At 43.7% G+C, this 102,840-nt stretch overlaps 31 protein-coding genes across 31 annotated transcripts; 16 read left to right on the top strand and 15 right to left on the bottom strand.

The window, feature by feature from the left end:
- Positions 1-5,099: 5,099 nt before the first annotated feature.
- On the top strand, positions 5,100-7,354 carry BO88DRAFT_427242 (nucleic acid/nucleotide deaminase domain-containing protein; the record flags this gene model as incomplete). The annotated part of the gene is made up of 9 exons (XM_025708978.1): positions 5,100-5,133; positions 5,410-5,760; positions 5,830-5,997; positions 6,030-6,097; positions 6,122-6,298; positions 6,368-6,807; positions 6,829-6,898; positions 6,920-7,127; positions 7,164-7,354. The coding sequence occupies 9 exons, from the start codon at positions 5,100-5,102 to the stop codon at positions 7,352-7,354; spliced, it is 1,707 nt and encodes a 568-aa protein (XP_025560828.1).
- A 2,597-nt stretch (positions 7,355-9,951) lies between these two features.
- On the bottom strand, positions 9,952-11,552 carry BO88DRAFT_344734 (trypsin-like serine protease; the record flags this gene model as incomplete). Its single annotated transcript, XM_025703245.1, has 2 exons — positions 9,952-11,073; positions 11,139-11,552. The coding sequence occupies 2 exons, from the start codon at positions 11,550-11,552 to the stop codon at positions 9,952-9,954; spliced, it is 1,536 nt and encodes a 511-aa protein (XP_025560827.1).
- A 1,959-nt stretch (positions 11,553-13,511) lies between these two features.
- On the top strand, positions 13,512-14,097 carry BO88DRAFT_427241 (uncharacterized protein; the record flags this gene model as incomplete). The annotated part of the gene is made up of 4 exons (XM_025708977.1): positions 13,512-13,667; positions 13,729-13,905; positions 13,936-13,965; positions 13,999-14,097. 4 exons carry the CDS (start codon positions 13,512-13,514, stop codon positions 14,095-14,097), a joined length of 462 nt encoding a protein of 153 aa, XP_025560826.1.
- A 1,080-nt stretch (positions 14,098-15,177) lies between these two features.
- Positions 15,178-16,160, bottom strand: BO88DRAFT_344901 (uncharacterized protein; the record flags this gene model as incomplete). The annotated part of the gene is made up of 3 exons (XM_025703269.1): positions 15,178-15,493; positions 15,759-15,855; positions 15,914-16,160. The coding sequence occupies 3 exons, from the start codon at positions 16,158-16,160 to the stop codon at positions 15,178-15,180; spliced, it is 660 nt and encodes a 219-aa protein (XP_025560825.1).
- Positions 16,161-16,954: 794 nt separating this feature from the next.
- On the top strand, positions 16,955-17,499 carry BO88DRAFT_344871 (uncharacterized protein; the record flags this gene model as incomplete). Its single annotated transcript, XM_025703265.1, has 2 exons — positions 16,955-17,240; positions 17,300-17,499. 2 exons carry the CDS (start codon positions 16,955-16,957, stop codon positions 17,497-17,499), a joined length of 486 nt encoding a protein of 161 aa, XP_025560824.1.
- Positions 17,500-20,069: 2,570 nt separating this feature from the next.
- On the top strand, positions 20,070-21,564 carry BO88DRAFT_427237 (uncharacterized protein; the record flags this gene model as incomplete). The annotated part of the gene is made up of 7 exons (XM_025708976.1): positions 20,070-20,162; positions 20,351-20,471; positions 20,492-20,495; positions 20,558-20,821; positions 20,906-20,998; positions 21,197-21,469; positions 21,528-21,564. The coding sequence occupies 7 exons, from the start codon at positions 20,070-20,072 to the stop codon at positions 21,562-21,564; spliced, it is 885 nt and encodes a 294-aa protein (XP_025560823.1).
- Positions 21,565-22,140: 576 nt separating this feature from the next.
- BO88DRAFT_416989 (uncharacterized protein) lies at positions 22,141-22,608 on the top strand (the record flags this gene model as incomplete). The annotated part of the gene is made up of 3 exons (XM_025708284.1): positions 22,141-22,347; positions 22,434-22,513; positions 22,554-22,608. 3 exons carry the CDS (start codon positions 22,141-22,143, stop codon positions 22,606-22,608), a joined length of 342 nt encoding a protein of 113 aa, XP_025560822.1.
- Positions 22,609-23,344: 736 nt separating this feature from the next.
- On the top strand, positions 23,345-24,310 carry BO88DRAFT_416988 (uncharacterized protein; the record flags this gene model as incomplete). Its single annotated transcript, XM_025708283.1, has 3 exons — positions 23,345-23,554; positions 23,684-24,148; positions 24,188-24,310. 3 exons carry the CDS (start codon positions 23,345-23,347, stop codon positions 24,308-24,310), a joined length of 798 nt encoding a protein of 265 aa, XP_025560821.1.
- A 679-nt stretch (positions 24,311-24,989) lies between these two features.
- On the top strand, positions 24,990-27,280 carry BO88DRAFT_427235 (uncharacterized protein; the record flags this gene model as incomplete). The annotated part of the gene is made up of 11 exons (XM_025708975.1): positions 24,990-24,992; positions 25,553-25,718; positions 25,981-26,084; positions 26,292-26,410; positions 26,516-26,578; positions 26,618-26,654; positions 26,763-26,819; positions 26,880-26,898; positions 26,935-26,954; positions 26,979-26,996; positions 27,128-27,280. The coding sequence occupies 11 exons, from the start codon at positions 24,990-24,992 to the stop codon at positions 27,278-27,280; spliced, it is 759 nt and encodes a 252-aa protein (XP_025560820.1).
- A 2,121-nt stretch (positions 27,281-29,401) lies between these two features.
- Positions 29,402-29,936, top strand: BO88DRAFT_344934 (uncharacterized protein; the record flags this gene model as incomplete). The annotated part of the gene is made up of 2 exons (XM_025703277.1): positions 29,402-29,479; positions 29,673-29,936. Coding segments are annotated over 2 exons (342 nt in total), but the record flags the coding sequence as incomplete, so codon positions are not given.
- Positions 29,937-31,266: 1,330 nt separating this feature from the next.
- Positions 31,267-32,656, bottom strand: BO88DRAFT_427233 (uncharacterized protein; the record flags this gene model as incomplete). Its single annotated transcript, XM_025708974.1, has 6 exons — positions 31,267-31,374; positions 31,535-31,735; positions 31,791-31,889; positions 32,013-32,073; positions 32,130-32,300; positions 32,646-32,656. The coding sequence occupies 6 exons, from the start codon at positions 32,654-32,656 to the stop codon at positions 31,267-31,269; spliced, it is 651 nt and encodes a 216-aa protein (XP_025560818.1).
- Positions 32,657-35,191: 2,535 nt separating this feature from the next.
- On the top strand, positions 35,192-41,787 carry BO88DRAFT_427231 (uncharacterized protein; the record flags this gene model as incomplete). The annotated part of the gene is made up of 6 exons (XM_025708973.1): positions 35,192-35,333; positions 35,420-35,424; positions 35,470-35,594; positions 36,233-36,311; positions 36,369-36,682; positions 41,577-41,787. 6 exons carry the CDS (start codon positions 35,192-35,194, stop codon positions 41,785-41,787), a joined length of 876 nt encoding a protein of 291 aa, XP_025560817.1.
- A 3,566-nt stretch (positions 41,788-45,353) lies between these two features.
- BO88DRAFT_427230 (uncharacterized protein) lies at positions 45,354-46,052 on the bottom strand (the record flags this gene model as incomplete). The annotated part of the gene is made up of 4 exons (XM_025708972.1): positions 45,354-45,594; positions 45,640-45,723; positions 45,865-45,932; positions 45,963-46,052. The coding sequence occupies 4 exons, from the start codon at positions 46,050-46,052 to the stop codon at positions 45,354-45,356; spliced, it is 483 nt and encodes a 160-aa protein (XP_025560816.1).
- A 4,677-nt stretch (positions 46,053-50,729) lies between these two features.
- BO88DRAFT_344770 (uncharacterized protein) lies at positions 50,730-50,903 on the bottom strand (the record flags this gene model as incomplete). Its single annotated transcript, XM_025703250.1, has 1 exon — positions 50,730-50,903. A coding segment is annotated over one exon (174 nt), but the record flags the coding sequence as incomplete, so codon positions are not given.
- Positions 50,904-51,751: 848 nt separating this feature from the next.
- On the top strand, positions 51,752-51,985 carry BO88DRAFT_344917 (uncharacterized protein; the record flags this gene model as incomplete). Its single annotated transcript, XM_025703273.1, is given in 2 exon segments — positions 51,752-51,829; positions 51,848-51,985. Coding segments are annotated over 2 exon segments (216 nt in total), but the record flags the coding sequence as incomplete, so codon positions are not given.
- A 398-nt stretch (positions 51,986-52,383) lies between these two features.
- Positions 52,384-53,980, top strand: BO88DRAFT_427229 (uncharacterized protein; the record flags this gene model as incomplete). Its single annotated transcript, XM_025708971.1, has 6 exons — positions 52,384-52,410; positions 52,727-52,877; positions 52,917-52,941; positions 52,978-53,044; positions 53,126-53,326; positions 53,354-53,980. The coding sequence occupies 6 exons, from the start codon at positions 52,384-52,386 to the stop codon at positions 53,978-53,980; spliced, it is 1,098 nt and encodes a 365-aa protein (XP_025560813.1).
- Positions 53,981-56,249: 2,269 nt separating this feature from the next.
- BO88DRAFT_466167 (uncharacterized protein) lies at positions 56,250-57,399 on the bottom strand (the record flags this gene model as incomplete). Its single annotated transcript, XM_025711463.1, has 5 exons — positions 57,070-57,399; positions 56,872-56,955; positions 56,711-56,800; positions 56,460-56,567; positions 56,250-56,405 (listed from the first exon to the last, which is right to left on the bottom strand). Exons 1-5 carry the CDS (start codon positions 57,385-57,387, stop codon positions 56,250-56,252), a joined length of 756 nt encoding a protein of 251 aa, XP_025560812.1. The 5' UTR covers positions 57,388-57,399.
- Positions 57,400-60,436: 3,037 nt separating this feature from the next.
- BO88DRAFT_406325 (ubiquitin carboxyl-terminal hydrolase) lies at positions 60,437-61,489 on the top strand. Its single transcript, XM_025707124.1, has 2 exons — positions 60,437-60,618; positions 60,672-61,489. The coding sequence occupies exons 1-2, from the start codon at positions 60,549-60,551 to the stop codon at positions 61,364-61,366; spliced, it is 765 nt and encodes a 254-aa protein (XP_025560811.1). The 5' UTR covers positions 60,437-60,548; the 3' UTR covers positions 61,367-61,489.
- Positions 61,490-62,927: 1,438 nt separating this feature from the next.
- Positions 62,928-63,376, top strand: BO88DRAFT_466153 (uncharacterized protein; the record flags this gene model as incomplete). Its single annotated transcript, XM_025711462.1, has 1 exon — positions 62,928-63,376. A coding segment is annotated over one exon (402 nt), but the record flags the coding sequence as incomplete, so codon positions are not given.
- Positions 63,377-63,473: 97 nt separating this feature from the next.
- On the bottom strand, positions 63,474-63,825 carry BO88DRAFT_466151 (uncharacterized protein). The gene is made up of 2 exons (XM_025711461.1): positions 63,674-63,825; positions 63,474-63,623 (listed from the first exon to the last, which is right to left on the bottom strand). Exons 1-2 carry the CDS (start codon positions 63,757-63,759, stop codon positions 63,560-63,562), a joined length of 150 nt encoding a protein of 49 aa, XP_025560809.1. The 5' UTR covers positions 63,760-63,825; the 3' UTR covers positions 63,474-63,559.
- Positions 63,826-65,263: 1,438 nt separating this feature from the next.
- On the top strand, positions 65,264-65,952 carry BO88DRAFT_427226 (uncharacterized protein; the record flags this gene model as incomplete). The annotated part of the gene is made up of 3 exons (XM_025708970.1): positions 65,264-65,392; positions 65,467-65,544; positions 65,605-65,952. 3 exons carry the CDS (start codon positions 65,264-65,266, stop codon positions 65,950-65,952), a joined length of 555 nt encoding a protein of 184 aa, XP_025560808.1.
- A 3,904-nt stretch (positions 65,953-69,856) lies between these two features.
- On the bottom strand, positions 69,857-70,276 carry BO88DRAFT_344848 (uncharacterized protein; the record flags this gene model as incomplete). The annotated part of the gene is made up of 1 exon (XM_025703258.1): positions 69,857-70,276. The coding sequence occupies one exon, from the start codon at positions 70,274-70,276 to the stop codon at positions 69,857-69,859; it is 420 nt and encodes a 139-aa protein (XP_025560807.1).
- A 4,819-nt stretch (positions 70,277-75,095) lies between these two features.
- BO88DRAFT_427224 (uncharacterized protein) lies at positions 75,096-75,590 on the bottom strand (the record flags this gene model as incomplete). The annotated part of the gene is made up of 1 exon (XM_025708969.1): positions 75,096-75,590. One exon carries the CDS (start codon positions 75,588-75,590, stop codon positions 75,096-75,098), a length of 495 nt encoding a protein of 164 aa, XP_025560806.1.
- A 1,775-nt stretch (positions 75,591-77,365) lies between these two features.
- BO88DRAFT_427223 (uncharacterized protein) lies at positions 77,366-77,863 on the top strand (the record flags this gene model as incomplete). Its single annotated transcript, XM_025708968.1, has 1 exon — positions 77,366-77,863. The coding sequence occupies one exon, from the start codon at positions 77,366-77,368 to the stop codon at positions 77,861-77,863; it is 498 nt and encodes a 165-aa protein (XP_025560805.1).
- A 3,605-nt stretch (positions 77,864-81,468) lies between these two features.
- BO88DRAFT_427221 (uncharacterized protein) lies at positions 81,469-83,036 on the bottom strand (the record flags this gene model as incomplete). Its single annotated transcript, XM_025708967.1, has 6 exons — positions 81,469-81,524; positions 81,734-81,916; positions 81,985-82,031; positions 82,300-82,422; positions 82,562-82,628; positions 82,940-83,036. 6 exons carry the CDS (start codon positions 83,034-83,036, stop codon positions 81,469-81,471), a joined length of 573 nt encoding a protein of 190 aa, XP_025560804.1.
- A 546-nt stretch (positions 83,037-83,582) lies between these two features.
- Positions 83,583-85,098, bottom strand: BO88DRAFT_427220 (uncharacterized protein; the record flags this gene model as incomplete). The annotated part of the gene is made up of 9 exons (XM_025708966.1): positions 83,583-83,711; positions 83,759-83,888; positions 84,037-84,108; positions 84,160-84,303; positions 84,436-84,521; positions 84,573-84,689; positions 84,831-84,871; positions 84,932-85,018; positions 85,068-85,098. The coding sequence occupies 9 exons, from the start codon at positions 85,096-85,098 to the stop codon at positions 83,583-83,585; spliced, it is 837 nt and encodes a 278-aa protein (XP_025560803.1).
- Positions 85,099-85,351: 253 nt separating this feature from the next.
- BO88DRAFT_466149 (uncharacterized protein) lies at positions 85,352-87,001 on the top strand (the record flags this gene model as incomplete). Its single annotated transcript, XM_025711460.1, has 4 exons — positions 85,352-85,378; positions 85,617-85,689; positions 85,765-86,587; positions 86,641-87,001. The coding sequence occupies 4 exons, from the start codon at positions 85,352-85,354 to the stop codon at positions 86,999-87,001; spliced, it is 1,284 nt and encodes a 427-aa protein (XP_025560802.1).
- A 3,647-nt stretch (positions 87,002-90,648) lies between these two features.
- BO88DRAFT_466143 (ankyrin repeat domain-containing protein) lies at positions 90,649-92,005 on the bottom strand (the record flags this gene model as incomplete). Its single annotated transcript, XM_025711459.1, has 2 exons — positions 91,312-92,005; positions 90,649-91,261 (listed from the first exon to the last, which is right to left on the bottom strand). The coding sequence occupies exons 1-2, from the start codon at positions 91,977-91,979 to the stop codon at positions 90,649-90,651; spliced, it is 1,281 nt and encodes a 426-aa protein (XP_025560801.1). The 5' UTR covers positions 91,980-92,005.
- A 353-nt stretch (positions 92,006-92,358) lies between these two features.
- BO88DRAFT_427217 (uncharacterized protein) lies at positions 92,359-93,213 on the bottom strand (the record flags this gene model as incomplete). The annotated part of the gene is made up of 4 exons (XM_025708965.1): positions 92,359-92,519; positions 92,580-92,732; positions 92,791-92,851; positions 92,950-93,213. The coding sequence occupies 4 exons, from the start codon at positions 93,211-93,213 to the stop codon at positions 92,359-92,361; spliced, it is 639 nt and encodes a 212-aa protein (XP_025560800.1).
- Positions 93,214-93,964: 751 nt separating this feature from the next.
- Positions 93,965-95,973, bottom strand: BO88DRAFT_416975 (uncharacterized protein; the record flags this gene model as incomplete). Its single annotated transcript, XM_025708282.1, has 3 exons — positions 93,965-95,088; positions 95,172-95,717; positions 95,769-95,973. The coding sequence occupies 3 exons, from the start codon at positions 95,971-95,973 to the stop codon at positions 93,965-93,967; spliced, it is 1,875 nt and encodes a 624-aa protein (XP_025560799.1).
- A 737-nt stretch (positions 95,974-96,710) lies between these two features.
- On the bottom strand, positions 96,711-96,866 carry BO88DRAFT_344794 (uncharacterized protein; the record flags this gene model as incomplete). Its single annotated transcript, XM_025703252.1, has 1 exon — positions 96,711-96,866. A coding segment is annotated over one exon (156 nt), but the record flags the coding sequence as incomplete, so codon positions are not given.
- Positions 96,867-102,840: the final 5,974 nt, after the last annotated feature.

Genomic DNA, 102,840 nt, shown 5'->3' with positions numbered 1-102,840 from the left:
CCACGCTCTAGCTTATGACAAGACCCGGGGAAGGAGATGACAAGGACCGAGGCGAATTCAGCATGCCCGCTTTACCCGCTGCAAAATATTGCCAATTTACATTGACTGCCCAAGCTGCTTGTTACTGGCGGGACGCGACTAATATAGCTTAAGACGCCGAATGAATAACACTCCGACACCGGCCACCGAATGCTAGCCAGAGTAACGCTTTGCATATTTGTGGGCTTAAGTTCTGGTTTCTTCATCTATTCCTTTTCAGCCCCACAGTTCACTCCGACTCCCTTCCCTCCTCCTGCCTATAGGATCAATATTCAATACCAGCTCCCGCGTAGACTTCATGCTGGGTATTGAGTGCGGCCTTCTGTCCGAAAGCCCTCGTGTTCGTTACTCGAGATCATGGGGAAGATGTCTTCTTCCCAAACCTCCAACTTCCATTGTGATCTTCCCTACTGAAGTGCAGACGACTTAGCCGGCGAAGTAAATGGCTATTTGTGTCGGTGAGAGAAGCTGATACACGAGAGGTCTCACTGTGGCAGCCCTTGAGACAATATAGCAGATCGGTCAGCTAGCGAGGTAGTCGGCCTGGAGAAGAAGTATTCGTTTTGAGACCCTTCATGAGAAAAGGTATATACGTTACGAGATCGAAACGTTAAAAGAATGAGAGACCTTTCCAAAAGAAGGTCCCAGAAGGGGCCGTACCGGCAAGCTGCACCCGCTGGCTTTACTGTGAATCCAGCTTTTTTCCTTTCCAAAACGCCGGACTGACCACTCATGGCTCGCGGCACGGCGCGCATGCGAATGTGGCAATCGAAAAGGCGTCTATGGAGGGAAGGCTCCCCGGTTGCGGCAAACGACAACCCCTAGACACCTGAGCTCCTCGCGATGGAGAAAAGAGGATATGATCGTCCGCCGCCCGGCTGAGCAAACCCCAGCGTCTTCGGGAGAAGAATACAAAGCCTTCTTGGCTCGTGCGCAATTCCAATGGCCTTGGTAAATGCTGTTTCCTCACCTGACTATTGTTGGCACGGGCCCAGAAGATTTGATCCAGGTGATCATCCCCCAGAACAAATCGTGCTACCTGATGATCGAAGAACTGAACGTTGCAAGACACGAACAAGAGAAAAGGACAATACAGCCGTCCGCCCGCAGATGGAAGGGTATTACACCGCCGAAGCCTGCAGGCTTATGTCGCTGCCCCAATATCAAGCAATTTGCGTGATCGAGAGGCCGTAACATTCAAGCGTTCCAAGTGCCTACGGCGTCGCCATCTAGCCTCTTTTGATTAGAAGCGCGTAAGGGCGTCCTGATATGTACTCATACATGTAAAGTTGATTATACTGAACTGGGCTTAGCCATTCCTGGGATTCCCGAAAACTCGGTTTTAATCGCAGAGATAGTATCTGCTTATGATGCTTCAGGAACGAGGGAGAATTGGGACTCTAGTTTGACTTCATAATACTTCGCTTCTGGATCCGCAGGCAGGCAACGGCCGCACTCCTCTTACACGCAAAAGCCTCCGAAGGGTTCCCCCATGTTGCTTCTACGGGAGACCGCTAAATCTCGGCTGTGGCGTCGGGTTCAGGGGTAAGGTCTTACCATGCTTGTCAGTCAAGGGCAGGCCCGATGAAAGGATCAGCGTAGAAGGAAATCAGAACATTTTTCCGGTCTCTGCAGTAGATTGCCGTTGAGTTTCCCTGGCAAGTTATACGGGTCGAGGTTAGGCAGATGTTGGGCGACCAGCAGAAAATGGTCGGTTAATCTTTCTGAGCCCATTCAGGTTAAGACCTGGGGACTCCCGCCTACGAGTGGACCAAAGTTTGATACTCAGTTTCGTTTAGCAGCTTGTATCCCATCTACCATGTCGTCCAGCCGGAATGCACCAAGCCTTTTCAAGGCCATCGCGCAGTTTCTGGTGCCCGAGAAGACTTTCAAAGTCCTAATCACTGGTAAGAGCATGCAATCTAGTGACCAACAGCGGCGGTAACTAAGAGCGCGGATTTGTATATGTTTTAGGCAGTCCTGGATGTTGAAAGTCAACTCTCGTCCGAAAACTTCGTCTTCGCCTAGGTGACCTCATCTCTAATGAAGAGAAACAAGACCTGAAAAATATCATCTATGGATAACTTGCTCAGTTTCTGAGTCTCGACGCGAACAAACTACAATCAAGGATCTCAAGCCTTCGATTCGTCCAAGAGGTAAGTAGCCCGCTCAAGGAAGCAAGTGGAATAATAACCACGGTCTGCTTGCTGCAAAACATACCGTACTTTCGGTCAGAGCTTGCTGAAAAGAGGCCGGATGATTGGAGCGAAAAGACGAGAGGCACATTGCGAGCAACCTCGAAGGAACCTTTTCTTTGGCAGCTTATGGATGAACAACTTCCTGGGCATAGCTTACTAAAAAAGTAGAAGGTCTTTTCCCTTAGATCTACGACATTCAATTCTAATGGATCAAGCTCAGTCTCAGGTCCACTTCAGCATATATCTTCCAGAAAGGCTGGCTTCCCCAAGACGCCGATGTTATTAAGTGTTATGTTGTAGGCACGGAATAAAGGGCACCTCGTTAAGTCTGAGAATCTCGTTCCTCGAAGCAAACGCTCAGTCGCTTGGCAAGGAAAATGCCAGCATTGTGGAAGGAGACCTCGATCTTATAGTATTTCTTGTCGGCACTAGGGTGCCCGAATTCAATATCCGCAAACATTCAGTATGTATCGCTGCGTTTTCCCTTGTGGCTCACAAATCTAAGTGCAGATGAAAGGACACTCTGGACCAGTTCAAAAAGCTCCATATGCACCAGTAGACAAGCGGAGATTTCGCACACCCCATTTACAATGATTTTTCTCAACTACATCGTGTTTATGCTGCAGATCCAGAGACTCCTGTCAACCCTGACCTTGAGGCACACGTCCGGGAAACATGCGACAAGCCGAACGCCATTGCCGGCGCTCTTTGTGCGCTGGAGTCATCATGGATAGGAGGATGTCCTGAAGTCATGGAGGAGATAAGCCCTTATATATTATTGTCAAAACAAGGCTTGTTGAATTAGGCAATGAAGATTTTCGCTAACTTAGTACAGAATAGTGTCCGACCCCTTGCCGAAAACAAATATCGCCGTGCAGATCAAAGCTTCTCGTGTGGACAAGTAGAGCGACTAAATTAATCACGTCAAGAGCTACTTCCAATTCTGACTGTATCATGACTGGTAAGCCGTAGCTAAACTTTGGCCCAGAGTCCAGCTATTGGATTTCATAATAGTAGACAGTATTGATCGTCGAATGGTCATTACTCCCTTTGCGAAGGGCAGAAAACACAGTCGGCGGCTTCATACTGCCAACTCACCTAATAGCGTGCGGGCAAACAAACAGACCACGCATCGAAGGACATGAAGTGATATAGCGTGACCATCCGGTCTCGCGTGAGTGGCCACAGGAGGTAGTCCACCCGGGCGGGATGGAAGATTAGCAACTGTGACCGGTCTCATGGGGAGAAATCCAGGGACCTTAATCTTTCTAACGTAGACCGCGACCGCGCGGCCTATACGGTTGAGTGGCCCATCCAATAATGCCATATAAAAATCACTCCTTTGATCTGAGATATCTCAATCATTGTCATAGTACAAGGCTTTACACAAATGTATACACTAAATTACTAATAGATTTGATTTTGTTATTTTTTCTTTCAGGTTTTCAGATTATATGTAATGGTTGGCGATGTAAAATACCTGTATTTTACTTGTATTCTAAGATAATCAATTGAAGTAAATTCTCTAAATGTTTTGAATTTCTCTAACACATTTATCCTCCAGTTATTTAGTAATCTTTATATAATGCTATAGCCTCATTTGGAATGCAGTTGTTGAGATATGATAGTTTTCAAAGAAAGATATATTTTGTATGGCATTGCAATATGGGCCGCGCGATCTTGGTTTACGTTAGGCCTTGGTCTCCCATTCTGACTAAACCATGAGTGTTTGCTAGTATGGAGATCCTGCGCGTTCTTTGGGTGGATAAATCGTCGGCTCGGGTGGCCGGTCGGTACTACGGTCTCTGCCTACAATCTTTATATACGCAAGAGGCAAGTCCCGCCGATCAGAGATGTAAGGATGGAGTGAATTATTCCATGATAAGAGGAGAACAATAACCTTGCCATATAGTACGACTTGCAGTGAAAGCTGGGCCACAATAACTCCGACCTGTTTACCTTCCAAGGCCATCCTGGATGGCATGCGTTGCTTGCTGAGCAGCCGATGGCTGATGTTTCATAGTAGACAATACAACCAGGAAGAAAGTGATGGTGGCGGAAGGCTTCCCTTGAGACTGTGTTATTGACTCACACTTGTCCTGGACATAGACCTGAAAATTCTAAGGCGTGTTTCGGGGGACTAGCGTTTACGGGGCAGTTTCAACTAATACGAGACCTGCCGCGTTACGCTAACTAGATTCCTTAGTCTCCGTAATTATCCACATCAGTTGACGATCTGAGCCAATAGTATATTTTTTGAGTCAGAAGCGTCTAGTAATCGACCTGATACCCAAGAACACCAAGCTAATGATACTAATACCGAATTAGGCAGGAGTCACGGCTCACAGGTAGATGGAAGATCACCAGTAACCTGGTGGCCTTGGCTCAGGTGGAGAGCGCCTTCAATCGAGGCAGCACAGGGGCTAACTTGCCATCATGATCTACGACACACTCTTTGCTCTGGGAAGGATTATCCGGATGTGACCGAAGGCGCATAATCTCTGGCCAACGATCGGCTCGGGGCTGGAGTGCTTCGCCGTCCGGTACCTCGAAGTAGATTGTCCCAAGAGGCGCAAAATTTATTCCTCGGGATATCCGAGCCTTTTTATCCACGGTCCTCGAGTCTACGGACCGGAAGTATTGCTTGTGTCAGCGGCACGATAAGGATTTTCCGCCACCAAGTCAGAAATACTCTTTACAACCCCTTTGAAAGAACTTTGCAGAGGACGACGTGGGGCAGACGAAGGTGTGGCGGTTGCGGATTCGTGTGTACTGAATCTCTTGTATTAAACACAACTCGCTTTGACCTCTGGATTTCATGTAGATAAGCAAGGGCCCTTGACATCCCCGGCCCACAGTGACATGACAGCCAATGGATGCGGAGAAATAGTGACCTGTTAGCAAACTAAGGCAGTGCAGAAGTTATGTCAAGACACTGAGATTGGTGGGTGGGAAACCCCTGCTGGTGACGCATTAGTATGGAGCATTTCCTGCTGGGGATGTAATTTCAGGGAGGAGTAAGCGATTCGGCAGCAAACAGAAGCCAGTCCTTTCGTAGTTACATCAGGCGGGGTTTGAGAACCACGGTCAGAACTCGGCGAGTCCAGGTTTGTAGCTGCTGTCTCAACTCTTGAAGGTTTTGCATGATATACCCTTCACTCAGTGGCCACAGCCCCCAATCCCATCATTGTTTGTGCGGAAAATATTGTTATATCCTACCTACTTCGCAGTATACCATTACCCCCGTCACGCAATCATGCTGAATTTTTGTCGGGGCTTAAAAGACGCTCTCCACTGCCTTTCGACACGGACCGCAAACTAGTCGGCACACTTGCTTTCATTGCATATATGAAAGACGACGTTGAACATATCCCAGCTATATGCCTAGAAGACGACCCTGCATCAGGCTGCTTGAAGGTGATATTTGCTGTGAATAAAGTGAGCTATAACGATGGTCAAGATGCGATTTGTCATATCCAGCAGGGACTAGAGCATATATTCGCACTCCTGGCGACAGTTTCTGGTAAGTGGCACGGGTTTACTGAAGGAGTATCCTTTATAATATCAGAGTCAAGTCGCTATGAAGACATAGGGAACCAAATCATTACCGCTGTGGTTTCCATGTGCTCGTCCCGCATACTGTCTCGGTTGCGACTAGCCGTTTCTGCGAGAAACAAAACGAAACGCCCCTTTAAGGACACCCTCCGAGAAGCTCGCTTAGCTGTGAAGATCGTTGGGAAGGATATAAAAACAGGGCGCTGTTGGAAACCGTACGCAGCTTTACCATGAGAGCGAGGGACGTCGAGAAACTTCTTGACTCGTGGTTCCAATATCAAGTTGACACACGTTTAGTAGGGGCTGTGGAAGGAATTTATCGACTACAGCAGATCATGGGACTCGCTGATTTGATTTGCATCATTCCAAATAAGGACATGAGCCCCTCCTTAAGACAGAGTTTGCTGAATATCATAAACAAGGTCGCCAGGTATTGGGAAGTCGCGAGGTTCCTATACCGTACGGCGAAGAAATTCCCGTTGGCTCGAGCGATGAGAACAGCTCCTGTTTGCCTTCCCAAGGAGGCGTTTTCTACCCCGATTTAAATTGGATATGCTCCTGATTTACGGGCCAAGATCGCCGGAGCTGCTCCGAGAGGCAGTCAACAGAAGCTTCTCAGAGAAATTTGCGCAATATTGAAGATCAACCAGCAGGAGCTTATTAACAAGTACACTTCTCAGGTCATGCGAACCTTGACTACAGCAAAAATCCATGCTGAGATTCAGATAATTGCCCACTGCGAACTACAAAACCCGCGGATATTACCGCGAGTGATCTGCTCGAGCAAGGATGCCTGTTTTCTCTGCAACTTGTGTCTTCGGCTGTACCAGAAAATATACACCCCAAAATGGCACGGAAGACTATATCCAGGCTGGAGGCTACCTTTCCTACCCCAACTAGCAGGGTTAGAGCAAGGTTTTTGCAAGGCTCTTGAGAAGCATTACACAGAGACTTGTGGAACACTTCTGTCAACTCGCCGAGGAACCATCTATCCAGATCCGAACGAGAGCACCTTGTTTACACTTCCATTATCTAGGACTACTGCAAGGGCTTCAGTGGTATCAAGGCCTCCTGGTCGTGTCGCTGAGTTACCAGGATCAAGCCATGTTAGCATGGGAACTGCGAAGAGCGAGCCACGTACAGAGAAGACAGATACTCTAACAAACGATCCAACCCCATCGCACCACTACGCGAAGTCAATGGAGACGGAGTTAGACTGTTGCACACTAATGCAAAGTTCAAGGACATATAGATTTCTAACCCCAGGAGAGTCCTCGGAAGTGTACAAAGTTAGCTTCTCGCGCTCCCTGCAAATACAGATCAAGCATGCTACATGTTCGAATAATCTCACATATTATCTGGAGTAGTTAGGTAATGACGAAGCCGCGGAAGTTCGAGAGAAAACCACTGCACTGCAGGTAATTAATACAGAGTATCTTGAAAGTATAGTCATCTTACACAAGCAGAACACATTATATCTTATTAAAAGAAACACTGTATTAAAGATTAGCTGGTCTAGTAAGACGAATATCCATCCGCAGGAGGCTCCTGAATCATATTGATCATCAAGTTTAGGAATCCTCCAAGCAATCATTTTAAAGATACGCTTCCAGATCCAGCCCGTAGTCAAGAACTGTCTCAAGAAACCATATACTCCACATACTGGTGTTCAATTTTCTATTTAAATATGTATTCATGCCTGAATTTCCTTCCTTCTTCAGGATTATATTCAAGCTCAAGGGCAAGGTCCTCAGTATAATAGTAGAATAGCATATTATTTTCTTCCACTGAGACTGAAATAATTGCAATCCCAAAAGCTGCCAGCTTACTTATTCAAGTTATAATATCTCACAAAAGCGCGACAAAGGACTTCAATAGGGCGGTCAGTAATGGAGACTAAGGTCACGGGATTCTTCTAGTCACATATAATATATTACTCGAAATTGGACAGAAGAACCGACTTCAAGAGTAAAAAACTGATATAGCCTAAATCACATCTCAATACTCCTGCGCTGGTCTCCGAGAAGCAGTAACATGAATATCTCTGAAAGAATATATATCTTGCAAGAAAAGTACTGTAAGATAAAGTCAGAATTAAAAATAAAAAAAGTAAGTATTTACAGAAACTGTTAATAAAATCTTCTTAGCCTATATCTCTAGATCTCAGAGCAGTTCTTAATAATATAAAGAAGAGTCTGTGCCAGATATAATATTCTACCAGAAGACTTCAGATCTTGTAAGAGAGCTTGTATTAGGAATCCAGGTCTTGATGTACAGTAAGAACTCAGAATAACCGGGTACTTTATATATAATAAATTAACCAGCGAGCATCAGCAAGCATAAGCAGAGAATACAGTATCAGCTAAATACAAAGCAACTCTACTTATGCTATAAAAAGACTCACCACGAGAGCTAGATCAGTAATATTGTCGGATGATCTGAGCCACAGGGCTCCCGGGTTTCCTATCTGATTTTAACCTGATTGAACAGGTCTTCGCAGAGCTAAAAGCGTTAATCAAGTAAAAATAGAAAATATCTGAGGACAAATCTAATCAAGGCTTTAGTAGATTCTTAGAATACTATATTAATATTATTGCCGCGTGAGAGAAAGTGCCTGAGACCATTTTTAATATACAAGCCTGATAATTAAGAAGCTATATTTTAAGAAAGATAAAAAAATAAATATTATTTACATATATCTTCCTCATACAAATCGATCTAATAAACTTTAATCTGACAAATCATATTGAGAGAGATACAGTCCAACGTAAACTATTCCAATACCTGGCTAATACCAGTCTGAATCCTTAAATGTTCACGAATGGCCCTGCTCAATATGTTATCCTAAAAGGGAAGACCTACTCGTAAAATGTCAAGCCTAACTGTATTATTTAATCCAGCTCCATACACCACTCTATTAACCAGTATTTCAACTAATGGCATGAGACTCCTTAACAGATATAGATTAATTCTCACATAGTATCTGCTGAGTGCCCAACGACCTCAATAAATACTATTATTCCAAAAGCTTTGAAAAGGAGAGATATAATTATATTTATCTTACTCTTTATATATCTTAATTAGATCCTATCTATGTCCCTCACGCGAGGAAAAGCCTATCTAGAATCTCTAGGCTTTTATATCCAGGAATTTTTCTCTAGCCGAGCAACAGCCACTATCACAGATTCTGTTCAAGTTTAATGCAAGAAAATCTACACTGCATTTTGTGATAGCATGATTGCCGCCATTATTTGTATAATTAGCAGTATATATATTAATAAAATACTATCTTTCCTCAATTACTCCCTCATCTAATCAAATCCTGAGATCTTCATCAAGTACAGTGACACTACATTCTTACATTATACTATTCAATCTCAGACCGGCCTATACATATTCTATGGACCCAGTATTCTTACAGATTTTTCTAATTTATCTAAGCCTATACAATTCATAATCAACCACTTCATTCATATGCTGACAGAAACAGGAATATCAGTAGATTTATTTTCTTAATTATTTATCTACTCCAACAACCATAACAGCTTTCTGTTAAGTAAAAGGATTTCTTAATAAACCGCAGGAATTCATTAATTTACTATTATAAAGATGGCTTCGGAGAGGTCAAGCCACTGGATATTTATATAAAGATACTGTATCATATATCATATATCTCCAGGGAACTCAATATACCCCTGCCTTGTAGTAAAACAAGGTTCTCTTTCTTGAGTCTGTAATGGGTAATAACTTGCAAATGCCATAACTCGGTATCATAATTCCAGAATAACCTTGTTGATCTTGCTCTGTCCGGCATATTACATGAATTCTGCGGACTGGTTGTTGGGCAAGGATACAGATATAATACTTATATGCAGGATAAGCTTGCGAGCATGATCAAGGAAGTATTTGATATAATTATTAGTTGAAGTCTTGAGAAGCAGCTGCTGATTTTGATAAACATCAACTTCGGCCACACGAGTCCAATCTTGACTTTGCCCATCAATACGCTCGTCAGATTAGACTGCGATCTCGATGAGTTTAGCGTTCTGGAACCTGGAGTGCGGGCTTGACGAGTGACTGGTCTGTATGCGCTGAGAGAACTACCTCGATACTGTGACTATCTCCGTAGAGTTCATATGTGCAGTTGCCTGGAGGGCTGTCACCTAGCTTGAACACAACATTCGTTGCGCACAGCCAGTCGCATCTTCGGGTGCCAGTGTCGATCGATATAGACGATGCTGGTGCCTCGAGTGTGGAGATCGCGAATATGCCGATACGAGATGGCCACGCGCGAACGATCGGGGATCGTTCTCATCACCTCTACGAACTCATCCAGATTGCGCGTGGGCCGCTTGTCCACCGAGTCGATGATCCATCCTGACAGGGTGTTTTCCAGTTTGAAGGAGCCGGCAGCCTCGCAGACATAGACACCGCGAGTAGCGATGGCATACAGCCGCGACTGCTGATACGACAGGTTATGGAACGTGCCTCCAGCCACCGTCACGAACCGGTCGGGCGTGATGGCATGCAGGTCACCAACCTGGCACTCAATCTCCACATTCTGACCGCCTCTTTGAACCAGCAGATGCACTTTCTGCCCAACACTCGAATCCAGAATGTCATCCAACCGGATGAATTGGGTGAGAAGCTCCCCGTTGACCTGCAGGAGCACGTCTCCTTCCTCGAGCTTTCCGTCCGCCGGGCCTTCGGGCAGGATGATCTCGGCCACCAGCATGCTGGTTTCCGTGGGCGCTGCTTTACGCACGGTCGCCTCCCACTCAGGCGTCAAGCCCAACCGGCGACACTCGTCGAACGGCTTCAAGATCCACTGCGTCTGAATCGTTCCCCGCGTGACAGGCTCTCCGCGACGGATGCATTCCAGTGCACGTAGCGGTCGGTCCAGAGGGAGGAAATAATCCGTCGCTGCACCGTCTGCACGACCACCGGCCTGCAGAGCAATCGCATGGCCATCGATGTTAACTACAGGACTGCCGGAACTTCCACCGCTAGCTGCTGCGGCGGCCTGGATGTAATTCGTATTGAAGTCACTGTAGCCATCGCCGTATTCGGGCGCGTTTCTATCCAGCCGACTAATGACACCAGACAGAATACTCAGTTTTTCTCCAGCATCATTACCCACAACGCGAATTTCTGATCCCACTTTAGCTGCATCCGGCTGCAGTTTCAGCTCCCTCAATTTCATATATCGAATAGCCTTCGGGTCGAATTTCAAAATTCCAAAGTCGTGAACAGGGTCCCGATACACAGGACGAACGTCGCACTAGTAACAAATTCGAATCAGCATCACTGTCATCAGGCGGTCCACATGTGTAATGTACAACATACTTCCTCGTGGTTATCAAAGATACAGTATCCCCAGAAAGGTCCTGGGCAAACCACGTGTCGGTTCGTCAATATGTATCCATTCTCTGCATCTACCACAAACCCAGTAGCCTGACTACTCATGGACAGCTCGGTGTCGAAGGAGCATGTCTGACAGAAGTGGATAGACACGACGCTCTTCACAACCTCCTCTAAGGTAGCTTGCCATTCCGGCGAGTTAGCCTGAGCAGGCCCTACAGGCAGCAGACGACCCGCATCTTCACCATCCTCCACATCGTATACAGTCCCATTGGCAGGAGTTGAATCCCCAGGTGTCAATGCGGTCGATTCGGGGCGAAGGTGCTTTACGGGCCGTTCAGCGGGTGTGGTGATAGAGCTGCACTTGCGCTTGGCGCCTGCGTCTCCATTCAAACCCATCTGGTCGGTACGGAGACGTATACGACGGGGTCTGGTTGAGTGTATAATGTGAGAGCTGAGAGAGCGGACGGGTGCCTGACTAGGACAGATGCTCGTGGTGACACCGGGAGTTGCAGCGGCCGGGCACGAAGAAGAGTGTCGACTAGAGCGCCGATAGGCAGAAAATCTAGGATTGCGAGAAAATGATGACCTTGCAGGCGACAAGGTGAATCCTATGGGATTGGTGATGAAGCGATAAAGAGGCGAGCAAGTATCAGCAACCACACGGCGGCGTGGCGGATGTAGAGGCAGCAGCCCTCGCAACAGAATTGTTCGTAGCGACAGACAGCAGGCTCTTTCTGTGGATGTGGAGCCAGACGCAAGACATTCATAAGATGCCCCAATAAGAAAGACTACAACATAGAGGAGCGAATGGCTAGGATCGTGAGGAAGGAGGAGAAAAGGAACTGAAGTCAGGCGAGCTGCAGTGACAGACAGAACTGAAAAGGGGGCCGTCAAAACATCCCGGTTGGTGCCCTCTGACTGGCCATCCTACCACAACGGCCATACAGTAAAAAGCGCTGAAAATGGACTTACCAGGGTCCATGAGGTGAACCGAGCCCAGATACGGGGTCGCATCTGCCCGGGGTCCGCTATATGAACATAGCCCCGGTACTTCGCAGATTCCTGAGGGCTAGCATGGGCATAGGATTGATAGCTCACTAGACCTCTTCTTTCTGCACCGCGATGCCCTCCATAAAGATGCCTGTGTTCAAGGGTGCAAGATTCCTAGTAAGCAGACTTTTTGATTTTGAGCTGGTAGGCCACCATCAACACGATCTTTGTAGATTTATATAACCCAAAAAATATGTGCACTGGATTCTAAGTCGCGATAATTTTGCGGTACGTGCTAATGATATCTTATCGGGATCGTGTGAAGCAAGAACAGATCCGCAGGCGGCGCAATAGCGTCCTCCGCCGCCACAATGACTTCTGGCGGCTGTACGCAATTCGCAGCTAGACCATGTTGGAGATGCCTAACGGCCGAATCTACACCTCTCGATCTAACCCTCATATTCCTCCTCCCACTGGCCGTGAAATTGTGAGTTCCCAGCTACGTAGAAAGGACCTTTTGTTGATGGATTCAGCGGGAACGACCCCAGTCATGCGTGCACAAAACACCGGCGGACTATGGTTCACCATGCCTGACCGACATGGTGCTGCCGGCAGTACCCAGTCTAAAGGTGCTTGGACGCCGTAGCCTCCTATGGGATTTGCTATCAAAACAGCTGAGCAGACTCTGTCTGAACGACCATGGAGTTGATGGTTGTTCCTCACGAGTTGTCGTACAGCACTGCGGGGCTACGAGAAAGAGGAGGGAGACCAGAACACTTAGTTCACTTAGATGAGGAGGGATCGTTGCCCTGGGTTTGTAACCCTAGTGAATGCCGTCGCATTGATGCAACAGTTACCCGCAACTTACCCACGTCACCTACCGGTCAACATGCCTCATTGCCCAGGGGTTGTCCGAGTTCCACAGGTAAATACTACCTTGTGCGATGGTGTGAATGAGGGAAGGGAGCCTTGAACCACGGACCAGGTGGGTCAGTTTCAGAGACCACAGACTAAACGAACTCTGGTATAGATCAGAGCGAATAAGGTTAACTTAGACATTTGACCGCTCTGGGCAAATACCCCATGGTGCTTGGATCCGCAGCAGAGCAGGTTGTCGCAGACCTCAACCATTACTCTGTCTCACTTGGTCAACCATAGTGCCACCGGGTCATGTGGCCAAAATAACCAATGGGCGGTTATCCCTAACTTGCTTTGGCTAATCTTGTTGCTTAAAACCCACGTGCCATAGCCAATGGCGCTTCATTCTCTCTTGCCAGGCCAGAAACTTCAATTTCTCCGGCTAATTCTCCCTTCAGCACGGTACATGCGCAGTTGTTTCTCTTTGAGTTCTGTTGTCATCGGGAAATGCCAAAGTCAGAACCGCGGGCGGGCATCCGCGCAAGCACCCGGAAGACCTCGAGTCGCAGTACCGCCGCTTCCGAACCACGATGTTTCCAAAGACCGGAGCCCGTAATGCGTTCTCCCCAGCAGCCTCTGCGGTCCCGTCGACACCCATCCACGGTAAGCATTCACCTACAGTTACTGGGCCCGGATCATTCCGCTGACTCCACGCACCCACCAGCTGCCACAGGTATCTGGTTCTGATTCTCGTAACCCTCCTTCTGCGCCATCGCTGGAGGATCACGAGGCATGTTTGGCTACTGTCAAAACCCTAGAGCGGGAAATTAAAGTGTTAGAGGGGGACAAGGAGACCCTGTTAGAGCGCCTTCAAAAGATTAAAAGTGAGAAGCAGAAGCTGGTGAATAACCAGCATCAGTAAAGGTAATAGCTTTCTGAGCGGCAGGAAACTCAACAATTGGTGTTTGAAATGTAGTATACTATTGCGGGTTAGTACCAACAACTTTGGAGTCCTGCTAGTTTACTGGAAAATGCGGATCCTGCTGCCTTGATAACTGCTCTACCAGCAACGACAGCGGTGCCGGATATATAGACTACACAGGAGGATGAAGAAAGTGTATTTAATAATAATCATGATATTAGACCCGGCTCTAGTAACTTTACACAGCTTCTTCAATTCTAATTTCTCTACCGTAGTAATTGATATCTTTTCTAGGATGAATGCGCACACATATACCAATCAATAATAACGGTGATGATCGTGTCAAGTAGTGCACATTGACACCTGCTGGAAGCAGCTTGGGAGCGCCTGAAATATATAATTACATCCTGGGTCTGCAGGTGGACTAGATGATGCCAAGGTAGGTAAACTGTCTTGTGTATAGTAAACAAGCCTGTTCCACGGACAAATAATTGTGCTCGGCAGCAGCACTCAACACCTAATTGATATTCTTGTCTACCTACCAGCAAACAGAGCATGAGCAAGATTTCACACAGTCAGGTCCAGGAAAAGAAAGTCGTGATTTAACCAACAAACGGCTAACGTCCGAGCCCGAAATATGAGGGTCCCGGGAGGTGTCAGTGAAGGAAAACTCATGCTAGTCCGTCTTCTGAGTATGTCTGCACGTATACACATAATCCAAACCTCACACATCCCCCCGAGTACATATAATTGTGCTGGATCAGGATTGGTATTCCACAATTTCATCTGTACAAGCGGCCAGTTTTACTTTAAATCCAATCTCTAACGGAGCCATGCCGCTGTCTTCAATCTGGACAAGAAGAGCAGCCAACGATACAGCATCAAGCATCTACAGTCAAGAACCTGAAGTCATCCCAGTTCCCCCGCTCTCCATCCTGCACAAGGGGAGGAGACTAATTAACTCTCCTATAAAATATGATCTCCCGGAAATTAATCTGATCAACCATCAAATTACACTGGCCCGGGAAACAACCATGGCCCTGGAAACGACCCGTGTGCGGCTTCAAAATGCCAAAAAGAACAGTCCATATTCGTTGCAAGACACCTTAGAAGAGAAGTGGTAATAATAGAAGCACCAGAAAGATAAGAACCGGTTCTTCCGCATATGCCTTAAAATCTTCGACAACCTCGCGGCCGTGGCAGTCAAGGTGTCCGATGATCTGATCCTGCAGCATGAATTTGAACCCGAAGTCAGTCCAGTGGGAAACCGACGCATCCTCTCGGGATGCGCAAGCTGCAAGAGGCCCTGTCCGACTCGCACGGGAAGGAAGCTCGAGCCAGAGAAGAATAGGACCGCCGCTTGAACCTTCCCAATATCCGTGCCCCACTACCGCAGTGGATATAATGCGTTGTCGGATGTACGAGTTTCCTGTGGGCAGGCGCTCTACGTGACTCTTTGCGTTCGTTTTCCCATCGTGTCTCGACATAAGGTTGGATCTTCTCTGGGATGTGCTTGGGAGGCGTGCTCGGATCAGCCCACTGTGCAGGCCAGCGGAACTGCGCACGTCTACAAGATTTGCCCAGATGAACCTATCCATTGCAACATACCAAGTAACTCCGTGTCTTAAAGTTATTAGAGAAATGTGGTCTATTCAGTGTACCACTAATTGCGCAGATAGATAGGGCCCGCATTCCCCCGCATTCCCCGGCACCCCCGTATTCCCCAAATCAGAGTTGCATAGATTATACCAACCCAATGAATGAAAGCGCATCACCATCGTAGCAGCTAGCACTGATGACCGTGTCCTTCGGATAAAACTCAACTCTCTTACTTAGACATGTGCTCGGTTAGCACAGGGTCCAAAGGAGCCGTGCGTGGGCTGTTGGGAGGCGTCTTAGGATGGAAGTCGGCAAGTAGACTCTCGGAGCCTGCGTCCAGTTGTTAAATAATGGTTCTTTTTTTTGCATATGTGTTCTGTGTGCATACCCATATATCCGCACGCGACTTGGGCCTCTGACGTAAACCAACGTTCACGGGCCTTAAGTTCGCCTTTGGTGGCATAAGGCATGGCCATAGATTCATTCATGACTTGGAGAGTGCTTGCCAGTTGATGTGGATCAAAACAGGCCAGGAAGCTGTCCTGTGAAAGCAGGCCTTTGATACCCGGCCGATTGCACGGTTTTTCGGCCACGCCGCCTAACGGACTGTCGCATGTTGCACAGATGTGACCCATTCTGGAACGTGATGGGGAAGACGGCCACGAGGTGTTATCGGTTGGCCGTAGATTATGTCGACCGATGATGCGACGACTGTCATAAAGAAACAATGGCGGCAATGCGTAGAGTAAGGGCGGGATGGCGAGTGAACGAGCAGAGCTCAGACAGCCCTTTAATCCTTTCCTGTGCGCGCCATTACACTGATTAAGTTTGCCCGCGGGTTATCGTTTATCACTGCCGTTTTAAGGTTTCATCAAACAATACATTGAATTGCCCCAGACAGATAGTATTTGACACCAGCCGAGCGCTGTTTGCGAATGATATACTGCTATCTTCCATATCCCTCGGAGTCTTGACGGATCCAAATTGTCTAGACCTACGCCATGTATCAATACTTCGCCGTATTCCCCTGAAAAACAGCGGCGCTGGAAGTCCAGGTGATTTAAAAACCACGGGCAGATTACCAAGAGAAATCAGGACTTTTACCAATTGGGGTTTCTACACGGTGAAACAAACAAGTTGCCCACCTTGTCTGAAATGTTAACTACCCACCATCTACACTCGTCGGCCCAAATTTGCCTCGACTCGACGTTGCGCCGCTCGGTGATGATTCGAACTTTCTGGTCCAAACAACACCCAGCCCGAGAAGGCCACCCAGGGAGTTAATATTCAACTCTGCTTTAATATATAAACCCCCGTTTCGTCTATCACATGCTTGTCGCGTCTCTGTGTTGTCTTCAGTTGTTCCGTGCCCTGGGATTGAACCGTCCTTATTCAACTTGCATCTCCCCGGGCCAATTGTTAGTCCGACATGCATGCAACTGGCCCGCCCCAATACAAGCGGCTACAGGCTCTGCGGACGGTTTTAGGACTTGAGACCTCGCATGCTGAGACGTCTCGCATACAGTATGCGCAAAACCCTGTCCGGATCGGTGCCGGTAGCTACCCCGTGGGGACGGAGAAACATGATAACGCACAGCGTGATGATGGCGATCTAGGGGCCTTAGATCATTCCGGTACAAGCCCCAGCCTGATAGCGGACGGTAGCGAGGGGGACTATGGCCAAGGGCAGGTCTTTCCTCTTCTAAATAAGTACAGTTTCACGAATTATACTCTTCCTTGAAGAGCAGCGCATGACAAACTGACACATATCTAGACTATCTGAACGGGTGGAGTAAGTGTAACGTTGCCGTTCTCTTAACTAGACTGACACAAATCAGCGCTTTGGAGTCCAGCATGAGGGAGCAGAAGCAGTGGAATCAGGATATTAAAAAAACAGTAAACCAAATCCACCGGTCCTTATTTAGCAGCGGCACTAAAAGAGGTACAACACGCAGCAAGGCCACCAACTCTTGACAACAAGAATATCCGCCGGCGCTGGAGGGATGGTTAACTAATAGCGAGTCTCTTTATCTTATTCAATCGTGAGTTAACCGGGGAAACCCACCCCTGGACTCTGGTATAGCTCTGGACAAGACTGGTGAAGGTAGAGGAAATGAAATGTCTGTTGTAAGGGCCTTCTCGAAGACAAATACTGGAATTAGAAATGGAAGAGTTCAAAGTTGTGCGGGATGTCTATCACAGCAAACAAGCGCTGTACGTTGGAGACAGATACCGTAACAGTCTGTGTGGTTTCCCGAGCAGGCTGGATCAACGTTAACCCACGCGTGACCGGGATCTGAGCTTTGATCCCATAAGGGGAGGACATAGATGCTAGCATGGACTTGATTCGCTGTAATATGTCCGGTTTCAATTCATATAGGATCTCCGGCACATCCTCTGTACATTTTTCCTTCCCTCGCTGTCCATTATTGATCACAATAGGTAGATAAAAGTGGTGGAGCTACTCTCCAATTGCTAGCGCATGCCACAGCCTACGCAGTTGCTATACGGTTGTCTTCGTGAGACACCAGTGTGCCCACAGCCCGTGCAGGTAAATGGCATGAAATAATCGCGTCAAAACTCCCACCCACCGAAAAGTGGTAGATATAGGAGGCCAATTCCCCAGCAGGACTGGCCTACTGTTTGACCGACCATAGCTAGGCTATTTCATGACCTAGATTAGCTGTTGACCTCCATCGAACTATAAAGACCGAGGCGTCACTGATACTAAGTACCTCGTGTCACAGCATAGGACATGGGAACAGTATAACGCAGTCCAGAAAAGAGCTTAGAATAGTTAGGTTACATTCATGTCACATGGAGAAGAGTGATCGTTAGCTGCGTTACATTATGCTTGAGCGGTGGTGATGCCAGGGATCAGGGCCGTCCAATGGCTGTTTTATCAAGATCAACAGGCCGATGTCCTTTTCCGTTCCAGAAAAAGTCAACCCGCAGTAGCCGCGAGAGCGGACCACAGTCATTCTAGCCCATATACCAGATCCTGGGTAGCTTTCAACGCGAGACAAAGGGCGTTCAGGTGTCAACGCTACTGAACCGACTAACCCTGGCAAATTCGGCCCAAGTCCCGCCTCTTGGACAATCTACTTCAAGGTACCGAACGGCGAAGAACTCCAGTCCCGAGCCGCGTTGGCCAAAGATTATGCGCATTCGGTCACATCCGGATAACCCTCCCCAGAGCAAAGAGTGTGTCGTAGATCATTGATGGCGAATTAGCCCCTGTGGTACCTCGATTGAAGGCGCTCTCCACCCACATCAAATCGAAATCTGGACCACGGGGTCCATTTCTTAAAGTTTGCTCTAACGCGACTGGCATAGGAATAGGGCGCAGGATGGCTTTCGCTCGATCGCGATCGCATGGGGACGGGCTAGCGTCCGATGCTGTCTTAGTGCCATGGTAGGCAATTCCAAATCATCGCGCCCGAGTCCCGTTGTCCCAACACGCGCGTTTTTTGGGGGCGGCAAGACTACAATTTGATTCGAAAGATCGCTCCGCTATCGCCTCCCGTCCCCATATTCTGGGTCGTGACGGTTTCTTGCGCTTCAGTCTTTGTGACCAACTCTTGCGTCAAGCTTTCTCGTGTTAGTCGGTGTGTTGTCGTGCCTGCATCTACTTCTATTTTGACGCAGCCCTCACAGGGGAACGCGTGTGGATCTCTAGGGCTAAGAAATGCTTATCGATAATTGATCCCCGAGATCCCGAAGCGAGCTGTCAACCCTGGACCATCTGGGCCAATCACACTGGACGAAGAGTTGTGATGTGAGATTCTGCCACTAGAGCCGTTCAGAAAACTTCTCATGTCTATCGATTGGACTCGCATTCCGGGGTCTCAGGTCGGGGGGTTGTATTTTCCGATTCCCCTAGCACCACGACAGGATCAGCTGATGGCGTTTGGAGCTCCGAAACACTTGGTCCAGGCTGGCATCTATTCCACCATACTTTCACGGGAAGACGATTCAGCCAGGAAAATATATCTTGCACTGCGAATGGCTGGGATTGGTGGAGCCTGGAGACCAGCAAGTCATGTAGCTGCTGTTTGACATGCCTCCATTGGGCCATCGGAGCCCTCCCCTCCCACCTCACCTTGTTGCCCAATCCGCCTGCCACGGTCCTTCATCTCTGGCGGTGGATCCGTTCGGTTCACTCTCACCATTGCCGGGGTACACTGATACCGACTCAGTCTATCCCAATCCGGATACTGTACCCTTCTCGTCTTCGTCCGTAACTAGTACGTCGTTAGGTCGGTAGGGGCTCTTAGGTGTCAGTAGATTAGGTCCCACCAGCTGCGAACTGGAAGGATCTAACTATTGATTCAGGGTGAGCAAACTATAGCTGTAGTGTTCGTGGCCAACTTAGTATGGAAGGTCCCCGATTCATACCTCCTCTCTATAAGACCTCGAGACTGCGGTTGTCGTCCATCCTGATCTCAACGTGCGCTCGGTCACTACGTCAATTTTCGGTGACTGACATTTGGATCATCACCCAATCCTGGAGGAAGGTGCTACCGGTTCAGTTCTGTGGGAGCATGTCCGACCCATCTGCGGACGTAACTGGATCCACTCCTAATAAGACTGGGGCGGAAATATCAGCTCTTGTCTCAACCACATCAAGAGGCCTGGTGTCTGTCCCACCACCCCCAATTTTCCGGCCGAGATTCGTGCTTGATACCACCTGTAAGGAACTTAGGCAGCACCTCCCGTGCACCTCTGATGTTCTTTCCTAAGTTTCTAGGGAATATATTGCGGTAGAGGTGGACGGCAAATCTTGAAGCAGGAACTGCGAAATCTCATACTTTGACAGTCCTAGAGTTTCAATCAACCTGTTCCTATGCCAGAGTTTGCGGCCAATAACCCATACTTTGTGGTGCCACAGCCGGTGAATCTCTTCCCCACTCCGCCTCAACTGGAAGACGCGGCGTACCAACTGGGTGAATACTAAGATCCGTAGATCTGTAATAGAACCCAAGCCCACGAAAACTCGCTGATCCCGGCAAAGGGCGCCGGCGCGGACCAGACGAAATCAGAGCCTCTGCCGGAACACCAGACTCCGGCGGTCGAATCGCGCTGTAGCCACGACAAGGAATAATCACAGCGACCATGTAGTGATAAGCAGGAAAGATCTGGACCTGCCATGTCCGCTGAGTGCACGGACCAACGGCATGCAGCACATCCCGGTTAGAGACATGTACGCCTGGGTGCACTGTCCCGTCGAGACGCGCCGCCAGGAGGCACGGCAACAGCAGGGCAGGATCCCACGTCCGCCGAACCCATTCATACTGTACCAGTTGGCTTACAACGATCGAGCAAAGCACTGGCTTGCACAGAATGATCATTGAACCATCTTCATCCTCACCGGACGGAGCTGGAAGATGGAAGTCCCCCACATTCGAAAAAAGTACAAGACGCTCGCAGTGATGGAGAAACGGAACCATGTCAGAGCGCACCCGGGATATCGGTTCTCATTATCAAATGAAAAGAAATGATTGAGGACTCCAAGCGTCCGCTCTCCGAAATTGGCGTTACGTTCGGTGTTGTTCTCCAAAGTCAGCCAGTGTTCTCCGCCTTACGCTTGGTCTACTTCCTTGAACGATGATCGCGTCAGTGAGCACTCGACAGGACTACTCCCTGCAGAAGAGAGAACCAACCCCCAAAGCTTTCCATTGAATCCAGGTGGTTTTGGACCATTGCAAAGTGCCGCCTCGGTGTGGTGGCAGAGGACAATCTACTCTCAGATGGCCTGTACTGAACAAGTCTCCGCAGGCACCCAACCTTGTGTCCCTGTCGTCACGGGGCAACCGGGGATGCCGGACTCTGCTTGCTTTGTTCCCCAATCTGGATGCTCTGGGCTCGAAGCTGTCAGCGGTCAGTCTGCTTTACTGACACTGTCTGTTACATGTGAGGATTGTAAGGTTGACGGGGAATTGGCGTCGATATCCTCAGATGCGAGGATCTCATGCATAATTATTCTCGGTTCTTTCTTACAGTGCGCGTGTAACTCAGAGGCCCGTGTTTGTGTACTGAGCAATGACTTCTAGGAGACCATGTCCGCGCCGAAGGCCATAGGACCTCATTCTCCTGCGGACGACTGTTCGCCGCGACCACGTAGGAAGGCGTAGCCCAGGGGTCGTAAGTGCAACAGATCCCCCCGGAAAACGGCCCAAGCTCCCGGAAACTGTTTGTGTGCCCCTGGGAGCCAGCATGTTGCTCTTGAGAGCGACGCCCCTCCCCTGATTCCTGCCGCTCGTCACAGGAACGGGAAACCGTCTCCTGCCTTTTTGAGCATACGGAGATCACCCTGGCTGCTACCGAGCAGACTGTACAGCAAACTGACTGGAGAAGGACATGATCTGCACTTCTGAAATTCAAAATGACGGTGTATTGGCATGCCTAGCATTCTTCATGCGTGATTCTATCATACTATATCGCTACTGCGTGATTTGAGTCTGCCCCTCAGACCAGAGCATAATATAAATGATTGACAGGCCAACCATTATGAACACAACATCCCGACTAGATTTTCGGGTATGTGCTAATTTTCCCACCCATCGTCACGCTTTTGGCATCTGTGTACCGACCAACTAAGCCATTTGGTCACTCATGGACGAGCAGCGTTCACTGCCTCCACTGGAGGAGATAAACACGCTGGGGTCAAGAGAGGCATTGCGGACCGACGAAAGGCTTGGCGGGGTTGCGACTGCAGCAGAAGGCTTCGCATCGATTGCAGCCCATGTCCGTCAGCAGCCAGAGGACACTAGTGCCACTGAGCCCGTCGAGGATCACCGAAACTCCAATGTGTCTACAGAGGTATGTTGACACGTTCCATTCTTCTCAGTCCTGCAGCCCGACAGCCATCGTGTGTTAAGTGAACATTAGCTGATAGACGGAAATAGCGCAGGGTGGACCGAGCATGTGCAGAGTGCGTTCGTCGGAAAATCAAGGTGCGCGAAGCCACAAGGAACTGGGACTCATGGTAAAACGTTGGTCGACAGCGCGTTTGATTAACGTAACAGGCTATTAGTGTTCTCGCATCTGGCCCTGCGAGGCGTGCCAGAGGAGCGGAAGTAATTGCGTTCCTCCACCTCGACAGAAATCAAAAACAATGTCTACAGAGGTATATCCACATCCTACTCTCCTCAACATGCATTGTTACAGCCACCGTCCACTAATTGAGCATTAGCTGATGGAGTGATAGCAGTGCTTCTAAGACCATCCTTGCGCGAGGTGTCATCGTTTGAAGATAAATGTCCGCAAAATCCAAAATTGATACTATGGTGGATTATCAGTGGACAGCGTTTTTAACTAATACTGCGTATTAGTGTTCTCGCATCTGGCCTTGTGAAAGCTGCCATGGTAGCGGAAACAACTGCGTTCCTTATATTCGACCGTTTTCGTATTACTTGAACAAATTTCCTGCTAAGGTATGTTTGTGTTCTACTCTCCTCAATATGAAGTGTAACTGCCACCGTTTGCTGAGTGAGCATTAGCTGATGGGGAAATAACAGGACCAGATGCACCGAGCTTGTGAGAGATGTTTTCGTCGGAAGATCAAGGTGTGCGATGTCACAAGGAACTGGGACTCATGGTAAACTGTTGGTTGACAGCGTATTTGACTGATGTAACTGGTTATTAGTGTTCTCGCATCTGGCCCTGCGAAGTGTGCCAGAGAAGCGGAAGTACTTGTGTTCCTCAGTCGGATTGATAAAGCGTGAATCATTGTACTATGATATCTACCGAACCACGCACAGCGAGGTTGCTAGTCAGCAGGATTTACCCAGACCAGCCTTCTAGTGACACCTCAAGAATGTATGAGGCACACGCCAGCGCATCCATGGAGGGACACCGATGGAGCGTGTCTGATATGGACCGCGCTTCAAATGTCACCATTCTAAAAGACAGGGGTGCTGAACGTGGCTTATCTATTACATACCCTGCAGACGTTACTGCTCGTGGGGAAGGGAATAAGATTAGAGATGATGAGAACAGCACTCTCCCATCCAACATTAGTGATAATGTAGGCTGGGCGCCCTCATCTAGCGCAATCGCGCTTCCGGATTCATATATGCCCGCAGACAATTCAATGGGGGATCCTACGGCAGATCCATGGTACTGGATGCCGTGGGCTATGGAACCACGCTCGTAGGAGACATTGCCTGTATCTTTCTGGGGTTGGACCTGGTCTCAATCCGGATATCTGACTGGTTCCGAGACCGACGGTTTCTTACATCCGTCTATTCCTGCATCGCAGGCGGCAGGGTGGCCCTTTAGAGGCAAGGCTGAACAGCCTCAGTATCCAAGCAGAAGTGGCATCATGCCCTTTTTAAGACACTACTCACAAGAGCTGTACCCTCCAGGTCCCTCTTTTGATGCACCGGACTCCATTCCCTCGTCCAATGCACTCGGGCTCTCTTCTATACTAGAAACTGCGCCACCGAGCTTCCCAAGATTTCCTCGCTTGCAGCATGTTGAGGACGGCAGCTTGGCGCTCCCGGCTGAGTCTCTAATGCTATTGCCTCCCTGGGATCCATTGGCGCCTGTTTCCGCAGCACTGCCTATGACGGACTTCCACCGCCACAGCTTGCATCAACAACCATCTGCACCTGCCCCTGTGTGAAACCGCGAGTTGCTAGTACCCCCGTGGCTACAGATTATGATGGATTACAATGGGACTGAAGTCAGCCCGTTCGATAACATCAGTGCCAACAGACAGGAGCCATCGTGTAATGTCACGGTGCCGGAAGACCAGGTCGAGCATCATCACTCGACCTAGGCGTGGGGCTTCAACACTCACAAGAAACAGGAACCGTTTGCATAGTAGGAACGTGGAATTTTGCATGCCTGGATGTGATTGATTTATGATTCAATGTCGTTTATGATAGGTTGGTGCTTTTCTGTACTGCAATCCACATACGGTTCCCAAGATCATATTGTACAATGTATTACTGTGATATGTCAATCAATGAATAGAACAGCAGTGAATGACTCGCGGACGTCTGCTTCATACTTAGTTGCCCCAAATGCATAATCATCTCGTCGCACAGGACAGGTGTAATGGAGCAAGCGCTCCTAATACTGTATCCCTGAATTGGATCCCGTGGAAACATTCTGTGTGATCCGCCGGCTGGAGTCTTGCCTTTGAGCTCTTGTTACCGCAAATTGTCTGTTCCTGGACGCATAACCGCACGTACTTCGAGGAGGCTTTAGTTATTTTATTCAGCTTGTTTGCATTTGATATATGTGCTCCGCAGTGGAGTGTCTGAAGTTTTCCGTACAAGGGTCTGTAGAATTACTGGCTTGCTCCCATAGCTGATTCGAGTTCAAGCGGCGCTTCTGTACTGTAGAGCGGCATACGTAGCGGTCGGACACAATCCCATTTCCACATAATCCAACCTTTGTCAGCATAATGTAGAGCTAGAGTAAGATGAAATGGTGATTCTCCATAAGCCACCATGGTAAAAAGGCCGTCAAAATCTAAACCTGTCGGACAGAAGCAGAAGCTCGCTAATTACCCATTTACTGCTCCTATAGATTATCTTCCATGCACCTCATATTTCTGATGCCTGGGCATGAAATTAGAAGGGGTAATAGGACCCAGCGTTTTCCGGACTTGACCTCGTGGTTACACGGGCAAATGCACGTGCCAGCCATATATTTGACCATCTCACCATCTCCAACTACAACAGGAGGGCCGCGGAGGTCAACCATCAAGAATGAAAGTATGTAGCATCTGGGTGTACCGGTGGCCCAAGGGCGACGCCGTGAAAATGCTTATAAGCCAACATCTCCCATCTCCCATCTGCCAGATCCAACTTCTGCTTCCCCAGAGACAATGCCTCCAGCACTCTCAGACCAGTATGAACAGGCCAGCCAGATATATTCCGTTGACTAGTACGGGATATGGATTGCTGCCCTGCTGGGCGTCTGGCTGATCGCGCGGTTGGCGTACCAGCTTGGTCAGTGGACTGTCTAACGCCACATCACGGCCTCCCTTGGACGGCGTCTCGGCCGCGAGTTGCCGTGGCTTCTCCAGACTATTGACATCGCCACCGCTCTCGAGGCGATCTTGGTTGGGGTGCTCTTGGGCGCCAACATTGCCCTCCTACTCGTGTCCGCCAATGGCTGGGCCGACGTCCAGCAACGTGCGGCGAAGCTCGCCGTCCTGAACCTATTGCCGCTCGGTACGGGCCTGACCTTTGGCCTCCCGGCCCATCTGCTCGGAATCAGCCGCTCTGCCGTTGCGTGGTTGCATCGCTGGTTTGCGCGGATGATGGCCGCCCATTCCCTACTTCATGGAGCCATTACTATCACCAGAACAGATAACCTGATCCCCTCGATCAGGCATGACTGGATTACATTACTGGTCAGTTACCACACCGTCCCTTGATAATGATGTTGACTGTGACCTGAGAGCTATACATACCACTAACCAGAGCTAGGAAGCTGCTGCCATTCTGATAATGATTCCCATGACCCTGCATGCGGTCATCCAGCAGCACTGTCAGGTCGCCATGAAAATTCACTACCTTCTGATGGTCATGGTAATGGTGGCCCTGGCGTATCATACATGAGACCAAGGGTCAGAATCCCGCTGGCAAGTAGTTAATGCTGGGGCCCTATGGATGATGCTGAGTATAATAGCCGTCTCTCATGCAGTTTTCATCCAACAACACTGGAGTACTGGACGGCCCACCATAACCATACATCCTTTCCATAAGCTGCTTCGCATGGACATTACAGTATCCCCCCATTAGCACATCTGGCCGGGGCAATATCTATATCTCTGGTTACCTCACTCAGGATTTCACTTATGCTTCCAACTCCAGCCCTTCTATGTCACTTACTGGAATAATGCGCCCGGACCGCGCATCCTGTACATTCTGACCTGACCACGAGCCTTCAGCCTCAGTACATGACTCTACCTCCGCGAATAGCTACACCAGTGTCGACAGCCTGCACTGTTACTAGGACTATACAGCCTATCGATCAACTTTTCTCCGTTTACGACCATCGTGTTCATTATAGAGGATATTGGCATGTTGTAAGTGCTTTCCTATATCCGCATGCTCGTCCAGGTGAGCGAGCAGCGGCGGGCCATGGTACGTAAGCTGAAAATCGTGTGGTAGATACAAGACTTTGATATGGCTGTCTCTTGATGCACTGTCTGATACCGCAGTTACTGACAAATCCTAGACTACTAATACTGGCTGGGTGACTGGATACAGGACCTGTTGGATCTTGATCATAGTGAATTTAAGATATATAATAATCCTCTACGGCCAGTCTTAATGCCGTCCTGACTGAGATAGATTCTTGAATTTCATCTGTATTATCTTGGAAAGGGGACTTCCATTAATCCTGGTAATAAGTTCAGCAAATAAATCAAGCTGCGTCAAGGGCCAATAGTGGCCAGGGAAGTTATCTAAGATTACCTGAGCAAGCATTATAAAAAGCTAGCTGTTAGTAGTAGGTGTAATTCTCTCTGATTAATATATATATAAACTCCAATGTGAGAGGGGGACTTATGACAGGCTATATTAAATATGCACCCAAAGTCTAATAATTATCTACTATAATATGCGCCCGTCAGTCAATTTATCAACAAGTCCGGGATGCAGTTCAGCTACAGACAAGGGCAGATATTAAACTTTTCAACTTTAATCTTAAGCTGTATCATACCTGGGCGGTCCCTTGTCGCGACAACAACACCGTCATTAATATACAAAGTGATTATCAAAAGTGAGTTACATCTTGTATTATTAAAAGTAATTCTTAAATGCAGTAAGTCTAAACATGCCTTGTAAGACGAGACACTTATCTTTACATATAATTAATTTTATATATGGCAGTGGTATTTATCAGTATATCTCAGCTTCTCTCTTCAGCCTGATATCTGGACACTCAGCTTAGATAATCACGGGTCTTGTGGTCTCTTATCCATTTGTTAGTTAGTAATTTAATCAGTTATAAGATTCAGCCACACTGCTCTATGAGTACTCTTAAACAGGCATATCCAATACACCGCCGCAACAGATGTCCCGGGCTAGATAACCCCACGGGATCCTGCAAATGCTGACTGTGGTAGGTCGGACAGCGATGACTGCCACAGCACTTATATTGTAACTATTTGATACTGCTTTGTTTTGGTACGCTGTTGCGTGTAACGTTACACGTGTAATTATCCACATGTGATAAGCAGCTTTGGAGCATGTGATGGCGAATATATAAAGACATCCAACCAGAGCTATGTCCAATCACTGTTAATATATACTATATCCTAGATTAGTAAGCTTAGTAAGCATATTAATTTACTTCCCTGCTTTGAAATGCCCTGAATATTCCATGTATTTATTGATGTTGTCACAACAGCCAGAACGATCCTTTAGTTAAAGATATAGTCTGGGACAAACAATACTGCGGTCGGAGCAGCCTCTTACAAATTCAAAAATCATCGCTTGGTGATCATGCCTTTGATTATTAAACAGGATCAGAAATTTGAGGTTTCTTGAACATATGCAGTGATGTCAACTAGTATCAGCATTATCCTATGAGCAAGTGGCTGACCTGGAACTTGACTGTGAGAAATAGTTAAAGATAACCATAAAAACTCTGCTTATAGTATTTTCTCTGCTGGTCTTTTATACACTTCATATTACCTAGCTCTTTTCCCGGGGGATCAGTAAGATTTAAATAATATTTCACCATTCTTGGCCCGCAGTCTAACCCAGGATTATAATAAGCAAAGAAGAAACTGAAGTCCCTCCTAAAACAGACTATACCAGTTTGAAAGTAAAAATGATATAACTAGGACACGCGTTATAGGTAATACTTTATACCAAGTCCATGACCTTTTCACGCACAACCCTTCTATACAAGTACCATATTTTTCTATAACAGCATATTTTTTGTAACACCGTGAGATCCCCAAGGCTACAGCTGGTCATCGGGAGGGTCTTACAGAAAGATACTATCTGTGAAAAAGTCATTATCTCGTCCGCAGACCACACCTCAAAGAAGAGATAAAGATATGCCAGATATAGAGATAACTAATTTACAACACAGTGACGAGAAACTATATTATTTTATAAGACCCTGGCAGTTGACTGTTAGTTATCTTCTTTTTATGAAGATGTTGAATTCCTGGCCTGGAATAGGCCCAGTATTCTATTTCCGTGTATGCACTCCAAGAGAATCTTTTGATATGTCTCTGTCATGCTATCCTACCCTGTTGATTGGTAAGAAATGCATCTTACGGTTATTCTTAAGTATATATTTAACTCAGTTACTATCTTGCCAGTTTTTCTTCCGCGCGTGGAGTGCACTCTCGGCAACCTCAGACAGTTTTATAATTAAATCTGGGAAGTAATCCGTTCATACATTCAGACCATCGACCACGCAGATTATCGGTTTCAAAGATTCGTGTGGCCAAGAGGCGAGCGGGAGCCGGATACTGCAGCAAGATTAGGTGTGTTTTCAGGGTCAAACAGAGCGTTTTGTTGAAAACACCTCTTGCGGGTTCTAGTACGGAGAGCATACTGAGAACATATGTACCATGCGAAAAGAGGTGGGAGGGTTGGGTTTAAATAGCCTGTATTATTTTAAGGGCTCATTGCTTTCTTGCTTTATAGTATCTATTGGTTTTGCTTCTATAGACAAAAGTCACCCGTCTTCCCACTATCCGACAACTCGAGTCAGGGAATCAAGCCCCAATTGTTCTGGCTTGCGGACAGGTAAAATAGCCCTACTAAACATAGTTTGGCTAGTCCCTGGTCAGCTATTATTAAGTGCCCCAAGGGTTCGTGAAGTTACACTCAGCCCCTGGTCTGTCCATGTCTAGAATCATGGCCTTAATGTTACCTTCAACTCCAGCTTGCGTTGGGTGGACCATTTCACGCGGGGCTGGCACGTAGTGTCATTTTACTTTGAATTAACAAGACAGCCAGTCCTTATAAAATACTATATAAGTCTTAGGCTGGGGCCTCTTACTTTCACGGTATATATATATTTTACAGGAATCTCAGTTCTTCTTTTATTAGCTTTATTCTCTGACAATAATGAGGACTCACCTGCCATAATTTAATAAATTTTAGAAAGTACTAGCATCAGCTAAAAAGAAATCATATTCCAGCACCCAGTCAAATACCTTATACTACACTGAATCAGCCCCACTAAATAATAGTAAGCCGAACTTGCAGGCCGTCTCGGGTAAGAACATTTTAATCTATAAGAATAATATAAGTAACAGAAATATAATATTAGAAATTAATAGTATAATTATAAATGGATTTCCTGATTATCCTAATAACATGATTAATATATTTATAAAGGCTCTTACAGTATTGATCTGTGAGTATATTCCATCTTATAATATCTTAAATCCAGCTGCTATTTACTTTTGAACTATACTAATCTTTATCTTCAAGTCTGGAAACTAGAGTCTGGTAGATCTATCTCCATTATATTACTAAGTAATATTTTACAGGATCTTAAGCTGATAGGGAGCTATAAAAAACTGAAGAAATAAATAAAATATTAAAACTAAGAGAATCACCACCTGCATAAAAGAGTAAATAATATTTATAAGAGTATTCTAATCTCTTATACTAAACCCCGTCCTTCAGCTCGGTACAAGGACATGGAGTCGGAATGAATATTGCTGTATGCAGGAGAAGGAAACGGAACATTTCTCATGCCAGGCTGGGAAGGAATTAATAAGACAAGATCTGAGTTATATCACCTAAAACCACTGTCTTTGACCAAGCTTGTCCGGCCGGAATTAAGATTTACTTGATTGTAGAGTATATAGCTATCTTTAATTAGAAGTGACTACTTATGCTGGCTGTAATAGAGCAAGGGCAACCTGGTCTATTAATTCTAAGATAAAGAAATATATAATATTAATAAATTTTTACACCCTGTAGCTGCATTTGATCATCAGTAACATTAATGGTTGAATGAATCAGCTGTATAGTTAATCATGAATCCAGTGATTTAATGAAGTGGGACTCCATCGCGTCTGCGAGTCAAAGACATAAGAATATATTATTAATATAAGTTATGTTCCTTCTCCTGCTGGTGCTATTCCTAGTATTTGAGCCTGTTAAAGCTCCACCGTAAGTTTCATTAATTTACTGGAAGTGATCGGCACATCCTGGTATAATATAGAAGATAGATCACGTTTGTTGCTGCCTTACTATATACATGTTCAATAGCCAGGTCACCATGGCAACAATATTGTAGATATTTTATATTTCTAAGCTAAGAAAAATTACTTTTTATTAATTTATACTAAAAAGTATATTACTAGTGTTCTCTTCATCTTCCCCAATACTATTAAGCCTTGTAGTGGTTAATAATATAGACTCCTACCCTCAGACTAGCTGACTCAGCAAGTGATTATTTTAGCGCTAGTTATTTAACCTAACGGGGGCAAGCAGCCAGACAAATATATAGCTAATTAGCTATAATATCAAGTAATATAATTATATATTTATACACAGCCCTATACTATACTTTCCTGTATTTCTCCAAACAATTTGCACATAGTCACATTATATATATTATTACAAAAGGAAAACCTCCTAACTTCTTACTAGAGAGTCTAATATATTTATTATAAAAGAAAAAAGAGAACCCTTCTTCTAATATATAGCAAATATACCCAGCAGATCCAGTATGTAAATCAGGTTACACTGTGCCTGTTGATACTGGTACACGACACTGCAGGCTTTACACCATGTCCGGTGGACGACATACTGGCTCAGGGCATTTGATAAACATCTTGGGGATATATTCTACAAGCTGGTTTATGCTCCGACCGCGAGCGTGCGTGGCCTCCTGCAGTAGCGCACCGTCCGGGTGATAGTAATAGCACAGTCAATCCAGGGTGCTCTGGAAGTCATCTAAGATAATAATATCACTCAGGCATTTAAAAATAAATATTAATTATAGCAGGATCAGTATACTAATCTTCTCCTTATCAGTGGTAGCTGCTTACCTTCCAGAATAGCTCCATTCCCGGGGGGTAGCCTAGGCAATTCTTGACCTGGATTATACACATATCCACCACCGCAAACACGACGGAAATCACCATAAACAGAAGTATGACGCCGAAATATGAGCTGATATAAATTAACTGAACCAGCAAATACCCATAGCCCCGCTGAATGACATATAGAAGAAAGCAGGTAGTGAAGATCTATCATAAATCCCTAGATCTGGATTAATAATACGGGATATAGAGAGAATTGTACTCGGATACTGCACTGGAACAGCAGCTTGAGTAACCGAGTAGTGGTATATAAGACCTGGCCCCAATTAAAAAAGGCAAAATTAGCATAAATATTAATAATCTAATAAGGCTGGATTACTAGCAGAATGATCAGATATAATCATATACCCCAAGAAATGAAGAAGCCGCGAATCTTTATCTATATAATCATATTATAGAAAGAATGCGAAATTATAAGACTGACAGCTGTAACCAAAAGATACCAGTCCTGAGCAGGTATATAAAAAAAGATGAATATTTTATACCTGAGGATCAGAACAAGTTAAGTATCTATATCAGCAGAAAATAATATCTCTTTTACTCTAAAAATATAGTATAATCTACCTCTGCTATAATAAGTCTGTGTAGGAATACCTCTTTTTTTATATTAGCTGCAGTAATAGTAATTATAATAATAAAAGAGTCTACTAGAAATCCTTGTCCCCATGCCTTTATAATAAGAATATCCAGGTCTGTAGGATACTGGTCAATACTTAGTATTATATTATCACTTTCTATTTGACTGTGTTAATATAAAATAAAAAAGACTTTTCATAAGTGATAGAATATCTTTATATTATTAGATAAGATTAAGTAATCTTCACCGCTCGGTATAGTTAACTGCCGTGGGCGACGGAGAGTAGGAGGAAGATTAATTAACTATAACTATAACCAGCCAGAGATCTAAGAAAGGCCAGCCAGAATCTTTTACTATTCTGACACTATTCTCAGGAGTAATAGTAACCTTTGGAGGTCTAGCTGTGCCTGAAGTATAGACTTTGCTACTCCAGATGAATAATTGGATACTGTAACCCGTAGAGTACCATACAGCCTTAACCATTCATTCATGGAATAAGCCGAGACTGTAGGATTCCGGAAAATCCATTCTTACCTACTATACGTCTGGCTGCAGGAACCAAGGCCGACAGAGAAATAGACTTTCCATCTATTTACTTTTAGTATCATATAAGATAAAGAGAATACAATAACCATAGAGATAGCCTTATTTAATAAAATACTGTTTATATAAACTGGACTTCTTTATCTTACAGCCTGAAAACATTTAATAAGTAACATCTTCCAAGCTAATAATAGAATAACAAACTGGATTAATTAAAAAAGTACTTCCTGACATCTGCAAGATTTATTCACATTAACAGTCTGTAATCTGTAAGATTATCAGGAGGGTTACAAGTCTAAATAGCTTAACCATGATTATACTACTGTTTTACAGGCTTTAATTTAATATATATCAGGTAGAAGTATATACTCTTATAATTATTAAATTGTATCTTAACTAATTCTATTTTTCCTTTCCTAGTCTTTTTAAATATATTTAGCTTTACTACTCCAACTCACACTCTGCACCTACTAATACAGAAAAACATACTAACAAATATTGGCCTCCGGCTGAGATAAAAGATTTATCTCCTCACACACTGATAATCTGGAGAAACTAACATAGTTAATTACAGGCTCGAGAACACTGTCTAGAAAAACAAAAACTTACCCCCATTAATATATGACCAGAGCATGCTTTTACCGAGCCCTTGAGAAAGCACAATATGAATCTCAGAAACTCAAGCAGATATTATAATCATAGAACCATATAAAATTAATATAGATTCTACTACAGATACTTCAAGAACTCTACAGCTTATAACAGCTATGTTAACTTCAATCCAACACCCTGGCCCGAGCTAGACCATTGGTTGAGAATGAGCGGAATATACCCCTGAGAGAGCCAATAGAAAATATAAAAACAGCTAAATATGACTGGTATGGAACAAAGACATCAGAAATAGTCCTTACTCTATATTTCCATCGCTTATGTCGGGATTGTGATGGAGCTGGAATACCAGGCGCTTCCGACAATATATTTCAAACCTGCAAGATCTGCTCTCTTTATGGTTTCCAGCAGCCCCGGAGGACTTGATGTATTAGCTACTGCTGTTGAGGCCGCTGCGTTGACCGGAAGTGATATTGCCCTACGGAAAGCGATGCTTACGAGCGTGAAAGCAAACAAGAAGCGGTGAATGTGGGAAGATCAATAACGGAGGATCATTAAGGTACTATGTTGTAGAAAGTACAGAATTGTGTTCTTGTAGTCTAGAATTCGATGCTGCTTTTCATTCCATATGATCTAATTTCTTTCAACCATAATAAGGGTCATTCACGTTAGCGAGAGAGGAGATGCAGAAGATGGGGGATTGCCATAGGTAACAATACTGGGATCTACATTGTTTAGGAACAAGACAAGTCGGCAATAATTGGATCTGACATTGCGAAGGATTTCAATTGAGGGCTGGGAAATCCATTCGAATATTCAGTAGTCTCCCCGTTATGCTTTGCTACCGACTCACCAGAAAGCTTTCGTGTTGCTGCTGTACGATTGTCTATCGCTGAACAGCCCCCGGGCGTTGCAACTTGGACAAGTGCATCAAATCCTATTAGAGGGGGGGAACAAAACAAGGAGCGGGAGATTCGTGTCCTAAATGTATGTAACGTTCCCGGATGATCTCCCTGGACAGCCGCATGAAAATCTGTCGGTGCCCTGGTGGGGTCCATACAAGTGGCAATCTTACTTGGCTAGCAGAGGAATAGGGGATGCTCGATGAGAGTGGACTTTCATTGCCGGACAACTGACCGTGGAGAACCGACGGCGGACAATCAGCAGCATCTGGCGGTAGGAAACAACCGTTAGGACCAGCCAGTTGCGAGAACAGGTAGAACCTACCATGTAAATACACTGCGATAGAGATTACCAAGAACTATATTAAAAGCACAAAGCTGCCGCTCTGTGGGCCACTGCTATTATAGCATAGGAGTTCAAGGCACTATAGGAGAGATAGAGGTTACATATAAATTAGACAGCAGCCCGGCTGTAGGTTAGAGAGCTGTCTTGTCCATAAAAAATACAACCACGAAATCTCAAGCAGCTTAAAAGACAGACTAGCCCAGTATTAATTTTAGCTGACAACTCTTTTCTCTACAGGAACAAGACTGACAATATTAAGTAACAGTATTTACCAAGATTAAATTCCCTCATTAGATCTGTCTACTATTATATTAAAATCTTTCACATTAATTTTTCCCCACAACAACAGAACCATGAGATCTGAACTTAAAATTACTGCTGCATCTACATCCTAGCTAGCCTATATTACAATCAGTATATGGTAGGCCTGCTGGGCAGGTACCTGGATAATTATTATTATATTTAGCATAGTCTATCTTATTACCCATCACAACACACCTCCACTCCTGCTGCGAGACCTCGGACTTTCACTGTCCGCTGTTATTATACTTCATGTCTATTAGACTTCAGTGCAATTTAGAACCATGATTAGCACCATCATGCCCGGAGATGCTGAGTACTAGATCATGGGCATCTATCTGCCGTGTGGCATTGCCCTGTTCCATGTATTAAATAGTCACTTCTACCATGTGGCGAAGCTTCAGGAGGGCTATATTATTTATAATAATAATAAAATTCATTTATCCTCCACCTCGAAGGATAAGCTCAGTATCATAAACTAGTTCTATCATCTTACCTATATTACCAAGATCCTTGTACTTGTTACAATAACATTACTTATTCAGATAAAACAGTCACCGTCTACCCCTACTGCCACTGTATTAGTATTTAATCAAATTAATAGATATTCTTCATGGTCTTGATATGGCTTATCTCTCGCAAATGGCACCGTACTTGGGGGATTCCAGACACCGAGGTCCATGGAACTGAGATGCAGCAAAAGTCAGAAATAGACTGGGACTGGGAGTGGTAAGAATATTTCTGATATACACCTGGTATATATATAACAAGAGTTACACGTTAATTGATATGCAGGTGGCCTGGCATGTTTAGACAGATTTTCTGGTCATAGATTATAAGTCCTGTTATTTTCTAGAAATCCTGTCATATCCATGATACCCACGGCTAGAGAGTCCAGATAATAGGCTGTATTATTATTAAGTAAGCCAGTCAGACTGGTGAGGCCTGTGGAATAGTTAATCTGTTATATAGTCTTTCTATAATACCAATATAGCTCATCGCCCTTTATGTTCTTGCCATGGAGCTGGTCTGTTAATACTGGTTACTACTCCAGTAGTAGGTACTCCGAGCTGTGATTAATAAGAAAATAGAAATAAAGAAAAAAAGAAATAAGAAAATATAGCTAATATCTGTAGAATCTATCTCTTTATCTAGATAATGGAGGTTTTTGCTGTTCTCCTGCCATGCCAAGAGATAATGTGTTATCATGTTATTCAACAAGAGACCTTCAATTCAATCATACAGTAAAAACCTAATACTAATCCCTTTACTGATAACACTATAGTCTGCAGGTCAGCCTCCATTCTTGTTAAGCTTATAAAATCTAGCTAGAAATCATAGAATAGATCTCTTAGCTCCAGCTCCAGCTCTTGGGATAACATATTTATTAAGCATGTACTTAAATATCTCTTAACACACAATCCTGCCCTGCTGCAGGATTTCTCCGTCCATTATAACTTTTCCAGAGAGAATATAACTTTTCTAACCCAAGTAGCAGAATAGAAGAGCTTGCTGCTCTATGCAGTCTGGAATAACAGGATTTCAGACTATAAAGATTTTACTAACTTAATTCAGGAGCAGTTTCACCGTGTACTGTATATTTACATGATCTTTATCAGTGATCACCATGTACAGTTACCGATCAATGTCTCTTCGCAGGAACAGAAGAAGCTGGAGAACATCTTTAAGAGCCCTGCTGGGCTTCTCTTTGAAGACGGGCGCCCGGCCAATCCCACTGTTCCGTTCAATTCGCCAGGCTATGGCCCCACGCCCTCAGCGTCTCCGATCGCCTCCATAAAGGGCGAGTCCGGTTTGTTGTAGTTCCAGGGAAGCTTGATTATTATTATTCAGAGGGAAACATGAGGCTATATATACAACGAGCAGATCAACTTGATTGGAAATCAAGTTAATTCTTTATATATATACTTCGGGATTAATTCTGATGGTTCAGCTTGGTTCCTGATCTGTACCAGCCTCATATTATAATATTCCCTCTCAGGATCGCTTTGCTGGCAGGGCGATACTGGAATTGCGCAGAGTAGTCAGGCCTCGGTAAAACTATTTAAAAAATCTTTTTCTAAAAAAATACAGTGGAAAGAGCGCCTGTGCTGTCTTATATATATTGCCTTGGAGTCTCGGAGGCGTCGATTCCTAAGAGACTACAAAACTTGATAAAGGATATAGGTCCCAATGGCTTGGTGAGACCATCTGCAGCCTGTGCCTCAGTTGGAACATATTGAAGCCCAATCTCGCCTGCATCCAGCACAGCTCGCTGATAGTGAAATTTCACGTTAAAATGCTTCGTCCGTTTGTGGAATTCCGGGTTGTGAGAAAGAGTAATGGCGGACTGGTTGTCAGCCATGATGTTAGTGACCGGAGACCGATACAGTTGGGTTTCAGCCAGAAAGGTGCAGAGCCACTGCAGATGCAGAATGGCATTGTATTATCTGATGTATTCCGCGTGTATCATAGACATGGCTACTTCCCCCTGTCTCTTGGACGACCAGGAAACTGGCGCCCCTGCAAGCTGGAATACATACCCAGACATCGAGTATGCACCGTCAGTGACGACAGAGCCACCAAAGTCAGCATCTGTATACCCGATCAGCTGCCCACTGCGGTAGGTAATATGATGAGATTGCATGGCTTTAATATAGCGAAGCAATCGCTGCAGAGCAACTTGGTGGTGTGATTGCGGCTGAGCTGTAAAGCAACTCAACATGTCCAGCGCAAACACAATATCCGGTCGCGTGCCAACCATCAGATACATCAGTGAACTAATGGCAGTCGCATAATGAGCCTTTGCTTCCTCGTCCGGGGGCTCCTCGTCTGGACGATGATTCAGGATTTGCTTGAGATTCATCAGCGTTGACTTCGGCTGACAACTCTCCATGCCAAAGTCGGAGAGCACCTTCTGGATGTACTGATGTTGATAAATAGACACGGATCCATCAACGTGATAGTCAAACTGGATCCCAAGAAACAAACAAGGGATGCCCAGATCTTTTAGTCAGAACTCTGCTTACAAGACTCATTGCACTTGTTTGATTTCATGCATGTTTGCTGCAGCAACAAGAAAGTCATCGACATAAACACAAATGACGCAATCCGGCTTGTAGAACACACAGTTGGCCGATTGGGCCATAATGAAACCATGAGAAGCCAGGACGCGGTGGATGTATTGGTACCAAATCCGCGGGGCCTGCTTCAGCCCGTACAGTGAACAGCGCAGCTGGTATACGTATCCTGGCTCTTCGAAGCCTTCGGGCAACTCTATATAGATAGATGAATTGATGTCTCTATGCAGAAATGCGGTGACTGCATTAAATTAGTGGAGTTTCCATCCGCGCAACACGGCGCTGGTGATAATACAGCGGACTGAGTCCATCCTGGACACAGCAGTAAATATTTCATGATAATTAATGCCATGTTTCTGCTAGTAGCCTTTGATAACCAATCGCGTTTTGTGTGTTCCATTGGCTTTGGTCTTGAAGACTTATTTATAGCTAATTATATAATCTCCGGCTGGGATGTCCTCTCGCCGAACCTTTTCCCATGTTCCGTGTTCGAGAAGTGATGTATATTTTTTCTGGATAGCAGCCTACCATTCCAGCTGGTTTGGGCTAGACACAGTCTTATAGAAGATTGCCAGGTTGACTTATCTTACTAGTATAGTATTTAATGCGCCTGCCATATACACCTTGCCTAGTAATTCCAGGAGACGCTGTGATGGCCTTTTTCTGTAATTAAAAATCAAATATCCAAGATCTAGTGTTAGGTCTATTTCTTATTAGCTTAGATTAATTACTGGAGGTGTTTTCTTCTTATACTCAGATAGTATATTCTTTTGCTTGTTTGACGGAGGTAATAGCAATGCAGGTGGTATTAACAGCCCGCTGGCTGAACTTAGTATTAATAAAAAGATAGGTGATGGAGGAGTATTATCCAGAAGATTATTATTTATTTTTTTCTTAATAAATAACACTACTAGGGTTCTCTTATCAAATTTAATATCATGGGAAAAGACTATCTTTCCTGAATATATCTCATAGAGCTTGTACTGGTTCGGTTTATAATAGCCAAGCAGTCAATACTCAGATAATCTTAGTCTGAGTTTTGCTTGATGCTCCTTTGGGATTAAGACCCATGCACGGGAGCCGATCCATTGCAGATGCAAGAGTGAGGGCGGCTTTCTATATAGAATCTTAAATAGTGTCTTCTTTTGTAAGATCGATGCTGGAGCACGCAGCTTTAAGTAGGCCATGGTGTTTATAAGCTTGATCTACCAGGAAGGAGGAAGGTTCACATCGGACAGGAGCGAGTTGATCTGCTCCCGGATAGTGTGATTCGTGCGTTCCGCCAGTCCATTCTGCCCTTTGCAGTACGGCGGCGAGGTATCGAACTCAACGCCCTGGGATTCGAGATGTGTTCCAATTGGCAGATATTCTCTCCCGTTATCGGCGAGGAATCTTCTGATCTGGGCCCCGAACTGTCGGTACACCCAGGCCTCAAACCGTCGGAACTTCTGGAGCGCGTCATGCTTCCATCTCATGGCATAGGCCCACGAGCCACGAGAATAATCGTCAGTAAAGGTGATCACGTACCTGGAGCCATCTTTGGCAATCGGCATCTCCATGATGTCCGAATGGATCAATTCGAAGATTCTTGTCGAATGCAGACGTGGCCGTCTGGCGCGGGAGTTCCTCTTCTGATGCTGCTTACCCGACATGCACGCCGGACACTGCGGCGTTGCCAGCAGCTGCGCCTGCGTCAGCGGTCGGTACGGAGTGCCGGTCTGCCGGAGGACCACCCTCAAGTCGCCCCGGTTCAGATGTCCCATCCGAGCGTGCCACAACGCTTCGGAGGCCTGGTCCACTCCTGTGCACACATCTTCTTCGAGTATCACAGCTTCACCACCGAGTTCAGAGGTTGGCGCTGTACATGCTACGCCACTTGACTCCCGAGGATCGTCAACGTCCATGGCCACCGCCTGCGGTTCCAGGGAATCTGCATGGTCATGGGTCGTCGGCGCCCTCGCCAGTTGGACTCGCTCTCGAGATCTCTTGCTCACATGGCACCGCAGGATCAGTAGATCCTCCTCCGCGTGGTAGGCGGTCCCCACGGTTCGTCCTCGGCGTTGCACAAAGACGTTCTGCGGGTGCGCCACCACCGAGTAGCGGTCTCGCAACAGCTTCGGCACGCTGATCAGGTTCATCCCGACGCGTGGCGCAAAGTACACGTTCTTCAACACCAGGGGCTGGTTGAACTTCCCCCGGAGCATGAGCTTCACCGTACCAATCCCTTCGGCTTCCACTGGATCGCCCGCCGTGTCCAACATCTCGCGGTGGGCCCGCAGACTGCAGAAGCAGCTCCGGTCCCAGCAGATGTGGCTGGTGGCGGCCGAGTCCAGGATCCACCGGGGTTGCGGTGCGTGGGTATAAAGGGTCGTCACCCTCGCCCTCACGATATTGATCCTCGGTCTCTTGGAAGTCGGTGGGCCCTGCCGATCTTCCAGCTGGCTTGATGGTATCATCTGCAAATTACTTCGTGGTGAGCCGGAAACCCTCCTCTCAGCCTTCAGGGCATGGTCCCTGGACGGCTGAACTTCTCGCTGTTTCTTCCAGCACTGCGCGACCACATGGCCGCGCTTCTTACAATAGTTGCATTTCTTGGCAGTCTGCTGCACCGTATGGACGGACGGGCCAGACGCTGCCTGCAAGGGTGTTGGAGCTTCTTTTCTCCGAACGGTCTGCTCAGCATTAGACAGACGATTTCCGATCGTGGTCGGATTCACCGGATCCTTGTCATTCTGAATGGCATCCACAACTAGAATGTATTCCGGTCCAATCTGCGTCAGTAAGATCGCAATGTGTGTTCGATCGCCAATGGATCCGGGTACGATAGCATTCAATCGATGTACGAGCAACCGTACCCGATCGACAAATTCGCGGGCACTGCCGCAGCGCTCGCCAGTGGTTTCACGAAGCTGCGCAAATAACTCACAGAACGTGGCGAGCTCCATGCGCCGGTACCGTTCTTCGAGTTCATTCCAGAGGTCGCGAGACGTCTCAAGTCCCGCGACATGAATGCTAATGCGGGGGGACAGGTATCGGAAAATGGTGTGGTAGGCCTCAGCTTCGCGGCGCGACCATTCACGGTGGCGCTCGAACGCCTGGACCTCCACTTCGAGGCGCGCCTCAACGGCGCGCTGTCTCACCGCCCCAGCGAGGTGCGGTTCCACCAAGGGGTGGATGTCTGCCGTAATGGGCTTGGCGTACTTGAACAGACAGTCAGGACGCCGGAGGTCGCCCGACACAACATCCCAGACCTGCCTTGCTTTGAGGTAGGAGGTCATGAGACGTTTCCAGGTTGCATAGTTATCGCTTCCTGTCAGAGGCTCGATGGCCGTGACGGCTCGGTCCGGAGAGTCATGGACCAGAGCAGACATAGTGATGATTGCGAAAGCGGGGTAGATATATAATCAAGATGGTTAAAATAATTCTCAGATGAGTAGAGATGGCACCCGAGATTTTGCTTCCGGGCTCATAACCTGTTGTAGTTCCAGGGAAGCTTGATTATTATTATTCAGAGGGAAACATGAGGCTATATATACAACGAGCAGATCAACTTGATTGGAAATCAAGTTGATTCTTCGTATACATACTTCGGGATTAATTCCGATGGTTCGGCTTGGTTCCTGATCTGCACCAGCCTCATATTACAACACGGTTCGCTATTCGCCGACAATGGCCAGGTAAAATACTGGGGCGAGGTTCCCCAAACATTCAATGCGACGGTCTTTGACCGAGCCGAGGAGAGCATCAAGTACCTTGTCCTCACCAACACGTGGCCGAAGTTTGTTCGAAGCCGCGGGATCGCAGCTGAGGTTGATTTGCTGGCAGGGAGCAAGAGTCCTGCGTAGCTGGTTCCGGAATGAGATCACCAGTGATGGGAGATTGGACTGCATGGCATCTGTCTGGGATGTTGATAAAATACCATAGATAAATATGTTAGAGTAACTTATCAAATTATATATTCTATCGGAATGTAGCACTGCCTTGGTAGTATAGAGTCGAGCAGTAGGTCGAAGACCATCTGACCAGAAGCCCAGCCATACGGTATAGACAATATCCCCCAGCGGGTAAATGATTGACCGACCTTTGTCTCACCATCATGTTAATCATACAATATGGTCATGGAAATACCATCGCACGGGTGTGCAACGCTACGTGATTGACCTACGTGCTCCATTTCTTGTCGGTCAGGTACGAAACCATCCGGCGAAAGTTGGGAACTCTGGTGGGCGATATCAATGGTTCCTAAAACCCAAGAGCCGTTATCTAGGCCATGATACCCTGTTCTTGGTTCGTGGCTTCTTTATATATTTTGAGGGGAAGAGAGTAAATAATCATTAAATTACTTGTCCACCACCCCTTGATAATGTTTAGTGCATCAGTCTTCGAATTCGAACTGTATGTATTTAAGTAATATACGGAATGATCCTGTTTACTATTCATCAGTTATCCAAAATTGTTATTCTTCTAATTAAAGTATCTTTCTATATCTGTCTTCTATTTATCTGTCTCTTCAGAAACCAGCTGACAAGCTTTATACCTGCCAGATGAGTGATAAGATTAAAAACTTACTGGTAGAGCTAATGCTAAAATCATCAGTTTAACTACTATCAACGAGTCTGCTGTTTCCCGCTTAACACCGTATTCTATAAATACTGCAACAGCGCTTGGAGCGCTCTGCGTTCAAGTCTATCCAGAAATAGCAACCCCAACTTGGCCAGGCTAACGGATGGAAGTGTGCCGAGAATATAGAATTACACATGGCATTCAGAGCACTGGACCGAAAGCATCGTACTCATTCCATATCTGGGTTGTTGAAAATTCCAAAGAAGGGGGTTAATCAGTTACAAGTCAATATTGAGAGTATTTGTCATGCAGCTGTGTACTGTCAGTTACAGGATCATTATCATCTTCTACAGCAGCTTCACTCGGCCTGAGAGTTTGTAACTGTATGGCTGGGCGATCTGCAGTGTGGGAGGGAGATTAAGCAGTGCTAAGTATAGATTAATTATCTTTTTAACAGATAGATAGCACGCACCCACTATCTCCAAGATAATCTGGCTGTGTATATAAGATATAACAGTATATCTGAAGACTAATATTACCAAATCCTCCTGTACGAGGCGACGCGGAGGCTCTTAGAGAAAACTAATAATAATTATATTAAGTAAGTAAACTATATTCTATAATTAAGCTTTCTGTTATTGTATACAAAGACGTGAGCAGCGTAGGTATAATATAGAAAATAAATATATTAGCTTAAATATAAATAAGATAGTTATAAAAATATATATTTTAAATAAACTATAGATTATATTACTTTTATTCTAATAAAAGTCAGTTCTGTAAGAATAAAGATCTTTGTTTTTTTTAATAAATAGTCTCTAATTAACTCTTGATCCCTCCAGCTACTTGACGAAGAAGATAATAAAACACATTCTGAACTATGGATTAGCTTTTTTTTTAGATTATCAGTGATATGTGTCTGGAATTATTATTATTAACCATCGCAGTAATCAGTGGAGGATCTGGTACATACTTATATTTTATCAAGTACACCAGGATACGGCGGTGGGAGTTACATAACAGATATTTTATAATAGAATTAAAGTAAGATTTCCTGGCAGTCAAGTTAGTCATGTCTTGAAGTAATTACAGCTATATATATATAATCTCATACTACTTTAAGTTAATATCTTATAGGCAGGGATACCTGTTATCTAATAACCTAATATATCTTTTGTGATAGAGAGGATCGTAATACAGGGTAATATATCCATAACTAACCATGGCTAATTAGTAAACGTGGGTTTAAAAAAGAAGATAGAAACAGACTAGCAAGACTGTAGAAAAGTAGTAGTTTATAGAACAGTCCAGGACAGCGCCTGGCCTAGATATATATCTGATATTACTGAAAGATTCTTTTCACTTCAATGTCTGCAGAATAATATACACTGTAAAATACTATTCAAAGAGCTGTATAGTCTTCTCATGGCTATACAATAATCCCTGAAGACAGAGAACAATCATGCAAATATAGAATATTATAAAAAAATAATAGTTATTCCTCAGAATAATCATTACTATTCTAGAAACAAGCTTTTCAGTCATGGAAGCCATCAACTTCCAAGGACTCCTAGACTAAAGCTTACAATTCCTAGTAGCATGTGTAGCTTAACCACACTCTCATTACTAGCAAGATCAGTTACCCACTGAACAGTTACCAGACAAACCAGACTTTCTTATATACCACTATTACCATGGTGCCCCGATGCTTCCTATATATAATTGACTAAGCACTATCAGAGAAAGGATAGCTTTGCTAGTACTAATATCTGCCAGTCATTGGTTCGCCCATGTACCAGTCAGCGTGTCTGGCCATGCGGCGGAAGAGAGAATGGAACATTAAGATATTACTAATAATAACTACAACAAAGATTCTGCGGCCAGGCCCAGTTACAGGCCTGGGAAGCACCATTCACCCCGGCCCCTCATAGTTAAAAATGGCCCGGTGAGGGAGTTCCAGTGTCGACAGCCAGCTAGAGAAACATAGAATCATGATCAATATAATACTGAATATTATTAGCCATAAGATGCCACCGCTCAAGAAAACAATCAATTAAAACTATTCTAATCATAAAAAACAGGTCTCGATAAGCCTCTTGCACAGTCAGTTAGTCAAATTACTTCGGCTATGCCTTTCAGGGTATACGCACCGGGAGAGGAAAGAGTAAAAGCACATCCGGCATGACACACAAAGTCACCGTGACATCTAAATCAATACACGAGATGACAGGCTGAAATATAATAAGTAGTACCTCTGCCCCAGGATTTCGAGTTTAAAAAGCATGATTATATATAATCCAGGACTAATAGTATCCTGGACTTTATTCAGGAAACGGCAACACTACAGGATTAACTAGAGATAGATATGCTATTCAGCCACTGAATAACAGTGCCAGTATTAATAGCTGCAGTAGCAAGATATACTGCATCAAGAATACCAGATTACTAGCCTGGAAAGGACCCGTCAAAATAATTAATATACTGTTTATATACTATTATCACATAAAACACTAGAGCAAGATTCATTGCTTTGATAATCTTAGATAATTTATATAAGCAGGAAATTCACCCCAATTAATCTGTCTTATGATGGCTTGAATTAACAGTAAATATATATTAGTCCTATTCAGAAGATCTTAAGAATAATATATAGATTTCTTGTAGAAGACTATATTATTATCTGACCTTCTAGTAATAACCGATTTTTTTGCCTGCACAAACTCACGCGCTCTAACTAGCGAGATGCCAACGCTCGTCCCAGAATCTGCATTTCACTGATAAACTACAGTACATCGAAGCGGCACCGTTCTTGCATGAGCTGAATACTAATATTATTTAATATCACAGATCAGAGTACCATATCCCAGACCCCTTGGGCATATGAGATGCTGTTCCAGACTAATATAAGATGCATCGCGTAAAGACTCAGATGCCAGTGTCTTACTATCCCCAACCACTCGGGTATGTGCGCAGCACAGCTGGCTGCTGCTAACAAACTCCACATAGCAATCCGGATAAGATTAATAGTCAACGGTGGTGGACTTTCCTGTGTCTGCAGTATATAAATTAATAATACCAATATCCAAAACCTAAGTCAGAGGTAATCCCAGTGAAAGCTGCTCCGTGCTATGGACGAGTCTGAGGTTTGAGCAGGGATTGTGCTGATCTTGCTAATGGCTAGATTAGTTAAACTGGAAAGATAGATAGAGCGGAGATAGCTTTACTGCTAATAAGCTATAATAATACTCAGGACAGCTGTAATATAAATCAGAGCTATAGTACTTATTATCTGAGATTTCTCCTAACATGCGGTTTTGTCCCCGTGAAAGATTTATAATAATTAATAAGTCAGGCTTAACAGCTCCCAGAGCAGTACTTTTATATTATAGAATGTAACTACCTGTGCCTTGAGAATGGCGCCGGGAGACTTAAAGAAATAATAAAGAAAGAAGAAAACTATGAAATAGATAAAGTAGAAAATCTTAAATAAATATATAAGACCAAGAATTAAGCCATCATGATATGAAATCTGGGTGTCAAAGTCCATCGTCGGTGTATCGTACGGTATGAGGGGAGGATGAGGCAAAATCTTGATGGATTTTTCAAGTACAGATATCCACTGCGCTGTCTACATGGTCCCAGAGCAAACGTCCACGGAGTCTTTTAAATCATCATGAATATGGGAAGCTCGTACTATAGCTTATAAAGACTTTTTCTAGTTTGGCATGGGAAAGCATGTCAGCTCTCCATCTCTGAAGTTATTAAGAACCATGCGGGTTAATATGGTTCATCAATAGGACAGCCATTGACCAATCTCTGCAGGCCCGGTTAAATTAGTCAACTATATGCTATAGGACTAATTATCCCATGGTTATCTGTATTAGTATTTATCAATTCGCGAGCCAGGCTTTTTGAAAGAGGAGGACCAAAACCTGTCTTTTTATATAGCTTTAAATATTTAATAACCATAAAATCTGTCTATTATCTTGAATAATAATTTTATGTGTTTCTAGTCTGTCCTAGAGTCTTACAAGTCTTTTAATACCTGCCTTATCTTTACAGCTTCAACAAGATAAGGTCTACTTTTAGACAAGGTAAGTATATTTCAGAATAAGAAACTGGTACTTAGAGACTTAAAAGTATAGTAAGATTTAGTAAATAATCTTAAATACTTTCTTTATTAGACTACTCAGCTGCGCATACCAAAATATCTCTTGGGATGAAAATAGATGGTATATATATAATAATTTAAGCTATTTCTGATTTAGGAAATATATATAAGGCCTGAACTCTTTATTAGGATTAAATAATTTACTATAGTATAGCTGGACCTTATATAAGACGCTATGGGCTGGTCCCTGGTTAATATGAAATAGATAAATAAGATTATATAGAATATAGATTATCTAGTTATATAATATTCTTTCCTGGTCTTCTTTATCAGTAATTATAATTATATACTGGTTTTATACTTACTTTTCCCCCATAATAATATTCTCCGCAGAAACTTAGTAGGAGTAATCTAACTATATCTCAGTATTATTATTATTTATAATAAATATCTGATCTAATTTATAGAGAGAAGACTCCAGGATTTACTAGCTATTAATAAATATTTTAAGACCCTGTGAAAAGATAATATTAATTAATATTTTATTAATATTATTTAATTTCTTATTACTGACTTGAAGGACTCGCTCCTGACGAGATTTATATTTTTATAAATATATATTATCTATTTCTTCGTGGACGGGCTGGTGGAATTAGAGAGAACTAAGAGCCTGCTGGAAGTATTATAAAATTATATACAGGCCGGGGCCTCTTTTGTCCTAGTTTATATATAAGTGATTTTAGTTCTTACAAGACTAACTGCTGTCTATGAAAGAGATCTAGTAGAGATGTTCCAGGCTGTTTAAAATATTACAGACCTGGATTAAGTATCTTTATTAATAATTGACCTTCGAGGCTGCTATCAGCTTTCAGATCTAGTATTATTTATTTTATTATAATATCAGGTTCTTGATGAGCTCCAGCTTAGCTAGATTAAATAATTTTAATAAAAATTACTTTTCTTAGTAGTTTACTAGATTTTTCTTTAATACTATTCTCTTTAAGGATCTCTTAATTTAATTATATATTAGATAGATTATCTATATCTCTCTCAAGAGAGGCTGCCTGTCAGTAGAATATTTAATAAAGTTTTAATGGAATTCTTTATATAGTTATACAAACTGAAATGTCTGTTTCAAGAACTTTATTTATTCATGGTATTTACTTTGTTAATAGATGCCTATCCTCCTGGAATATACTGTAAGTAGGACTTGTCCAGGACTACCTTACTACTACAAGTCCCATACTGACAGATACAGAGTTCCAACCAGACTATATCTTTGATATGTTGTACCGAGATCTCTGTAGTAGTGCTTGGAGAACTGCTAAAGATTCTGATAACAGTAGATATAGTAATATTATCTGTAGTTATTTTATTAAATAATTCTGCTGTCTCAGTCTGGTGCATATCTTATATGCTATCTAATAGGCTGAATTAATTTACTTCAGTTAGTAGTGGTCTGTTTTAATCTTATTCACAGTGTATGTCTTCTATCTTAACTAATAGACTGAGTATTAGATCTCTTATTAACATGGTATATATGATACCTGCGTGATAATATTAGGCCAGCAGGCCTGTAGTATAGAATATTACTGAGATCTTATTCAGTATTCTCTGTATTAGGATACTCTTCAGCTGATAATCTGTTAATTACCACTAACTAAGTATCCAGTTATGCTGGTTCTTAATAATAACGGGATTCGGGGAATAGTTACCTTAGGCCTGTTATAAGTACTGGAGCAACGGCTTGCTGGCGCTATTATGCTGCCGGAGATCCCGGATCTAACTGCGGGTACTAGTATCAGTAAGTTATATACTCTTCTCCTGTCATGGTTTATTTATATAATACTGGATGTAATGATCTTTTGTATGATAGTTAACTCGCCGAGAGCAGGTTCTGTTATTAGAATTAATTAAATATATAATAATATCTTAGCTGCAGAAGCATGTCGAATATTTCTTAATTTAATATAATATATATTCCAGCCTGGCTACTTTCTTTTATAAATATAGCCTTGATTGGGCTGTATTCTGAATCTCATTCGAGATACTGCCTACAACTCAGATATATTAAAGCAAATGCTCCAGCAGGTCTGTGAGCAGGGGTGTCAGGTATTTAATATAATACTGTTAATAATAGAAAGGTACTGTCTTGCTATTATTATAAGCTATATTTCTGATAGTAAGTCGGTTATCTTCCCTAACTACTGTGGTGTGAGATACGGGACTGTCAACTCAGCGTACTAAAGGATCGTGTCGCACTGCAAAAGCCAGAATCTATTATTATCCTAAGTGTGAGTTACTCAGTCTCTCTTTTTTGATATTCTTCCCGTACATCTTCTCGCTGCGCCGGAATGTCGAGATTCTGTATTAAGTTATTATTCAAGAAGCTGTCAAAAGTAGCCTAGAATATAGTACTGCAGCGCCCGGGTAGGAGACTATCCTAGTTTCTTAATTTTATAGTAGTTTATCTCTTGCTGACCTGACATAAAATCTTCAAATCCTGGTACTTGTCCAAAGTTGGCGTTCTGCAAGATGGAGGCGTCCATGCCAACAACCCGCACGGGATTGCTCAGGAGGAATATCGAATCATCTGGCTATCCGTGCAAACACACGACCTGCTGTTATCTGTGGGCACGGGATACGTCCTATTGCCCAGGAAGGAAACCGATGCAGCCCAGCATGGTTACAGCTTTTTATAAGATAAGGTGCTTTTCTGATTATGGCGTACATACAACTCCTCGCCCTGTATGGACAGTGTAGAAGTCTTTAAAGAGGGACTAAATCATGTACCCCATCCTCTCCAGACCTGTATCTTCCGGCTGGACCACGCTCTGGCGGATTTACCACAACTGGACAATATGATGAGGGTGGCAGAACTCGCTAAGAAACAGTATATAGTCCTAGATGAACTAGTATAAGCAGTCCTCGCCATATACTTCTTCTTTGAATTAGACAAAGGTCTGACGAGGATACCGGGCCAATACCTTTGCCGGAGATCAGTCTTATGTGCACGCCACGAGCCACAGCGGATTCTCAAGCACATGTTGGTAGAATTTCTGGGTGCAGAGCTGCAGACCGGCCGCGGGAAGTACTTAGATCAGTTAGAGAATGATGATAGATATATAATCTGCAGATACTACTGTAAAAAAGTTCAGTTCCACGTGGCCAGTCTAGATAAAGAATTATTAATCATGTTTAAGGCTTTATCAGGCCGGCAGCTAATTAACAGGTTTCTAGTTATTATTCAACAGCTTTTCTACTAGCAGCAATTAGATGCTGTATTTGGGTGATCTGATCACTAAATTAACCAGTGGCCGCCGCAGAGGATGTGTTACTGTCTGTGAGGTATTAAATAAATTCATTTCGCCGAGCCAGCCCCGTCCCGGAAGAAATGGAGAGTATAGAGTAGCAACAACTGGAAATTAGTACTTACAGTTTTATTTCTTTCTTTCTCTCTTCTTTTTTTCTTCTCTTCCTCTTTTTATTCAAAATTCTTACTACTTTAAATGCTGTATTTAAAAGAATGCACTTGTCATGAATGAAAGGAACAGCGTCATACTATTATATAATTAAATAGAAGAAGGATGAGTATATTTATATAAACTCTCTTTATAATAATATATAGATTATTTATAATTATGTCCCCACCCCTTGTATTTACTTAATAATTCGGGAATGTTGTTGATCTAGCTGTATTCCACTTAAATTCTAGAATATCACTGAAATAAGGTCCGAAAGACAAAAATAATATTATATTAAGATGAAAGTGCTTTTGCCCGCAAGGAGAGCATTACTAAGCCCGTCCAGCTCAAGCTGGTCCAGTAGTGATCAACCAATTATATGTCTGTAAGTAGATTATCATGAATAGAGAAATTATTAATAAATATATAGCTGACTAGCTCAGTCCTTTAATTAATTCTAATACTGTTTTTCCAGCCTCCCAGGAATACTACAGCACTAGATACTTATTAAAAAAACTACTATCAGAGACTACCTTCTACTTAATAATTACTTAAATTAGATTTATCTGGTCTTTCAGTATGTACTAATCCAGTCTTAGAAACTTATTGATTACTATTAAATAGATAAAGAGTATCTCAGGTATTTATATTATATATTATTTATAGGAATATAGTCCTTGCTCTCTTCCTTAAGTTTATTATTATATTCTGACAGTGACTCCGAGTCAGATATAATAAAATCACAATCTTCAGTATTTTCAGAAAGACAAGGATTATTAGTTAACCAGGAATCTTTATATTTTAATCTACTGTATAAAACAGAAATTATCTTTTCTAATAATATATTAGTTTCTAGAGAAATATACTGGATTTAGGATAATATAGTAATCACCTGTAATAGAATAAGTTTCTAATTTATTACTAATTACAGTATCTGGGGAATAATGAGAGAGTTCTAGATATTTATTAATATTATACCAGTTTTAAAGCACTCGCCTCCTAAAATAGTACTGATTAGAACTATCTGAATCACTAGTATTATAGAGTTTGCAGCCCGCTAGATAAGACCTGATTATATATTATAATTATATGTTAAGGGCCTGGTTAATAATATATATTAATTAATTTATAATAGTAGATATATTTTCTTCTTTATTTTTATTTATTTTATTTATACTGTTTTCTATCTGCTACTATCCCTTAACTTCTTTCAAAAGACCTCACCACGGATGTATTTATATAAAATAATTAAGAAGAATATAATTAATTATTATATTAAATTTATATAATTTAATTATTTATTCTGATATTATCTGAGCTTTTTTCTTAAAGATCACTATATCTTACCTGTAATAATAATATACAGTCTGTGGATTTATATTTAAGGCCTAATCTGCTGACTTTCTTATAGTTTAACTATAATAAGAAAAGATAAGTTATTCAGTATTAGACTGTGCTTAATATAATATTATTTTTTAAATATTAACAGCCAGGTCACCATGATTCCCAGAATTATTATTAAATATGTGGTCAATACACTAAACTTACATTGAAACCAAGGAGAAGATATTAGAAGCCTATTACTAGAAATACTACTAGAATAATACCTGAATCTGTCTAAATTATCTGATTTTTGAGAATAGCTTTAGCCGCTTGATAAATAATAGCTGAAATGCCCTCCGAATAAAGCAGATTCTTGAGATACAAAAATACCTCCATATTAATCAAGAGTATTATATACCTGTCTTAGTCTAAGCCACAGACTAGAGCTTCCATATCAGGCTATTACTGTGTGATATAGAGCTATTTCCTAAGCTGATTATATTCTTGAACATGTCACTGCGTGTCTTAGGCCACGAGAATGTTATTACCGCAGCACAAAAAAAGCTCTATGGCAAGAACTGATAGTGGATGATTAATATATATATAAAGAATTCTAGTAAATTATCTTTAAAATTATTCTGAATCTTAATATATATGTCTCTTCCCGTTCACCTGCTAAGTATAAGTTACCAGATAAGTAATTATAAAAATAAATTCTCTATTTTTATCTTATCTGCTTGCTCTGAGAGTATTTTCTAAACCAATACTGACTGCCAGACAGATTGATTTATAAAAGAATTTAGTTTTATTAAGGAAAGCTGGGCCATCTACTAGATAAAAATACTAAAGTAATATGGTGGGCCGTTCTCTGATATAATTCTAAGAATAAGAAGTATATATATCTCTAGGTCTTTTTTTAATATTCTAGTTTTCTACCAGTATTTAATGCTTTATTTCTTATTCCGGGGCTTTGGGCTAAAATGCAACTGGGTATGCTGCATACCATGGTATCACTGTAATATAACAAGGTGAGTGGTCTAAGTATTTATAAAATAAAAGACTTTTCTAAGAAATCCTTATCTTTAGCTTATTCTGTCCTACCTCAAAACTATCTGTACTATTTGGATAAATTATATTTTTAACAGGAGTAATATTCTTCCTGTTTACATAGACATAGAGATTATTCTTGCACTGGAATCTCAAGTCTTAAAGCTTTCAGAACCAGACCGGGAAAATCTGCGATCTCAGATGATAGACAACTGGACGTTGTTTCCATTGATCAACGAGTCCGACATACAGGCAGCATTGTGGGAGTAACTGAAGCAGATTAATATTCTTATTTCTACTTTAGAAATATTCTTCCAGGATCTTTGTTTTTTAGCTATTATTAACAAGATAATGAAGACTTTTCTTCTTCCGCCAGAGGACCTGGGCTCGAAGAAGACTAAGAAGATCACTATCAACTGTGAATTTAGTACACAGTATTAGGCTGATGGCAGCGTGTTATTAAGAGAGACAAGACTGCAAGTACAGTGGGGGTTGCACGAGCTCTGGCACTTCAGCTTCTAATATAGGCTTGACATGACCAAGGTTGTACGTCGTCAGCCGCATAAGAGGAAGAAAGCGTGTAGCTCCTATCCTGTCCCGAATTGCTCGATATCGATAGACTGAATGGCGTTGTGGCGCCACTTCTTCTGGCTGGCTGACCAACACGGATTTCAGATCCCGGCCATAGCCAAGTTTATGCCCAGACGAGCGTCCCTACCAACTCCCCAAATTCTGGAGGGCCTTGGCAGCACCCAACAGGATGATGCAGTGAACCGACGTTGCGGTATCCCATACGCTGATACGGTTGATGTGGATTGCTTCGCCCTTGAAGAGGACAGACTGTGGCAGCCCTGGGAGTCCCCACAGGTTACAGGTGTGTTCTTCCGACGGTTATAATTCCAGACCTTCTTTCGTTACCTTTGGGATGGGAATGGAATCAATCAGGCTACAAATGCCGCAGACGAATCGGCAGCGACAGAGGAAGCTGTGGCGGTAGATCAGGAGCTTCCCCATCGTCATCTTGAGCATCGAATGCCATCGCCAAGCTTCTCTCCCACTTTCCAGATAAGCTGTCTGGCTGATGACGACTGGGTTATGACAATATGGGACCATGGGATAGTACCACTGGAGATGCCTGCGGGCAATCTGGAGGTGGTCGTAACCATCGCGGGTCACGACCTAAAACGAATCTCGCTGCCGAATGACGAGCTTATCATCAACAACTTCTTCAATGAACTGAAATTGCGTCGATTTGTTATCTACAGCCTGAATTACCACAGGGTGTCTGAAGAGCCAAGCTTTTATATCTGGCATCTGACCCACCCATGGGAAACTGTTCAGGCTATATTGACTGAGGAGAGTGTGGAAGAGTATACAGCATCCGACAAAAATCAACGCAAAAGGAGAAGAACAGGGATTGCTGAGGCAATAGATGATATTGCCGCGTGGGTGGACGAGCAAATTCTTAACTTATCCGTTCCCGCTCCCTACCCTTGGGACTGGGATGTACAAGAAGAGGAGGAGTATTGATCAGAATAGAAAAGATTTGATATTTTCGATTTACAGAGATTATATCATCGTGATAAGAAAAACATGCTGCATCTTCTGTTGTATGGTATCAATACAGCCCGAAGCAAATGGCTCATTGGTAATATAGTATTCTACCCTATTGCGGGAGTTATGCTTGGAGACTGATACAGGGACATGGATCACGGGGCATGGCGCACAATGAACCCATCTGGCAGAAGATTCTCGCACTATACATAGCGTATGGCGTTCATCCTAGGTGTGGCGGGTATTTCCCTACATTTGCGATCCTAGAGTCTGGTCCAGTCGTGCTTCCGTTCAAATCATTCTTGTTTTACCTAGCACACGGATTGCTCGAGACAGGTATGGTTGCGGGTCTTCGCCTGTCGAACAATAAGTGACAACTCGGGTCGGTTTTGGGAACGCAGTTTGGCCAGTCTGTGCCAGCCTCGATGGTAAGACAACCAATCGCATGCATCAGATCTTCCGGTATATAACAGGTCAACAGTATACGGCAAAAAGCAGGAATACTCAATAGTTGGGTTGGGGGATTGCCTTATACAGCGGTATAGACATAATGTGGGTTTATGCTGTAAGTTTTTACCATCTCCTGCTTCGGAATGTTGTAGTATTGTCGAACCGGTTTATCTGTGCAGCGTAGGGTATGTCGTCTCCAACTGGCCGAAGTGCATTTCAGGGGTCCTAAAATCAAGCTCGGTGGATGTTCCAGATCACATTTCCCCCATAAAGTATGGCATGGTTTCCAGAGTCTTCATTCCGAAGGATGACGCGCATTTCGCCCATTGAACTTCGTCCTGTAATGGCTGCTATGGGTAACAAAAAACGTACCCAATACACCATGCTAAGTCGCTGGACACTAGATCAGCGTTTTCATCCCGAGGGCGTGGAAAATAATGCCAGATTGTGAAGGGCGGACTGAGGCTCGGCCGTACCGGAAAAGTATATAAAACTGGTAAGCTACATCATTACAGCTGGTAGCTCCTCTGTCGGATACGCCACACCACGAGCTAGAATTCGTCGCGGACGACAAATCACCCTGGCCCAGCGTCGAAAGCACAAACGGATAATTGTGAACATCCAATGCTTTTCCATGGATCAATCCCAGAGATCCAAGGCCTTCTAGAGATTATAAGTCAACTTTCTCATTCTATATTTCCACGTCTTCTGAAGTCGTACTACGATACGAACCAGCTATATCTCGTATGAGAGCCGATGGAGATCACGGTGGACAATATTTTAACCGCTCCGTGGCCGGTCAACGAGACCGAACTGGCGTGCGTTCTCCGGTCGGTGAGTGCCACTGGCGGCCATCGGACGATCTCAAGACTATGGATACTGAGGAAAATAGACCCTGGATGGAATACGATTCCTGCGTGATCAGGGAAGAGCCTTGGCCACTCTGGGGCCGGACACGGTCTGGCTGAGCAAAAGGGGGCAGGTCCGCCTGAGTAAATCGGTCCCTGCCAACGTCGTCATCAGGAGTATGGACAACTGACTTTGCACACTAGCCGGTGTGGAATAGAGCTACTCGATCCAGATGTCTGGCATGAATGCCGACACACTGAAATCAACCGCCCCGGCAACGGTCATGAGGAGTGTGATGGCTACAAGTGCAGGACAGGGAAGGTGGAGCTCCGAGGCCCAACTCCCCTGGAAAACCTGCCCGTCAAGTCACTGGATGAGTCAATGAAGGCAAGTTAGTAGCGAGTCGATAGAGCGGCTGTTGTTAACAAGATTTTATCATTCCTCGAAAAGGCAACCGACGAGTGCGACCTGAAGCTATGCGTCCACGTCGCAAACAAGAAGGCCAAATACGATCTCGTAGTTTTGTAATGTCGATGGCATGCATCATATTACAGGGCATATCGCTGGGTGAAGCTTTCGCAGCCAATGCTTATAGGGGCTGCAGGCTGGAAGATAGCATTATTAACGTCCTTCGCGTGGTTCGGCCCCTACCCTTCCCAACCACTCGGATCATGTTTTGAATCCTTAAAGTGACGATGGCGCCCTCTTCTTTTTATTCGTTCTGTTTCGGGTATACAGTACACTACGAAGCACTTGGTTGGAACAATTGCCAGAGTTTGACTTGTCAGATGTATTGTGCCTAGGCTAGTGGTGCAGAGATAGGCATGCTAGGCTAGATACTAGGGAGGCACGCGCTTTGAAAATCTTAACACGAGCTATCTGCAATCCTGGTCCAAAAGCCTCCATAATACAACTGTATATTTGATGCTACTGCATTGACATCTACCTATGTTGTAGACGGCATCGCAAGCTTCCCTAGTGGCCTTGCCCTGGCAAGAGTGCCCTCGCGCCGAACTTGGACTTCGTGGGAAATGGTTTCGTTCACCAACTCTACCAGTAACTTCAGGCTTCCCTCCTCGGTCACTTGTCCAAAAAAGGCGTGCTTTCTGGTCAGCAGCCACATCGTACGACGAAGCTGGAAAATGAACCAACTTACCTGCAATAGATTATCCAGACACCGCGCAGAGTTGCTCTTGGCCAGCGCCGATTTAAAGCTTTGCATCTCCTGGCTCCAGGTGAATTTGGAGCCATTTTTTTGCATGATCTTATCGAGAATCAACCGCAGAGCATTGAAAGTAGAAGCCATTGCGTCGACACGGGAAGGGTCAACTTAGTCAATTTGGCGACTGTTCTCAATACCCGCTATACCTCACTTGATGTCAGTGTTGTACAGTCTGCAGTTAGGACAAACATACTGATCTTTATTTCACCCTCTTCGATGAACAAGATATCTCGAGGAGTGAGGCTGGCTAGCTCCCTCCACTGGCCGTGTAAGAACTAAAGGTACTTTAACACCTATAAACTGTATATGAACATCATACATCTAGTAGGAAGGAAACAGTACCTACAGGCCATAAGATCTGGACTACTTCACTTTCAGTGATGTGGCAACTCAACATTAAAGCCTGCTGGAGAGTGCACTCAAATGGCTCCTATACAAGAAGATACCGTTCGGCATACTAGAAAATATCTAGCAGACGCGGGATGCTGCGATGAGCGAGCTAATTGATTATCTGGACATATATATCTATTACTGATCACTCCACAGCCTGCATCTGGATGTAGACTAAGTTAGCCTTAATCTTTCGATGTCTAGCCAGCACCATTACTCGCCCATAGTCAATGCCTGCGCAAGGTTCATATATTTCCCACGGGCTCCGTGCTAGGATTTCACGGGGAGCCGGATTGGGAGTCAACTGCTGTGGCGGTGGACAGTTCAGCCCAGAAGTGGCACGACTGGACGTCTGGTCACTTGGGACACGATGCGAGGCATTGCTCGGAGGTTCATGTTGCGTAGAGACCACAGGCGGCCGCATACTCCCAAACCAGATGGTGCCACGAACGTCTCTTTTCGCGGCTGGCATGGCTGGCGCAAATTGAAAGTCGAAGATACAAGCGCCTGTTCTTGTGTTCAGATACTTTTTTTTGATAACTTCCCACGTCGCTGAGGAGTATGCTCACTGAATTCTGTATGGTAGACAATGTAAGGGAAATAGTGTAATTATATGGTCTATCTACAGCCGCCACGGGCATTCCTTTTATTAGAAGTATGATAAGTTCTAATGACCACAAAGGCCTATGCAACAAGGCCACGTGAAGGAAGAACTTTCTGACAGTCGTTCGGGGGGAAATAGTGAAGGATGGCCGGAAGCTGATCGCTACCTCGGGGAAAGTGTACTGCATTTCTAAGAATGGACATGCCAGTCCTCGAGAACCCCGGCCTTGGTTTGCTCGGAATCATAGGCTTGCTAGTTCACCTAATTAACCAACAGCTTGTTGAGTATAATCAGGGGTCTTGGGTTGGTCTTCGGGGCTTCTAGGTCGGCTATTTTGGCCGATGAGGATGGTGTACATGGTGTGGTCTGTGAAGATGTCTGCCCCGTCGTTTGTTTGATTTATCAAATAATAATTTAGTGAAGGTTGCGTCAAGAGAACACCAACTTACGCCTCATAACAAGCTCGGTGGGTTCGCAACACGGAGGGTTTGATGTGCTAGAACGGATTTTCTGGCCTTGGTCAGCCCACTACATCTAGAAAGAAGTTGTCGTTGTATTGCCATACCAGCGGACCGTTCCACGACTCCGAATTTCTTTGGTGAATTACAAGTTCCCATATCTACATATGGTCTGTCAATCCCAACCACCCGGTCTGTTTTCAAGGGTTGGGCCATGCGTGTGCTCACCATGGCGGTAGACAATGCCCATATAGTCATAACTATGACAAGAAGCATGACTGAATCTGAGAGTAGAATTCTGTATACTTTTACCAGCTGCTGTCCTCGGTGGAATGGAGCAAGGAACAATTGAGGAAGAATTTCATGTTCTCCATATATGTTGATTTGCTCATTTGGCAAATGCGCAACCTATACTGTCTATCAACTTGAAAGGAGATCAGGTTCTGATGCGTGATATGTGATCAGTATGTCCACACTTGTTGCACTCTGGTCAATCTGGTCGACATCCCGACAACCTCATTCTTGGTAGGGTTAAATTGGAAATAGGTTTTGTTGTTGGGGTGGAATGCTGCTGGCGGGACAAATTCTCATTGGTCACATCCGCCCGGAAAAATTAATGCCCAGCAAGGCCATGCTCGACGTTGAATCATTTGAAATTGGAGGCATCGGAGGCTGAGCAAATTATCAACCTGCTGACCTGGTTTTGATGAGTGATCCCTTAGGGTAGGTAATATATTCAATCTTGGCGCGCCTGTTGATTTTGTATGTGTCTCGTGGGGTTACCAAAAGCCGGTTGTGCCGGACACGCGGGAGTAGCTAGTGGTGGTTATGTTATATATAACATTGACCATTCATGTACGAAATGTATAGACCATTGATGCGCATGATTATTGTACCATCGCGAGCGTCAAAGCTCACATTTGTGGTAGCCTAGGGTAATAGCATATACACATTCCAGTATACCCATGTGTTGGTTTCTTTGCTTTACGCTCTAAGTGCAGTGGTCGAAACCCGAGGGCATAAATATTTCTTCGGTGCGCAGTCGGATTTTCCAGGCGGGCATCAAGTTGAACCCCTGAAACAACCTCCCGAAAAGGACAAGTTCGGTCCTTCCCGAGCCCCAGCAAATGTTGCTGGCCCAAGGCAACAACGATCGACCAGAGGGCCGGACCAGAGGGCGGTGAAAAGACGTGCGGGCCTGGGCATCTGAACAGATTAATGCCCGCACAGATTGCGCATCCGGCATCCCGTTTCCGGAGACGGTATCGCAAATATTTGACCGTGTCTACTCGGTGATTCCTTTATCATCTTTCCCCATCTCTCGCCATCTTTTGACCATATCTTCACCATTCTTTGCCTTTACCTCATATCCCTCACTTTCCCCACTCCCTCAGTTTTTTCTTTTCTATCTTTCATTTTTTTTTTCTTCTCCCCTGTGTGACCCGCTTCATTTGCCCTAGCCCTGGTCTGCAGGTCATCCAGCTCCCCCATTGGGTCTCCCATCGACCGCGACCAGGCACCTCAAAAGGTGATCATCACACTCTGAAAGACGCATGGTCGCGTCCAGCCTGGTCAATCCCTCTTTAGCATGGGGCCGAATCATGCTGCGCCCAAGGCAAAGCAGGATTGGGGGATCCGAGTCTTGCTGCGCGCGGTGAACCTGTCGAACTGATCGGGCATTTTGTGTCACAAATGACCTCCGAGCACCAGCGGGCAATTCTGTGTCAGTCAAACACAACGCAGCCCTATCTGGTCATTATGGTACAGTTCTTCCGGATACCGGTGTCATCACCTACACTCTTTGTTTATCTTACTAACCCCAGCACTAAAACCACGCTAGACCAAGCTTGGCACTAGAAGAAGGAATGGCTCGATGTGGCATTACAGCATACTGTATGGACATGTACTATGTAAGATGGCAATCGATTACTCATCTTTTTCCATACGACTATCTAGAATGACGGCAAGTGGCGAACTAACATCAATTACTGTATAATCCAGGGATCAGAAGAGTAAAAGCTAAGGCCTATAGGCTCACACACCTGAGCTCGCCATTTTCGAGGTATTAGAAAATAAGCAAGAAAATTACAGACCCTTAGAGTATGTCAAGTCGCTTTGGTCAGGAGACCTAACTAACTTTTAGCAGTACAAAGCTGGCTACTGTGCTATAGCAGTGTGAAGTCCGTCACAGCAGCTATGTCCGAGTGTGTAAGGCTTAGGGGGGTCGCGCGGGTCGAGCGGGTCATGCCTTTCCCAGATGAACATATACCCCACCAGGACCGAGACCCCGCATCAGAAGCAGAGTATGATTCGTGTACGTAATATCCATTTACCCACCAGGCAAAAAAGGTTTATCTCCCTCTCCAATGACGATATCTTTCGCCATGGTATATTTTTGGCCGATAAATGAATAGTGTCAATGCGAAGGTACTGCATCTAATCCAGCTTATTCCGTTCGCCCGGTGACAGCGATTCCTATATATGATCGCAGCCCAAATACATCTCCTTCATCTTCATAAATCCTGCCTCCCAATATGAGGTTCAGGGCAAGCGATACATATCGATTTAATCATGGCTGATTTACCTACAAACATATTGTCACTGCCCTCTGGTGCCATACGGAAATGCTTCACTCCACTAGGCAAGTGTAAGCTCAAGTTATCTCGGCATATTTTGACTGACTCTATTGTAAAGAAAACAACCCAGAAATCATGTCGGGCTTGGCTTGGCGCCTAGGCCTCTCTCGAACAGTTAAATTCATCGACATCTATAATATTGACGAATCTGAAATGATCGCAATGATACCAAGACCCTGCTACGGTTTATTGCTTGTCTTTCCAGTTAATAAAGCCTCCGAAACTTTTCGTACCCAAGAAGATAAGACTTTGGATGCTTATGACGGATCTGGCGAGGAGGAGGTAATATGGTTCCAGCAAACCATAGGGACTGGCTGTGGTATTATCGCACTCTTGCACTGTTTGCTCAATGGCAAAGCTCGCTCCTTCGTTGGAGTTGAGTCGGATCTTGGGAAACTATACCAGGAGATCTTACCCATGCAACCTCTGCAACGTGCAAATGCGCTGTGCAGTAGCCACGCTCTCGAAATGGCCAATGAACTCGCCGCGCGCGAAGGACAAAGCGAGGTCATTGCCGCAAATACACCGATGGACTTACATTTTGTTTGTTTCACAAAATCAGGGACTGACAATCTCTGGGAGCTTGATGGTAGAAGGAAAGGCCCACTTATTAGAGGACGATTGAGAGCAGAGGAAGATGTTCTTGATGAAACAGCCCTTGATATGGGGATACGGTCGTTTCTTAAGAGAGAGGCGGAGAGTGGCTGCCAAGATTTGAGGTTCAGTCTTATTGGATTGGTGCCAGCCTCCTAAGGTAAAGAAGTTGCTCAAGTGGAGAGCTTTGGAGGTAACTGAAAGATATCAATATAAATATATGTTGCTTTACTGAGCATATCCAGGATTCCCCGGCTTGAGTATCTCCTAATTAGTGTGTCGAAGAAAGATAACATGATCTTGAGCTGGAAACCAAACCATACCGGGACAGCGTACTTGGCTAGTAAAAGTCTTTTCTCCATATAGTGTAGAATATACTCTCTTATACGGATGATCATATCAAGCTTCTAGTATTACTGCACAACTGATTTCTCGGGCCGACCGCCTTTGATTAGGTGGCTTGCAGGCTACTAGATAAATCGGAGGTCAGATCGCAGTCGCAAGATTGCTCGTTTACTGCATTCAGCAGCCTCAGCCATATAAGAAGCATTAAGCTCTCCATTGATCAAAATATCGTGGATAAGATTAAGCGTGATTACAAAGCTAGATGAGGAGCCATTCTTGATTTTGTGATTCGGCTGCCACCCTTAGTGGTTTAAACCGGTTACCGATTTTCAGTAGAACACAGAGGCATAACGTGGAACATGGGAAAGAAGTAGTATGATTACTTAGAGGCAGTTGTCATGTTACGAATAGGTTATCTGTGATACAATACACGGCTCAAGATTCTCCATCTCCGTGCCAGGATTGGCTTAGTGTTGTTTCATCCCGGGGTTGCTGAAACAGTCGAAGAGTGTAAGTAGTGACACTGGTATCCGGAAGAACTGTAACGCTCACCACGGGAGCTAGAACGGTACAGTAGTCTTGTCGGATAGAATGATTTGCCCGTTTCCGAACCATCGGGCTCCGGAATCCCGGATTTTGGTTTTGCCTAGGTCTCGACGGGCTACTTCACAGTGCAGTATGCAACAAGTAATCGGTTTAAAGCAGATATACGCCGACTCGCGGACTGCTTGTCCGAAGCGAACCGGAGGGAGTTACCCAGGAACTCGCGACGTCATCTGCGTCATTGTTCAGGACCAGGTTATACTGTACTATAAATGGGGTCTATTGTCACTGAATATACATTGTACCACAAAAAATAAGCTGACTACTGTACATGACTGGCAGCGGGCATGGACGGATCTTGACGTCCGTTCCGACTTGCGATGCACGATATTGCACCAATGCTGGTAAGAACCGCGGCATGGCGCGAGCAGACCTTGGCTTCCTTGCATCATGATGATTGGATATACTCTGGCAAGTACTAGTCCCCAGCACCGCGTAGAGGTGGCTGCCCATAGCTGGGGTGTCTCAGAACAGGATCCTAAGAACAGAAAGAACCTGTTCATCTGGGAACAGTCCAGGGCACAGGTGATACAACATAGGACCCATGGCCATGAAGGGGCTATCTCCGGAGAGATTAATACTAAACAGGCCCACCACTCCTGTCAAGGACTATCTCCGAAGAGATTGATACTCAACAGGCCCACCACTCCTGTCAGGGGATATCTCCGAGGAGATCGTACAACACAGGCCCGCCATGCCTGTGAAGATGCACACTGTTGCGCTTGCGCATTCCAGTCAGTGAGGACAGGAAGCCTGGTCCTGGAGCGAACAAGACTGGAAGACACCGGCCTTATATCTCCAAGCCCTCCGGTCGCCCGGCAAGACCAACTGTGCAGCATTAGCATCCAGCCTCGCCGACTTCAAGTACCAGAACCGTCATGCGGTCGAGATAAACTTCAATAGTCATTCAAGTACGGGGTGGGCATCTGGTCATCTCTGCGTGTGCTCTCTCCTACCAAATGCCCAGGGGCACATACTGACGATATACAAAGAGCAAAACCCGAAGCCACCTCCCCAAATGACCATGCAGGCCTCAGTCCAAGACGCCATCCGGGGGGAAGAACGATCGGTGTGGGCATGGGCAAGGCGAAGATGTGTGCGACTCATGGGACAGCCGTTGGTCAATAGGCGTCTCAAGTACACAACAATACTTGGAAATGGGTTCCAGACCTGACCAGTGGGCTCAGTAGAGACCACTTAGAAACAGTTGGGCAACCGTAGTCCAACAGTGCACAATGACTACCGATTCCTCCCTTTGTCGTAGTACTTTCCAGTTTCTAGAGCACCGCTGCCCAGTACCCAACCGCTGTCGACTTAGGTAATCCACTGAGACATCATTTTCCGCGTAATGCACTAGAAATTACCTAAAATTCACCTTGAGAAGCTTCTCGTCCTCCCAAACCTTCAGAACAGGCAATGCCTCCTTTGAAACTCAATGGGACAAACTGGGATTGTGTGTCGAGTATCACTAAAATCTGAATTCCATTACTTTGTATCAGCCTTTTCCATCAGGCCCACTTCTTATTGTCGAAATAGGCAGAAGAGAAAGACCCTCGATGAGAGAAAACTTCACCTGCGCCCAGAGTGATTCCCGGGCTCCACATTATCGTGGCAAGGGGAGAAGCGTGACCTAGGTAGCATCAAGTTCCGTACGAGGCAACGCCATGGACGAATCGTATGGCATTGCGTCAAGTGGGTAGTTTTTCTTTGTTTCGCTGACCTGAGTCTAATGGGTTCCCAGGCCACAGTAACCAGCGCGCTCAATTAAAATTTGTTGGGGCTTTCTTAGTTCCAGCCCCACCACTGAGGTTTTTTGCTCGCCATTCAGAAGTATAAGCCTTGTAGTAGGGTTTTTCTTATTTAATTCTCGCATATTTCCCAGCTTCGAGGCGTCGACACAGGACTCATATAATTACACTATTTATGGTCTTAGAAACACTGCGCTTGCAAGAGAGCGAAGAATCAAATATAACCTTCCAGATTATTTTATAGATGGATAAGGCCAGAACGAAAGGGTCAAATCTTTATATTAAGATAGAGAATTGTTAAATATCTCCAGGCAATCTGGCCAACCAGAACCAGTAGCCATGGTAAACTGAGGATAATAATAGACAATATACTAGCTAGTACTGTATACTCAAGACAGAATATCTCAGTCATCAGGAGCTGGTCAGTTAAAAGAACAGAGAAAGTTGTTACTGTATTTTATCTTAATAAATACTGCTATCTTAAGGGCCAGGCAGTTGTGCTTATAATAATGGAATTATCCAACTCTGCACTCTCTGAATTTATTCACATACTATTATAAGTACTCATGCTGCTTTCAGCTATCATAGTCTATGTTACTACAGCATTTGAGGTTATTAGTTAAGACCACAATAGCGGTAATTCTAGATATATATATATATTTAATTCTTCTGTTTTCAGATATACATGGCCTGAGTGGCCGATACTTATCAACTAGACAAGTAAGAAAATCCATTATCTTAAGATAGATGATCCATTTCTATCCGGCTACTAAGATCAAGGCCCAGTCACGGCTACATGCCTGGCGAGCGGTGACTTCTACTGTGTGGAATCTTATGAACTAGCCAGCTCTAGCCTCCAAGAACCAAGAATACACTTGTCTTGATCAATCTTGAAGCATGCAAGAGTATCCAAAACATATAATATAATTAGCACAAGGATGTTGCGGGATCCCTAAAATCTTATATTACTAGCATCCACCACAGGATATCCCCAGCCATGTTAATGAAGAATCTTTTTGTGGTTATTATATCTACCAGTCATGTAACTGCCCGCATCTGACTTGACCGTCGCTGTGCTGTAGGATGTGGACAAAACCACTATTACCAGAATACAGCGAACCAAACTCAGCTCATGATTAAAATCCCCAAAGAGGATTTCCATAGAACAGTAAGTAAATTATTCTGGGAGACTAAGGCCAGGCAAGATAAGCTTTCCAGATATAATTACTTAAAACTGTCCCCTTTTAAGTAAGTCTGGCATTATAATACTCGCCGTATAAAAGGAGCTACTGTAATAAGTTCTGGGATTAGAAGTATCCATAACCACTCTCCCATTTCAGCACAAGTATTACCAAACGACATGAGTGACTTTAATGATCGGGGACAGCTGGTCAAGCGCAAGTACAAGGACTGGGCAGGACCAGGCCTGGGACACTGTGACAATGATAAGATGTCCAAGGCTGTTGAACCATCCCAGCAGCCATCGAAGGTACTTTCCTTCTTATTGCACCAAGCATACAGTATACAGCATCCGAGATTTCGGCATGAGCTGACATTTCCTAGGCCAAGGCACCGCCACTTCCCACGGAAGCGCTGTCGAAAGATGAGAAGGTTACTTCCACTGGCCTGGCTGCTGAGACAGTCCAGCCTCTGATTCGCGAGTTGCAGTAGCTGGATGATTAAAACCTGGTCCTTGCAGAGCAAGCCGCGCGACTGGTGGCCCTCTTCCGGCGCCTCTGGGAATTATATATCACGCAGAATGCCAAGAGCTCGCGCCTTGAGAAGGAAATCAGTCAGATGCAGATCACCCACACCTGCCTCGTTAATGAAAACACCCAGTTAAACTGTCACTGCCGGGACGAGGAGGCCTGCTTGTGCCATTTTCGAGCAGTAATCCAAAAACTACAGAAAGATATAATTAACGTGGTTAAAAAGTGGGAGAATTTCCAGATGACGGAGGCTCCGGCAGCGGGCGGTGCGGAGAAACCGACGCAGGAGAAGGAGGATGTGGCAGTTATTATGTCTGCGGTGCCTGCCCAAGAGGACTAAGGCACCAGTACTCTATAATAGAGCCGATGGCTAGCTCCACGGTGGTGAGGATGGCGAATGATATTGATTAATATAGAGGAGTGATACTGAATTGAAACAGCTTCATATATTGTACCCAACCATAATATGTTTGAAAGCGCCAGAGCTGTATTCAAGGATTGTAGACTTTTTATATTCTTTCAGATTCTGTGATGCTGTCCACATCGACATGAACAACATAGCCAGACGGCACTGATATTATATAATTATTATTAGTCAGCGATAACTCTGTTAGGTCTTTCTAGATAATCTAGTATCTAATAACTATTTCCGCAATGTTCAGTAGGCTTCGACAATTAGTTTTGGTGAGGTATTATATTAACTGTCTCAGGACAGTTACTGCAATTATAGTCTGGTTATAATATAAATAATGTCGCAGTACCAAGCGCATAAATTCTATATTTTTTATTGATTTATCTAACACTCAGAGTGCTTTGCTAATATAACAGTACATGATTCTTAATTAATGCCGGACTAATACAACACCTTTGCGGTGCATAATATGCCGAAAGTGTCGGTATCTCAACATATCTGCTGGATATAATAAAAATAGCCGGAGCATCTCCATGTTAAAATAATCTGGTTCAGAAAGTAGACTGCTGCTGTTTAAGTTACTTTTACAGCTACCAAGATCCAGCTGACCACAGGGCTGTATATTAATTCTATTTAATATCTATAGTAGTGCAGCTATAGTTTACTTGCATAGCCCTGATTAAATCATGCTTTAAAATAGAGGAATGTCATCACCTCTCAAGTTTCACAGTAGATAGTCACGGTGGTCAAGATTAGGGTTACTTTTATTGGTATTGTTGACTATAAGAGTTTTATCTACCGTGGGCTCTTCCACCCTGCTAGCCATAGTATTAATACTCCCGATTTCTGACTGAAATTGCTTTTATAAAGTGGTATGATATTCGGCTAAGTACTGCTGTGTGTATCTATACTCTCAAGCAGTGGTGTGGTCTTTTATATAACTATGACTGGAGTACCACAGCTGATAGTTTCTTTGAATGCCATGCCCGGGAATAAAATATGCGGGTCTGTTCACAAGTATAAGGAGCTTTTTAAGGGATTGTTATGGCACCTTTCTGCGGACGGTTATCTAAGTAACAAGCGGCAGATAATAAGGAGCAGGTACCTGCAAGAATAAAATGTGCTCCCGCACCACGTGCTTGGTAGTTGCAGCAGTAATTAGCTGGTCACTTTTTCTTTGCTAAAGAAACCCAATATTTCATTCAGTTCTGATCAATCTCTGTAGAAGCCAAAGCAGTGTCTTCACAGTTAATCTGGTGAATTCAACACTGCCTCGATGATTAGACAGCTTCATGTACATGGTGTTGAAGATTGCTTAATACTTTTTCCAAGCTACATACTATACTTTGTTTTCTAAGAAGATCCTTTCCTAGTTGCGTGCATCTCATTTTCCAGCCTTCGGATATGTCAGACCTCCGTGGTCTTATGTTGGAGGCCATCAAGCTCCGCTTGCTGTTGGTTATTTACTTATACTAAATGTTCAATCCTCGCAGTGAGCGACTCAGCATTATTCGATATTGGCAGATACTGAAAAGGAAGGATAAGCGGATTAGTCTCTATACCAAGGTTTATTAAGGGGTGGCCTATCTCAGAGCCCGGTGCCATATCTACTACTATAACAGGACGGACAGCCTCGATCGACTGACCACTTTCTCTACATATTGCATCGTACAGGCCCACCGACCTATTAGCCAGACTAGTGTTCATTTAATATGCCTTTGCATCAGTAATTGACCAGGCATACCCATCCCTTGGGCCTGCTTCTGTTATACAGCCCGGGGATAGACCCTTACCATATACCGGTCATCTAGATATGTCAGCTTGTTCAATATAGTTGAGCGGATTTGAGCAGGAAAGGAGTTACAGATATGGTTCGCCAGTGTCTTGCGGCATTGTGGGTGTTGCCGAGTGCGCTTTTTATTGCTATCTCAGGCCATTAGATACTTCCTGAAGACTCATGCGAATTGCGTTCATTCGCGGTCGTCTATCAGGAACATATCATGTCTATTTTGCTTCTTTAATCCAGCATGGCCAAGGTTGCCTCATCTTATGTGCAAGTGATGACCAAGGCGTCTAGGTACCAAGAGTATACTTCTGTTTGCCCATGGTGAGCCCCTGCCATATGCGGGTCGCCGACTTCAACCGCTTCAATTCAACAGTACTTGTGATCTTGCTGAGGCAAGACGGGTTTTCGGTCATTGATTGTGCCCAGGTCTGGTCCTGTGGTACAGTAAAGGTTTGTGCAACAAAACCGAATGGGTGGAACTGCCCACAACAACCCCTCGGTCATGAACGAACTAGATCTTACCCGTTTGTCGTATGCTGGCAATTTGCCAGACCTTAATTGTAGCATGTTTTATCTGCTAGTAAAGTTGCTCTACACAGATCGTCTGACAATTGTATTCCATAAAACAGAATTTATGTCTGGTCGATATTAACCCTCGTTGTCCATATGAACAACGCCAATGCCCGATTCCCCCATGATTAGGAATCAACGAGAGGTAGGCGACTAAGGCTAATATTCAAATATCCACTCCTTTGTCAACCGTTGACCCTGTACAACTCATAACCTTGTCTTTTATACCCACCTACGTCTTCTGCATCGCTCGCTGCTTTGACACAAGGCGTTGGAAATGTTTTCAGAGCTTAGAGTGGATACCATATTCTTCCTTTCCAGCAAACTCGTCTTATCATCTTCACTTTCCTAGTCCGCCCCATCGCATCAGAAGGCAAGCGAGATGTCATACTCCGGACAGCGTCGACCGACCACCCCAACCACTCTGCCAGTTACCTCAGACACAAATCCTCTAGCAGATGGAGCCTTGCTGAAATCATTCTCTTTGTTCTGTCCATGCTGTACATCATCACCCTCTGATAAAATAAATGCTTCATTCAACATAAGCTACCCATCTGCAGAACTGGAAGAACAGTTCCTACGGATTCTTATATTCTACTTACCTTTATCCTTCCATATTCAAGCCATAGCTGTTCTGCTATATAATTCTTAGATAACTAAGAACTAGTTACTGATCAAGTTACTCTGCTATCATGTCTTCACCGTATTGCCCGACCAAGATATTATTTGCTGGGTTAGCTTGTCATACCATGTATGTACCAATCCCGGGGATATGCTGCTCATCACTGTCTACCCGGTCACATAAATATTATTCTAATAGCTTGAAGTAACTATAACTAAAGATAATGAGCTTATGGCTATTATCACAGCTTTATATAATAGACCTGTCTTGGGAGGAACGGCTGATATAAGATGCTGAGATTAAAGTAATCTTGTAAATAAATTTAATTAATTGATGACTACGGGCTCTGTATATGAGCATGTCTGATGTTCAGGCCTTGGATAGAAAGATATAATTGGTGGGAGTGTCAGTTAAAGAAATTAAAAAGTTTTCTGATAATAATATCTTAGAATTATCCACGAGAAAGATGATGCTCTTGAAGTGATTCTATATTTACTGGATAGATAAGATGAGATGGCGGGTCTAGATTTAGTCTAGTATATTTAACTGCTGGTAGCTGATAATATATCATGAGATATTCAAGGAGATATATTATTATATTTATAATATTTAATCTTATTTATTCTACCTAGTTCCTGACTGCCCTATGACTGGTATATGAGAAGGATCTGGAGAGAATAAGCTTATAATATATTTATTGAGTCTGATTTTAGATTTATAAAAGATCTTTGTTTCTTCTTACTTAGCTTGTAAAAGGAATTTTTATATTATATTATCTGAAGATATTATGGAAGATATCTTTACTATCTTGATTAAAAATACAGTAAACTGTTTTAATGTGTAATCTTCCTGATTCATATGCCTGCAACTTGTGTGTCTGTTTTAACAGAACCAGGATTCTTTTTAATAGCAGATCTGTTATTCTTATTCTTCCCAGTGGCGATAGAGCTTTGTAATCTGTTTCTAGTTTCAGATCTATCCTGTTGGCGCAGAATATGGATTAATATGATCTTGAATAATTCTGACTCGTGCCCGTTGTTTACACGCCCCTGGAGGAAGTGGTCTATAACCACGCCTATCTGCTGGTTTGTCTTATATAAGATATCTGCTAATTGGACTGCCTCATCCCGCTCAGCGGTGGTTTTTTTTAATATCTCATGTAATACATGACACTCGTGTTTTTGAGTTTGCTGGTCATGATCCATTTGAACCGCTTGTGTACTTAATTCAGCAACAATATGTAATGCATTCTGACCCAGTGTTAGAACACTCATGAAGTGATAGCAAATAACTTACAGATGAGTCTATTTGGGAAGGCGGCTCTGCGCACTCTGATAATGTAAGAGTGGTGATAAAAGAGTTCGAGAGTCTGAATAGTTAAAGATGATATCGGGACCGGCTGCTATATATTCCTCTAGGTCTATGATCCTCAGTATCTTCTACTGAAACTTCGGTGATATCCGCTGAGATGTGATGGTCCTCTCAGCAATTGACCCGTCAATATCTTGCTGGCAGTGAAATCTCCTGGTCTTTACCTGCTGCACACCCGTTTGCTTGGACAATCGCGTGGTTCCTTGAAACACGCGCTCTTACATGACCCTCACAAACGACTCTGTTCTCGCCAGGACCTCTACGGTAGATTGACGGGTTGGGAAACCAGTATTGAGATAGACCATTTCATGCTGGATATCTATAATATCACCGGCAACTAAATCATTCACCAAGTTGAGGCTTCATGTTTTTATAATATGCATTTTGTTATGGGTGACTGGTACGTTATAGTATAACTTACACTTACTCAGGCGCAAGGGTTTTGAGATCCATCCGTCATATACCGCCACAAAATTGGCCATCTGGCGTGCATTTCAGTCGAAACAGATAAGACAACCAGCGTAAATTCCAACATCGCCAATCAATTGACCGCCTATGACTTTCCGTGATACCTTGTCTTAGTAGATGGCGGTGAATGTGTCGCTGCGGGCGATTTTTTCTATCATTGGTTGAGGTGTGATTTAGATCGCCCGAACAACGGGTATGGGTTTAGGGCTTTCTCGCTGATTGACTGATACCTGCAGGTCGCAAAATTTGGTAGTTCTGCAAGGGATGTATCTCAGAGGTAGATAACATGCCCTGCTCTTGTAAATAGGCATTCTTCATAACCGGGGGGTGATTAACGGAGTATCGGACACTCTAGTTGATTGACCAGTTGTGGAGGGTCTGGGACAATTGAGTGTCGTGAATGCCGTCGCTGGGAGCGCAGAAGCATGCAGTTGCGAACCCGTTCGAAAAGTTATAGAATGGGCAAAAAGGACATAAGATATCCCTAGATGGGTCAAGAAACATCCGAGATTCATAGAAGATATAGCCGCATTCTTGACCCTTGGACACCCCCCTCTGTGCATCACAAGCAAAAGATCCATGCAAGTTTGAGTTAGTCCTGGTTTAGGACCCTGGCAATAAGCGAAAGAGCCAAGGCCAGCTACGAGCCTGCGACCAACTAGACTTCGTAACTAGCTTTTCCTCTCTACCCGCCTGAACATGCAACTGATTCCCCCAACGTAAAAGTCAAGATTACCGTTGCCTTCATTATAGGGACTTGTGGGTCTCGCATTTTACAAGTACATAGCTCTTAGTCTGGCTCGACCTCTTGCACCCATCACATCGGTCCACCTCTCGAGGTTTTAGATATCTTTAGTTGGTCACATTGCCACTACTTCGAGTTGCGATGTATTGGTAGGGCGCTCTTGAGGTAGCTGGCTATATTGCCGTATTCCTGGAAAGTAATGGTACTGGTTGTGTCGGTTCACACAATGTCCGCATTTCACCTATTCATTGGAGGACCGGGCTAGGTGGTGTATATGATTGTGGTCGGCATATAAATCCTGAAACAAGACCAGACCAGGACTTATTAACCAGTTTTATATATCTTTGACCAGTTTTTTCTTTTTATGGGCAGATATTCCCGCTAGATAATTCTCTTTGCAACCACACCCATTACTAGAGCTGGGGTATCGTGCTGTGTGCTGGATGGTTCCAGGTAAACCACAGAACAGATAAATAATTAACTAACAGAACCTGGTATTCAGTTCTCAAGTCAATAACCTAAGTAAACAGTAAACTTAAGACATATCACAGACCGGTCAAAACTATGAGGCTCTACAGAATCTTGATCATAATATAAAAGCTTGTGAATATAGAATGCAGACTTCTAAGCAGTAGCTGCTATTTAATAAAGCTGTGCAGCTCTCTTGTGCTACTTTTAATATATTATGTTTATTACTATTTGAGATTATTGATGCCATTGCTGATGTAGTACTATAAATATACTATCTGGATTTAGTTAACTGCTAACTACATGCCAGCTGCCACAGCACAGTGTTTAGTCCTTAAGTTTGGTTTCTATCAGATTATATACTGCCCTGTTCCCGCAGCTTCATCGAACCATCACCTTCCGTGCGAGGAATGAATGAGCTTTGAATATTTTCAATATCTATCTTTTTTTTCGGGATCACTCCGGCTCCCGCGCCTGCGAAATCCTCCAGCATGCCCGGCAGATAAGATTCAACACTTCTATTCGCATTGCTAGGTTCTACTGTTGTGTATATAACAGTCACTTTTTCCTACCGGCCTCGTCCCACAACCGACCTACACTTGGAAGCCTGCACGAGTTGACAGTCCATCAAGCCTTTCTCAATGATTTATCTTATCAGATAGATCAGGTCTTTGCGGGACTGGAGACTGTCTCCATCCGCTTATTTCAGTATATATAAAAGGCAGGAGCCGCTGGACTCATAACTGATTTATTATATGTAATATATAGGAACCTGCCTTCCGGCTGGAATTCTGGATATTAATAGATATCTGGTCTGCTATTAGTAACAGATCTATTTACTTTGCTTGATTACTGATGGTACCTGTTCTCATGCCGGCTGTCATCTAGAGAGCCTGTCGAGTTTGATAATACTGACTGACCTGGAATAAGAAGATATCCAGTATTTATTTAAAATATATATCTTGTGCAAGTGTCTCTGACAAAATTATTAACAGCTGAAGGCGGTATCCATTAGACTTCTATTAAATCTGAATATATTTATATTCTATGAGGATATCCTGAAGGTCTTCTGGCTACTGTGAGCACAGGATGACTGCATGCTGGGTGAATAAGAATGGTTCCTGTTACTCATATCCTTGATATTCTCGTGAGTCCCGTTCCCTGACAGTCTACTGCCAGCCGGCCAACCGTCACCATTCCGCGTGCTCAAGGTACTAATAATCCGCGACTGTCTTAATAAACAGCACTTCCTGTAATTATTGATATGAGCTAAAAATCTATTATTTTTTTAGTATTTCAAGATCTGTAGCAACTACCTGCGCGACTCAGAGAACTGACTGGCATCTATTATAATTATAGAATTTCTACTTTTATTTCGCGGCTTGCAGTATTTATACCTGAAGATAGTCAACTTTCCTTAATTCCTGCCTGGTCTTGGTAATGTTATTAAATATCACCGAGCCATGCTCCACGGTCTGATTTTTTACAAGTATTAGCTAATACTAATTAATACTGAAAGACTCTTTAAAGATCTTTGTAATATAAATATAATATCTTTTAATATTCTGTGAATTCTACAGCATAGCTCCCCCACCGCTCTTAGCCTCTGTCTTCATCCGGCCAGCATAGTAAGTGTATCATTAGCATCCATTCCTTTAGCTATATAAGCTGACCCACCATAGCAAGACCTTCTCTTAGGCATTCTGGAATATTTATCAATAAAATTACTCCACCTCCGGCTGAGCGGAGAGGAGAGAAACTATCAGTATCTCTATAAAAAAATTATCTCAAAACTGCAGAGAAATACAGAAAAGGGATTATAGTCTAAGTTAAGATATAGATTAATAATCACAAGCTTCCATCTCAAGCCTGTTTAAAAATAATTAGATATCTAAGATTTCCTTCTGCTTGCTCAGTAGACTTTTAAAGCTACGGGACTTCCTGCCTTGCAGATACTTATCTTCAGTGACTTTTCATATGATGGCTGCTATAGAGAACAATAGATCTTGATCCAGCACAGGAGGATTAATAAACAGTTTTACCTGAGAGTTTTATCAGACAGGGAATATAGTATAAGCTTATTATTTTGCCTGGTTAAAAGTAATAACTATTTTCTCTGGCAGGGCCTGCTATTGGATGGAACTCAGTTTCTGTCTGTATATCTAGATACAGGATTAATAGAGTCCTTTTATAATCTTTAATATGGTATCTTTAAAGTTCCTTATATTTGGCATTTTCAGATTCGCGCGTTGCAAGGGCGGTAATCTGTTGTAGATTATATTTCTGATATAATTATTACTAAAATATGCTTTTAGCAGTTGTTACTTATTAATTATACGCGGACAGTGTTATTATAAGAGGCCAGAAAGCACAATCCTGCTTATTTTATCTCTCACCGCCTGCTGCCTGGGCTGAGAAGGCTTCCAGCAATATTAATAATTAACTATACTGGGATTTCCCTTACTAGTAGGCTCTCCTGTCTAGGGACACAAACATCCAGGTTTCCCTATGGCTTATGGCATGCATATCGAGAGAATCATTGTACTGTAGCTAGTTATAAGACCCTGTATTTACTTAGCTTTCCTGTGGTCTGCCCCTTGGCCTTTGCGTCATGTAAAATATATCCCATATCATAGCACCGTAGCACATTGGACTTTAAGGACTATTTGGTCTTCTGTTTATAAGAAAATGCTGATCAATTTTCAAGAATAGTATAACATTGTGTATCTATCTATATGACATAGCACAGCTGGAATACCCCAAGGCCAAAAAGAAAGAAGATAGAAGAGGCTGGCTCCACTAAGAATGTGCAGCATATTAGCAAGAATATGTGCAGTACTAATCTAAATACTTAACTGCTGGAGAGACCTGCATGCACTGCAGTTTCCCGCAACTACATATCTGGCCACCTCGGAGACAGGTTCAGTCAGATTGCAAAGTCTAATCATCATATACCTGATTCTCTGACACTGCGTATTGTCCATGAGCCTGCACTATAGATCGTTGTACAAGGCGGTTGCGATGGCCACTAGCATACTATCTCAGGTCACTGTTGTCTCCAGCCATGTCAATCGTCCCCGCACTACCGTTCGAGAAACAGCAGTCAAGGTGTCCCCAGCGCCGAAGTCTCTATAGTAGTATACCCCGAAATTTCGAATGGCTGCCTGGTGTCGGACGGCGGCGAAAGCCCGGTGGCAAAGCAAGTTGATCAATGACCAGTTCCCTGTGGCTAGCCAGTCTTGGGGTACGATTGCTACTACTTCAGCGGCAGATTCGGCCCCTGATTGGATCATCAGTGTATTCAGGAACCGGTCTTCAAGTGAGGTGGACATGCTGAGTTCCTGGCCTGGAATGGTCTCTGCCAGCGTGGCTAGGTCTGGAATATCGGGCGAGGCGCAACATGGGCACTGTATCACGGAGGCTGAGGAGTTTGATGTGGAGTCATCGTCGTCTGACAGTAGACTGGAATTGAGTTCCAGAAGCGGAGTGGGCTGCGGAATAGGCGCCGCGGAATGATGCACGATGGGGGGGGACATTCTATCCTTCCCTCAACAAAATAACAGCCGATACGTATTGTTCCGCGTGGCTAGTTGATGCACTATAGGACCGATCACGGTGGATGAATCGCTTGGAAGAGATGCCAGAATAGAGTTCTTGAGAGCACTAACGGTACACAAGGTTCATGAGATGTTCGAAGCAAGTGATGGAGAACACTATATAAAGGCCACCCGCCAGGCCTTTTACAAAGGGCATTTCTCGAATACTCTATTATGAATGCATATGTAGCAGGAGAGGGATACTGTGCTTCCAGTTGCCATAAACGTAACTACAGTATCAATTTCGTATCGAGGACATTGTGCACCTGACCGTTGATCAATGACATACGGTGTCATGATTTACCATTTGGGTTTGCCCCGGTAGGAGAAGGTGTGGTTTTCTCTGCGGTTCTGCCGATGACCCTAGTACGTTCGTTTCAACGCGTGACCGCATTATAGTGTAGACGTAAACGTCCCCTCGCAAACTTGGATTTCAACTCACCCCACAAAGCCCTCAGGTGTCTATGATAAATAATGTGCGGGCATGGGGGTTCCACTGGAGAGACCCTGTCTGGGCTCAGCGACTTGGTGTATGGTCTCGGCCCTGGAGGACATGGCGGATGATCTACTTCCATGTCAACACCGCCAAGCAGGCCGGCTGGCACCGCAGACGGTTGGACATGAATTGCCCCACACTGACGGTTGCACCTCTCGATCCCTAGCCATGAGCTGCTACAGTTTATTTGATAATCGTTGTCTACGCAGCCAAAAGCTGTGTTGACCCCACCATACCAGACGCGGTGATGCCCTGACACAGAGGGGTGTTTATGCGCTCCCGCCTGGTTAATTTTCTGGTGTCTTGAATGTCCGGGGATTGCCCGCCGTACACCGCCTGCCAACTTCCGACACGGAGGAAAGTGTGCCTCGGGCGGCTACCACACTTGACCACCGCTTTCATGAGTGTGCAGAGTACTATTGCTGCCACATGCCCGTTCAGAGAGGTGCCTCGTGTATATTATTGCTTGGCCTCGGACAATTTAATTATAGTAAACATGTATATGGCGTCACGATAATATGGGTTGGAGTAGCTGCTAGACTGCAGCACGTTCTGGTCAACTCCTGGCAGCCGTGGCCCACACCTGTTTCCTGTGACCACTCACCGGGGTAGTTTGCTTGGACTTGCGGTCAAATTTGACCACTCCTAGATTTCTGTTCATTTTGCCTCCTAATAATGCGGAAAGAGCTATACACTCAAGTAATAATAGCTTTGTGAACCAGGATGGTATAACCAGTTGTTACAGTACATACAAGGCAAACAGCTTCTGCTAACAACTTGTCATATAGCGTACAAGCACTTTTACCTTTCTAGTAAATAAACTTGGTCTGAAAGCAGATAAATTCGACGAGCTTTTGATGGGCATTCTGTCGTGGCGAAAGCCATGGACCATGCGTGGACATCTAGGTGCCAGATGCCACCCTACGTACTACATAGCAGACGACACAGCAGAATCTTTAAATGAGGCCATATCTCCTGATCCCTCAACATTGAATTTTTTACGAATTCCCTTATGGCGCCCAACAGTCTGTTCTTTGAATAGCGAGTATAAGAGTGCATCTCCACGGTCTTTGTCAACATTGCGCGTGTCAACATTGCACGTACAGTATATCTGTCAGCAGTATATATTCAAGATTCGCCTGCGGACTCGGGGACCAAAATCCAATCGAAAACGTACATACGCAACGTATCCTTGACTGAGACGCCCTGGGAGGGTGCCATGGCCGCTCTAGCCAGAGTGAATCCTACGATTGCTCAACCAGCTTTCCGTGCCAATGATCCTATTGCAGCAGTTCGATTGAAGGCTTCCGAAACATCATCAGTGATGTGCTGCTCTACAGCTCAGCATGAGATGCATAGTACGACCACAGTGAACGCCAATGCGTCGTTATTGGCTACCAACTTTCATCCGCCTATCATCTCAGTGTCAATGGAATGCAGGCCGTGGAGAAATTTCAGCCGTCCTTTCTTCCGCAATAGTACTGTGGCCACCTCTTCCGCACACAGTGCACTCTGGACTTCCAAGACCAGCCCAGGGACTGTCGGCGCTTTGCCGAGTGCAAGGATGACCCGTGCTGGCCCCACAGCACCCACACTGGCTCAAACACCGTCCGCCAATTCGACTATCCTCATGGGTACAGGAACGCAGGCCCGTGGTGGTAGCCTCTCATTTCTCTTGGCTGCTGTTGTCCTCCTCTCCTTTCTTTGGTTTCTTTGATACGAAGGGGCTGGCGGGGCCTGATGGTCCGCTTTACATTATCTCGTGGTATTCATATATCTGGTTGATCGACCTGTACGTAGAAAGGCACTGGAGACCAACTATTGGTTAAAGGTGAAAGTATAAGAGTATTTAGGGCAGTTTCTGCCAATATCTACCAGATTGAGCATTGTGTATGTCCAACAAAGGCAGAAGCCAACTCTCCGGATTGTAGTAGAGTGGCGGAAGCTATGCACGTTAACGACTTAACATAGCAAGCCTGATGAAACCAGTTCCTTGGATTCATTCAGAACAAGTGGGTTAGGACGTACAATCTCGCAGGCGTCAGCATACAGTGGCTGATCGTACGAAGATATTGAGTCGTGAGAAAACCTACTAGATAAAACGGAAGCTAGCTGCTAAAAACTTAAGGTTTGTTAGGGACGTCCTTAGCCGTCTACGCACTCGTTCTCAAAAGGAGGCTTAGCATTTTCTGATGGCCTATATTTTTGTTCCCTAGGAAAGAAAATGCATTGTCCCCTAGGGCTAAAGACACAACTCGCGATAGCGACGGCACCACTGCTTGTTACTGCAATCGAGCACGCGTGGGCTACCGATATCGATTACCGATGGCCAGATAATAACCACAGAAGCTACATAACCACGGAAGCTACAGACAGCAGGAACACATCTCAATAGCTAAGAGCAAACTGTTGCTAGCGGAGAATGCTACTGCCAGCCACGTCGCTGCCATGGCATATGGACCGAGATTAGCCGTGCTTTCATGTTGAAGAAGACTATTGATTTCCTTAGCCAATAGCTGGTATAAGATGGTCACCGATACTGATGCTCCTATAATTAAGAGTGATGACACCTGTGCACTAGTCAGCACGTTTTCTCGTATGAAGACACTTAGGTAGCACTTGCCGGTGAGGATATCACAACGGCTACTTTCGTCATTGGAAATCGGACGAAACCTATGACAATCGCAACATAAGCGGCAATAAAACTAGTGATATAGGCATCTATGCTCCAGTGTGAAATGTGGTCGTACCCTTTCAGAACAGGTTGGTTCGAGTCTGACGTTACTCAATCTGCAGGGTCCAGCCTAGTGCCTAAAACATCCATCGGGTCAAATGAGAAGTGAGCACTGGGCTTTGAGCGATTTGAGAAGGCTTTATCGGTTGGCTTTCCCTCGCAGTAGCTCTAGAGGCCAATTACATAGTATATTGGGAGGAGATATTGCATATGACTGGGCTGGTCTTCAACATGCCCGCTTATGCGGTCTACCGCATCGCTAACAGCTTCCGAAACGCTGTCTGAAAGCTATCGTATTTCTAGAGATGACGAAGAATTCTGTCCACTATGAACGGCGAGCGATCGAAGCTCATTTAGGTGTTCCGGGTTCTGGATTCCAATCACATTCATTTTCGGTTGTAAGTTAGCCGTGTACATGCACAGCAACCAAAATCGTACCTTTAAGGAGTACAAGCCTTGAAAAGAAGTCGGCGATGTACACGCCGAAAAGATCAAGACGAGACAAACTAGAGCGGCGGACGATAAGACCAAGGAGATGACCCTCGGAAGGGATAACAACATGGATGGACAAGAATGAATGCAGTGACTGCACAGGAGGCCACTGCCACGAGTGAGACTTTATGCAGCGCAGAAACAGGATAATGCGATAGGACGTGTACGTGGACTGAAATTAGCAGCGTGTGTAGACTGTTAAAATCGCGGAGCTATATTCCACACGGAACTTCTCTTACAATATCCCTTTCTTCCCTTTAGTTTTTGGCATTTTGCTGGGTTTATGTATATCCCATACGCCCATTCCAAGGCTTCTTCGGGGCAGGAAATATAGACTCAATCTGTTATGTAATGGGCAAACTTTGTCCTCGTCATATTGTTAACTTAAGTTTGTTGATCCTGAGTGCACATCAAAAAAAAATTGATGCTATTAATGTGGGTCAGGCCATACATTACGAATACTGAGGGTAGAAACGCCCAATACGAATGTTAATTCCTTAAAGATCCTTCCATACATGGAATCAGTTCAACTGATTCAGAGACTTCGATTTTCACTGAGTGACTTAGCTCATTCGTAGCCATAAATATCGGGAATTCCCTGTGGTAGAATATAGACAGTGCCTGCATTATGTAAGGTTACTGCTAACCCGACCTCAAAAAGTCGCGGACTGCCATATGCTCGAGCCGTTCCTAACGAAATATGTATCGTGGAGAATATCTGAAATGTAACTTATGTCTTTTTACTAATGATTATCCAAGTGGCCCTCATCCAACCATCCAATTGTATACTACCATGGCAGCAGGATGGTTCACCCTTGTTGTCTTGTTATTGGGCAGTGGGCTAGAGGTCTCTTCAACGTATTTGCCTCTACAGACAGAGTCAGTTTGCCAAATGAACAAGAAGATAATTTGAACAGTAACCCTAATATTACACACAGGGAACTATGGCAGGAAAGTTCGGAAATCCGGATCTCACCGTCCTTTGGCTCGCCCGTAGTGCTTAGGACTAGCACGTCCACCCAGACAATCACAGTTCAACAACCTGGTCACATCCAAAACAGTACACGGCAAATGTCGAGCATGCAGCCGGTGATATCAAGCACAAAGGACCCTGCATCAAAAGTACCAGACAACAAACAAGAGACTCTAGACCTACAGACGAGGACAATTATTTCATCGTTATCTCTCCATCCCACTTCCTTCAGTCGGGCAGTCTCCTATGGCTCGCGGCCTAGTCGTCCCTCCACCAGTAGACACGATCATAATAATGCTATATTCGGTGTCCTGTCGAAAGTGCCGGAACCGGCCCCAACTACTACGAATTTCAAGGCAAAACAAGATCCCACTGCTTCACGATTCGTTTCAGCCCATCTGACGAGTAAAAGTAACCTGATTCCAAATACCAAAACAAGCATCACGGATTCAATGACCTTAATAGCAAACTTGAACATGGATCCCTCATCACCATCAACAAGCGGGGAGCTTATATTCAATTTAGAAACATCCATTCTAGACTCCTTTGAAAACGTCACTTTCACATCCAAGGAATCAACATGGGCGGCCTCCCATCATAGCATGTCAGATAGTGATCCAAGAATAGGTGTTGGCACCGATCAAGATACCGCAGGAACAGCAACCGTACAGCTTAGCCCTCCTAAAGGGAATAGCCCTCCACAGTCTACCAGCACATGGTGTACGTATACGCCATTATTTCAATATCAGACACCTGCAGATGCAACAGTGTCTGAGACGTGGAAAGCAACGCCAATCAGTTATCCAAAACCTCTCCTCATTATGCCGACCTACACGAAGCCGTTGGACACACCCTTATCATCGGCCAGAGTGCTGCTATATCACAGCGGCGAACAACCAATGGGAACGAACGAGGCGAAAGGTAATTACATTAGCCTTATCAATTCTGACCATTTGGATGGTCTATCTGAAGGTTCCCTGCCTCGATATACGATTAGTATTCCATCTTGCGATAGGGATATTAACAGACTCACGGGCTCTGATAATCCGCAGCCTAGTACGACGTTCAATTCCAGTTCGATGGCGTCGGTAACCACGTGGAGTGAGGCAGGGTTTGTGCACCATCAGACAGCATCGACGACCTTGGATGTGTCGAACGGCCCAAGTAGGACGCCAAAATCTTCGGATACCACAACAGCAACATCCATTCACAGCAGTTCGGTGATTAATGGTCTTCGCCGCGCACAGACTATACCGCGCCGGAGCTTGGGCATGTCGGTCAGCGCGGCCGTTGGAGGCACTACAATATTCCTGTTGATCTTTGCCTTGCACCGGCCTATTTACCGATGGATCTGCAGACGACGTACGGGCGTGATTTGGATCAGCCACGCATCAGCCGCAAGCAGAAGCCATCATACAGAGCTGCGTTCACCCCCCATGCAATATCCGGAGATGTCCCACTTTTCCGATGATTCAGAAGCAGACTATACGAAAGCACATAGGGCGTAAAGCGAAGATGGAAGTACGGCCACTTATTTTGGGCATATTTCCACCTGAATGAGGGCTGCATTGCTGTACATCGAAAGCTCCACCCGACGGAGGCGTGTCAGGGTGATGCTACTGACGAACGATAGCATTACCTGGGCTTTCTGTGAGCCGGAGTTCCTCGAATCTATGTAGAGATGCCCTGGCAAAACTTTGATATTCTTGCTTTGTTGCGGTGCAGTACGTGATTAGAACTCATACACCTCTAGGGTCCGAATAATCACTCCACTCTCCTTGACAGTAGAGCCGTTGCTATACTTTTGATATGATTTGGAACTAACGGCGGCCCTTAGGGCAGCATTATGTTAGTGAAACGGAGTTAGCCGTCTATACGATCGACAAGATTGATCTTGGATCACGTGGAGGCAGCGGAATCTTTGAAAGACTCAATATTGCCATGATGTCTATACACGCGCCAACGATATCCTGTTGCTCCCCAGCAAGAGCTTAAAAGCTCCGAAGGTATCTGAGCATGGAGTAAATCTAGAACGGTTCCGAAAATGTCCATTCGATCAGGCTTTAAATTATACCCCCTTTATAAGATGCGTCGCCTACCACATAACACGCTAATCCTGATAGGGTTATCTCAATATTTCATTACCTGTTCCATTGTAGATCTGACAAAATAATCGAGAAAAATATAACGGATCTGTATACCTCAAATACTTTTACCAGTCGTCATAGTCAGACCACTCGGACTTTTTGTGACTGGCCTCTGCCGCCTTGCGCTGATTCTCCACTATTGGAGAAGTCGTCCTACACTAACGGCCTATCCGGCGCGAGCTCCAATCGTATAATATCTTGACTTCACCGCCGTCGTGCGTAGCGGCACTATAGTATATTTTGAAATGGCTCTACTAGCAGGAAGCAAGAATATAGAGAGACATGAGTGTTCTTATTCCTATCTAGGGGTCGCGTAGCGAGAGGCGCGAAGAAGGGGTTCCTGGTATAGTGCTAGCCAGTCACGTGACCATGCGTACTAGTATTACTGCTTCAACAGTATATACTCCGATTTTTTTTTTTATGTAGGCATCCAAGCAACAGGTTCACCTCTACACTGATCGCGTGGAAGACGAACATTTCTCTCTTCGAAAAACTCGTGGATAAGGTTGAACTGCTTCCTGCGCAGACCTGCCTTAGCTGCCATTTTTTAAGGTACGGTACTATTAACTTATATATACAGAACAGGTAATTAACCAAGTTTTCTTAACTTCTTATGAAGTTTACAATACCACGTGATTAAGGTCTAGAAGAATAATATTTCTATTTCCAACATGGAAGGCAATAACAGTCAAAACGCTGCGTTGTGACTACATAAGAAGCCGTCCGGTAGGCATGCGTTGATCCCGATGTGTTTTCCCAAGGCCGACAGAAATATGGTATGACCAGGTTACCGAATGTGCCAGCGGAGGGAACGTCAAACGACGAGTTGTATAGCATTATAAGCACTGTAAGCCAAAAATTCCCCACTCCCCTCCCTACGTATAGCCTCAACATCAGATCATCAATTATCACACTGGCTTTCACTACATTCATGGGAACTGAATAAGCAGAATCGGCCCGCTTTCGGGGCCCCCCAATCATACTCAGTGTATCTAAATTGGATATCCGCGTATTTATTTGAGCAGCCAACGTACACGCATGTAAGTTTCGAGAGATTTTCCAGGCCGCAGTTCTGACAAGACGGTAAACCCTACACAGCCTCCTTCACTGATGGAATTACACGTGTCCCGACTTCTTCCTGATCTGGTTCAGGGCAATGCTTGTATTGGGGAACAACATCTTCCAGAGTCTTAATCATCGGCGTTGGATAGTATCCACTCTATACTCGTTAAATTCGGTAATTGTGTCGCAAAGCCCGCGACTTACCAGCTCTGGCATGGACGGAAGCCAATTCTCCGATAGAGAAGAATTGAAGATATACCTTCGGCCGCTTCTCTTGACCCGTATCATAACGAATACATCGGAGTCACACTCAATACTGTACTGGGCGGCTTTTCTGATCAATATCTTCTTCAGTTTACTTCTCTGCTGGGTTTTGGCTTTAGAGCTTTCCGATCGACGCCGTTTCTTGAAGGGAGCGATCCGAGACATGAAGTCTTCATTTAGAAAATGATAGAAGTGGGAGTAAAGATTGTTGAACATACAGTGGGATTAGTGACCGGATTATATCTGGTCTCTTGTTACGTCTGATGGGTCCGGAGCTCAAGGAACTCTGACTGTTGGCTCATTTCAACAGAGGGCCTTGATTTCCCTGGCACGGTAGATACCCTTCACCTCTCTTATGTGATGACTGTGCATGCCCTGGATATCCCGCATGAGATATGGGTGCATGTAGAGGGTCAGCGGGGATTTCGACCGTTGTATTTCCAACCCATCTAAATCCTGCTGTGGTATATGATCCGGGTGAAACACTGAAAACCGCAATTTCGCACGGAAGCACAGAAGCAAAGAAATGGAGTTAACTAGCTTTAGGCGGCAATGGAGTCTGTAAATTATTTGACCACGGGCAAAAGAGGTTTCATATCCTGTAGATCTTGACGTACGAGATCAGCATACGTAAGGTACGAGAACGCTTCAGAGTAACCCGACACTTCACCACAGTAGTGTCAAGATCCCCATGAGCAACAAGCTGTTCGCTCTTTCAAGTTATTGTTTTGTAATGTTTTCGATTCGCACGTACATACTCTTGCTTCTCGTCCAAATACTCCGGGGTTATGATCGGCGGTATCGATGTAACCCTGCGGCCGGAATTTGTCGTGCACTGCAATACGAACGGTTTATCCACATTGGTCAAAAACTGTCAACTTTCACTACTGGCTACTAACGCCGGTTACTTGAACCCTGAAATTCAAGCAGAGGTTTGGTTTCACCTCCCGTCTCTGACGGTCAATATATGGTGTTTTACTTTCCCCATGCGTCAGCTCTCATTCACCCATACGGGCTCCACGTAGCAGCCACAATCGTGGCCAATATACCGCACTAGGCTAATCTTTTACCAACTTATAATTTCCGGTAGACTTTATTCATCTTGCCACATACCTCCTGCCGCTGGTTTTCTACATGCGAACCTTGGTTTATTATCGACAGATAGGGCACTGCTCCAGTAGGATTTGATTATAAGTGAAGCTGGAGGACCTGATCGCGGGTCTTGACATTACTGCTACACTTTGCCCACTGTCATGATTGTAAAGCTCATATTTTCTCATCTTCCACCTTCAGATTAATACTCTTCATTTAGTATGCACACGATTTTCGTGACCAACCAGCCCTACTTCAGAGACGGACCTGAGCTTTGCTAGCGCTTTTTTAAGACATCAGTGAACTCTTCACGGCGTGGTTCACATGGGTCGCCAGTATTACAGCTTCTTTTGCAGTGCCGGTTTGTAGCATCCTAAACAGAAGTTATCTCATAGGCCGATCACTTTTCTAGTATATTGATATATGCTGGGTCTACAAAATATGCCGGATGTCATTGTCAGCTTTCAGGTATGTCTTGAGGTCTTGTTGAGTGGCCCTGTACTTATACAACAAGAATTCCCCTAGGTATGGCGAAGTGGGATGTGAGAGCTTATTAGAAGACAGCCTGGCAAAGGTGAGCTTGATCTTGATTTTGAGAATTAATGCTAAGTGGTTTTAGCTTGCAGGGAGTCTGATTGAGATCCTGATAAAAGCATAAATCCTGACTCCTGTCTAACTTGCTGATGTACTCCAAAGGGCTCGCAAGGTCAACGCTATTCAATCATGGGTTGTAAGCAGAGGCAGCGAAGTGATTGCGTGCAGCCACCCCACAGGCGAAGGTAGGGACCTAACTCCCTGAGCATCCTTTCATTACTGTGGTTCTCATAATAACCTGCTAACGGTTCTTTTTATAGACGACAACATTCCTGCCACTACATACGAGAACATCACGAACACAGGAAACCAGCTGACATCCCACGGAGATGCCCTTCCACAAAGCAGAACCCAACCAGATAGAATCGAGCCTCGCATTGACATACGGAAGACTCGGACGACTGTACCAGACAAAAGAAGAAGAGGAGGGGAAAGAATAAGCAAACTCAAGTCTCCAGCCACCCCTTCAATAGCCCAAATGCCAGGCGAGGGCTCCGAGAGGCCGATCAACCATGGTACACCGTTACATCTAATCCCAGATCGTACTATCTGCCTTTTGCGAAAGGCTTGCAGGGCTCCGGAAGACGGTCAATGGCTCAGAAGAGCCGATTTTGAGCAAGTTCTGAGGCTCAGTGCACGTCTGATTGACCCTGCACCACGCACTGTTTTGGAGCCACTGTTGGATTCCTGGAATGTAAATGTTTCCCAAGGCCTCCATGCATTGGGACTGCCATTAGAGTGGATGGGTGTTGAAGCGGCAGCTACTTACACTGTTATGCTTAAAAATAATATGGTTCCAGATGCAGTGGGCCAGCGAGCTGCGCGGATACTGCTGGTCCTGAATTATGAAGAAATATGCCAGATCCCAGAGTGTTACTGTCCACGACCCCGACGAGCAGCAGAGCAAAAGAAGGTATATGTGATGAACTGTATTGCTCACGCCTGTGGTCTGGGGGATCCCTCCAAGAGCGAACGTGACTTGATATACAATTACCTCAGACAAGGTAGATGGTTGTGGGTCATTGCTAGCATAGTAGGTCTGGGCTTCGCACTGATATGTAGCGAGGAATTGATGTCCACCATGTAGGTTTTGTCACTAGTCGACTTATTATTACGCTAAGCTGACATGATTGCAGCAAGAATGTTAGTCTAACCAACAACGGGGTCAATGCCCTTGCCACACACACTTTCTACGCACGACCAGCAATGGTGGCGTTGCTTCATTCTCTGGAATCAGCAGTGGCACATCTGATGTCCGGGAAGATATCCAGAAACCTATACGAGGCCATCCAGGATGAGTCCGGCATATTAGGACAATCTGCTTTGCTTCAAATGAACGAAGTAGACCGGGTTCATCTGAATGTGCAACACGCAGGGTATCAGGACCCGATTGATTTAGAAGCCGTCATCCAGGATTTGAAGAACAGAATATTGGCAAACTTCCTAGGGAGGCAACTTGCGTTAAAACATGATTCTCCGCTCCAAACGATAATTTGAGACGTCCCTGAAGCAAACTACATCTAGAGGTGAAGCTGCCAGTGTTCAGTGGCTGTCGGCTATGGGTTATCGGACAATATTTGACCATGAATTTGATTGTCACTTCGACGATAAAATTATGGCCATAAACCAGTCCCAGCACGACGGCGACGGCGAAAGAGAACACCGCAGCCAGACGGAATATGCCTGGAACGACGGTCTTCGACGCATCCGGCCAGCAAAACCACCTAGGGGCCGCAGGCGAACTCATGGCAATCTTCTACGCCATTAGCCTGGTCCTTCAAGTAACAACGAAGAGGCAAGGCCGTTTAGACAGGGGGAAACAACCCGCGACTATTCTCGGCGACAGCATGTCCGCACTACAAGCGATTCGTAACCCGGCCAACAAGTCCGGCCAACGAATCATCCGAGCCATACTGCAGGCAGCCTCCGAAATGATAGCGCGAGGGATCCCAATTCGCCTCCACTGGGTGCCAGGGCATTGCAACGATCCCGGAAACGACGAGCCCGACCGGCTGGCAAAGGAAGCGGTAGGCCCGAGGAAGATGCACCCCTTCAAGCCCCTTCTCTCGCGGGAAAACGGCTTCATCCGGAAGAGAGTTCTCAACGAGTGGAAGGAAGAGTGGGCCAAGTCTACAAAGGGAGGGCACCTCCGCCAGATCGACAAACCCTGCCCGCGATCCGTACCCGAAGACTGTACGGATCGCTCCACGGAACTGAGCTTACCTACTCTCACAACTACGGACGGGTCACTCGTGGTTGGCGACGTACGAGATACAACATGGTTTCCGAGACGATAATAGATGTGTGTGTGGGGCTCGCGAGACAGTAGTCCACGTACTGGTGGACTGCCCAAGTCTCAGAGATCTGCGACGACAACTACAGGAAGATCGGGGGTGCATTCAGCAATGTTTCAAGCATGTTGGGAGGACAAGAAGGTAAGGAAGGTAAGACACAAGACGCCGAACAAGACCACAGCACCCTCGGGGCTGTACTGGACTTTGTAGAAGCGTCACAGAGGTTCCGAAGTCACGCGCCACGGGGGCCGCAGAACAGAACACCAGGCAACTAGGCCAAAATAGGCCTCGACGAGACTCCAAATTCGTGCGGAAAGTAATAGCGCACATAAGGAATGTATATAGAGAGAAGTTAGATAGGGGGATCCTGCATATCGCTTCAATTCGCGAGGGGTCAGAGTATGACATCATCATCATCATCTACAATGCCTAGGTCCGTTTCACATCATCACTACCTTTTTGACGACTCCATTCTCCACATTCGCTATAATAGCACTTGCTGCTCGGGAGATGCCCAATTGCCACCACTTTCGCCTGAGTGGTCGTGCGTACCATGGAGCCAAGTCGGGAGAACTGATAACCCCCACCCTCCGAACAAGGACCCACTTCAATCTAGCCACAATCGAAGTAGATCTTCTGCCATTCGTACGCATGGCTAATAAATACCATGTACTAATCCAACCATATCGGTGCGACCTAGATTGGAGAGGCAAAAGTCAAAGGGTAGAAAAGAGCTGCGATAACCCTTCTATCTCCCTCCCACCGCCTAAGCGTTGCATTCTATTCTTATCACAGACCTGTATGGTAGGCTCTATTTCTCTTGTGACGGGTGCGGACGGGTCTATCACCAGGCATGTGGTCCAGCAGCTCCTTTTAAGACCGGCCACCAGGTATACGGCACTGTTCGCAGCACCAAGAACAACAAGAAGATCCAAAATCTCCTAGACATGCAAGAGCGATGGCCCGGCAAGTTGACGTTGTTCGAAGCCGACTTGTTTGGGCTGCTCAGAGCGTTCTAAGACGTGTTGAAGCTACTCAGCGAGCAAAAAGCAGCGAGGGGCGGACACTGAAAAGGAAAGAGAAGAACTAGAAAATAAAGTACGTATAATCTAGTGGAGCATGCACATAGCATGTCTGTTACATTGATCGCAACGTTCAACGAATCAGCAAAGGTCGCTGCAACCTTGCTTTGGTCGCTAAAGGAAGATGGCACGGCTTTAGATACGAAGGGAGGACTGGAATAGGGAGAGTCAAGGATCAAGAGTCGGTATAGTCGTCAAGACGCTTGTATCTGCACCCTCAGCCATCACATTTCCATGCCAGCTATGCAGTCTATATATGTAGAAATACTGTACTGTGGCGCAGAGTGGCATTTTCTAAATATCGCATCGGTCGCAGGTAGTCTGACCCTATCGTAGCACCGAGTGTCTGGGCCTCTGAAGATAGAAATTAGACCTCAATGCAGTGACTGTCGCTTGTGAAGAGGCAGGGATACTAGAAAACTCGGTCAAAGTAGTCAATCTGAAGGTGAAACTATGATGTGTCTCAAAGCCCACCCTAGGCCCATGCTCTGATATCATCTGTCCGAATTGCTGTCCGGACCCTGGAAGAACCTTTGCAAGTCGTGTCGTCATGGTCCATCGCATTCAAGTTTTGCGCATTCGCAAACTTTGGGCCCTCGCCATGTGAAGTGTCTAGGTTCGTACCGGTGCAACTAAGTCTTGCATATGCGTATAGTGTTTAAAATATAAAGGCGTCTTCGCTCCTTCCATAATTCATCGAAATTACTTGAGTTGAGCTCCAAAATCGTTCTGAAGGTTGATACCATGCGTGCTATTGACATAGATATGTCATATATAGGCACATATGCTATGCGAAGAACCGGGAAGTATAGCTGCTCAAGTCCATTCAGTAAATTGTACATACCAACGTAAAAGACACGCACCTACACGGGAATTTGCGGGATGGAGCTCAGTCTTTGCTATGCATTACTAAGCGCCCAGTCTGTGCAACAGAGCGCTCAGTGGCTGACCTACCTGATCACTGAGCAAAGCTGAGCCAAAGGTGAGTAGCCTGAACTATTCTGAGAGGGGGCAAGTTAGTAGACACCGCCTATATCATAGGCCATAACTGCACATATTTTACTCACGGGTAATACCTGGTGGTCAAACATGGTCAAATGCTGCCGACGTAGATCAGGTCAAACAAAATGAAATAACGACAACCATCAGCATCCAACTAGTTATAGGTGCTCTAGACGTTCTCATATCTTTGTTTTATTCCAAAACCCATCTGATCTGATGTGCATCCAACGGCGACCATGGTGGGGGAAACAACTCTGGTTTTCGATAATCTGGTGACCACCTTCCTACGTTGTGACCAAGACGTGGAGAATACCCTTCATATTCACCTGCAAAATTACATCTGCATGGTAAGCCTCACTCTGCTGAATTCAGCTTATCCTAGATAGCTGACAGCTGGAAATTTCCCCGCGATTTCTTGCAGAGAGCACCGAAAGCCCAAACTTGAACCGAGCAAGATCTGTTGTACAGTAATTCAAAGCTAGATCAAGTAAATAATAGGTCTTTGTATGAGGAATGCATTCCAGATACAATCAGGTTGGTTTCCAATCAACCTGATATCCGTTTTGTATATAAAGCCATTAGGTTGTCGACGGAAATAGGAACAATCAATCTTCCTCCGAACAACAACAATACCAAATCGCTCGCGTAAGCCTATTATTACCGCTTAGCTTGGTCTGAGCAACAAAGACACATCATGAATGAGCTGACCAGATGTGATATTCTCACCGTCAATGGCCATGACCATTACGGCGATGTCCGCAGCCACTTAAGTCAGAGCATTTGACCACCAGCGCAGAATACAATCAAGCAATTCCCACAACCAATCAATTCCGGCACGCCATCGAAGAAAAAGCTTCACGATAGGTAGCAGTCGTTTCTCTTTTGCCAAGGCGAGGGGGGTTAAGCCACGCCTGTCGGTTCCCTCTCGAAATTCTGAACTCACGTATGTTGGGCCTTCAACGGTGTCCGTGGGCAAATTGGGTACTTGGGCAATTATGAATTGTATGAGGTGATGCTCCATAACGCCAATATTAGGGATGTCAAGCATTATATGAAACGCTGTCTGGTTATCTGGACCATGCCGTCTGGTGAATGGATACCTGTTGTTTACAACCCATTCTAGCAGGTCAGATCGGGCTTGAGCACTCGTTGCTAGTAGCCTCAAAGTCACATCATCATAATTCCATAGTAACTCGGTGATTTCGCGATTTCCGGCTTCTATCGCTCTCCAGAGTGGCGTTTTACCATCCCCGTCTGGCACGCCTATGTCGATATCCTCGATGGTGAGGAGTATTGCGACGATCAGAATTCTATCAAGCTGGACAGCACGCGACAGCAAAGTGAGGCCACAAGCAGTAGGCGTAGATAACAAGGACGTGCTGATATAGTAGGCTGCCACTCGCGTCGACACGCTAATACTCGAGAACACCTTGCGCCAGACAAGGTGTCCGACCTCTTGGGAATGGCTTCTGTCCCAGATAAGTGGAAGAATCCTGAAATCGTATCCTCAGCTGACTCAGGCTCCCGTTGTAGAAAATAATGACAGGGCGTCCAGCCTCGGTTGTCCTTGTCATCAAAGACACCGGCATTCCAACTCAGTATCTCCATCGATTCTCTTTCTCCGGATTGCGCTGCCCAAGATAAGGGCGATCGTCCGTTTTGGTCGCATTGGTAGAGATCAGCTCCAGTCTTGATCAGCTTATCCACAACCCATGCGCTTCCAACCTCTGCCGCATGAGAGAGTGGGGTACGACCATCTTCATCCTGCACGTTCAGGTCATCCTGATTAAAGCCTTTTAGAAGCAAGTTCCATTTCTGCCGCTCCTCCTCATGTTCCACCCATGAAATGGAACCCGTTGGCAATAACCGTGCTGCGTAATGAAGCGGCGTCATACCATCCTCATCTTTGGTAGTTGAATAGAACTCACGATCTCGCCCAAAGCGATCGCCCAGAGTGCAATGAAATGTCTCCAACTTCTTCATTGGGGATCTTCCCCTGTCTTCAACATTAGAGGATATAAAGAGGACTACTGGCACATCCGCAATTTTCTTAGAGGCTTCTTTCGACTTTTGTTGTTTCTTTAGATGATTAACCATTTTGAAAGCTATCCGGTACCAGTAATAGCAACCAATGGGTGCTAACACCGGCCTTGGGGATATTTCTAAGTGGCGGTGAAATAATACATCGTAGCCGAAACCGCAAGGCTGTGTAGCTAAAATAGGAGCATCCGTGCATTGCCTCCCGCTAAAGTTGTGGTTTGATTTGATTGATGCATTGCTGTGGAGTGGATAATTGTAGTATGTGAATCTTTGCTCTGCTCTAGTAAAGGAATAAACCACTATCGTATAAGTAATAAGATTAAAAATTCAATGCTATCGGAATATAATAATACATAGACGAAGACAAAAATCACCGCACTATCCTAGCAATGTCCCATATCCAGATAGGTCCCACAGTAGGCTAGTTGTAGCGTATTTAGCTAGAGAAAGAGTATACGGGAATGTTAATGGTGGTAACAGTCCATGTCTTGCCGCTATCGCTGGTAGACATGTCGCCAGAGACGCCGCAACCCTTGGCGAGGGCGTTGATGTAGTTGGGGTCAGCAACATCGAGGATGATCGTGGCGTTGGTCCAAGCTCAAGAGTGATTTTATCAGCACGGCGAAGATGCTTCGGTAATGTCATTGTGCAACTTACAGTGATCACCGACAGTGTCGCAGTTGTCCTCGGCACACTCGATAGCGCTTCCCCAGCCCAAGGCCTTGCCATCGCTGGTGGAGAGGGTGGAGGCGGTCTTGTCGTTGATCAGAACGGTCTGGGTGTAGCTGCCGGTCGAGCCATCGAACTTGTCTGTAGATCGCGATATTTAGCTGAGAGGCAGGGAAGATGGCTTGTAGATGTCACTTACAGTGCATGGTGACCTTGTCGCCCTTAGTGCCGTCTGCCTGGCCATAACCGTAGATGGGCTCCTGGGTAGTGGCTGTGCAAAGGACCGGGTAAGAATTTAATTCGTTTGTTGAGATTCTGTGGTCACTAACCGCTAGTCTCCATGAGAGTGTAAGCGTACATGGTCCAGTTGCTTCTGCTGCCAGTTGTCGGCAATGGACTGGATCAGGTCACCGTTGGAGGTGCCCATGCCAACCCACAGGGAGGTGATGGCATCGGAAAAACCACCGCTGGGGCCGTTGCGGAGGATGAGAGTCGAGATAGCTTCACGGATGAAGAAGTCGTCGGAGACAGGACCAGTGCTGAAGGCAGGACCCATGGCAGCGTTCACGTCGGTGGCGGAGATAGCAGCAAGAGCTGCGAGAACCTGGGCGCGGGTGTACATTTTGACGGGGCTGTGTGTGGTAGATGCGTGGGAATGCGGGAGTCGGAGTGGTGTTGTTCTTCTGGTAGACGGACCGAGAGGACGAGCTACCTTTATATATGTTTTACACAATAAGGTAGCAACTTTCGAACTTCCTGCCCTGTAGCTCTATCTTTCCTCAGTAACCTTTAGCGTTGATCGTCTGATTTTTCGGGGGAATATCCACCAGTGGGGTTCGGTTTCCGGGAATATTGCCCTAGTTGAGGGGGTTTTGGCTCTTGCGGTCTTCATTGCACGAATGGAATGTGCAGACTCAAGTACGGCGCTCCCCTCGTATCCAGAAGCCAAGCACGAAGTCAATCTACATGGATCCCTCTGACAAGGCTACTGCCGCAGACTCCTACCTCGACTTCCCGTCCTGACCCACTTGCACTCTGATTCAAAGATAGGGGCAGCTCCTCCGGGGGACTCACATCGCAAGTCACGGCTATCATCCTGGAGAGGGAAGCCCAGGAGTTATACGGACGCAGGGGAGAAAAGACGATGATATCAAGAGGTAGCAAGGGAAGAAGTTAACATGGCAATGAGTGATTGAAGCTGAGGTTACGCCAGAAATCGGCTACAGCCACCTCCCGAAGAATATCAGTATCGCGTCGTTCGTTTGAAGTTTATAGAGCGTAAAGAACGCTTCTTCCCTGTAGTGGCAGAGTCCGTGTAATCCAAAATATGAAGGGAAGGTTGCTCTCCAGTTGTTATAGTAGCCTGTTTGAATTCAACGATCGCTCCTACATCGGAGATTGTAGCGTGAACATCTTATCCTCTTCACCTGACATGGTTTTGGACTTTCGGGATTGCTTGATTCCTTCGATCTAGTATGTGAGCTGGAAGTACGCTCCAAACGTTGGGAGACCCGAGTTGGCAAGCGCTTCAATTCTCTATAATAAGCTGCCTGGAGGCTTTCCTTCTTTGTGCCAGGAAACTTGGCGCTTATTTGGTTCCACGTGTATCCCTCATCTCTCAACCGTACGAGATACCGTTTTTTCTCAGAGGTAAGTGGGCCTCTAGCTGCAGACACACCCGTCTTCCTGGTGGTTCTGGCAGAATTTGCCGGCTTAGATGTTGTACCAACCGCCCCGAGGCTCATTGTTATAGTCTGAAACAGCTGGCCATCTAGCACTCGAAATGTAGAAGTCCCAGCAGAAATGGGAATGCGTTGTGCTTCTCTGATATCGATGGACAGTATATTCCCATCTAAGCGCCACGGCCCTCGGCTCAGTGGGGCATGGCAACATGTCTGGTCAACAACATGCCCTTTGATAATTGAAATTTCAGGTTGCGGTGTTCGTGGTGAAGTGGTTAATATCTCAACGTGTGAAAATTCCACATATTTCTTCTCCGACTCGATCGAAGTTGGGAATTTAGACATGGATATTGGGCGATCACCTTCCCTGGCGGTATCATTCGCAGAGTCTATACTCTTCGTCTTGTGTGAGAAATGCGGCTCTGCATTAGGACTGAGTTTGGACGATCCTTCGTCACTCCTCCCGCCAAAAGCACGTTCCGCATATGTTTCAGGCCTCGGGAGTGATTGTGCATCAGCCGATGTAGTATAGTCCTCATGAGTGTCATCCGATGGATCAAGAACGTCCTCATTATCGTCAGCGGCAGTGCAATGATCTTTATCAGATACTTCGGACGTAGACCTGACCGGCGTTACCGGTCGATGCGGGCTGGGATCTGAATATGCGTCCTCGATACCTTGTCCCTCATCATTTACAAATGGTGCATCGGTTGAGCCAGCACTTTCATGTAAGGGGAATAGTTCTGACTCGTGCAGGTCACTTATCGGAGAATTGGAGTTAGGAGCAGTGATGTCGTGGATATAGAGATTATCCGCTAATACAATGGTCAGAATTGAAATTTGGCAGGAAACAGATAAAGTCACAAGAGTAATACTAGCTTAATGGTACACAACTTACCCTCGAGTATAGATTGATCTTGATGTGGGCTATTTCTGCAATGTAGTGTTGCATCAATGGAGCCCCAATCTTCCAGCGGCGATCGTTTGACGGTGTTTGGAGGCGCGAACTCCGCTAGGGTGAATGGTAATCCAGGCTGAAAGTCATTGTTCTTGTTTATACATTCTGATGTGTGTTGTGCATGCACCTGGGTCGAAGAAAGGGAGAAGCACTGCCTTTCGGGGGTTGGGGGGGCTTCTCGAGACTGCTGGCAAAATGGCACATGATCAATGTCTCTCTCCACAGATGCTGGAGCCAATGCTGGTTCATCCACGGAGTTTCGCGCTGAAGTGTTTCGTTCGATAGTTGACTGATTCGAGATGTAATCAGCATCGTCCTTCCCCCGAACCTGAGGAGCTGCATCGTCATGACCCTTGTCAGCTACTGACGTCCCAACAAGCTCACGGCCTGTTTGTGGCTCATGAAATGGGTCATGCAACGAAGTGCAGTCCTTATCAGATGTCGCGCTGCATCTATCATTGGTTGGCTGCGCCTGAGAGCAATGAGCTGGATGACCGGTCAGCGCTTCGCACCGAATCTCTAGGCAAACTAACATACTGTTATCTCTACAACATGGATCGAAATTGTCCCTGTCGGTAAGGTTGTGGGGTCTCGTAACAGGTCTGGCCGATCCTTCCATGGACGGCTGAGATGGAATTGTATGAAGGTTGGAAGAAGACTTGGTACATCGGGGGCTGAATCGCTCTCTTCTAGAGTATCTGTTAGGGTTCGAGTTGGGTCTATAGAATAGAAAGGCGCTCATAATCTCTTGAAGTAGACGGCAAATATAAATCGAATCATAGACACCGATAGAAAAGCCAAGGACATTCACACTCTTTATATGTTTCAAATACTTCCTGGACCGATTCCGACATTGCTGATTCGGATCCGCCGAAAAGGCCAGTTCGCACCACTTCCAACTTCAGCCTGGCCATAGTAGCGACGCCTGATTCGGCGTTCTGAAATTTCCCTAACGAAGTTCACTAAATTTTGTTGCGGATGCTGGAATCCACAATTGGTTAACGCTCCATTACAGGAGTATTTAGAATTGCCCGACGGAAATATGCACTCTGAAGCTGGAGTAACCGAGACCCTTATGAATGGGAGGCAAAATCGCCATAATCGGCTGCTGCCGGAAGCCCGTATATGGAAGTCGGATCCATTGACCGTCGGGAGGCCAGAATACCACACAGTGGCTTAAATCGCCTTGTTAGGGGAAAAGAGCCTAATCCGGCGATGGAACCATCGCCGCATAGGGCTTGTGCCAAAAGTGGTAAAAGCAGATCCTCTACTGTTGGATATGGCCAGACAGAGGTCCCACATTTCGGCAGTTCGATGCCTGCATACGGCAAAAATCACATCAGGACGTGAAGTTCAACCCAGCGTTAACTCTGTCACGACGAGAAAACAAAATCAGAGCGGGTTGTAATGCTGCGGAATGTCCGACATCCGCGTGCACTCGACGGTCTTCTGGGATGAGGTGGCAAACCGGCCCCTGTCTCAGCCGGACACCAGCGAATGCAAGCCAATCAGATTCCAAGCCACAGACGGCATCGAACACGCATCTCGCCCAGGGGGGAGATGTGGTCGGTAATTGGATCTGCAATGCGGATAAGACTGGAACGGCGGAAATAACGAAAGTGGTGCAGTCTCGGATTAACTGTGAGGCCAAACTCAGCGAAGCACGCTGAAAGACGGCAGAAGTGCTTGTGGTAATGGAGCACATAATATGACATGTGGTATACAATAGGTATTCTGAACCAGTAGTCAAACCCAAGGACATCATCATATAAGTGTAGGCATATCATACCAACAAGGGTGCGCAGGTACGGACAAATGCCGATGGGCTCAAGCAAGGAGGCGAATCCTCCTCTGCGGAAATCACGCAGCAACCCGGCTGAGGATGGCTGAGGAGGATGGCTGAGGACGCCTCAGCGAGGGTTGTGATGGTGGTAAGATTGAGGGAGAAAAACATAACGTGACGGTTACGCCAGCGGGCAGGCCAGGGCTGATATAGCGGCAAGAGGTTTGGCGGTGAGGGGCGGCATAACCGCATCGGGCGACGCCGTTTCCGGAAGCGGCGGCCCCTAAAGGTGAATTACTGAATTTATATTAAAAAAAATAATAAATAGAAAATAGTATTTTATATCTAATATAATTACTTTGAATATATAATCATATTATTTAGATTAACCAATACTCTAGTAACTTTTTAAAATTATATATATACTACGCTTCAAGGACTTCTTAATAACTTTTATATAATATATTTAAATAATATCCTTATCTTTTCGCCCGATAAAGAATCTTATACAAAGCATATTTATCAAATTTTAGAAAGATTTCAAGAAACTTAACTTTATATAAAATTATTAAAATATTTATTCTACTAATCTAAAATTAAATTCCTAGAATATATTATTAATTCTAATAGAGTATCCATGGATCCTTGATAAGTAAATAATATTATTTTATAGCTGATCTCTAAAAGTTATTATAATCTCCAGGTTTTCCTCGGATTCTGTAATTTTTATTAATAATTTATTCAAGATTATTTTTATATTATATTACCCCTTACCTCGCTACTTCATGGAACAGTCAACAGGCAAAAACTAGAAAAGATCTATCTAATTTTATTTAAATAAATTATTTTTTATCATCTGATCACTGCCTTCTAATAAGTATTTTTACTAATATATTTTAATCCTACGAAACCCCGCCGTTTAGAAACTAATATATTTAAAAAAAAATAAATAGTATCCTATCTTAATCTAATAATAAGAATATATTTTATTTAGTTATATTTTAATCTTATAAGTTCTCCGGTGCTGAGCTAAACTATGGTACTCCAGATCAAGAATTATTTACTATTATTTATTTTTTTAAATAATAGTAATAATATTTCAAAGAAGCTTTTTAAATAATTAAAATTTTATCTGATTACTCAAACTTGTAATTCTTTATATATTAAATTAAAATTAACAGGAGGTAAGCTTGATGGCTTATAAATTTAATTCTTTATAATTTTATTATTAAATACAGAATAGAGAAGTTAAATCTAGTAGATAAATCTTCCAGAATATTTTCTAGATTCTAGATAAAATCTGCTTCTCAAGAAGAATTATTAACCCTAATTTAAAAATAATTCATAAGTATATTATTTCTAATAATAAAGAATCTTACTAAAGAGAATTCCCAGTTTAAATCTTAAAATATACAGGGTTATCTTGAGTTTAATATTTATATTATATTAAGCTCAAAGAATTCTAATAATTAAGCCAGTATAAAAACAGCTGATTAGACTATTTAGATAAACTTATTTTAAGAAAAATTCATTTTCTAATCTATAATATTACAAGTATATACTACAGAAGTTTTATACTCAGATATATATAATTCTAAACTTCAAGAGATGATCTTGCGTTTGCAGAATAAAGATCCAGAAATATAATAATAAAAAGTTATTATTTAACAAAAGCAACCAGACTAAAAGTATTAAATTATTAAAATAACTGGTTATATTTATTTTAAAGATTAATATTATATTCTATTCTCTAAAATACTATATCAAATACTTATTAAGCTATACCATGACAATCTGTTAGCAGAATATTTTGAAAAGATCTAAATAAAAGTACTATTATATAAAAAGTTCCACTGGACTAGATTACAGTATAATATAACTGAGTATATTTAAATTTATCTAATATATTAAGAAATTACTGCTCCAAAGTATTAATTATATAATAATCTTAAATTATTACTGATTCTATCTTATCTCTTTATTAAATTAATAATAAATTTCATCACAGGACTACCTCCCATCATTTAATATAAAAAAATTATTAATATTATTCTTATTATTATTAATTAGTTCTTAAAATACTGTTTTTTCTTTGCTATTCTATTTATAATAACCGCACCAGACCTTGTTAAACTATTCTATTAATAGATCAAATTGATTTTCGGATCCCCAAATGAGATTATATCTGATAGAGAATTAATCTTTACCAGTAAATTCTAGTTAAATTTAATTTATAATAATTATATAATCTTGAAACTTTCAATTATATTCCATCCTCAAACTAATAGCCAAACAGAACAGATGAACCAGATACTTAAATACTATTTTTAATATTATTTTAATTATTATAATACTAACTGGTTATTAATTCTACCAAGTGCTTAATTCACTTGTAATAATATAGATAATATAACTATGGATTAATTATCTTATAATATTCTCTATAGCTTTTTACTGGATTTTTATATCTGAATCAAGGCTGATTCCCAACAGCGAGAGGTTCCAGCAGTATAAAATAAGATTAGAAAACTTTAAGAAACAAGAGAACAGCTATAAAAGATATAATAAATAATTACAGAAAAGTAAAAGAAATATTATAATAAGTATAAAAAGCTATTTTATTTTAAAGAAAAAGATTTAATTAAATTATTAACTTAGAATCTACAGCTCAAAGAATTGAGGAAGTTAGTTTTAAAATTCATAGAATTTTTTTAAATTCTTAAATATATCAGATTCTAAGTATATTGCTTATACTTACCTGAGAAATATAAATAAATTTATAATATATTTTATATTTCCCTGTTAGAATTGTGGAATATAGGAAGAAATCAGAAAGAACTACTTCTGATACCAGACCTAGATAATAAAGATAAATAGAAAGTTGAAAAAATCAAAGACTACTAATAATATAATAATCAAGATTATTATCTGATTAAATAGAAAGACTGGCCGAGTAAGTATAATTAATAAATTCCTAGTAAAAATATAGAAAATACACCCGAAGCCATAAAATAATATTAAAAATTTTATAAAAAGCACCATATATTAAAAAAATAAAAGATAATTATTAGTAAATTACTCTATGTTTTTAAAAAATAAATTATAGAAATATTAACCTCTTAATATTTCTTGTCAACTATATTATCACAGATTAAATATACTAATAAATATAAAATCATCCTGCTATAAGGCAGCAGAAAATACCTAAACATATCCAGTTATATCTATTATTTATTTATAAAATAAATAATAATAATACCCAGGCCTTCTTATAGACTAGAAATAAAAATAGAAAATAAATTAACTAGATTATAAATCTCAGGAGCTGTATTATATTTATTAAAGTTATTATTATTATCTAATATAATTTTATTAATAATATCAAAATATTGCACACAGGCCACCTTAATAATAATATTTAAGTAAAATCTCAGGGCTAAAGCCTAGACTATATAATCTTTATCTTTTAATATTAAATAAAGTAGTAAATCATACTTATATATCTAGTATTATACAGGAGTAGCACCGGCAGGAAGTAGAAAAGTTAATAAACTAATAATCTAATAATAAATAGTAAGAAATAAGTTATATTCTATTATATTTATTTATTAAAATATTACTGATTAGTTATCTATTTTAATTATTTATAAGATTTTTATATCCGGGTGGTTTTCTTCAATTTCTTAAGACTAAACTAGCAAGCGTAAGCTGACTCTGTATAATTATATATAATAACTAAATTTAATATTTTCTTAAGAATAGTATACTTAATATTTTTATCTTAATATTCTATATCTATCAGTTCCACTTGCTACTTGAGAATAGTAGTAAAATTATAAGTATTATCAAGTATTCCTGTATTAGTCTAATTAATATTAATATTATATCCAGTATAATAAAGAAGATTAAGTAATACTTATTATAAGATATATTTTTCTTTCCTTAGAATACTAGTAATATAATATTAAAGCATAAGTATTTTAATAACAGCTAATATTATAAGAAACTCCCTCAGTAATATTAAAATTAATATTAACAGTACAGAGACAATATATATAAAAAAGATATCAAGTTTTAATAAATTATTTTTATAATATACAAATCTTCTTCTTAGAAGCTGCTTTAAAAGGCATATTAAAAGATCTAATATAAAGTATATAATCCAAGAGCAAATAAAGCAAGAAATAAACATAGAAAAATACCTGATTACCAAGTAATTAGTATATAATAATAAAAATAATAAAAAACACGTGAAATAATGATGAAAAGCAAATAGAATGATTACAGGAGATTAAAGAAAAGATAATTATAAAATAAAAAAAGAAGAGAGAGAGAAATAATATAAAAAATTTTATTATTTATATTTTTTTACAGTGAATCCACCCATGCAAATATAATTAAATATTAATAAAGTTATATAGAATTAGTATATAATTCTATCTATACTAGATATCCTGCAGATCCCCTATTTTTTGCTATCAGATCTTTATTATTCTAAATCAGGAATATATAAGACTATTTCTAATACTTAAACCAGGTGGCTCATCCCAGCAGAGAAGAATACCATTTATAATAAAATAATCTAATTATCAGAATAAAAGTCATCGGGATAATATATTATAATAGTTATAAGAATTATAAAATTATTAATAGTAGTTTTATATCTCTCTAATATTTATAAAGTACTAATTCCTCTGTAATAAGCTACTGATTTTTCAAAGATCAGTTTATTTTGTGGATATAGGCTACCTTTGTCATTATCAGACAAATATATGGTATTTAGTGGTTGATTCCTTACCTAGTCGACAGGCTTTCTACCCTGACAAGTAGATCCTATCACAAGAATGTATAAGGAATGACGGGAAGCAATTCTGAAAAAATAAAAAAAATAATTTCTTTACTAAAAACTACTAGTAATACTCCAGAATATTCTGATATCAAAATAAAAAGAATAAAAAATTCTAAATTATAGTTTTATTTCTTATTTAAATATTATTATAATCTACTAGATATATTTAGTAATTATAATTAAATATATTTCTTTAGTACTCTATTATTTATTAGATATAAAAATAATAATCTTTAATTTTAATATAAATAATTTATTATTTATATTAGTAATTACTAATTAATTATAAAATTTATTAAAATATTAAATATCCCGTCCCCTAAAAATTCATCTTATATATAATAATAGAAATAGAAAGAGTAAAGTGAATTTCTTTGTATTTAGTAATAACTAGATATATATAGAAATTATTATTATGGAAAGATTATGCCTAATCCTTTATTACTAGAACTAACTAAAGAAGATCTCAATTCTAACTAGTAGAATCCAAAAGACTTCTAAAAGTTCAATTCTTATAACAGTTGCTATAAGAATATTAATATCTAGTAAGAATTAGAAATATAGTAGTTATTAATACTTATTACTTATAATTCTTTATAATATTGGGATAACAATGATCTTTGTACTTCTTAGTACAATGGGTGTATAAACTACCAATTATTACTAGTTAGCTTCAGTATTATATAGTAATTGGTATATAAAGACTTACCCTTTGGTTTTATTAACCTAGTTGTTACCAGAAGGGCCCTGGTTACTGCTGGAAACAGCTATATTAATACCGGAGATAGTTTTTTTATTACCAGAAGAATTCTGGTTATTACTACCAGTATTCTTCGTATCCTTAACCCCAGAGTAACTGATAATATCTAGAATATTATCAGTAATTCTAAAATAAACTTATAATACAAAACTATTGTTAATATATAAAAATAGAAATGGAATAAATAAAATCTGATATATATACAGTAATCTATAAC

Source organism: Aspergillus vadensis, assembly GCF_003184925.1.
Source record: "Aspergillus vadensis CBS 113365 unplaced genomic scaffold BO88scaffold_18, whole genome shotgun sequence".
NCBI lineage: Eukaryota > Fungi > Ascomycota > Eurotiomycetes > Eurotiales > Aspergillaceae > Aspergillus > Aspergillus vadensis.
The sequence above is the reverse complement of the archived record's forward strand: the minus strand, read 5'-3'. Positions and strand labels throughout refer to the sequence as shown.

Coding starts and splice junctions, on each gene's coding strand:
- BO88DRAFT_466151 (XM_025711461.1), bottom strand. CDS start 63,759: ATGTGGAGCCCGGGAATCACTCTGGGCGCAGGTGAAGTTTTCTCTCAT. Junction 63,624..63,673: donor GCCTATTTCGACAATAAGAA/GTGGGCCTGATG, acceptor TTCAGATTTTAG/TGATACTCGACACACAATCC.
- BO88DRAFT_406325 (XM_025707124.1), top strand. CDS start 60,549: ATGGCTGATTTACCTACAAACATATTGTCACTGCCCTCTGGTGCCATA. Junction 60,619..60,671: donor GAAATGCTTCACTCCACTAG/GCAAGTGTAAGC, acceptor TCTATTGTAAAG/AAAACAACCCAGAAATCATG.